Genomic DNA, 144,179 nt, shown 5'->3' with positions numbered 1-144,179 from the left:
AAGAGAACAGCGGTCTAAAAACCACTATTGACACTTCAGAGTACAGGCAACTCTCAATTTAAGCGGGGGGTTGCATTCCAAGTCACAGCAAATTCAAGTGAAATCACGTATATTTGAAACACCATTGGAAAAAACCCTGCAAACACACCCCATTCTGCCCCTGTCTTTTGTGATGTTTTCAGGGCACTACAATACTACTTTAAACAGTCATGGCTTCCCCCAAAGCATTCTGGGAAGCTCAGAATGTAAAGTGCACTGAGAGCTGCTGGGAGACCCTTATTTTCCTCTTAGATCTACAATTCTCAGAGTTCCCTGTGAAGAGCGATTGCAAAACCACGCTTGAGAATTGTAGTTCTATGAGGGACAGAAGGGCTTCCCAACAGCTCTCGGCATCCTTAACAAACTACAGCTCCCAGGATTCTTTGGGGGAAGCCTTCACAGTTGAAAGTGGTATTATAGTGCTTTAATTGCTTGGTGTGAATGTGGACAATGATGTGTGCTTCTGCTGATGCACCAGAAAATGCAATGATGATGCACCAGAAAATGCCTAGGACTTAATTTATGTCAGGACTCTCCAAGGCTCTTATTTTCATTGTCTTGGCTCAACTATGGAAGCAATAATAAATTGAAAGTGTTCCTAAGCAGGTGCAAATTTCCTCATCACTGGCAAACTTCAGCAAGTCCCTACAAATCAGAGATGAAGGGTACATGCCTCTGGGTCACAGGGTATTGTTTCCACACAGACCTGAGCTTTCCAACCTGTCTTTCTAGAGAAGGGTGTAGCCAGTGTGGGGGTGATCCAGATACTGTTGAGCTCCCATAAGCCCCAGTCAGCATGGCCCATGGCCAAGGATGACGGAAGATGTAGTTTGGCTCAGCCACTCTTGGTTCCAGCAAGGCCTTTTTTCAGGGGAACTCACAGGAACTCAGTTCCAGCATCTCTCAGGTGGGTTCTGGCACTTCTCCATCACTGTTCTAAGAGAAGGAGGGAGGTGTTCGGCACCTCTTTTTCTAGAAAAATAGCACTGGTTCTGGCTCTGGTGGTGACTATACTGCATCACCCCCAACCAAATACCTCCAAGGTGACGTGTGACTTGCCATCCTATGTCTGCTGGCTGTCCACCCCTGCCAAATAGTGCTAGCCTAGGTTGTCACCTAATGTTGTCTAGCGCTGATAAGACCAGGCCTTCAGCCAGCACATTTTTTTGCCATGAAAGGAGAGTTGATTGGGACACAAAACAGTAGAAATTGCTTCATTCATACCACACTACCCCCCCCCCCCTTTGTGTCTCCTAATCTAGCTTGTTTACAGCTCCTTGGAAATGCAGGGCCTGAACCTTCTGTTCCTGGTATAAGGTCAGAGTAATGCTGCGATTCTAAGCATCCTTATCTGAAAGAACATCTCATTAAAATCAACGGGGCTTACTTTCGGGAAAGTATGGCTGTGAGAGGAGGGTTGTTGGGGGTTTTTTTTGGCTTCAGACTGCAAACACAATCTTTACCTCCATCTCTAGCTGCCTTATCAGTGGCTCACTTAAGTGTTATTTAAAACAAATTTCCAGGCCAATAAAGCCTCTCCCCTCTGCAAACGTAAATTATATTTAATATTCCTGGGAACATGCAATGCTGCCAAAAGCTGAGGCAAGCCAGCTTGCATGACTTCAGTCCATTCTCAGCCCTTGATTACAATTTGATTTCCTTTGGCATCGAAAAGCAAAACTATTTTCGTGAACAATGTTTTTCCTTTACCAAGCGCGAGGTCCCCCCTACTTGACAGAGGGCCCAATCATTTGTAGACAACTTATCCTGCCTCTGAGCAAGAGCTCAGCCCCATCCTTTGATTTTTAAGCAGCACAAAGCAAGGAAAAGGGAACAGAATATCTATTGCTCACTTGAGAAGTGCATTGTTTGAAGGTGTAAGCTATCATTCAGCTTCCCTGCAATCTTTACCAACATCTTGTGCCTCTTTAACATCAAGACATATGGCCACCCCGGGGAAGCTGACGGTAATTTCACTGATATTGGATAACGTGTGCACAACTGGTGCTAACCTAAACTTCCTCGCTTCTCCAAATATTACACAGCGGGATTTCTAAATGCTAGTTGAAATAAAGATGCCATTCGAACTATGACAAATGTGCACACTAATCCACAATGAGGGTGTGGTTCCCCCCCCCCCATAAAATATAAGCTTGTCATTTCATTCAAACAGCACAATTACCCTTAAAAAGGCATGCGGAAGATTGTTCTTCCATTCACAGGGCTTAGCACAAAATGTTCCCATGCTCCTTCCCATGATCAAATCGCTAAAAGGATGGATAATTGTTTGCAAAGCTACATGCTTTCCCCTCAGTTTTTAGTCAAGCCTCAATAGTACCCGATGCAGTTACCCCCCCTCCACACAACACACACAAATGCACCGCTGAACAATGAAGGCCTTCTGCCAGGAGTTGTTTTCCAAACAAAAGCCACATTTCATCGCTTAACATTTCCCTCCCACATATCCCATGTACACTGAGAAAATCTGCTGAACTTGAAGGAAGAGCTGGGGCCACGTAGTAGCTCTTTTGATTCAGCTCTGAAATTTGCTATTCGTGTGGCCCTGAAATTTCCCCAGGCTGTGACACTGGGAGAAGGGGATGCAAAGAAGGTATAAGGCTCAACTTGCTGTACTCTCTTCCTCACAATGATTTCACATCGAGCCTAAGTATCTTGTGCCAGGTCTACTGCTGTCTTGGAGGAGGCAGCAGTGCCTGTATAGTGGTACCTCTTGTTGAGAACTTAAATTCGTTCTGGAGGTCTGTTCTTAACCTGAAACTGTTCTTAACCTGAGGTACCACTTTAGCTAATGGGGTCTCCCGTTGCCGCCATGCAATTTCTGTTCTCATCCTGAAGCAAAGTTCTTAACCCGAGGTACTACTTCTGCGTTAGCTGAGTCTGTAACCTGAAGCATCTGTAACCCGAGGTACCACTGTAATACAAGCTTTAGAGACAACAGGAAAGGTTCCATTTTCAACAGGGCTTGCTTTGCTCCCTTGAACTTCTGGCCCACAGCTGTCTCACTCTCACAACAGAGTTTATCTCATCTGTTGAGAACTAAGGTCAACTGTGCCGGCCCTTGCATTAGGCAGAGTGCTGCAACTGCCTCAGGTGATGGGTGCTGGGGGCCAGCAGCTGTACTAGCAGCCACCTCCTGTTCCTTCAGAGCTCCTCAGGCCTCCTTCTTCAGGTATGATGGTGAACAGGACTGTTTCTCACTGCCAAGTAAGATTCAGCAGCCATGCCAGTTGGCTTCTGTACAAGGACTAGGTAAGAAGTGAAAGACAGTGAACATTCTTGAGCCCTGAAGGCCAAAGGTGAATTATGCCCCTATTCATAGCTTTATTCCAATAGCGTTGGGCCTGCCAGCCAAGGGGAGCTGAAGCACTGTTGAACTCCAGCATCACATCCACTCTGCCAAGGAGATTCAAGTGTAGGCTGTTCTGCAGAGCCCCCTCTCCTCCCGCCTCCTGTTGGCTCCCATTGTGTAAGGAACATATTGGCCTCCTGAGGATGGATGTCATGCAAGAGGCATGTCAAATGGCAATTTGTTAGTGTTTAACGCACAAATGAAGCAGGCATGACCAGAAACCTGGGGTGCAAAGCAAGGGTGAAGGAGCCAAGTTTGTTCTGGGTATTTAGCTGCAAAGCACTACTGAGGATGAATGAATAATGTTCCTAGTCTCAACTGCCCTGACCTGTACCCTCCTGGCAGATACGACAGGCAAATTTTCCATTTTACACAGTGTGCTGCTTCAAAGGGACTGAGGAGATAAGGTGTTGGGTGACATCCTGAGTCTCGCCTATGGCCATGTGGGAGCCCTGCTTACCTCTGGAGGCAGGCAGGTAAATTTATAAGAAGGGGGGAAATGGGTTGTTACATAAAACTCGGACCCTGGATAGTCCCAGCTTCTTTCATATCCTCTGTCAATGGTCTCTCCCTTCCTTAAAAAAGCCCCCTTAAATAAACTACTGCCAAAACAACCCACTGGCGTCTAAAAGCCATTTGTACAACCTGCAATGCAAAGCCAAATGAATCCAGCATTTTGACTCCATTAAGTTAATGATATTACACCAGGGACGAAAGCATCCCAAGAACGAAATTAAATGAATAACATACATATAAATATATATATAGCAGCAAAATCCGGTAATGAGCTTTCATTAACTTTGTTCACCTAACCACATATTTCACCCCTCTCCATAGCCTTGACTTACTGTCAGTGGGACACAGCTCATCACAAATGCCAGATTAAGTACATTAATTATATAGAACACTCAGCAAGTTGAAGTTTCCTTTTCATCTTGCATCTACCTCTCGGTGGACTGCTTTCAGATCCACTAAGCAAAAGCAAATATTGCTTTTCCCTAGAAGGGGGAAGTTGCAAAGCAGTATTACCGGCAGCTGCAAAATGCCATCGGGTCTCCTCCTCCTCCTCCTCTTCCTCCAACTGGCTCGAAGCCAGAGGCTGCTTTCCACCACCTCTCAGGCAAAAATGATCTCCTTATGTTTACCTGAAGGAGCGTCTCCACCCCCATCATTCGGCCCGGACGCTGAGGTCCAGCGCCGAGGGCCTTCTGGCGGTTCCCTCATTGTGAGAAGCAAAGCTACAGGGAACCAGGCAGAGGGCCTTCTCGGTAGTGGCGCCCACCCTGTGGAACGCCCTCCCAACAGATGTCAAAGAGATAAACAACTACCTGACATTCAGAAGACATCTTAAGGCAGCCCTGTTCAGGGAAGTTTTTAACGTGTGATATTTTACTGTATTTTTGGTTTTTATGGAAGCCGCCCAGAGTGGCTGGGGAGGCCCAGCCAGATGGGCGGGGTATAAATAAATTATTATTATTATTATTATTATTATTATTATTATTATTATTATTATTATTATTATTTACTACCAAACACACTACAAACCTTATCTCAAAGTGGTGGCATTGTAAATAGTCACTCCATCCTCTGGCTTCCCCACCACCACCACCATCACCACACCCTGACATGCAAGCCATATTCTCACAAAAGGAGGATTTAGTCTCCTAGTCCTTCAAGGAGTTTTGGCTGCACACAATCAAAGAATTGCAGAGTTGGAAGGGACCCCGAGGGTCATCTAGTCCAACCCTATGCAATGCAGGAATCTCAACTACATTGTGCCTATCCCATTTTGTCCTCTCGACAACCCTTTGAGATGTGTTAGAAGACGTCCGAGGGCATTCTGGGAGGAATACTCATGAAAAAAGTGGAATGAGAGAGAGAATAGGGAGGGTGTTTCCCCAAAACACTAATGTGAGGTTTGGGAACGTGTGCAAGAGAGGAACGGTAGGTGGAAGAGACAGAGACACACCAAAAAATGTGTTTCAGGAAAACGCATTGTAAAATTCGTAATGGGAAATCACATTGGCGAAAGACGGGACTCCACAGCGCCATCTGGTGTCACAGTGTTATAACACACATAGAACGCTTTTTCTTTACTAGTGTAGCTGAGTCCAGAGTTGCTTAACCGTTCCCCAGATGCCAGTTCTTCCTTGCAAATACTCCAAGACATTTAAAATGGGATCCCTCCCCAGTTAGGGCACCAAATGAGAAATAAGCCCAGCTGAGGGGGAAATGAGCTGGGCACCACCTGCAAGCAGAGCCAGATGGTGCACAAGGGTTAAGTACCTTTTCCTTTTTCCTCCCTGATACTCCACTCTAACTGCCCAGTTGCCCCTGCATTTCTGCTATTTTGACAAATGCTGGTTTGAAAACATGTGTTTGTGTACTAATGCAATGTCTAGCTCAGCCTTTAAACCTTGTTTGTGTTGGCCTTTGCAAGTCTTTGTCCCCCGTGTTTTGTTCTACTTCTGAGGTTTGTGGTGCACAGGGGACGGAGCCCACGTCAGTTTGCTTACTTTTGTTTAATGACTTGAGAGACCCTGAGAATCACAGGAGAAGATTTAAGGAACAGATGTGACACTAGAGCTCACTTATATTAGCTGAAGTTAAGTGTTTTCCCAGCATTCGAAATGCAGACTGAGATACTGGCAGATTCAATTTATTATTTGTCCAAAGTTGTGTGCAGATGTGATGATTTGGGTCTGAATGCCCTGGAGGTGCTTCAGCGAAATATTCTGTGTCTGACTAGATGTAATGTGAGAAGAAGTGAGAAGGTTGAGTGAAATGTAACAGCTACTTATTCTGAACATATTTATCACTTTATTTATCTTGGTGCTGCTGGGGGCATGCCAGAGATATCTTGCTGAGGCACACAAACATACATACGACTATTGCTTCCTAATCCCTTCCCCCTCCATGTTACACCTTCATCAGGAAGACGTTATCCTGTCTGCTCATCTGATATTATTAAAGAGTGATGCAACTTTGGGCAAAAACGTGGGTGCAGAGGAGAAGAGTGGCTGATAAAAAATCCTGGCTCTCTTGAGCAGAAAGCCATGTCCTGAAAGAAACTGCCTTACACCTGCTTCCTCCCCCTCAAAAAGAGAGGCAGAGAAACTGAAGATGCTACCAGGCAGGTGCTTATTGTGGGATAGATGCTTGTCATGTGTGTAAGCCTTTCTGCACCACCCACACGACATAGCTGGCATCAAAATGGCGGTTCGTATTCCCACCCCTGCCCCATTTAATCCAGATTTACCCTTTCTGTGGGAGATCCAATAAGTAAGAACAAACAAACCACCTGTTGCCAATGTCCTGTTTGCAATGTCTCAGCAACCCATTTGCAAATTCATCCCTCCCTTCCCATTCTGGAAGCATCTGATACTCCGCCTAGAGAAGCCTCCATAGACTGAAACTTATTTGAACAGCAGCGATTTGGAGATCAGTTCTGGCAAGTGTCGCACAGTGTTAATGAAGCAACTTGGCAAACTGTAGGAATAACGGTGTAATTCCAAACAGTAGGAATACAGTATAATTTACACCAGCGTGATGTATGCCAGCATAGGTTACCCCATGCCAAACTCCGTTCAGAAAACTCTGGGAGAGGCTGTTTTTTAAAATACCTTTTATTTTTTAAGGCTTTGGAAGGACAACAGCACTAGCAGATCCCAATACTTAACACTAAACAATCTGCAGAAGGGCTTCATATGAAACTAAGGTATGTGGAATAGAGGCACAGGGCAAAGCTGAGTGTGGGACAGAGCTTTGAGCACTGGGCTTTAGGCATAGCTGTTAACTTTCAGATTTGAAAATAAGGGATCAGCAGCCTCGAAAATAAGGGACCAGCAGCCTCACCTGTCCCAGGGACAGTCTACGGGATATCTAACAATCCGGGATAGCAGCGGGAAGCAGCAGGAAACGGTGCTGGAATAAGGGAATTTCCCGCAAAAAAGGGGAAGCTTGGCAGCTATGGCTTTAGGTCACATGACTGAGCTGAACAGAGTTGGGAATAGGTGCTCATCTCTCCTTGCCTTCTCACACACTCCCCCAGAATGTCCCTTTGGGGAGTGTACACTGGTCTAAATTACACTGGCTTAAGTTGCCATTTTCACTAAATACACTTTTTTAAAAGAATTCATTGCTGTGTAATTAAAATATGTTTGTTGGCTATTGTGTACATTTTAATTTTAAATGGCTTTTTTCCAAACTACCCTGCACCCAACTGTTCACATATGCATACAAACAAGGAGAATGTTTCGTCGAGTGAAGATTCTTTCCATCTGTCTTAAGGTCACACTAAGTATGCGCTAGTTTTTAGAGTCAAAGAAATGAGGACCCGCCATTTTCCAAATCCATTAAGCCGATGTGCTTAAGCACAGGGTATTTTGTGCTGAATCCAAGATTCCCCAAACTTCTTGCCATTCTGATATTCCTCAGCTCTACAGCTCTGGCGAATTCCTTAATAGCAGACTCCCCAGCAACACCGTGATCCCTCCCCAGACATTTCTTACTGTAATATTAATGCAGAGTTGATTTGGTAACCCTAACCTCTGCAGCCTAAAGGCCTGGGTGCAATCCAGCTCTCACCGAAGCCAAAAACAAATGGTCCACTGAGGTTGTTTGCAACTTCAAATGCTCGTATTATCGTAACCATAAACTTTGCTTTCAGCAGAGTTCCTTGGACGTGCAAAGAATATGTGAAAGGTTAGCCAGATGTCAATCAGCTGGTTACACAGACCCCTCTTCAGTGCTGGGGGGTGATCACTGAGAAACTGAAGGGAAACTGCCTTGTGGGTGTAGTTTCAAAGGGCAGGGATGGACAGTGCGATAGATTCCTTTTCCCAACGGTTTCTAAATCTGTCCCTATTGTTCTTTACTCTCTCCCTTTTTAACCTGAATACTAAAACTGGATGCAGGCCAGTAAAGGGACAACAACATCTTGAGAGAGAAATCTATGTGTTCAGCATGGAGTCATCTATATTGTCTGACTCCCATGTGCACCGCAGATTACACCAGTGGAAACAAAAGAATTACGCAACAGGAGAGCCTTGCCTTCAAATAAACAAAAGGAACGTGACTTTCTGGGAAGCTCCTTCCTGCTGATGTTGCAGCAAAGGAATAATAAAAATTTCCACCCCGTCCCTCTTCTCCCACACTTAAAATAATCTTCTTGGGGCTCATTAAGAGCAGCCAAATAAAGTTGCTCTTCCTTTAAAAATCATCATTTAAACTCTGCATCTTATCGCATGCAAGCATTTCATCTGTTGTAGAGCTCAGTCATCTTGATGTTCAGCTTGTCCTAACTTCTGGGCTTAGTAACTAAGAGTTAAACATCTCCTGCACTATTTTAATGTGCTCCTACAGCAACCATGGAATGGCATAGCAAAGTTAGGGAGGAGAGAAAATAATTATTAGCATACACCTCTCAGCTGTATTATCTTCCTAATAAACTACAAGGCAAAGGTGATTTGCTTGTCTTTTTTTATTAGGAAAATGTGGGGGAGGAGATGTATCATGGTGCCAATATTAGAGGACAGTGATAGAATTACCATGGTATTAGTGATATTGCAGTGCATTCACAAGTGCTATGATCAGACTTTTTGGATGTAACACTGATAATCATATTAGCTGAATAACTCAGCGAGCAAAATGAATTTTCAATAACACTGCTGAGCAATTTTCCAGACAGTTTCATGCCTGGCATAATCTTGTTTCCTTGTTTTTTATGTTTTGTGTGGATTTAGTGGGGCAATTATTGTCTGGCATTTGGAAAGGAAGCAAGTGCGACAGCTTGCCAATCTGCCCCCGTTGGGGTGTTTTAATTAGGCATGCCAGTTTTTATTAGCCCATCAGAATGGAATGCCATATTTTTCATTATTCACTTTATATGTTTGTGTACCATTTGGAATTTGTTTGCAATGGCAGAATTTGAAGAAAGGGCTCCCAATGCACTTGTCAATTAATGCACCCAGATTAATTAACTTAGGACATCTGACAAAGTGCAATGGTGGGGTTTTTTGTTTTAATTTGCAGAGATAGTGGTTTACTGGCAGGAAGTTCTTGTAGGATTTACTCTTGGTAAATGTGTTCTTGAAGACACTACTAAATTTTTGCAATAATTAATTCACCCAGTCCTTGCAACAACCCCGTGACATAGGGCATAAATTGTCCTTTTGACAGATAGGAAAACAGATGTGGGCAATATGTGATGTGGCCAGAAAGGTTTGTGGCTGATCTGAAGAACATGGATCTTTGAGGTCCAGACCAAACAGTCTTTCCACTGCATCAGTCTCGACCACACAATAATAAACAACAATGATAAGAATAACTAGGATCCAGAACACCACTTTGGAACCTTGTAGAGCTGGGCAGGGTTTGGGGATCTCCATACAATTGCATACAAACGTGTGTATTAGGAGAAAATTGCGCTAGAATTTTCATGAGGAATTTTTCTATTAAAAAAGTCACAAACTGATGTGGGAATGTGGAGAACTGAATTTAAGATTGGAAAAAGGAGACTCTGTGAGAAAACAAAACAGACAAGAGCCAGACATCCCTACTGGCAGCTGAAAATGACTTCAGCACAGCAGCAGTGTTGACAATACACAGTGCCTGACAAAGGAGAAGCAACTTGCATTCACCACCAGGCACTGAGCAAAAAGTGGTTGGTGCAAAGTTTTCAGGCGGTAAGGTGGTATCCTAATTTTACGAAGGACAGTCCTGTACTGTATTTGAAGGGCTGCCTGGTCTAAAGCTAATTTGAGCATTAAGCATCATAAGAAAATAGAGCAGCAGCCTTGAAGTTGCCCATTCACCATTCACACAAACTTTATGCAAACCTTGGAGCTTTTCTCCTGCTTTTCCACTGTGCCTCCATATGAGCTGTGCTTGGATTTAATTGTTAAAATATTGAATTGTATAACCCAAGCCTTTGCAATAGCCCACATAGTTACCCTCAGCTGTCCAAAGCTTTTTAGCTCCTTCCTACAGAACCCTCATCACATGACCATTCTGCGTGTAAAAGATTGGCCATACTAAGGCTGTAATCATATACAAACTTGCCTATAATTTACAGTGCAATTCTATATATGTCGACTAAGTCCCACTGACTTCAGTTAGGCTTACTCCCAGGTAAGTGAGTGTAGGATTGCCAACCATGTCCCTTGAACCCAACAGGGATTACCTCTCTGCATACAGGCATAGAATTGCGCTGTTAATTTTTTGTTTCTGTTTTTTTAAGTGTGCTGACTGGTTTAGTAGAGAGAAATAATTCCGACTGAAGTTAACTGATTTATGTAATATGTAAAGCATTACAATTGCCATCTCATTGTGTGAATTAATTAATCAGAGCATGAACGAATTACTGTGCTTGTGAGACTTTGATCTGACAGATGGAAGAAATACTGGGAAACTACTGGGTATCAAACTACAGTGTTGGAACTTAAAATGTTTCTCCATGCTAGTCACAAGTTTAATTATTCCTCTCCCCCCCCTTCCCCTGCTGACAGACCCAAATTAAAATAAATGAGCCACATCGAGACAAATCTCAGATGCACAGTGTGCCTTGGCCCATATTGTTCTTCTAATATTGGAGCCCTATAAACTTTATGAATAAAACCGTTCGGCTTTCATTTCAATTTGGGAGTGTTAAGAGGAAAGTGCTATTTAATGTACCAAACAACTTGCACTGGTCTTTTATTTTATATTAGCTAGGTGCCCATCAGTGTGGCAGGTTGCATTTTCTTTCTTTATCTTATTCCATCTTGTACATGATACAGTGACAAAATGAGGATGTTTTGTAAACAATGGCTGGGATCCAAAGAGTCCCATTTCCAAGCAGAAAGCAGCTCTTGTCAGTCCATGGGTGGTGGGTGGTTGGAGACCCATTTTCTCTCCTGCTGCCTCCTCAGATTGGATTCTGCTTTTCAGGGGACATGCGAAATTGCAACAGGAAGGAAAGCAGGAAAGTGCTTCGTACCACATTGAGCATTAGCATTGTGTGTGGCCCTTTGACCTATATCCCTTTTAGCACACAGGTAGAGATTCTCTGAGGTCTACACCCTGGCCTAGCTGACCAAATGATAGCACTCCCTACAGCCTACAGCAGTCACACTCAAATGTATAGTGTTCTATTTAAAGGGGGCTTTGACAGATTCGCATAAGATGGATCTGTGGTTGTTACCAATGATGGCCACATGGAACCTCATTGTGTCCAGAGGCATGCCACTGAACACCAGATCCTGTGGAGCATCAGAAAGAGAGAGATGCTCACACCATGGGAAGTTCACTATAGCTTTCCCCAGGTACTCTTCGAAGCAGTACAGAAATCTGCAAGACCTCATTGGCTGGCTACTATAGCAGGAATGTGTGTCTCATTACAATAGTGCTTCTAACTCCATGAAAGTTCTAACTCGTGTTTGCTGCAAACAGACAACTTTTTTTTTAAGAAAGTTGAGAAATGTTTCATTGCACACCCACATTTCTTCTGCCTGGTGGCTGCCTCCAGAAAAAGTTTTTTGTTTTTTGTTTGCATCTTTTTCAATATAGTGTTGTGTTCAGGTTCCAGAGTTTGTGGGTGCAAAGGCATCCAGAAGTCCTAGAGTTAGCAAATATCAGAGATTGCTAAATATTTGGAAGTACTAAATGCTAGGAGACTTCACCTGGTGTCAGACAGTGTGAGAATTCAAGCTGGGCATTTGACTGGAGGATAGGCTGTTAAGAGAAGATAATGGTTGTCTCACTAGCCAAGACATTAGACCAATGACAGAGTTGGGAGGGAAGAGGTTTCCAGGGTTACAATAAGCAATGGCATAAGCTGCAGGAAAGTTGCGGCTTTTTGCAAGGGGCCTAAATAGTGGGGGGAAAGGGGCACCGGGCAAAACTGTTGGTGGGCTGGTGGAGACAAGCTGGGGCAGAGACACAGAGATGAAATTTTGGCTGCCCTGGACTCCAGTGCTGCACACCTGCAGGAAGCAAGCCTCTCCTAGCATGATGAATGCTCTGAACTCTCTCTGCAGTAGACTCAGGTGTATATAGGTATAAATAAAACCATATACCTTTAAGATACATTCTCTGCTGTGCCTCATTTCTCCAAAGGAAACACAAACCCTGGATAAGTGTCAAGACCCCCTGAAATCTCGCAATGCTCAGCGGAGGCCCTTGGCAATAACTTGGTTTTATAAGAGGCAAAAGTTGGATGACTGTGCAAACCACAAAGGGTGATTTATCTTCTGAATTGCCACTGAGTTTCTGGTGTGCAGCCTGAGAGCACTTTGCCCGTTAGCTATTTGAATATATGGGTTGTCAAAAGGCTTCACGGAGCAACAAGTATGTTTGTTTGATTTTGATTCATGTGGCAGAAGCATAAAAATATTGTCAAAGGTTGGCACTGTGGACTCTGTAATAAATGCAGAAGTACACAGCCTCAGGATATCGTAAGATTAAACAGAAATAAAACAAATGCAAATAACACTATCCCCATAAGCCGTCTTTTAGCAATAATATGCCTGAAATCATAAACTGGAGTGCTAAAGACAATGCCCTTTGCCAGTCCCAGCCTATAACTATATCCTTCCTGAGGCCCCGTTTCCCTTCAGACAGCAGGGTTGTTTTTCAGAATCCTGATTGGAGTTTCAAGACTGTCATTTATTGAGTTCTCATGTCATCAAACTTTGTTTTGCATCCTTGGGTTCCCAGGCCTTTTCTGAAACTTCCTTGCATCTTGCTTGAGTGAAAACGTGGGTTCGAGAGGGGAAAACAGGAAGGCTAAAGTTCACTCTGAAATCTTAGCTATGAGATTTTGCTATGTAAGTTACACACAAATAAACTTAATGGCGTGGAATAACTTGGAATGCACAGTTTCCAAACCTTTTTCTGTATGTAATGTCCCTGGTGCAATCTCATACTTCTGAATGGTTGGGAAGAGGGCAGGTGGACAAGAGGGGCATCTAAAAGAGGAACCAGGAACTTGTGACACTCCAGATGTTGTTAGCATCAGCCTCAACTAGCTTGGTCAGTGGTCAGGGATAACGAACATCTGGAGCAGCATCTGAAGGACCACAGGTTCACCACTAACAATTATAAGATTGGATATATGGTGATTGCTTATGCTTCAAACTTCTAGAATATACCAGAGGATGAAAGGGGAGAAGGTGGGAGCAAACCAGAGATTTGTGTGACTCATGCATATAATGCTAAACGATGATTAAATGTTATGTCCAACATGGCCCATTATGGCTCTCACTGCCCAGCAAATAGATGGTTTATGATGCACCTTATCCCAACACCTGAACTCAGTTAGTTTGCCAATTCCATGTTCCTTCATGAAAAAAAATAGCAGCTCAGTTACAGAAACCTTGGTTTGCATGAACCATAGGTAAGTACCCAAATGATGTTCTTAGCTTCTTATGGAGCAATATTATGCACAAGAAGCTGGTATAAAGCAAACCCCTGAAAATTAAGGTAGTGTAAAGTTACATCAGATCCCAACCCTGCTCAGCACCAAGGCAGCTGCTACTGCTCTGTCAAAGTCTGGCACAAGGAAAACAAACATTTAAAATAGTGTCCTATGCTGGGTTGCCAGGTCGCATGACTGAGCTGAACAGGTTTTTGGATTCAGCCTAAGTCCCCAAGTTCTGGTCCTGCCCCTGTTGTGCCCCCATAACACCCCTTTTTGGCAACCTGCACCCAGCGTGGATGAGCAAATTATGCCAGCATATTTTTAGCTTAGCCTGGGTTTGGGGACTTAATTCTGACTGAGCCCAGTTGATCAAGGAATCAGCCCACTGAGCTTGAGATCTGCTCCATGCTAAACTGCTCATCCTAGTGGATCTTGCCATAGGATTTCTCTTAAAATAATAGTTACAGAAGAAACATGGTTTGCAAGCCTATTGCATGCCATAGTTTCTTATTCTGGCTCTTGCTTAATCACAAAGCATGTTTAGTCCATTCACTGCAAAACCATAGTTTAAGCTTTCATAATCATGGTTTGGTGTGGTTAAACATAACCTCAGTTTAACCATGTTCATTTACTATCCTAATTTTCACACAGATTGTGTACATTTGCACAGTGCACTGCATGAGCATCTGTTTGTAAACTATTTATGGGAACTGTTTACTCTATTTATGGTTCAGGGAATAACCAGAGGAAGATAATCCAGGATGTTACTGCCCTTGGCAATGATCCAGGGAAATCCTTCTCCCACAGACTTTCTCCAGGAAGAAGTCAACATAGGAAAGCTATCCCTGCACAAACCAGGAGTCTTTTATATTTTTCATTGCAATTCATTTTCTTCAGAATTATTTCTCTTATTAAAAATAATAGGATATTTTATTTTAAAGGCCCAGTATGACTATTCTCATTTAAAAATCACATTTGCAGAGTGCTTTCAAGAATTCAAAGTACTTCATGTAAATTATTTCAGTTAACCTTGTAACAGCTCCACAAAGTAGGCTAGTATTACCTGTATTATTTGCATACTGGATATGTGAGAGATTGTCGTCAATATGCTGATAACAACATAGTGTGTGCACACTCAGAGAATGACCTCCAAACCATCCTAAATACCTTCACAGAAGCTTACAAAAAGCTTGGCTATACCAACAAGCACAAATCAACCCCTCCATGGTGCCACAAATCCAACTTAATGGTGTAATGTTGGAAAATGTTGATGATTTTTCCTACCTGGGCAGTTATCTTTCCACAAGGGCCGACACTGATACTGAAATCCAGCATTGTCAGAGCTCTGCAAATGCAGCTTTCTCCCAGTTGAAGCTCAGAGTGTTTGAGGACTGGGACATTCTCAGGGAAAGCAAAATGCTTGTTTACAAAACTCTTGCACTACCAACTTTACTGTACACTTGTGAAACATGGACCACTTATAAACGCCATCTCCAACTCCTCGAAAGATTCCATCAGTGGTGTCTCTGAAAAAATTGACACATCACTTGGGAAGACAGGCAAACCAATGTCAGTGTACTGGAAGAAGCAAAGATCACCAGTGTCAAAGCAATGATTCTTCAGCATCAACTTCGTTGGACCTGTCATGTTTTTCAGATGCCTGATTATTGTCTTTCAGAGCTATGACTCTATTCCCAACTTAAGAATGAAAAGTGAAATACAGGTGGACAGAAAAAATAGGTTTAAAGACTCTCTCAAGGCAAATCTTTAAAAATCCAGCATAATCATGGAAAATTGGGAAACACTGGCTTGTGAGTGCTCCAGTTAGAGAACAGCCTCTACAAAAGGCATCATGGACTTTGAAGAAGCAAACTCAGGATGAGAGGGAGCAACAAGCTGAGAGGAAGGCACATTTGGCAAATCCTCACCATGATCAACTCCTGCCAGGAAACCTATGTCCCCACTGTGGAAGGATGTGTGGATCCAGAATTGCCCTCCACAGTCACTTATGGACACACCGTTAAGACTGTGTTCATGGAAGACAATCTTACTTGGCCACGAGTGGTCACCAAAAAAGAAGACTGGATGTGGGAGGAGAGGTGGAGCTGCAGCTGAGAAGGTCTGACTTTCCTGAGGTCACCTAGTGAGTTCATGACATAGGTGTGATTTGGACCAGATTCCCAGATCAAACTTGTAGCTACTCCTGAAAGCAGTTTCAGTTCTCTGGTGTAATAATAATTTTAAAAACTCTCTTATGCAGGACTCTTCCTATCCCCAGTCGATGGATCTCATCCTCATTGCAGCCTGATTTGAGAGGGAGGCTAGTTTGAAGTTCCTGATTTCCTCAGCAGTTTACCTTCTCTTCAGGATTTTGCACACACAGAGGTCCTGATCAATCTCAAGCCTCCTTCCTTGGAAACAAGGTGTGGTTAGGCGCTCCTTTGACATGAAAGCAACTCAGGAGGCTTGCGGTTAGAGGAGTTCCTTCTCAAACCTTTCACCCCACAGACCACTTGAAAACGGCTGAGGACTTTGGCAGACCACTTAATTATTTTTATGCCTCCTGTAGCAATTGCAGTTTGCTGCACTGGACGCTGCATGGCTGCTATAGAGTTCTCCCTGTAATACAGTGACAGAAGGAATAAATTGAGCAATAAAAAATACTGTTAAAAATCATTATGAATATTTAATGGGATGGATGTGGCCCTCTTCTAACTCTAACCACAAATCCACAGATACGCTGTGGACCACCTGAGTGAAGGTCATGGCCCACTGCCACTCTGCAGACCACAGTTTGGTAACCCCTGAGTTAGAGAATGATAGATGCTTTTATTCTCAGAGCTACCTACGCACCAGACTTGAAGTGCTCAGTCATATAAATCATAGCCCATGTCTGATTTAGAAAAAGTAGGGGCTCTGGAAGATGAATGACAACTTATTTAGAGACCAGGAGATTATTAAAAAGGCCCAAAAAGTTTTGAAAGACTATTTCGAAATAAATTTGAATACAACGGTGGAAAAAAGAACAATTTGGGACGCGAGTAAAGCTGTGATGAGGGGGTTCTTAATACAACAGAATGTTATTAAGAAAAGGAAACAAAATGAAAAGAAAGACAAGATCTTGGGAAAAATAAAAGAACTAGAAAAGAAACTAAGAGGAAACCCGAAGTCACAGCCGATTCTGAGAGAAATTAAACTCCACCAGGCACAATATTCTAAACTGATAAATCAGGAAATAGAATGGAAGATTAAGTCAATGAAACAAAAAACGTTTGAATCGGCTAATAAATGTGGGAAACTGCTGGCCTGGCAGTTGAAGAAGAGACAAAAGCTGAACACAGTAACAAATTTAGAAATTGAAGGAAGAAATATTCAGAACCCTGTGGAAATCAGGAAATCTTTCCAGAAATATTTCAAGAAACTATATACTCAAGGGCCGCAAAATGAGGTTGAGATTGAACAATTTTTGAAAAAAAAACAGTCTTAAAAAAATTACACAAGAAAATAGACTACTCCTGAACAGTCAAATAACACGACAAGAAATTGAACATGCCATTCAGAACATGAAGTTGGGCAAATCTCCAGGACCAGATGGTCTGACCTCCAAGTATTACAAAACAATGAGTGATTATTTGATTCAACCTTTTATGGAGGTCAGCAATGAAATTTTGGAGGGAAAGAAGGCGCCGGAATCGTGGAAGGAAGCTTTTATCACGTTGATACCAAAATCAGAAACTGAAAAGACACAACTTAAGAACTATCGCCCCATCTCCCTTCTAAATGTGGATTACAAAATATTTGCTTATGTCCTAGCAGGTAGACTTAAAAAATTTTTGAATGAAGTAATTCACAAGGACCAGGCTGGCTTTCTCCCAGGTAGACATATGTTTGCAAACACAAGGAACATTATTGACATCTTGGAACTTTTGCAGACAGATATAAACACTAAAGCAGTGCTGATATTCATAGACGCGGAGAAGGCCTTTGACAACATCTCTTGGAAATTTATGAAGTGAAATTTAAAAGAAATGGGAGTGGGCGGGGTTTTGAAAATGGGATTGACGCAATATATTCAGAACAAAAAGCTAAATTGATAGTTAACAATGTGGTAACGGAAGAATTTAAAATTGAAAAAGGAACACGACAAGGCTGCCCGATTTCCCCTCTGCTATTTATCTCAGTTCTGGAGGTGCTCCTGAATTTGATTAGAGGTGACCGGCTGGTGCAGGGGATCCAGGTCGGAGCGAAACAATATAAACTTAAAGCTTTCGCAGATGACCTAGTTTTGACATTGCAGGAGCCAGAATCTAGTACGAAAAGAGTATTACAACTGATACATGATTTTGGTCAGGTTGCAGGATTTAAGTTAAATAAACAAAAAACGAAGGTGTTAGGGAAAAACATGACAGACACAGAGTCAGAACGGTTTCAGAGAGAAACAGAATTATCATTGGTAAAAAAGGTAAAATACCTAGGGGTTAATATAACAGCCAAAAATCTGAGTCTATTTAAAGATAATTATGAAAAATGTTGGTCTGAAATCAAGAGAGACTTGGAAAGTTGGGCAAAGCTGAAGCTTTCTTTGTTAGGCCGAATTGCCGCAATTAAGATGAATGTGCTGCCAAAGATGTTGTTCTTGTTTCAAACATTGCAAATTGTGGACAAAACAGAGTGTTTCCGGAGGTGGCAGAGAGATATTTCGAAATTTGTCTGGCAGGGCAAAAAGCCCAGAATCAAGTTTAAGATATTAACAGATGCAAAGGAAAGAGGGGGCTTTGCCCTGCCAGACTTAAGGTTGTATTATGAAGCCGCAGCTTTCTGCTGGCTAAAAGATTGGCTACTTCTTGAGGACACCGATGTGCTAGATCTGGAAGGTTATAACAATGCTTTTGGTTGGCATGCATATTTGTGGTATGATAAAGTTAAGATTAATAAGGCCTTTAAGAACCATATTGTCAGAAAAGCAGTGTTTAATGTCTGGACAAAATATAAAGACTTACTGGAAAACAAAACACCAAGGTGGCTTTCACCTTTGGAAGCTAAGGCCCGAAAAGGAACCAATATGGAAGCCTACTGGCCAAAATATTGGGAACTGCTAGAAAAAGACGGAGATAATTGGAAATTGCAGAGTATGGAGAAAATGAAGGATAAAGTGCGAGACTGGTTACATTACGCTCAGATTAAGGAAATCTTTAAAAGTGACAAAAAGTTAGGATTCCAGGTGGAGAAATCGAAGTTGGAAACAGAACTGTTAGAACCTAAGACTAAGGTACTTTCAAGAATGTATAACTTGCTGTTGAAATGGAATACACAAGACGAAATGGTTAAGTCGGCTATGATAAAATGGGCACAGGATATTGGGCATAACATCATGTTTGAGGACTGGGAAAGGTTGTGGACCACTGGGCTGAATTTTACTGCATGTAATGCTTTGAAAGAAAATGTAATGAAAATGATATACAGATGGTACATGACCCCAGTTAAACTTGCCAAAATATACCATTCGTCAGATAACAAATGCTGGAAATGTAAGGAAAATGAAGGAACATTCTACCACCTCTGGTGGACTTGCCCTAAGGTGAAGGCCTTCTGGGAAATGATATATAATGAGTTGAAAAAGGTATTTAAGTATACCTTCACCAAGAAACCAGAGGCCTTCCTCCTGGGCATTGTCGACCAGAAGGTGTTAAAGAAAGATAGAACATTTTTCATGTATGCGACAACAGCAGCAAGGATATTACTTGCTAAGAATTGGAAAACTCAAGATCTACCCACACTGGAAGAATGGCAGATGCAACTGATGGACTATATGCAATTGGCGGAGATGACTGGCAGAATCCGAGACCTGGGAGAAGAAAGGATGGAAGAAGATTGGAAGAAATTTAAGATTTACCTACAAAAATATTGTGACTTAATGGAATGTTAAGAAGGATGCTTGGTTATAAATAATTGGCCATCACTAAAATAGATCAGGAATTGATGATAAGAGAAATTAAGAGAAACAAATTTGTAGGAGAACCATTTTATTGTAATTAATTAAGCGGTCACAAAATTTGGAAATAAGATGATAATTTGCTTGACAAAAACGTATTAACGATGTAAATGGGAGCGGGAGGCGGGAGGAAGCTCAAGGATGATATGAAACTTTGTTAAAACAAAGCAATATTGTTTATTATTATTGTATTTTTCTTTCTCAAAAAAACCTAATAAATATTTATATAAAAAAAAAATAGAAAAAGTAGGGGCTCAACCTGCTTCCCCCACTGCCTGCAAGAAAATAGCTATGCAAGGAGGTTATAGTGCATTTTTATAGAAAGCAGGAAAGACCTTTACATGCACTTATACATATGCATACAGATGAAGCCTAAAGATAAGACAATGTAGGTTTTTTTAAGGGTTAGGTTCACACAGAAGGTGTGCAGAGGTCCAGGGCCCTGTTTATGGCCGGACATCAAACATAAAGAAAACATCTAGTCCTTTCATGCAGTCAGAATTTCATAGCCCTTTCCTTATAATCTTCAATTATAATGGTAGTTGTCAGGCTCGAAAATGTGGACAATGTGCTTGGATCAGTGAGGGCGACCACTTACTTTCTGGGCCTTTGGCTGAAAAAACCCCAGCAGGGAGGGAATAGCTGGCTGGGCTGGGCAGGTGATCAATGCCTTCTTGCAACAGGTGGTGTTCCCTGCCTGCTTGAAGAGGTAAAGGTAAAGGGGCCCCTGACCATTAGGTCCAGTCGTGACCAACTCTGGGGTTGCGGCGCTCATCTCGCTTTATTGGCCAAGGGAGCCGGCGTTTGTCCGCAGACAGCTTCCAGGTCATGTGGCCATCATGACTAAGCTGCTTCTGGTAAACCAGAGCAGTGCATGGAAATGACGTTTACATTTCCGCCAGAGTGGTACCTATTTATCTACTTGCACTTTTGACATGCTTTCAAACTGCTAGGTTGGCAGGAGCAGGGACCGAGCAACGGGAGCTCACCCCGTCATGGGGATTCGAACCGCCGACCTTCTGATTGGCAAGTCCTAGGCTCTGTGGTTTAGACCACAACACCACCCACGTCCCTTACCTGCTTGAAGAAGGCAGTTGTAAATCCACAACTTGAGAAACTTTCCTTGGATTTGGCAGCGCTAAAGTACAAACTTAAAACACACATTTCAAAACCCGATCATGGCAGACAGCTCTCCCCGGAAAAAAACACAAAACCCTTTCTAGCTACTCTACACTTTGCTGGAAGAAAAAAAAAGGAGAGGAATTCAAGGAGCGACCGTGAAGGAAAGCCAACCAGGCCTTCACAAATAGGCGGCTGGGAGAGGGCAGGTGGGAGGCCGTGCGCCTTGAAAAGCAACCAACCCTCCAATTTCTCCTCAACAATGTTTGTATTTTCCCCCCTACCGGGATGGCTGGAGGTACAGCTGCCCTTCCATTTGTGTCCGTGTGCCCAGCTTTGGGTGAGGCTGCCCCCTGACAAATAACATGGGAAGCAAGTGATACACTGAGTGCTTTCAAAAATAAAATAAAAACACACACACACACAAAACAACGCGCACAAATTGTATAGGGGCTAAATGGAACAATAATCTCTCCTAATGCAGTGTGCTCCAGCCGACCATTGTCCGCCTGGGAACACCACAGCTGCAGAGCAGAAAGCCACCCTCCCTCCACAGTGTGAGGTAAATTCCAGCAGCTGTGCCAGCCTCGAACTGGGGCTGAGGGAAATGGAGACGGAGCCCTCACAATGAGAGAGATCGGCGCTGCGATGCACTGCATTTGCATGAGAAAAGAGGGTGCCAAACTTGGAGTATATCTTCTTTTCACACAGAGGCTATAAAGTCGCTGAAGAATTTCATTTGTCAAGTGGAGTGGAATCGAGGCAGCAGCATGTTTCCTTACACAAATATTGACTGGAGCCCTCCGGTTTATTTGAGGTTCTCCTGATGCAATATGGTAATAGTTTCCCCCCTCCCTCCCTCCGCCACCCACATTTCACACATTTGTTCTGACTGTTGGCACCAGGAAGTGCTTATTGTTTTCATCAATGCCGCGGGAGTGATGACATGTCCTTCCCAACCCGCCACCCCCCACTCGTATCAATTGTCATGGTGTACTTCCTTGCTTAAAAGTTCTCATGAAAAGGTCTTTATGTCTGCAGAATTCTGGGACTTCCTCGCCCCAGTTCATTGTTGTCTATTGTGTTACTTCAAGGCCTGATCCTTCTCCTTTAGAAACACGACCAAGTCTTGCACATTGCAGACACGGAGGCAGCGCCCGCCTGAGACATTTTGCTGCCTGAGTCTCACCCTAGTGCCCAAACCCCACTCCCAGTCATAGCTGTCAATGTTTTCCTTTTTTTTAAGGAAAATTCCCTTATTCCAAATAGGCTTCCTCGCAAGAAAAGGGAAAAGTTGACAGCTATGCTCCCAATACTTTAAAAAAGTCTTGTTAACACCATTCAGCTAGCAAGCACCACACAGCACCACCTGCAATCCTCAAAATATTTACCCACAGCTGAACATGGTAGCATTTTATTTCACATTCATGAGATTGTGCTGCTGCTGCTGCCTCAGTTCATTAGCAGTCTGGGACGTGTGGAGGAAGAGTGAGGAAAATAGGGTTGTTTTTTTTGTTTGTAAACTGCTGGATAGATATTTGGATACTATAATATTAAACAATGAAGGGATCATTGAGTTGTTTATATGTACAGTGGTATACCTTTGGTTACATACTTAGTTCGTTTCGGAGGTCTGTTCTTAACCTGAAACTGTTCTTAACCTGAAGCACCACTTTAGCGAATGGGGCCTCCCGCTGCCGCCAAACGATTTCTCTTCTCATCCTGAGGTAAAGTTCTTAACCTGAGGTACTATTTCTGGGTTAGCGGAGTCTGTAACCTGAAGCGTATGTAACCCGAGGTACCACTGTATTTGTACGATATTTTAACTGCAATCCCCCCTCTGTACATATATGTTAATTAGGATTGCCATCTTTTTAAATAGGTCATGCCCTCACATGTGCTGTGTGGATAAATGTTTTAAACACACAAGCTGGCGAAGCTGCCTTGCTTCCCTTCACTAGATGGAGCTGAGAATTCAACCTCCTTCATGCTTTAATTGTATACAAGGACTCTTCTTCTGCTTAGAGGGGCAGTGCTTTTGTTCTAAAAAAATGTTTAAGGCCACTCTCCTTTTCCCACTCATATTGAAACACTGCCCCTCAGTGAGGCCAAACTTAGATTCACAAAATGTTTAGGGGTATGCGTACCCCTGCATCCCCCTCAAGGAAAAAAAAAGCACTCAGTGCTTGAGCATTTGAGAAGAAGAAGAGGAGGAGTTTGGATTTGATATCCTGCCTTTCACTCCCCTTAAGGAGTCTCAAAGCGGCTAACATTCTCCTTTCCCTTCCTCCCCCACAACAAACACTCTGTGAGGTGAGTGGGGCTGAGAGACTTCAAAGAAGTGTGACTGGCCCAAGGTCACCCAGCAGCTGCATGTGGAGTAGCGGAGATACGAACCCGGTTCCCCAGATTACGAGACTACCGTTCTTAACCACTACACCACACTGTGCGCATAGGCTTCTCACACATAGCTACTTCCATGGTAACCCATTCCTCTGTTCCCAGATGTGAAAGATATTCATTCTTATGATACTGTTAAAGATATTCCGTTTTAGGCACCTGATTTCTGCACCCACTAAGAAAAGGCTTTGCTTACACAAATGACTTCAGCTTTGTAAGATTAGCATTTGGAGCTCCAAAACTTTGCTAGTTTTATTTTTTATTTTTATATTGATATTTATTCATTTTCACAAACAATTTTATACAGCCAATCACATTTTATCACACATTCATTTTTTTTGACTTCCCTCAGTTTCTCTGCCAATCTTCCGTTTACATTTATATTATTAGTGCATTTCTAAACTTATTATTGCCTTTAAATATCACCTCTCCATCTTATTCTCTTTTTTACAACATTCCTTATTTTTTCACAGAGTCTCTTGAAAACCAACAAGCGTTATCTGTTCATCACTTATACTTTTCAGATAATCTGTAAATCTTCCCCAGTTCTCGATGAACTTTTGGTCCCGCTGATATCAAATCTTCCCTGTTAATTTATCCAATTCCACGTACTCAGTCAATTTCAGTCTCCATTCTTCCACCATTGGAATTTCTTCCTGCTTCCATTTTTGGGCCAGAAGTATTCTCGCTGCAGTTGCTCAAAACTTTGCTAGTTTTAAACAGTCCATTACGAAGTAGTTCTTGTTACCTGCAAGCCTGGAAGGCCAAAACTAGGTGAAATCAAGACATTATTTTTTTTTAGTAAGGATCCTTGCCGAAGCCTTATGCTTACCCCGACTTGTGTTGCCATGTAACAGTAGCTTTGCTTTTGAAGTGGAAAAGCTGTAAAGCCATTTAGACATGTGCACTGCTTGTGGAATTTACATGATACTCAAGTACAACATAAAAGCAAAGGAATAAAAAAAAACACAACAAGAATATACTTAGTTGTCAAAAGCTACAATTTCATAATGCATTTGTGGCTTCCTGTTTCATTGGCAAAGGATAATGGTAGAAACCTAAAGACGATAGAGAATGCTTTTAAGAAATAACACTGAGACGTGGAAGTTGTATATAAAAGCTGGAAATGCTGCCAACTTCGGGGACCTTTGAGTTTTTCAGAAGCTTCTTGAGTGTTTTCAGTTTCTTATAGCTATTGCTTTAAGGCACACATTTCCTACACAGAAGTACCTGTTTGTGAAAGGAATTCTACGAATCCCTTGCAGAGTTTGTTAGGAGTATAAACAACATTAACATTTATTTTACACGACGGTTTTACCATGTGCATGTGAAGTCAATCACAGTTCTATGCTCTGTCTGTATGCAGTGATATACAGCCTGGTTGTATTGTTGTTGTTTTTAATTTTAAAAAAATCTGTACAAGATGCATTCTGAATATTCTTGGCCAATTAATCCATATGGCTCATATAGAGATGCATTTCCATGCTGTTGTGCTGGTTTCTGTGATCGTCAAACACCACTTTCTTTAGCTGCTGCAAACACTGGAACAGCGCCTAGGTAACTGCAGCTGCACTGAGGGGGGCAGAGAAGATATCTTGTGGTGCAAATTCATCTCTGGGAAGACGTGTGACAATCATGCGTGGGGAAAACAATTCGGGTAAACTGAACCTTAGATGTACAACATGCATTTCTCAATTCCTACTGCGTTTATGATTCATTCAATTTTCAACACAGAGAAGTTACTTGCTTGTAAGACATTCAGTTTGTGGAAAGTGATCCCTTATTGTGCCAACTATTTACGCACACACACACACACACACACACACAGTTCTAGTTTGACTTGGATCTGCACACCTGATGGCCTTAAAACAAACTTTGTATGTGTTCTTCTGCCTCAAAAACCACAGCATTATGAACACTTATGGACACTAATAAACCATCTTCAGGCTGAAGGAGACCCAGAACAGCCCCTGACATGTCTTGAATTCTTCCCACCCATCACGCACATAACATTTACTTGTCTTGTATTATTGTCACATCATATTCATGTCCCTGTCAATGGCTGCTGCCCACAAACTTGACATGGAGTTGCCACATTTGATAGCATCCCAATGTCATTATGCCTAGAGTGATAGGAACATAGAAAGTTGCCTTATACAGATCAGACCATTGGTCCATCTAGCTCAGGATTTTCAGGCTGACTCCTCTCTCAGCCCTACATGGAAACGCCAGGATGGGACCTGGGAAACTGCATGCGAAGCAGATACTCTGACACTGAGCTGTGGCTCCTCCTCTATGTTTGGTGGGTTAGTGATTAGAGTTTGAGGTTGAATCTTGACAAGACAAGTACTCTTTTGGGGGGACAGAGGGAGACAGGTGTGGGGGACTCCCTGGGGCAACTGTGCCCCTGAAAGATCAGGTGCACAGCCTGGGAGTCATTTTGGACTCACAGCTGCCCATGGAGGTGAAGGTCAATTCTGTGTCCAGGGCAGCTGTCTACCAGCTCCATCTAGTATGCAGGCTGAGACCCTACCTGCCCACAGACTGTCTCACCAGAGTGGTCCATGCTCTAGGTATCTCCGCTTGGATTACTGCAATGTGCTCTACATGGGCCTGCCTTTGAAGGTGATCCAGGAACTACGACTAATCCAGAATGCGGCAGCCAGACTGGTGACTGGGAGTGGCCACCGGGACCATATAACACTGGTGCTGAAAGACCTACATTGGCTCCCAGTACATTTCTGAGCACAATTCAAAGTGTTGGTGCTGACCTTTAAAGCCCTAAATGGCCTCGGCCCAGTATACCTGAAGGAGTGTCTCCACACCCATTGTTCTGCCCGGACACTAAGGTCCAGCACCGAGGGCCTTCTGGCAGTTCCCTCACTGCGAGAAGTGAGGTTACAGGGAACCAGGCAGAGGGCCTTCTCGGTAGTCGCGCCCGCCCTGTGGAACACCCACCCTGACTTTTAGAAGACATCTGAGGCCGCCCTGTTTAGGGAAGTTTTTAATGTTTGAAGTTTTATTCTGTTCTGTTGGGAGCCACCCAGAGTGGCTGGGGAAACCCAGCCAGATGGGTAGGGTATAAATAATAAAATTTGTTGTTGTTGTTGTTGAACTTGTACTAGGGAAAGATAGGTTCAACTCCCTACTCAGCTATGAAGTTGCTAGTCACAGCCTCTCAGCAAAACCTACTCATGGGGCTGTTGTGAAGACAAAATGCATTGCAAAGGGATGGACTAAATGATTCTCAGGATCCCTTCTAACTCTTTGATTCTATTATTCTAACTGTTATGTACTGAAGTTCTCACCCTGGGCCAGCAGGGGTATACTGTAGATAGTTCAGGTCCACATATGCAAATAAGGGATCGAAAGTGACGTTCAGTGATTGGATAGTTACAGAAAATTATTACTGTTGCATTGTAGTGGAGCTCTATATAAGCAGGCTGGCTGAACCCTGCAGTTCAGTTCTGTTCTGGCCTGTGAATAAACAAGAGCTGTTTGAAGAATCGCTGTGTCGTCTGATATGTTCACCCACAACTTAACACTAACTCTGTGGAGAAAGCCTAGGATAATAACATCATAACCAGTGGCGTAGCGTGGGTTGTCAGCACCCGGGGCAAGGCAAGTAATTTGCGCCCCCTAACCCGTGGATTTGCGCCCCCTAACCCTAACCCCCAGATGTTGCGCCCAGTGCGGCCGGGGCCCCCTGCACCCCCCACGCTACGCCACTGATCATAACTAAATACAGTAAAATGATAAAAAATAACTGTGCTTTCAATTACAGGGAACTCCAAATATGTGAATGATGCTTGCCAATAGGAGCAGAATTTTTAGAAGGGATAACTCGGCAAATACATGTAACATGCATTTTAGTAAGTACACGTTTTGGGCCAAACTCTGTTCCCAATTATATTAATAGGGAAATTGTTCTTACTTTCAGCTGTGGGTTAGAGATACCTCTGTGCCGATTAAAACTCGTTATATTTTGTCTTCATGCACTTTGCTCTCCATTATGATTATTTTAAATTTTTTACATTAAAATTGATTTTTTTGGGGGGGTGTAATCAGTATCTCTTACTAACAGTGAACTGTGTGGTCCATGTTTAAATGTCCTGGCTTCTGTTCTCAGCACCTGAAGTTAATGAATTAAGGAACAAAAAGAGCAAGGACCTCCTGTGACTTTTATCAAAATTCTATTCCAAAGGTTGATATAAAGTTCAAATTGTGAACAGACCATATTATCATTAAGATGAAATATTTAGTGACACTGTATTTTGAGGAGTTATCTTTTGATAGTAGTCCACCGTGTCTCACAGGTGACAGGTGCTGGAGAATTCAGTCAATAATTTAAAAGGTACTTCTCGTTTTTCAAGCGAAAAGGTCAAAAAGTGCGAACTTTTATGAGGCTTTGTCTGATTAAGCAAAAGTATAGTGTAATTTAGCATCCTGAACAAATGCTGTAAGAGTTTAATAATTGAGACTGAATCTTTTACAATAAGCTGCTCTTGAAAACTTTAATACGTTACTAGCAAATGATCAACCTTGGTGCCCTACACCAATGAATTAAATGAATCTTTGTCCCGCAGACAACAGAAAATTACCTTTTTTATTTGACTGTAATGTTCTTCAGCAATAATACTGTCACAAATTACTGCTACTAATAATACGTTTCAGTCTTCCCTACAGGATGGTTGCAAGGAGAATGGAAGGTTGAAAAGGAATTATGGGTCTTGAAATTGACTCTTGTACTATTTTCAGACTAATATTGAATGTTGAAATGTATGGAAGATCTGAAATATTTGGGGAGTTGTTCTAATTCCAAAACCAGCATTCAAGTCCAACAGCATTTATTTATCAAGAAGTTAGAAGACAAATACAAAGTTTGAGGTAGATTTTTAGAGTTGGCTAAGATGTGACCTGGTGAGGGGAAGGTTACAGCATGATGTTTGATTTCTGTTTGATTTCTGAGTCCAAGGCTGTGGCTATGGGATAAATTAGGACCTCTTGGGGTGTTAATGCTGTGAACTCTTCCATCGTATGTTCAGATTGTATACATGTGTGTCAATAAACCATATATCATTAAGACGCCACAGCTCCACTGTGCCTCATTTCCAAAAGGAAGCCAGAACTCTGGGTAAGTACATGGAACCCCTGAAATCTTGCACCACTCGGATATCGGGTTGGCGTGCAACAATATTGTACTATGCCATACAATCCACTTTTGCCAAGCCTAACACTTTGAAACTTGTCAGCCGTTCAAAATTGTACACCAAGCAGAAACTCACTCAAGGTCTACAAAACCATCAATCTGCCCTTTCGTCAGGTATCATTCCACAAAAGGAGTCTTTGAAGGTTTTGTGAATATATTCATGTTTGCACATTTCTTGGGAAGTATTGTTGATATTTTTAATGTCATTCATTGTGAGCTGTATGAATTCGAAGGATGAATAAAGAATGTCAAAGAGGGAAAGATTAAATAAACAGGACTTTTTAAGAAGCAACATTCATCAGAAGCAGAAATGTCCCAGTGCAGCACAGTTGTGTTCATTTGCCTAGAGATTATTTTCTTTGGTCAGGTAGCCAAAAGGGGGGGAATAATCCAAAAGGTCTGCAAGCAACTCATCTGACTACTTGCCATTTAGGAAGAGACTTTTGTTCATTTGAATTAGTCTATAATATGAATGAAAAACCGACATTGGCTGGAACCAACATTTAAATCACTTTTTCATTCATTAACAATATTAACAACAGTCACACATTCATATCAGTCCTGCAAGGGAGACTCAAAGGCAACTTCAGGCTCCTGAGTGAAAAAGGATCCAAACCTCTTTTGAAATTGACCTTTGGTGATCTTCAAATAAGAAACACAATACTTTTAAAAGAGTGATGTTGCCATGGTGAATAAAAACCAGTATGTTTCATTTGCTTAAAAGTCAAAGGCTTGTAATAAACTCTTACATGCTGTTATTCAGATTTGGCTTAGCAATAGTTTGGCTGTAATAAATACATACAGCTGGATCCTCTTCTGTTGTTGAGGAAATAAAAGAATACAGTTTCGGTTTGCCCACTCATTGGGGGCACTATTACAAAGCATTACAGTGCCAGACTTTACCCAATTCAGCTGGATTCCACCATAATCTTGTATGTGGTCAACAATTCTTGCACATCTCAAGAATACCCCCACAACATTCTTTCCTTAGCAGCTTCAGAAAAATGAGCAAACATCACCCACTGGAAATTTTAACATTGAAAATATTTTACCTACTTATCACCTTCTAACTATTTAATATGAAAATGCACTTTCTGAATGTCAGTGCTTCTGCAAAGCAGCCACACACCCAGTGCTGGATTTACGTATAAGCTAAACCAGCCCTATTGGGCCCCCCCCCAAAAAAAAATTAATGGGGAAAAACCTGGATGTACATTTCAAAATATAAGATAAAAAACAAATAAAATAAAACCTACATGCAGCAACTGTGGCAAATGGCTTTAGATACCTATTAGGTCCACAAATTACCATATAGCACATATTCAACAACAAAAACCAGAGACAATTTGTTGTTGGAAAAGGACAACTGGACATATAAAGGGACCCGTTGTCAGGAGCTTGTCCTACACTCGAGTAGGACCCTTCAGTAGCTTAGGGTCCCATCAACCCTAAATCCAGCCCTGCACATACCCCTGCAAGACTATGTGATAGGAGGAAAATGTTGATTAGATTATTTGAAAATCAGGACTGGATCTTCTTTATACCGGCAGCTTGACGTGGAAATGAAGTGATAGAATCCTGATGTCATAAATAGCAGAGTTCAGACTCCCAAGTGGGGTGCCATCTTTTTTATGATCCACAATATGGAAAGAAAGAGAGAACGGAAGAATGAAAGGAAAGAAGGGGGGAAAGAAAACAATCCTTCAGATAGATAGGTAGCACAGCAGGGGCAAAGTTGAGGTAAAATATTTCCCCTGTTATGCTCATTTTCTACTTGCAGAGAATTTTTATGTGGGGCAACACATAAAGCTCTCCTTTTTTACAATCTAAAGTTGTAGACTTCACTTTGCTACCTCGGTTTTGTTACATTGTACATGCACACTTGGCCGAAACTGACATGTTTGAGTGTAAACAGTTGGGAAAAAAGCAATACATTTTAACACTTTTCAACATCTGTTTCAAAGCAAAATAAAGCAGCTAAATTGAATTTAATAATCTCTCTTCCTTCCTCTTCTTTTGAATAGATTAGACACTACAGGGAGCCATGTGGTTTCGATCTGGCCTGGTATTTCAAGATGCAGGCAAATTCATTGTCTCTGGCGCATGTTCCGAATAAATCATACTTACTCGTTGTGTAGGCGGGGAGCAGATCTGTCAGAACAACTCCAGATTGGCATGTATATCGTATGCAATAGCAACAGGAGCATAAAACAGAATAAATATCCATAATGTTGCATGCATACATGAAAGAGGTGAAAGAGAGCACAAAATATGGTCTGAAGCTCAACATAAAAACACCCGAAGATCATGGCCACCTGTCCCATCAACTCCTGGCAAATAGAAGGGGAAGAAATGGAGGCAGTGAGAGATTTACTTTCTTGGGTTCCATGATCACTGCAGATGGTGACAGCAGTCACGAAATTAAAAGACGCCTGCTTCTTGGGAGAAAAGCAATGACAAACCTAGACAGCATCTTAAAAAGCAGAGACATCACCTTGCTGACAGAGATCTATATAGTTAAAGCTATGGTCTTCCCAGTAGTGATGCTGGATCATAAAGAAGGCTGATCGCCGAAGAATTGATGCTTTTGAATTATGGTGCTGGAGGAGACTCTTGAGAGTCCCATGTTCTGCAAGAAGATCAAACCTCTCCATTCTGAAGGAAATCAGCCCTGAGTGCTCACTGGAAAGACAGATCGTGAAGCTGAGGCTCCAATACTTTGGCCACCTCATGAGAAGAGAAGACTCCCTGGAAAAGTCCCTGATGTCGGGAAAGATGGAGGGCACAACGAGAAGGGGACAACAGAGGACGAGATGGTTGGATAGTGTTCTCGAAGCTACCAGCATGAGTTTGACCAAACTGCGGGAGGCAGTGGAAGACAGGAGTGCCTGGTGTGCTCTGGTCCATGGGGTCACGAAGAATCGGACACGACTAAATGACTAAACAACAACAACAAGAAGAAGAAGCATGCATAAGAAGAGTCCTGTCCTGTTGGATCTGTGCTTTCAGTTGTCAGATACATGACTATCGGAAGCCCACAAGCAAGATCAGAGTGCTTCAACAATCTCCCCGTTTGTGATTCACAGCATACTACTGCTAACACTAGAGACAGAAATAGTAGGGGTCTGCACTGGCTCTGTGCCTAAACTAAATAACAAGAGTAATTGAGGGGATTCTTCAGTCTCCCCTCAACCTCCCAAAAAGGTCTGATATGGGCCCCTACAAAGCTTCATGGCAATTCTTTTCTGTCCTGTATTTCTTATATATCTGTATGTTTCTCTGGGTTTGTGGGTTTTGCAAGAGGTGAGGCTGCCCAAAATCATACTTGAAGACCCTACAAGAGTCCCTATTTTCCAGGGACAGTCCCAGATTTACAGAAGCCATCCCGGTTTCTGATTTGATCCTAGAATGCCCCCCTTTTCCTTAGGACGTCCCTATATTTATCGGAGAAATGTTGGAGGGTATGAAGCTATGTGACCCCCAAGCCAAGGAGATAAGTAACTATACAAGCTTTAGAAGACATCTGAAGACAACCCTGTATAGTTTTATTATGTTTTTGTGTATGTTGGAAGCCGCCCAGAGTGGCTGGGGCACACCAGTCAGATGGGCAGGGTAAAATTGTTGTTGTTGTTGTTCCCTATTTTCAGAGTAATGTTGGGGGTATGTACCTGCCAAGCACGGAAGAGATCTGGGGTGATGGGGTTTTTGTTGTTGCTGCTGAAGCACAACCGCATACCTTCCAACATCTTTCTGATGAAAATAGGGACATCCTGTTCCATAATTATAATAATAACAATCTGGGTGGCTTCCAACATATATAAAACCATAAGTTTCTATCATTTTTCAAAATTGTATGCATGCATCTATTTTGGCTTTGTGAGAAGTTTGGTAGTGGTCAAAAGGGTTTATATTTTACTTTTACCCACTGTGTATTTAGAGGGAGATTAGTTTTCTAAGTTTATTTAGCCGTATATATTTTTTGGAACAGCAGTGGTTCTTTAAAAGTAGCATTCAGTGACAGAGACAACGGAATGATCAAGAGTTTGTCTGTTCATTCGGTTTTTTAAATGGTCTACTTTTGTCGTTGCAGCCTGGAGTGCGGTTCTGAAATGGAAAACTCTTTCCTTGGTTGTAATTACTTGTCATGAAAGCTCAATGTCTACTTTTTTTGTTTTTAACTTGACTGTAATTCCAGCAGCCTTAATTTTAAATGATTTAAGTAATTACATTATTTCATGCTTGGCAGTTGCCATTCTATCTTGTGGGAATTAGGCAAACATCACCAGATCCAAGCGTTTAATCATCTTCATGTCTGAAGGCGTTTAAAGGGCAGGTTCAGAAAGTTTGTCAAATGTCTGGCACTGCTTCCATGCAGCTCCAGCTTATCAGTCTACATATAGGTAGTTCATGCATACGGCAAATTGTTAGTAGATAAAGGCAACACACCTATTGTTAATGCTGCTCTTGGCTTTATATCTGCATTGCCAAGATAAGTGTGGCCTGTGTGTCAAACCTTCCCCAAAAGCCAAGAGAGAGAAACAACTTTGTGTCTAGCCAGAACTGTTTACAGGATAAACAAGCAGTTTACAGCTTCCCACATAATGTGGAAGGCACATCAGAGGCTGGTTGTTATACAATAGAGGGAGGAAGTTAATGGAACTGGATCAAGGAAATTACTATAACTCAGCACTTCATAAAAAGTGCAATTTATCACTAATTAAAAAAAAATGGAAACTTTTCTGATAAGTTAACAAAAGAAAAATGTAGACCTTGAATTGCCGCATCAGGATAAATCAGTTCTGTCAGGTTAATATAGCTCCGAAAGCCAAACCTTCTAAAATTACAAAAGCTGCAATTGCACTGTGCATTTCTACCTGGAACACAACCAATAAGAGCTCTGTGCTTTAATGGGCCCTGACAAGACAAGCATGACATCACCTCTTAAAGTGACAGCTTTATTCATTTTACCATTGTATGGTATTGATTTCACATGCAAAAAGTAGGCCACTGAGTGCTTTATATGTGCCACACAGAGAAAGTCTTTTCCAAAGATGAAATTATCTTTCCTTTTTCTTTTCCTTTCCTCGCTCCCCTGTCCTGCAGCCCAGTAACAGGGTCTCCAGCACTTTATGATTTTACTTTTCGACATATATAAAAACCATTCACCATTCAGTCTTCCAAAATGCACACTAAGATCAGCCTGTAGGGATATTCATATGGAAAGAGACACATCATAAGATACTCTGAACTCAGATCATTTTGTTCTGGGTTCAGCCATAGTCTACAGAATAACAACTACTGTACTGTATGCCCTTACCATAACCTCAAAGTGTCCCTGTTTTCCAGCGACAGTCCCAGAATTACAAAAGCCATCCCAGTTTCTGATTTGATCTTGAAATGTTCCCATTTCCCCTGCCGGTGCTGATGCTGCCAGGCTTGGAGAATTTGCCCTTAGCAACAGCTGTGGCTGCAAGGGAGCATCCATTTGCCTTTCCATGACCCCTCCAGTATCCCTATCTTCCAGGGACGTTCCTGGATTTGCAGCAGCTGGTCCAGTTTCTGATTTGATCCTGGGATGCCCTGCTTTTCCTTAGGGCGTCTCTATTTTCACTGGAGAAATGTTGAAGGGTATGGTAGGCTGTCCCTATTTACATTAGAGAAATGTTGGAGGGAACATCTGTATCTTCATCAAAGAAATGTGGGAAGGTAAGGAATAAGGTGTCCCATTTTCACCGGGGAAATGTTGGGGGATATGCATGTTATTCTAAAGCAGCAATGCGGCAGCAAGCAAAGGCTATAGCAGCCAAGACTGCTGCTTGTGGCTGGAAAGCCAAACAGGAAGTTTGTGACTGTTGCCATGGGAACAAAGGGGCAGTCCATTCTGTACTGAGCACCGGATGTTAGCTCAGTGGGTTTGTCATATGACCTGTACAGGACGTACATGGGTGGAGTTTATTCTAACTGCTGATGAGTGCAGACATGTTTTCTCTGTACTGAAGTAAAAGACAGGAATAAAAGATGTAAATAGATTTCTGTCTGCTTCTTTCCCCTCCCTGGGGACACCAAAGGGGAGAGAGGAGCAGTTGGTGTGTTTTCCTCACAGCCTGAGGAAAATCGCCGGAACGGACCTCGCGTATGTTTATTCCTGCCGGGAGTCGCCGAGGGAGGTCTAAGGAATTCAGCCGGTGCCTAAACAGATAGGCACATACCTCAAGACGGGCAGAGAATTCCAACAGTGGTAGCAGACGCCGGTTGCTGTTTTCATCGACCTCTGCATCAAGAAGTGGCCTCCATGGAAGCCTGAGGTGAGAAAGCTGATTCTCTGCGGCCAGAGGCTGACCAGAAGAATCTGAAAGCCAAGCAACGGAGCCCAGGTATGAGATTTTCGGGCTTAAAGGAGTGAATGCAGATTGAGTTATTCTCTGCTTCACGGGGAGCAGCGTTTGGGTAAAACAGCTCCAGTCAAAAGAGAAACCGCATTCCAAACATTCCTGTGGTTAATCCTGTTCAAGGGAAGGAATGCTGTTGCTTAGCAACGAAGGCCATGCCTCAGAGAGGAGAAGTGAAAGTTAAAATGGAATGTTTTGTCTTCAGAGTCTGAAGAGCTCTTGGAAATTTCCAACGCAGCCAGCGTTGAGAGCTGCCAGGTGGCACAGAGTGTAAACAAGCCAGCTATTGGATTTTAGAGGCTTGTGTTTGAGAGTCAGTGCAAGGACTCAAAATGGATGCCAAGAGGGGGGGAGGCCTGCCTACTCCAGACCTCCTGACCAGTGACAATTATGCATCTTGGTCTATTAAGATGAAGGCCCTGCTGCAGAATCAGAGACTGTTTGGGGTGATTGAAAATCCCATTCCAGCAGCACCAACGCGTGCTTGGGAGTCACAGGATGTGAAGGCCAGAACTGCCATAATTCTGTGCGTGTCAGATTCGGAGCTGATCCACATACAAGATTTAGGCCACGCGAGAGATGTTTGGGACACGCTGAGAAGGACACATCAGAGAGATGCAGGTTCTTCAGCGTTGCTGTATTTTGAGAAGCTGACCAACCTGAGGCTTGCGCCTGATGGAGATGTTCAAGCGCACCTGACGGAAATGAAATTTCTGCGTCAACAGATGGTGGAACGCAATTTCCGTCTGGATGAGGAAGTGTTTTGCTTCATGGTGATAAACAGCCTGAATCGGACTTACAAAACGGTTGCCAGTCAGCTGGGGTCTCTCCCAGCAGCTGATCTAACTTCGGAGAGGGTCTTTGCCGTGGTTCTTTGTGAACATGACAGACTTGCCGCCCTGGACGTGAAGGACAGGGGGAGACAAGAACGGAGTTCTAACGCCCCTACTGCTGTTGCTACTGGAGAAAGCGCTGAAGCTTTAAACGTTGTCCGATGTTACAATTGTGACCAAACTGGGCATCTTCAGCGGTACTGCAAGAAGCCACGTCAGAACAGAGGAGCCAAGGCCAGCTCCACAAAGTCTGAGGCGTCAGACAAAGGTCACACCAAGCCAAAGGCAAAGACTGCAAAGGCTTTGATGTCGCTAAGAGCCACACCAGAAGTGGGGAATTCTTTCGTTTTGGATACTGGAGCCACAGTTCACATGACAGGACACAGAGGACTATTTTCTACGTTTGAGAAGCAAAGCTTCGCGGTGCAACTAGCCAACGGTCAAGAGCTGGAAGCCACCGGGATTGGAACTGTGTATCTTAAAAGTCTGAACTTGACTATAAGCAATGTTTACTTGGTTCCAGATTTGAAGTTTAATCTGCTCAGCGTTTCGCAGATTGCCAAGAAGGGACTAAAACTGTCCTATGATGATCAGAACTGCGAGATCTACAAAGATGGAGAGTTGTATCTTTCTGCCAAAGAGAAAGATGGACTGTATTTGTTGACTTTTGATCAAAGTGATTACATGAAATGTAATTCTTGTGATTCTAACATGATCTCTTTTACAGGTGTAGCCAAGAAGAACGCCAAGCTGGTGACCTCGAGGGTCGACAAGGCATTTCAGCGGGTGTATACTGATGTGATTGGTCCTCTAGCGCCTTCTAGAGGCAATGCAAAGTATTACCTAATATGTGTTGATTCTTTCACAGGTTTTGTCTGGATTTATCTTTTGGAGAGACCGAAAGAAGCCTTAGAAAGGTTTAAAGAGTTTTGTGACAAGGTTAAAAATATGCATGATGCTGACATAGATTGTCTTTGCACAGATGAGAAGCCAATTTTTCTTTTACAGGTGTTCCAGAGGTTCCTGAAGAAGAAAGGGATAAGACACAAAACTGCTAGTTCCGAACAAGCTTGGAACAAATGTGTCTGTAGTAGGGTGAACAGAGAATTGCAAAAGGGAATGGAAGCGCAATTGCTTAGTTCACATCTGCCACATGAGTACTGGGCTGAGTCGCTAATGTCGTTCTGTTACACGTGGTTGAGAAAGTTTTCAAAAGAGTTGGGATGTTCTCCTTTTGAGAAACTGTTCCACAGAAAACCTTCTGTTGCCCATTTCAAGGTTTTTGGGTCTCATGTGAGAACAGAAGCTCCAGGTGGAGTAAAGAATGCCAGAGGCATTTTTGTGGGTTATGAAAAGGGTCTCTACAGAGTAATTTTGTCTGAATCTGGTCAGGTGATTCTCACAAAATTTCTAGAGAGTGCTCCTGAACAGGAGAGAGTGATAATTCACACATTTCCCACAGGTGATGATGATTCTGATGATGATGATGATGAGTTTGATCTTATTGAGTTCAGTACTACTGATGATGACAGCGATAGCTCAGACAGCTCAGTTGTCACAGTCATTGAGAGGAAATCTCACACAATGACTAGACCCTCAAAAGAGGAGGATGAACCACTGATTAAGCTTAGTACTGGTTCTCCAGAGAGTTCAAAGGCTGAACCAGAAAGCAAAGAAGAGCAGCACCTCTTACGTAGGTCTGAGAGAGCAACGAAGGGTGTACCACCCAAGAGGTATTCACAAGAGTTTGCTAACTTATGTGTTGCTGTTGTAAATGACCAAGGTCAAATTGAAGCTGTGTCTGAGTCAGAGACAAAGGCACAACAGAGAGTTGTTAACCAAGGTAACGCAGAAGCACTCATTCCTTGGAAGTCACACAACCAGAGAGGTACATTGGTAAAACCAGTGGCGGGTAGTTCCAAGGGTGGAACTGAAACAACAGGGGAATGTTATAAGTATAACAACTGTTTGTTTTCTTCTCTGGATGACGCTTTGCTCGCAGCACGCATTGATACTTTAGGGGGAGTATGTTATTCTAAAGCAGCAATGCGGCAGCAAGCAAAGGCTATAGCAGCCAAGACTGCTGCTTGTGGCTGGAAAGCCAAACAGGAAGTTTGTGACTGTTGCCATGGGAACAAAGGGGCAGTCCATTCTGTACTGAGCACCGGATGTTAGCTCAGTGGGTTTGTCATATGACCTGTACAGGACGTACATGGGTGGAGATTATTCTAACTGCTGATGAGTGCAGACATGTTTTCTCTGTACTGAAGTAAAAGACAGGAATAAAAGATGTAAATAGATTTCTGTCTGCTTCTTTCCCCTCCCTGGGGACACCAAAGGGGAGAGAGGAGCAGTTGGTGTGTTTTCCTCACAGCCTGAGGAAAATCGCCGGAACGGACCTCGCGTATGTTTATTCCTGCCGGGAGTCGCCGAGGGAGGTCTAAGGAATTCAGCCGGTGCCTAAACAGATAGGCACATACCTCAAGACGGGCAGAGAATTCCAACAATGCATGACCTCCACTGCCAGCATCCTTCCTCAGGCAGCTGAGGAGGAGGAGAGGCAAGGTAGAGGAGAGGCTGCTACCACTGAGCCCCAGCCCAGAGGGCAGGGCCACCCTGGGCAAGAAGGAAGATGGAGCAGAGTGGAACACAAGGAGCCTTGGGGTTTTTGGGGTTGTTTTTTTTTAATGCTTTGTGCGCCTGCATCTGATCTTGTCCCTTGCTAACATTTATTTATTGATGTGTTTTTCTTTTTGCAAATCTACCAAAGAATAACATAAAATCAGGATTCAGGGGTGGCACTCGCCCCCCTTCTGATAGGAAATGCTCTCTGGGGGGGTGTCAAAAATGGGGCATAGAGGAGGGGCAGTTGGGGGGCAGTGAGAAATGTTTGTATTTTCATCTGAGGGATGTTGGCAGGTAAGTTATACTATATGTGCATACCATAGCACTGTATATTTAAATGTGTATATAGAAAAAAAGGAATCAGAGTGCAGTAATGCATACATGAGTCTACTGCAAATGACTTAGGCTACAATTCTATATTCACATGGGAACAAGACCCATTGGCCTTAATGAGACTTTCCTCTGAGCGTAGAAATTGCACTATACTATATCACCTGACAACAAGTGGCTTTGAATTTGTTAAATGCACATGTTAAGCCAACAGCAACTAAAACGCATTTGCACCAATGCACCCAGAAGAATGTTCCATTCCATCATTTCATTCCAGAAAGAATATTCAGATTAATTTCAGTACCCTATGATCCAGGACAAACAGAACATTGAAAACAAAACAAAACCGTGTAGCTATTTTAGATAATGTTTCACATTCATGAATCCTCTAGGGCAGGGATGGAAAACCTGCAGGCATGGGGCAAAGTTAGACCACAAGGGCTCCCCGAAACCTCCAAAGCAATGGTCCAGTCTTTGCCTTGTCTCCCACAATAATATCAACACATTTCCAGTGAATGAGACGCTTGGGTCCATCTTTTCTGCTTAGCCAGTCATAAAAATCACTAGACTTATATCACTCCTCTGTCTCCAAGGTGAAGAAACCAGGCATAGAAATAGGGAGGGAGAGAGGGAGGCACGATTCCTTTCCTGTTCTCCATGCTTTTTTCTCTCTCAGCACCCATGCTTAAAGCTTAAATTTTAGGTTGAGCTTTAGGAAGTAAGGAGTCGAGTGGCACAGTTCTTGCATAGCTCAAGGGGCAGGGCCACAGAGCAGCTGACTTAGTCAAAATTACTCACACAGGAGAGGAGGGTGGAGGCCTAGACACAATCATCGTGACCTTTAGGTCTAGGTTCCACCTCAAAGCAGATTGCACTAGCAAAGGAAGGAGAGATGGTTATGTTTGATCAAGGGTCCAGGGGAGTCTGGATAACTGTTTACTTAATTTACCGTATTTTTTGCACCATAGGACGCACTTTTTCCCCTCCAAAAATGAAGGGGAAATGTGTGTGCGTCCTATGGTGTGAATGCAGGCTTTCGCTGAAGCCTGGAGAGTGAGAGGGGTCGGTGCGCACCGACCCCTCACGCTCTCCAGGCTTCGCACACCTCTCCGCAAGCAGCGGGAGCCCAGCGCTGGGCTCCCGCTGCTTGCGGAGAGTTGCCAGCATGCCGAAGCCTGCGCGCGCTGAGCTCAGCGCGCCCAGGCTTCGAGGACCTCTCCGCAAGCAGCGGGAGCGCTCCCACGGCTTGCAGAGAGCTGCCTGTTTGGGGGCTGGGGTCGGGGGAAGCTCGAGCTTCCCCCGCCCCAGCCCCGCGCCTTGGGGGGGAAATAATTTTTTTCCCTTTATTTCCCCCCAAAAAAACTGGGTGCGCCCTATGGTCCGGTGCGCCCTATGGTGCGAAAAATACGGTACTTATTTAATGCTGCCTGGATAGCTCTGTTGGTTAGAGCATGGTGATGATAATGCCAGGGTTGCAGGATTGGTCCCCCGTTGCATATTCCTGCATTGTGGAGAGTTGGACTAGATGATCATCAGTGTCCCTTCAAACTCCTCTGATTCTACTTTTCACATTGGTATCAGTCACTTTTTATACCTTTATTTATTTACTTACTTACTTACTTACTTACTTATTTATGAATGAATGACCTGGTTGTCCACTGGCGAGAAGGACGGAAGCCTTGATTTGATCTTCATACAACAAACATCTTTCTTTTTAATGAACGGGACGCATATTTCAATTTTCTTGGCGTATTTTTGAAACCTGACCCTTTAATTTCTAATAGGAGCAAAGGCATGGATGATCAGCTTCTTTCACAATCGGGACTTGGGGCACCTCCAGACTTGTGTTTTATCCGGGTGTTCTTGACACTAGTGCATTAGTGGTAGACTTATCCTGTTTTAGTTTGTTCTGTAATGCTTCCCCCAGGCTACCACACTATTGCTGTTCATCAGTGCACACACACACACACACACACACACACACACACACACACACAAAACAGGATGAGAAGAAACCAGAACATTTCTGGAATACAAAGTTACAGGATTTAAGCAGGAAGTTGCAGGATATGTACCCTAATGGGGGGGGGGCTTAGTGTGACCACTCCAAAACCTTTGTAGGCAGAAATGGTATTGAAAGCTGGACCGCCCCAGTAGCCTCATAAGCACAAGATATCATGGATGTGCAATTCAAATAATGTCTGGAGGGGTGCATAGTTGCAGGCAATCTGAGGAGTTCCTGATCAGGGGCTTAAAATCTCAAAGACACATCAGATTTTGACAATGACAATGAAGGAGGAGGAGGAGGAGGAGGAGGAGGAGAAGAGGAAAATTGCAAGGCACCTCCCTCTAGTTATTTCACAGCTTGCTGATAGATTGTGGCCTCGTGGCAGCCAAGTCTAACTTGATTTTATTGTGGGATAATCTCTCCATTCTGTAAAAGTACTATGAAATCAGCCTCAGACGTTTTCCCCACAAACACATAATCTGACAGCATAAACATCACTATGAAAGCCAAAGCTAATGGAGAAAGATTGATTCAGAAACGCAAATAACACGGTCCAGAAGTTGCCAAAAAGCATGCAATTTGCAGGTTTGCAATGCTCCAGACTGTGCTGCTTTACTCCTAATTTAGATTCAACAAGCTAGGAAATGTCTATAGTGCATGCACATCCACAGTCCTGAACAATTCTGCAAATAAAGTTAGCAAACAAAGAAGAGTTGTATACAAAGTCTATGAATAAAAAATAAAGTGTATGGGACTGCATGAAATTAATAATATCCAAAACACCAATATTATTTTAATTGAAATGTCTGGATCAATTACTGTTACATGCACCAATATGATTCACCTAGAGTCCTGCACAAAGCAGAATGGTGAAAGGTGATGTATCGAGAAATCAGGCTGTAATGATCCATGCTTTGGTAATCTCCTGTTTGGATTTACTGTAAATTTGAAAGGGGCTGCCTTTGAAGATGCTCCACAAAATTCAGGTGGTTCAAAATATGGCAGCAGGAGTGTTTTTATGGGGGTGGGCATTATGAACACATCATGCTGGTCCTTTATTATCTGCACGAGCTTCCAATTCATTTCTGGGGCCAATTCAAGGTGCTGGTTTTGACCTATAAAGTTCCACATGGCTTGGAACCTCAGTACATGTTACAAACAGAACATCTCCTCCACACACAACCCCCTTCATCTACAGAGGCCCTTCTCTGTTCTCCCCCTCAGTCTAAAGCTTGGAAACTAGCCATCACAGAAAGAACCTTTTTGATGGCTGTCCCTCTCCTGTCCCCAAGGAAGATCTCTGGGTACCCACATTGTTTTTTCAGTGCCTTTTGTTCTTCCAGATCTTGTTTTAGGTCCCTTTGTTGGGTTTAGTATACATATTTGATGTCCATTTTAGTTCTGTGCTGTGTACGCTATTTCATGCTGTTGGTTTGGTATTTGCTGTTTGTGCTAGCTTGTTGCTTAAACTTATCATTGCTTTTAATGCTACCGTGACTTTATCGTTATTCTTTTGCTTTTTTTAAATTTTGTACAATGCTTAGAGTATTTATTTTACAAGGCATCCCATAAAGAAGAACAACAGTGACAAAAGTGGTGGAGTACACAATTTCCTCTTCCCATTCACCCAGATCAAAAAACAATTAGCGAAACACACTCAGAGTCATCGTTAGTGCAACATAACTCAAATGTTCTACATGCAGTAAGTGCTTCCATGTGAAGTAAGTAAAAATAAAGGAATTATGAGACATCTGAAAGGCTATTTTAGCATCACAGATGACTGAGACATCACTTCATCTCAATTGCTTGGAAAATCTAAATGGATGAGGCTCGTGAAGAGATATTGGTTACCACAAAGCTGTTACTGTGCATCTTCACATTCTTTACAATACAGCTCTCACAGCAATGAAGACAGCTTCCGAAGAACAATATATCCACCCAGCTGTTAAGTTCTTCCTTCTCTTTCTATATATATACTCTATTCTGAAAGCCAAAAGATATGTGTTTTCCTTCTCTTTAAATAAGAGATAGAGCAAAGCCATTTTAGTACATCTTGGATTCTGTTTGATGTTCATTTTGAACAAGGCTTTTAAGTTTCCCATTCTTTACAAATACTTGTGTTGCTATAGTTTTTGACCCTTACTCTCAAGAGAGTGGCTTTCCACCTCCCTTCCAGGATAGAAAGCTTTTGATCCCCTTTGTCTCCCTGCCTACTCATAGCAAACAAACTGCAGACATGATCAAGAAGATGCCCTCTTAAGTGCCTTGTTGAATTCCAGAGACTTGAGGACAAAACTTTCTTTTTCACTTAAGAAGAGAAAGCCATCTATGTGGCCTATGCGTGCTTCTTGCAGAGCACATTTCTTCAATGGGTACAGTCACCAGCCATGTTTCTCTGACCCAACAAACACACCAGGCTGCAGTAAAAATTCTATGCATGGGAACCATTGCAGCCTCAGGGAGCAATTTGGAGGAGACATCTAAACACCAGGCACTAAGTAATAATAATAATAGTAATAATAGTAATAATAGTAATAATAGTAATAATAGTAATAATAATAATAATAATAATAATAATAATTATTATTATTATTATTATTATTATTATTATTATTTATTTATACCCTGCCCATCTGGCTGGGTTTCCCCAGCCACTCTGGGCGGCTTCCAACTGAATATTAAAAACAATACAGCATCAGACATTAAAAACTTCCCTAAAGAGGGCTGCCTTCAGTTGTCTTTTAAAAGTAAAATAGTTGTTTATTGCCTTGACATCTGCTGGGAGGGCGTTCCACAGGGAGGGTGCCACTACCAAGAAGGCCTTCTGCCTGGTTCCCTGTAACCTTACTTCTCGCAATGAGGGAACCGCCAGAAGGCCCTCGGCGCTGGATCTCAGTGTCTGGGCTGAATGATGGGGGTGGAGACGCTCCTTCAGGTGTACTGGACCGAGGCCGTTTAGGGCTTTAAAGGTCAGCACCAACACTTTGAATTGTGCTCGGAAATGTACTAAGCAACCAAAGTCTATGAGTTCTGGCAACCACAGTTGCCATGAAAAATGAGGTGCATTCTGTTTCTGAGTTTAACATGAAATCACTTTGCATAAGGAACTACTACAAGAGCATCTCCACCCCCATCATTCAGCCCGGACACTGAGATCTAGCTCCAAGAGTTTTCTGGCAGTTCCCTCACTGTGACGTTACAGGGAACAAGGCAGAGGGTCTTCTTGGTGATGGAGCCCACGCTGTAGAACACTGTCCCATCAGATGTCAAGGAAATAAACAACTATTTGACTTTTAGAAGACATCTGAAGGCAGCCCTGTATAGGGAAGTTTGATGTTTCATTATGTTCCTGTAAATGCTTGAAGCTGCCCAGAGTAGCTGGGGCAAATCATAAAATACAAAGCAAGGCCCCAGGATTCTGTCAGAGCACTGAGTCTCCTTCCCTAAGCTGAACAAATGCTTCCTGGACTTGGGGAAGGAGGTGTGATGCTCTGATGGGAACTGAGAGGCCTTCTGCGCCAGAAGCAGGTGGTGCTACTGCATACCATTGCATACCACCAGAAAAAGCACTGTATGTGTGTGTGAATACACACACACATTGCAGTGGTGTGCAACCATAAATCATCAGCAAGACTTCTGGTTGAAAGAATTAAAGGTTTATTACTCTTGGCAAACAAAGCTATTCTGAGTATCAGCTTACATGTGACTATCTTGGAGTCGTGAAGTTAACAAAAAGAAGGTCTAACAATAACTGAGGAAGAATGAAGGAAGTAAAGCCTGGGGGGGTTACTCAAGAAGGAATCAGTGAGGAAATAATATGTTGCCTTTCCATCTCCCCCAGGGTCAGAGTACTTACGGTAAGTGTTGTTCCTTTACCCCCAATAGTGCAGACCTGCCCTAAATAAAAGGGGTCAAATCAATGTCAACCAAACACAGAGTGAATGCAGTACTTCCAGACCTCAAAATGGGTATAGTGTACTTTAAAATCCTAAGTCTTAGATTTCTGTTAATGCATGAGAATATCCATTTTACAAAAGCCAAAAAATAAGGAAAACATTTACTTCAAACCACAAGTTCCAAAATCTCGTATATAAGCAACAAGCCAAGCAAACCTAACATTTTTTACCGTCTTTAAGAGTTTTATGAATATTCAAACAACCTGGTGATTTACAAAAGCATTTGGTTGAAAATGATGCATTAAGGGGCCAAGGCACCACATCCATCTGTCATTGGTTGCAACGAGCAATGCTCATCCAGCCCTGTTTTGCACAATGAGGGATGGTTGTTAAGAGAGCAAAAAAACAGGTTGCATGTTTGGTTTATAAAGTACGCCAGTCTATCTACATCTGAAAATGTTGCAGGCAGTTTGTTGATTAACTGGCAGTGAAATCCTAGGGACGCATGTCTACACTGAACTTACTGCCGTGTGATTCTACATAGGATGGCAGCCTTGGTATATTAATAATCTGTACAAATGGCCCCCAGTTGAAATTGTACTGGTGAATTCTGGGATTCAGGCTTAGAGGAAGCATGTCACCAGATGACAATACCTCACCCCCACGCCATGATCCTTTAAACTGCATGGAGGGGGCAGATTAAAGGGAAGGGTTCAGTAAGAGCATGGGGGAGGCAGCACACATTCACAGCTCTTGGTATCCACTGCCATGGGGAGACACTGGAGTTGTTGCTTTTCTGAATTAAGCGGTCCCATTTCATGGGATCCTCTCCTACCTTGACCCAGGGGTGGAGGAAGGGGGTGCGGTGGGGCAGGTCACCCTGGGTGTCACCACTAAGGGTGTGTGTGACAAAATAGGGCCTGCAGCGCACCCAAGCCATGCGTCTCTCCTGGGAGTGACACGGAGGCTTGGATGCCTGCAGGCTCCACGCTCCCCAAACGGTCCGCCCACCGCCTCCCCCTTAGCTGTAGGACGGCTGAGTGGGAGGAGGCAGGTAGACTCTCCGGAGGCCCCACGGAGTGTCCTGTCACCCCAGGCACCCAATCAGCTTGCTCCACCATCTGCCTTGACCCACCCCCACCTCCTGTTTCAGCTGCCAGCACATTTGCACATGTCAACACACACTTCACCCATGCCAAGAATACATTGAATGAGTTGGTGTGTATTTGGAAATCAAGTATTTCCAAATATCACACCAAGGGCAGGATTCCCCCCCCCAAACTATTTGCATGGTGACTGGAAACCCTGGTGGAATTATCCAGCCTTTCAGTGCTATGTTGGGGCAGGGATATTTCACCCACAGAAATTGCAAAGGGGATTTATTCCACCCCCTTTCCGTTAAAAAAAAAAAGGAAAATGATTTTCCTTTTTCACAGCCTCTCAGCACAGCTGCTACATATTTCCTTGCAGAGCTTTTAAAAAGAGGCAACAGCTCTCTGTGAAGACCTGGAGTTTCCCCTGTCTCCTCCCCACCACAAATGCTTTAACAATCCTCAGCATTATCAGACTCCTTGCTCTGTTTTCTTCCTTGCCTTCCAACCAATGAACTTTTTCTTCCTGTTCCTCCCTGTTTGCTTTGCCCATTGGTTTCAATAAAACATGTTCCTTTTCAAGCAAGTGCACTTGATTGATTGAGTCTTTAATTTCTATACTGCTTAATATTTTCAATATCACTTAGGATCACAGAGCTCTCATTAGGACAAAATCTGAAAAGTCCTGATTTTATTTTATTATTTTGACCAACACACAGGCAAGGTGCAGCGCGGGATGATTAATACAACTTGTCTAAAATGATGCTGTGCCACTCCATAGGTTATTATTTTCTAATTAATTTTTAAGATGCCATCGGAGATTTTCTGTGCGTTTCTGCTGCCAACCTTTCTATTAGCAGATCACTTAGATGAACCGCTTTGTTCAGTGCGTCCCAAAAATGCATAACACTAAGTGCACTCATTTATTACCCCTGGCTCTTTTTGGCAACTGAGACATAATGGAGTTATACTGGAAGTGAATATGAGGTCACTGCAAACTATACTGTTCTTTATAAACTAAGGATGACGGCTCTAGAGGGCACACATCCAAATTTCCCATGACTATGCTTTGGGGAGTTTGAAATTTTAATAACTGGGAAAGGGATATCTTTTATTTATTTACTGTGATGTATTTTGTCCTGTACATTGGCCTAATTCCACATAAACTCAATTCATATATAACGAAACTATCTGAATGGAAGGTTCCCCTTTTCTTAAAGGTGTGAACAGCTACCTGGTAGATGAATGAATATCCAATTCTGCTGCATGCCCTGCTCTAACCTCATTCAGAGGTAATGCTAGCTTGGTGCCTGCCACAGCAGGCACAGTGGGGAAAGTGCTGTGATGATTGTGGGCAGAGATAATAATAATAATAATAATAATAATAATAATAATAATAATAATAATAATAATTTTTATATGCTACCCATCTGACTGGGTTGCCCCAGCCACTCTGGGTGATTCCCAAAAAGAATATTAAAAACACAGTAAAACACCAAACATTAAAAACTTCCCTATACAGTGCTGCCTTCAGGTGTCTTCTAAAAATCAGAAAGAACCATAATTTTATTATTTATAAATAGGAAACAGATCATCAGAAAGACCTCATAGAGTGCCTGCAAGTATTCATCCACATCTGATTAACCAAACGGTTAATCCAGGGGTCAGCAAACTTTTTCAGCAGGGGGGGACAGTCCACTGTCCCTCAGACCTTGTGGTGGGCCAGACTATATTTTGAAAATAAAGAAATGAACGAATCCCTATGCCCCACAAATAACCCAGAGATGCATTTTAAATAAAAGGACACATTCTACTCATGTAAAAACACACTGATTCCCGGACTGTCCGTGAGCCAGATTTAGAAGGCCGGATCCAGCCCCCAGGTCTTAGTTTGCCTACCCATGGGTTAATCTGTTTTCCTGTACCTCCTCCCTATATACAGAGTTAGCATTTCTGGGCAACTGAGCGTGGGCTTGTTTTGCTTACCTGCCCCAAGTTTTTCCCTGCCTAAAGTGTGGGGTGTTTTTTGTTTTTGTTGTTTTTTGGGGGGGTACTTCTGCAAATCTTGGGGCTTCTCCAAGATTGATTCTCTCTCTCTCTCTCTCTCTCTCTCTCTCTCTCTCTCTCTCTCTCTCGTGTGTGTGTGTGTGTCAGCCAGAGAATAAGTTCGCCATTAAGACAAATAGTGTGTCAACTGATAATGAAGAAGCCTACAAGAGTTGCCTACAAAGATCAGCAAGAAGACTAGTTGGTCATAACGTAGGTCTCGTAAGAGGGAGATATTCAAAGTCATATAAATACACATAACTCAGCAAGCACTGTAATAGTTTTCCTGGTAGAAGGAGCTGAGAAAATGTGAACGCAGAGCATGGGGAAATAGAGAGATGGAGGAGAAGGGTTGAAAGAGTGAAGGATGGAGAGGGGGGAAAGAAGTAAGGAAAAGATTACAAGGGTGAGAGGGAAGGAAGAGGAAGCAAAAAGGGAGGCGACAGAGAAGGCAACCAGAGGATGCATGGATGGAAGGATGAAAACGAAGAGGTGAATATTCTACAACAGCAGCAAGAATACTTATCGCAAAGTATTGGAAGACAGAAGATTTACCCACCGTGGAAGAATGGCAGATGAAGGTTATAGACTATATGGGACTGGCAGAAATGACCGGCAGAATCCGAGACCAGGGAAAAGAGACGGCGGAAGAAGATTGGAAAAAAATTAAGGACTATCTTAAGAAACATTGTAAGATTATTGAATGTTAGAACGATGTTGATTTAGAAATTAAGGGGTTTTTAGCTGTAATGATTATGTAATTAAGAAAAGAAAGATCAAAAATTAAACAGAAATTAGGGGAAGGATTTGCTGAATTGATTTAATTAGAGATTGGAATACAGAGAGGGGAGGTATGAGGAGGTCGGGAAAGTAAGTTTTATGAATATAAGGGATTGAAATTATACTTGTTATTGTATATGCTTTGTATGTATGTATGTCTTATTGCTTTTTCTGTTTTGTTTTGGTTTTTTTTTATATAATTTCTTGAAAACTTTAATTAATATATTTTTTAAAAAAAGAAAACGAAGAGGTGAAGAATAGAGAGGAAGGCAGTTGGAGACAACCCCCAAAATAGAGCCCCTCTGACCTGGCCTACCACTGCTGCAGGGCCTGTGAAGGTAACATTATCCTCATTAATATTGCTTTAATGAGTACAAGTAAATCATTGCTGTCAGTGTTGTATAGTGGTTAGGGTGTCAGACTAGGGCCTGGGAGATCAGGTTTCAAAGCCCTACTCATGAAGTCCGTTGAGTGACCCTGGCCCAGTCACTGCCTCGCAGCCTAACCTACCTCACAGGGTTGTTGTGGAGTGTAAATCAGGAGGGGAAAACCATGTATGCCTCCTTGAACTCCGTGGAGGAAAGGATGAGATATAAATACAGTAAATAAATAAGTAAATGTGCACATAGCGATAAATTCCACACACACCCGGCTTTTAGACTGGTTTATGGGTCTGTTTGCAACACAGTAATTTTTCTCTATCTGCGAACTGTAACATACATACAAAAAACCCCAAGGTCCCTGCAAGATCTCGCTGTTCTAAACTACTCGTTTTATCTCATCTCTACCAAATTACAGGGTGTGCCAATTTCCTCTCAAACATTCTCTCCGAAGACAGCTCCTTCAGTCTACGATGGGAAGAATTCTCCGCTTCTACGGTGTGAAGAAAAGGATAGAAGTTAAGGGACAGCCAGACAACTGTGTTCTCTCTAGTGACACGCCAATCATGGCTCTGGCTTCATTGGGATAACCATGTATGGTTGTGTGCTGGATTTTGGGGGGCTCGTTACCACGTTAGGAAAACAAGTTTGCTGGATTCCACTGCAAACTGCCAATTTCCAGGCTTTGCATGGACCAGAAAGGCACAGATATTTTCTGCAGATTACATCCCTAGAACATTTTGTGATACATCCTCAGCTGGTTTAAATCAACGTGGTTACACTGTTCCCGAACAAAACAACCCTCAGCTCACAACAGATATAATCTGGCCTTTCATATTGCTTTGTTTTATGTGCCCAGTGGGCTGCGTACCCAACATTTTCCTCGGTGATTCCTTCTCAGGAGGCGGCCCCGCAGAACCCCCAAATTGCTACTTAAGCTTCTCCTGAGTTTAAAAGGCAGTTTGGGGGCTCTGGCGTTAGAACTCTAAAAGGAAGAAAGGAAATGTTGCCAACTGTCTCAACATATTACTACGCTTGCCTGCTTCGAATGTTTTTGCTTTGAAGAGAGGCAAGTACAACACAGCATCAACTGAATGAGGAATGCAAGCTTGGATTAATAGGAAGAGTAATTGCACCTAGCATTTACGTAGTGATTCAGAGAGTCTTTAAAGCACTTTAAAGAAGGTTTGAATACTCTAATGACACGACCCCCACAAAGTGGAGCTTCTTTGTCAATATAAAACCACATACTGGCTAAAAAGAGAGCCAGGCTAAATATACTGGGCAATATCCAGCTAAACAGATCTGCTAGCAAGGGGTGGAGTAACTTTCCCCCCAGTGGGCCAAGTCTTTGCCCATGCTGTGGGCCAACTTTGGCAAGTGGGTGGGGCCACCCGCTTGTCAATCATCTGATGTCATAACAGCCAGTGATGGATAGGTGACCAGCCCAACCCAAATTGGGACAGGAAGAGGTTTGCTTCACCAGTATGTTGCCCACAGGAAACATGCTGTGGAAGTAGCACCTAGCAGGAGTGAAGTCGCCACACATCTGCTGGGGAAACCCAGCCAGATGCACAGGGTATAATCCTGCCTCTTTGGCTGTGTGTACCACTTCCCTGTGGAAACTGGTGAAGGCAGACTATGCAGAAGGACGACAAACTTTTTTCATGCATCAATATTCACTATATTTAACCCCAAAACTTTCATCTTAACTCTAGCCATGTTATTTACAGGTATTATTATTATTATTATTATTTTATTTTCATTTCGATATTGCTTTATATTTTTTAGGGAGGGATCTCAAAGCAGTTTACAACCTTAGGGAAGCTTTTAATGTTTAATAGGTTATTGTATTTTAGTGTTTTGTTGGAAGCCGCCCAGAGTGGCTGGGGAAACCCAGCCAGATGGGTGGGGTATAAATAAATTATTATTATTATTATTATTATTATTATTATTATTATTATTATTATTTTATTATTATTATTATTATTATTATTATTATTATTATTATTTTAAATGAAAACGTCTAATAAAACAATCCAGAGTAAAACATTACTGAAGAAAGTCAAATATAAAGTATACATTTAAAGACATTTAAAGACAATTAGCATTCATTCAAACATAATTAACAGGAAGGACTGGGAGTAGTAGGAAAAGACAATAATAAAATATTATCCTAAATATTTATAAAACATTACAGAGGAGGTCAACTGCAGAATGCACATTTAGCAAAGTTAACAAAAAAAAATGATCTTAAACATTTCAAAAGGAAGCATTACTAAGTGAAGTCAAATATATATAAAAGGCACATTTGAAACAGCATAACTAGCAAAATAATAAAATATTCCCATAAGCATAGAACACATCTGCTGCTGTAGCTGCAAATCCTGCCAATGGTGGTACATGGCAGCGACTGTGGATGTCCGTGCTCAGTGCGCTGGGTCTGCTCAAAAGGTCAACCAAGAGAGTCTCTGACCTCTGGAATGTGTCCTTAAAACTGCAGCCTTGCTCCCCGGTTCCCCACAGCACAGATTCCTAGAACTTGTTAATATCAACATCTTAAGAGTATCCTGTATAATAACCAGTTTTGCATTTGCTTATTTTTTCCCAAACAGTCTGTGCCCTGAAATAGTGATATTATTGTCTTTTCCAACTACTCCCAGTCCTTTCTGAGTACTGTACACATTAATATCTAAACATCTCGCTGCGTGTGTCTATTCAAAACAAAGTACCGCCGAGTTAAATGTGATTTACTACCAAGTTTATTTCCATGTATGCACAGGAATGTATCCTAAGGCTGCAGTCTTGACTTGGGAGTTATCCCTTTTTGAACACTTCTGAGTAAATACAAAGGCTGCATAAGAAACAACAAAAACACACGTATATGAATTCCCAGCAGTTTCCCTCTCCCTTTAAAAATATATTTTTTAAACTATCCGACTGGTATGAGTTCTGTGCAAGAGTGTATAATTTTACTACGCCTAGGAATGTAGCTGTCCTTTGTGTCACAAACCTTTTTATTTTTAAACGGGATGCAAAAGGAGGCATCCAAAACTGTGCCCGTTATAAGTTTGCCCGCTTCTCTGAAGCTCCGAAAACCTAAAACTAACCTAAGCTCCAAACTTCATGCCAAAAAAAAATTGGAATGAAACTCTGAATGCCAAGTCCTTCTTGGGAAGAAACTGTAGGAGCTGTTCGCGCACATGAGGCACTGGGGGGGGGGGCGCGAGATAGAAAAAGGCTCCTAATGGAAACGCTGACAGATTGCTAACCATAAGTGCTGCTCCCCTAAACACAAACACATGTTCAGACTTTGGGGAGAATGCTGTGCAATCTTTAATATAACAAGCGCAATCCCACAAGGCTTCACCGTACAGTACAGGTCCCTACTTGGGAGCCCAAACCTATATTTGGCTTAACTGCCAAGTTTCCTGTTCCCCAAGAATAGCCAATAAAACTGTTGAAGGAACAGACCCCGCTAGGTCAGAACAAAGGTGGGCACTCTGTGGCCCTCGGCCTAATTTCAAGCATTCCTCCACAAGTTATCAGTTCATATATCATGTGCAAAAGCGATCTCCTTCTCCTGTCCCAACCACTGCAGTCTGATGAGCAGGGAGGGAGAGGAAGAGGGGATGGGTTGCGAAAACAGATGAAGGGTGATGGAAGAAAAACAGGGGGAACATGGAGGCCCTGACCCTATCCACTGCCAACATATAGCTCCTGACAGACTAGCCTGGAGGAAATGCAGGCCTTGACAGACTTTTTAAAGTAGTTTCTCACTCCTGTTATAGTGCACCATCATATTGCCAACTGTGGTACCCCAGGTGTTTCCAAAAACCTATGGAGTTAGACGTGATGGGAATTGTCGTCCCTTGTTGTTTGTCCCTTGCACCTAGTATTCAAAGGCCCAAATTCTTGCACACAAAGTTGTCATTTCACTGCCATGGCTAATAGCCATCGAAGAGCCAGTGTGGTGTCGCGAACAGAGTGGCAGACTAAGGGAAGATCCACACCATACATTTAAAGTGCTGGTTAATTTTGGTTAAAGGGAAAAAATATGGTATAATAAAAGGCAACCAAGCCTTATGAGGAATGGTTGAAGGAGCTGGGTATGATTCACCTGGAAAAGAGGAGACTGAGAGGAGATATGTTGTTGTTGTTGTTTAGTCATTTAGTCGTGTCCGGCTCTTCGTGACCCCATGGACCAGAGCATGCCAGGCACTCCTGTCTTCCACTGTCTCCCGCAGTTTGGTCAAACTCATGCTGGTAGCTTTGAGAACACTGTCCAACCATCTCGTCCTCTGTCGTCCCCTTCTCCTTCTGCCCTCCATCTTTCCCAACAACAGGTTCTTTTCCAAGGAGTCTTCTCTTCTCATGAGGTGGCCAAAGTATTGGAGTCTCAGCTTCAGGGTCTGTTCTTCCAGTGAGCACTCAGGGCTGATTTCCTTCATGGATCACTGACTTGCTGTGGCGAAGGGGCTTGAATAATTCAGAGAAGCTATGAACTATGCCGAGCAGGGCACCCAAGGTGGATAGTGGAGAGTTTTGACCAAACGTGATCCTCCTGGAGCAGGAACTGGCAAGCCACTCCAGTATCCCTGCCAAGAAAACTTCATGGAGATATGATAGCCATCTTCAAATATCTCAAGGGCTGCCACATGGAACATGGAGCAAGCTTCTTTCCTCCTGCTCTGGAGGGTAGGACTTCCTTGGAAGTTTTTAAGCAGAGGTTGGATGGCCATCTGTCATGGATGCTTTAGCTGAGATTCCTGCATTGCAGCGGGTTGAACCAGATAACCTCGGAATCCCTTCCAACTCTATGAATCTATGAAATGCAACAAACTATTTGTCCATGAGAATCATAAAGCACAAATGAAGGTGTATTCTATAAGGTGTACACAAACCATCATTGTCCCCGCCCCCAAGCAACACTTAATGGTTTCTGTGTGCGTTTCTTAAAAATCCATTTAAAACCCATGTTTCCCAATAAGCCAGCTTGGCTGAAAACACCACAGCTCTAACTTATTTTCTCTCTCTTTTCCGCACTTATTTAAAAATGAACTGTCTCTTTCCCCAGTGCTGAAACATAATGACATCCTAAAAGTTTCTGTCTGATAAGGATGCAGCAAGAAACAGAAATGTACCCACTGGACCTGGTTTCCATTAGAACTTGGCAAAACATAGTCCTCTTATATTGAGAGATTAATCAAGGCTCTCATACAGTAGCAGGCCAAAGCCAAGAGGAAATTCGTAGTTATGAAGATGTGGCTTTTTTAAAAAAGAGAGAATCAGGGGAAGGCCATACTGTTCATAAAAGTCTCCTGCCCTGTCTGACCCGTTGAAAATGTGACTGTGTTATATCATGTTCCTCCTTTTCTAGGAGTGGTTTCTAAAACATTAATCTCCACCAATGAGACCAAATCATGTTCCTTTCGGGAATATTTTACAAAATCAAATCCAGCTGTTGCAGCCACCATTTGGTTCTGAAAAGAAGTGAACCGCACTCAGGGAAAAGTGGACATGCTTTCAAATTTATAATTAGGGCTGTCAAACAATTAAATATTTTTATCTTGAGATGTGCATGCGCAAACATACATACTGTATACATACTGTATACATACACTGTGTGTGTCTACATATATACACACACTAATAATAATAATAATAATAATTTTTTATTTATACCCCGTCCTCCCCAGCCAAGGCCGGGCTCAGAGCGGCTTACAAGCAATAATAAAAACAAGATGAATGATTACAACTTAAAAACAAAAATAAAATACAACATTAAAATAATGGAACTCCTCCTCTGCAGGAGAAGGAAAAGAAAAAAGAAAGAGAGGGAGGGAGGGAGGGAGGGAATCAAATTGGCTCCAAGCCAAAGGCCAGGCGGAACAACTCTGTCTTACAGGCCCTGCGGAAAGAAATCAGATCCTGCAGGGCCCTGTCTCATGAGGCAGAGTGTTCCACCAGGCCGGAGCCAGAGTTGAAAAGGCCCTGGCTCTGGTTGAAGCCAATCTAACTTCCTTAGGGCTTGGGACCACTAGGGTGTTGCTATTTATGGACCTTGAGGCTCTCCGTGGGGCATACCAGGAGAGGCGGTCCCGTAGGTACGAGGGTCCTAGGCCGTGAAGGGCTTTAAAGGTCAAAAGCAGCACCTTAAATCTGACCCTTTACTCCACCGGGAGCCAGTGCAGCTTGAAAAGCACTGGGTGAATATGCTCCCATGGCAGAGACCCCGTGAGGAGCCTCGCTGCAGCATTCTGCACCCGCTGGAGTTTCTGGGACAGCTTCAAGGGCAGCCCCGCGTAGAGCGAATTACAGTAGTCAAGCCTGGAGATGACCGTCGCATGGATCACTGTGGCCAGGTCGGGGCGGGAAAGGTAAGGGACCAACTGCTTGATGCAGCGAAGGTGGAAAAATGTCGCCTTGGCTGTTGCTTTAACTTGCACCTCCATGGAAAGGGAGGCGTCAAGGATTACACCCAAACTCTTGACGGAAGGCAATGGCACTAATTGGGCCCCCGCAAGAGAAGGGAGTTGGTCCCTCATCCCCATGCCATCCCGACCTAGCCATAGGACCTCTGTCTTCGAAGGATTTAGTTTCAATCGGCTCCCACGAAACCATCCAGCCACAGCTTCCAAGCATCTGGTCAGTGTGTTCGGGGCCGAGTTGGTGTGGCCATCTATCAGCAGATAGAGCTGAGTGTCATCAGCATATTGGTGACAGCCCAGCCCAAAGCTCCGGATAATCTGGGCAAGGGGATGCATAAAGATGTTAAAAAGCATCGGGGAGAGAATTGCGCCCTGCGGCACTCCACACACCAAGGAGTGGCGCAACGACATTTCCCTCCCTAGTGCCACCCTCTGTCCCCGACCAGAGATAAAAGAGCACAACCAGTTACGGGCTATGCCCTGTATCCCCACGTCTGCGAGGCGGTGGTCCAGAAGATCATGATCGGCCATGTCAAAGGCTGCTGACAAATCTAAAAGGATCAGCAGTCCTGACCCGCCTCGATCCAATTGTCTACGGAGATCATCTGTTAGGGCAACCAGAGCCGTCTCCGTCCCAAAACCAGGACGGAAACCGGACTGAAATGGATCTAATGCCGATGTTTCCTCCAGAAACCTACCAAGCTGTTCAGCAACCGCTCTCTCAATTACCTTACCCAGGTATGGAAGATTTGAAACTGGGCAGTAATTGGATAGGTCTAAGGGATCTAATGAAGTTTTCTTTAAGAGTGGACACACTACTGCTTCCTTCAGTTCCCCTGGGAATGTCCCCGTGTCAAGGGACAAATTGATAATTTCAACCAGGGGGGTCCGCGCAACATCTGGACACTCCCTAATCAGCCAAGACGGGCATGGATCAAGGAGGCAGGTGGTGGGCCTACCAAAATGGAGGAATCTATCAACATCAGTAGGGAGTATCCGATCAAAATGGTCCAACACTGGACCTGAAGTCAGTCGAGGGGCCTCCAGTTCAGTCACTGTATCTAAATTGGCAGGGAGGTCACGGCGGAACAACAGGACTTTCTCCGCAAAAAAACTCGTGAATGCGTCACAGCTGTGGGTCGAATTTGTGCTACACACTACACGCACACAAATAGTGTGTATTTTATATTATAGTACGTTTAGCGAAGTTATGCACAGCATAGTATCACCACTCACTCACTTATGAAAGCAGTTGTATTTAGCAAAGAGTTTATTAGATTAGATCCCAGTTGTTTCATTTTCACTTCTCAGTACTCTGCCTCCTTGACAGTAAGACTAGGATTGTCATTTGTGTGTTGGGTGCATTTTCAGGTTGCACAGTGCAACGTCCAAAGTTTTTACTGAAGTGACTTTCCCCCTGACCTTTTAATGAAGCATTTCCTTCTTTCCAAATGAGCCTTTCAGTAGTTTAATGCCTCATGAGTATTTCCCAACAAGTTCTAAGAGATAAAATGATTACTTCTTATATTACCACCTGCTCTGTATGTCTGCTGAAATTTTTTTAGACAGATGTTTCTCCTGATCTCACAGATGTCAGGCTTCTCTTGTGCCTGCAGAGAAGTCAATCAATATCTTCATCGCCCTAAACGCAAAGCAACTGTGAGAAAATACAACATGCCCTGAACAACCGTTCTGAAATTAGAAAATAAAAATATATTAGGAATGTAATTAACATAGTCATATATGCAGCTGGCTCGTATGCATGCATGAAGTCTCACTGTATTTAACCTTAACATACCCAATGTACCATGTTTAATTAGAACATTTCTTATATGGCAACCAGTTAACTAACATTATTATTTTAAATAAATATCAAAAATAAAACAACTTATGTGATTAATTAGTTGCTTGCTACATAGTCTCTAAGCAGCTTATAAAGGTTCAAGAGCACAAAGCACAACATAAATTTTGGAGAGGGGGATACTTTACCAATAAAAACCATCCATAGAATAGACCGACTAAAATAGCAGCAAAAAGGATCATCAGTAAAGAGCAAAATCTTCATAATCTGTCAAATGCCTGGGAGTTTTTGCTTGAAACCAAGGTGTTAATAACGGCACCAGGCAGCCCTCATTGGGGAAAGCATTCCACAGATGGGAAGCCATAACTGAAAATGTGCTCTCCCTTGCTGCCATCCTCTTAACCAGCCATAATGTTTTAACATATATTTATATGGTGGCAGTGATGTAGTCGAGCAGGCTCTGACCCGGGAGGGTCTCTTGCCCCATGAGTTGAAGACTAGTGTAATAAGCTGAAACCAGAGCTTTTGCAGTCAGTAGTGAATGAGATTTCAGAAGCTGCAGCTGACTTTTACCTCAGATTTTTATTTTTGGGCCATTCCATATACAGTGAACCAACTTTTTTTTACATCATGTCATCCGTTTTTCTTAATATTTTGTGCACTTGATGAATGATCAAAATTAAGTTTAAATCTAAATTCTTATATTTTTCTCTCATCCCGTTTTTGAGTTACGAGGGTTTGAAATTTCAAAAAATTGACAGTTTAGGCCTTGCACAAAAACCTTAAAAGTTCAGCCCAGGATTGAGTTACGTCAAAACTAAAAACACCAATCTCATCGGAACTTCATGGGCTGTAGTATGACATGTCACATGATGGACTTACGCTAAATTTGAAATTTAAGTTACAAATTTTCAAATTTTTAAGTGATTAAAAAAATTAATACAATTAACAACCCCCCCCAAATGTATTGTTTATTTAATATTTCTAAGAGCCACCTGCAAATTTCATCTTGGGATCTCAATGGGATCACATTTTTAAAAAATATTTTGTACTTAACATGTCTGCCTTATTGGGTTCTGTTTAGGATAAAGGGGTATTCTTGGAGTAAAATATAACAGAATAAACAATACCCCAACTATAACATTAGTTGCTTCAGACATTTCTTTAGAAAGTTATTCAGTTAAAAGGTGTCAGGCTTTTCTTTTAAAAAATGTGTTCCAAAGCAGTGATAGCTTCCTATTGCACGATAGAATTAACGCTTTAAAAGAAGATGGACCTGGAGTTGTTTAAAAATGGCAAACCTTTAGCAATTTTTATTTTATTGACTTCGTAAAACTTATACACCTCATTGATTGTAAAAACCAAACAAACAAACCACCTCAAAAGCAGTTTGCAGTTTTTTTGCATCACATTCAATAACCTATCACTGCACTCATTGTGTGTGTGTTATCAGTGTATCAGTGCAATGGGCACCCAAGGAGGAGCACACAAGGGCCAGGAAAATGGCATTTTTAAAATAAAATAAAATAAAATAATATTATTTTATATAAAATATATTATAAAATGAAAAAGTAAACTAAAAAATTAAATTATATAAAAATAAAAAATAAATTATATATTTATATATAATATATCATAAATATATACTATATTATACAATCCATTTTTAAAAAATATAATATTTTATATATTGTATATTTTATATTATATAAAAATATTAAAATAAAATAAATATTTAAGATGCCTGCCACTTCCACAATTTCCCAGCCGGCCCGAGCTCCGCCCATTCGCCCTTTCCCTGGTTCTAAGCCACGCCCAAACCAACGCAGCCCCGCTCTTCAACGCTTCGCGCCGCGCTCGGCAATTTCCGTCACCGCGCGCGCCTCTCCTAACGTCACCGCTCCGCTCGCCGCTTAAGCAGGCGCTCCTTCGTGAAAACTCGCCGCAGCTTCTTCGGCTATTTCCGGAGAGAACTGCGGCGCTTTCTCTACCTCCCACCCTCCGCTTTCCCTCTCCAAGGCGCGACGCCGCGGTGCATTGTGGGGGGCGCGCGCGGCGCATTGTGGGCCGGGAGGAAGGAGGAGAATTCCTCTTCCCTCCCCCCCCCCTCCGTGTGACTCGGAGCTGAGGTGGCCGCCATCTTGTCCACCAGCCAGACCATCCGCCGCCGCTGCTGCCGGGCTTTTGAGGCCTTGCGGGGAGAAAGCTCCGAAGCGGCCTCCTCCTCCCGCCTCCCCGCGTAGGGGCAGAGTGGATGCCGGGTCCTTCCCCGGGTCCGTGCTGCTGAAGACCTCGGAGCCGGGCTCCTCGGGGATGGGCCGCTCCCGCTCGCGGAGCTCGTCGCACTCGAAGCGCGTCAAGAGCTCCAAGCACAACAAGAAGAACCGGAGCCGCTCCCGGTCGCGCTCCCGGGAGAAAGAGAGGGCGAGGAAGCGCTCCAAGTCCCGGGAGAGCAAGCGGAGCCGGCGGAGGGAGTCCCGCTCCAGGTCCCGCTCCAACACCGCGCCGTCCAGGAGGGACCGCGAGAGGGAGAGGGAGCGGGAGAGGGCCTCCTCCCCGCCCGACCGCATCGACATCTTCGGCCGGACCGTCAGCAAGCGCAGCAGCCTGGACGAGAAGCAGAAGCGCGAGGAGGAGGAGAAGAAGGCCGAGTTCGAGAGGCAGAGGAAAATGTGAGCCTTTGGGGTATAGGGGGAGATGGGGGGGGGGAAGCGACGCCAATAAAACCGCCCCCCAAAATGGTCTCTGGCTAGTGATCACTCCCGGGAGGTGGTTTTTCCTGGAAAGAGGAGTTGCTGGTGGGCAGGCGGCGAAGGGGCGGACTTCGAGGCAGACGCTGCTCTTGGCATAAGCGCGTGGGGCGTTTCTGATTTGAAAAGAGACAGCGGGTGGGAGGGTTTGGGCGGGGAGGGGGGGAGTAGGGGATCCTCCGAAAAAGAGCAGGATGCAACTGTCATGGGTGCTGGAGACAGGTCCTTCGTAGCACGTGTGTTGAAGATCCTGCTGCTGACAGGTCACCTGGCTGCACGCCCACGTGCCATCTGAAGGAGAAGGACAGCCCCCTTTTGTATTTTTTTGTGTTTTCCTCCCCTGTTTCTCTGTTGCTCTGTTTCTTCCTCCTCTGGCTTCTTTGGACTTGGCCTTCCTGCTGCTTGTCAAGAAGGTTCCGGCCTCTCTTCTTCACTGTCACCTTTTCAAGGCTCCAAACATGCAGTTGCTTTTCTAGCATTGCATTTTCAACATGCATTTATTCCAGTATGTAGAACTGTGGAAAATTGTAGAGTTGGAAAGGGACTGCCCCGAGGGTCATCTAGTCCAACCCCCTGCAACGAAGGAATCCGCAGGCAATTTTATTTGCTGAATTTACTTGAGGGCTATAGGGGATGGGGAAGAAAACCCAAGAAGGTTTGCTTGATGGAAAGTTATACTAAATCACACTAAAGGGGCACTTTCTGTACCTTGCTCATGTCATTGTTGTGATATACTCTACAGGTGCAGTCGGCTTATACCGCTTTATACAAAGTTGGACCATGGGTCCATCTAACAGGATAACGACTGTGAGCTGCTCTCTAGGGTGTCTGACAGAAAGTCTTTCCCAGCCGTTTGTGCAGATACCATTGATTAAATATGGTGTCTTCTGCATGTGAGGCAGGTGCTCTTCCATTAAGCTGCATTCCTTCCCTTTAGAGGGGTGGTTTATATATTTTGAACCAAGTCCTATTCCTAGAATGTACTGTCAGTAGCGGTGTAGCAATACTTAGGATGTGCACGTAGACATAGAACAGTTCTCACTGCAGGTCTTTGGTGTTAACTACATTCCAGCCCAAGCTCTCACTGCAAGGGAGGTTTCCCGTACATCATGTTGAAGCACTCCCTCCCCGTCTCATTCCTCCCTTAACGTGCAGGCTGAACTAAGCAGAGGGAAGAATAGTGCTGCATAAAGAGACTTGGTGAAGTGTGTGGGTTGCTAAAAGCTTCAGAATGAGGCACATTGAAGTGTTCTGGCTGCAGTGTTGAACACAGAACAGTTGCAGTCTTATAGGAGAGAGCTATCTAGATCTGTAATACATCTCTGATAATTATTCTTGAATTTCACACACACACACACACAGCCCTGGTTGATGCCACATGTATCTTGGTAAGTGGGAAAAACAATTCAATAGATTTAGTTAGAAATGCTAGTGGAGTACTACTGGAGGATTGGAGCCTTCAAAAACTGTTCTTTGTTCACTTGATGAACAAACTGATTTATTCTAATGCTATCGGAATCCTTATACCAGTATAGCACATACACAAATATTGTTCTTTTTATAAGCAATGTAAGCTTATTAGCATTTTATCTGTGCTCCACATTTTGAACAGTAACTGGGTTATTAACAGTGTCCTTGTGTGCAAATGTGACACTTGTGGGGAGTGTAACATAGGATAAGGCTGCTCATCCCTGCTTGAAGTAGGGATTTTGTTACGCCCAGTACTCCCTGCTCAGGGAAGGTGCTGCTGCGTTCCATGAATACATTACATTGTTCAGAGAAGTTGGCCACTCTGTGGAGCAGGTATTTGCATGAAAAAGCCAACAGATATAGTGTCTGAACTGGCAATGAACCACTGTAATTAAAGAAACCTTTCTGATCTTTTATTCAGCTTAGAGAGGGAATAGTGTAAATTAGTTATAGTGCATTGTCTTCTGGGATTTTAAAAAATACATATTTGTACATTTGAAAAACTAGTTCTTCAGATTAATTTTATTTAGTTCACATTCTTTTTTATGGGTTCTGTAGACACATGCTTCTGAGTGTTTGACAGAAGGCCCACTTCAGTCTTATGACTTGTGAATGGTATTGCTACATGAAATGCATTCTTGCACTGAAAGGTCAGCAGGGATCATGTCCTAATGAGAAGTAAAGTTTGATCCTTGACTCAAACTGAAAAGCAGAATTGAAGGTGTTTGAGTTGATCTGTTCCTGCTAAGTAATTAAAATCTTGACCTACAGAACTGTAGTTCTGAAACTGTAAGAATCCATAGTTTGTGGGGAAAGCTAATTAGCATTTTGTTATTGTACAAATCAGTATATTTTGGAAATTGTAGAATGCTTGGATTCCGGAGTAGGTGGGTTAATACTGAGTTGAACCTCAAAATAGTAAGAGCAGAAGTGCTTGATGTAAAGAAGGTAGAATTGTCAAAGTTCATTGGTAGAACATGGGCTTACCTTTCTGGATAAATATAAAATCACATATACTTTATAAAAACCAATGAGGTCCCTGCTTAACCCTGGCACACCATAATTTAAAAGGTGATTTGGTGGTAGGCTAAAGCCATTAAATACCTTGGAGAGCTACTGTAAGCCGGAGTTAAGTGAGCTGCTCCAATGGTCTTTAAGCATAAGGCCGTTCATGCTAACATGCAGAAGGAAGCAACATAATGCATTATTTTCTTACTAAAAGTTTTTGTACAGTATCCTGGAAAGAACTATCTGTGGTTTTTTTTTGGGGGGGGGGCAACCCTACGTATTGTGTACCAGCTTACATGATGTACACAAGTTTTTGAAAGTCCCATCTCCATAATATATACAACACTATATGTAGACTTGTTTTCTTTCCAGTCTACACAACAGATTCTTACACATGTGGGCAGTCACAAGTACTGCAGCACACAGAACCTCACTTTTTACCACATGCTGTTTTAATTTTCATAGTGTCAAAGGATTCAACTGGCAGCATGAGTCCTTGTGTGTTGCGCTCTCAGAATCCTAACAGCTTAACTGATACCGTTCAGCAAAAAATATATACCATCACATTTAATGGGCAGGAGCTACATGTATGCTTCTCTTACAGGAACAGTAGGATGTATAAGAATGTCACTATGGGCAGTGTTTCAGGGTCCCGCAGTTGCAGGGAAAAGTTTGAAATTGTGATGAGACAATTTTTTGCCCCATGTTCCCCTAAACACCCCCCCCCCCGAAATACATTAATAACCTAAAAAGTAATATTTGGCTGTCATGATTTTCAGCACTACATTAAGATCAAATGCTGCCTTGTTTTCATATAGCTAATAATCAAGGAGATGATTATGTGACACTGTTTAAAAAAGGCAGATTTTGCCCCTCTGGCTTGTTCTTCATGTTCACTGTAGCATAAAGCTTTGGCATTTCTGACATTAAATTGTATGGTTATTTAAGGTGATATTTAATTGGTCCTGCCCATCAGTAGAATAGACTTCCGAAACAGGACTACTTCTCTTCCCTGCAGCAACCATTCCCCTCAGGAGGGCTGTGGGATTCTCCAGAGCAGATTGGGTGGGCACAGAGGGAGGTGCTGCAGAGAAGAGCAAGGAGAAGCTTTTTTTTAAGCCTATGTCGGCTTGTGTAACATTGTGGCTTTTTTTCTTTATTCTCCCAGTGGCATTCCTGTTAAAATACAAAATAAACACCTAAAAAACAAAACTTAATCACATTAAAGCAAAGAAATAAAACCAAGTGCAGATGAGTCTTTAAACTTCCTGAATCAGATCAGAGCTCCTGAAAAGGCAGGGAGAATAAGAATACCTTTGCCTGATGACAAAAAGTATATAGTAGGCACCAGGCAAGCCTCTCTAGCAATTGCACTGCTGTGGTGCTGTCTCTGAAAGGGCCAGGCTGTCTGCATTGTAGCAGCCTGCCAGATCTTACTTGGCAGTGGTACTTGAAGAAAGGCCTCTGGTGATGACCTTGTGGGTCAAATACATACAGTTCAATTATATTTAACATAGAAATAGATAGTTTTTTTATTATAGCATGCTTGGCATTGCTGCACAGGTGCATGTCCAATTGACATGCGGGTCCTTTTGGATCTGGAAGGCAAAATGGGGGTGGGGGCTCATACGTGCTCCGCTGTTGCGTGCAGGAACCAGGAAAGCACACACCCATGCCCTGTGTGAAATGGTCTCTGCCTGTATTTAGGGACTTAGAATCTTAGAATCATAGAGTTGGAAGAGACCACAAGGGCCATCGAGTCCAACCCCCTGCAAAGCAGGAAACACCATCAGAGCACTCCTGACATATGGTTGTCAAGCCTCTGCTTAAAGACCTCCAAAGAAGGAGACTCCACCACACTCCTTGGCAGCAAATTCCACTGTTGAACTGCTCTTACTGTCAGGAAGTTCTTCCTAATGTTTAGGTGGAATCTTCTTTCTTGTATTTTGGAACCATTGCTCCGTGTCCGCTTCTCTGGAGCAGCAGAAAACAACCTTTCTCCCTCCTCTATGTGAGATCCTTATGAAACCGGAGGAGGGGAAGCAATACTTACTGTTGAATCCTATAGTTCCACTTGTGTCCACTTGTGTCCCACAGTGCCTGTTACATCTGTGCAAAACTTAATACATGAGGTATCACATTGGAGGTGACAAAAAATCATTGATTTGGTATTTCTGTTCTTGCAGCCGGCAGCAAGAAATAGAAGAGAAGCTTATTGAGGAAGAGACGGCTCGAAGAGTGGAGGAACTTGTAGCAAAGCGGGTAGAAGAAGAACTGGAGAAACGGAAAGATGAGATTGAGCGGGAAGTTCTGCGCAGGGTGGAGGAGGCTAAGCGCATCATGGAAAAACAGTTGCTCGAAGAACTCGAGCGACAGCGACAAGCTGAACTTGCAGCACAAAAGGCTAGAGAGGTAACGCTCGGTCGTTTGGAAAGTAGAGACAGTCCATGGCAAAACTTTCAGTGTCGGGTTGTGCCTCCTGTTGCGTTCAGAAGGAGATGGAATACAGCAAATCTAATTCCCTTCTTGTGTAAACTTGCATTGCTGCGAAACTTAATTTCTAACTTATTCAGAGGAGCTCACTGATACCTAAAACGGTTACTCTCCTATAAAAACCTGTGCAAAGGATACTTGAATTTTAATGGAACTGACCTACATATTTGAGAATGGTTTGAAACTTTTGCCATGGCTGCAGGATATATCCACAGTCCTTTCTTATGGGGGCAATGGGTTAAACAATCTGTGACTATGTATCCCTCGTTTGTTTTGTTTTACCTAGACTGTAAGAGGCTTTATGCCTTCAGTCAGGGGGCGGGAAATAAAAAAGCAGGGTGCAATGCTGAGCTGCACTGCCTTTCTTTAAACAAATAGATTTTCTTATTCTCCCTTTAAGGCAATCACACATTCTTCTTCAAAACACAGTGGAATAATTCTGGAACTCTGGTCCCATTCACTTCCTTCACAAAAGGCTTACGCCAAACTCACGAGATCCATTTTTTCAGTGACTACTAACAACTTCTTTTCCTCTAGACTAGAGAGTTGTAAAAGAGCAGGTTGTCCTTGTCTGAAGTTGAGCTAAACATGTGACTTCTTCTGTCAGCAGCTGGAGCAGAAGCTGAAAATGTCTTTCTGTGAGGCAGTCAGTAATTTGCTACTGGAGGTTTTAATGCTTGCCAGCACTAATCACTCCAGGATCCCCAAACTTCAAGTTAAACTCATTTTCACTCTACAGAAAGCCGTGCTGAGTGTCAGAGGACTCATGCCAATTCTCCCCCCCCCCCCAATTCGTGATTTGACCAAGTTGATTTAGTTCGTTAGTTGTCAATAGGAGAGAAGCTTCAGTAAGATGATTGCCCCCACACCCTCATGATTTTTGGTATGATGCAGGATGTTTAAAATACAGAATAACTGCATGTGCTATAAATTCAGTTTGATTTTTACAAATCTAAACTTTGGCTATAAGTAACCGCTGAATTGTTTTTAAGATTTCAGTTTGAAAAACAAAACTTTGTATGGTGGATTTTGGCTGGAGTAATGGTGCCTTCCCAAAAAGTAGATAATTGAACAGCAGGGAATAAGCATGATAATGGCTGTTCCCATCAGGACCCTTTTATCACACATCATAACCTTGAATTCCTGGAGTGAAGGGTGCCAACCTGTAGCTGGTTACTAGACATAGCAAGAAGTATTTTCTTCACATACTTGCTTTGTTTCCTATTTACTATATTTTTGTGCAGACCTCAGGCTGATTTAGCAAAACCTCCACATATTTAAATAATTTGAATATTTATGATGATAACTGAAATTATTCTTGAACCTTCTTGCAATATTTTTGCTTATGGTTTGCATAACAAAGTTTCTTTAAAATTTATGAAGGGAACTCTAGTTTCAGATGCGATTTCAGACTCATACTTTCCCTGGATTCCCGGACTCCAGTTTAAATTGCAGAAGGGACAGTTTGATACTGTCTCTTAAGCTTGTCACACCCTAGGATGTTCAGTCCATTTACCCACGAAGGAAGCCCATAGTTCCTACGGAGTATGGATTGCCATTTGTACTTTTCGCTAACAGTAAATGTATTTTTTTTCTTATTAATTGTTTGCCTTAGGAATGTTTTACATATTTTTGTTCCTTCTTACCGTAAACATCTGCATTCCTCAGCTCAGCCTTCCTTGTATGTTGTTTCTTTATAAATGGTTGAGCTGCTGATGCAGGCATTGCCAAGCTAACAGTACAAATCATTTTAAAGAGGAAGCTGGCGCGTATGGCAGCCGAGGAGCACACTCTGCAGGACACTGGACAAGACAGTAAATATTCAACTTTTAATGCTGATTAAAGGAGTATAGGTAAAGAATACGTAGGTATACATGATTGGTGAGACAAACTATTCACTTTATTTATATTTTATATATTACTCTTTTAATTTGGTAAATACTATCCAGTTTTTGTAGTTGTCCTTGTTGATTTGTGTGATATTAAAATACTAGTAATAACTGGCTAGGGTTCTCTTGACTAGGGAGGGTTTAGTTGATTGCTGTTTGGACTGGGAGGGATGATTTAAATTTAGAGCTAGAGACCAAGTTTAGTGGCTGCACAGTTTGCTGTTTGAAAGACAAAAGACGGTGGCTATAAAAGCTGCCCCTTTAAGACAGTTCACAGAAGAAATTCCTAGGAAGACTAGTGCAGATGGGTGAGTGAGTATTTTACTTTTCTAACATCTTAACCTGTCCTCCCCTTTAGGAGGAAGAGCGTGCAAAGCGTGAGGAGCTAGAACGAATACTAGAAGAGAATAATCGAAAAATTGCAGAAGCACAAGCTAAATTGGTAAGTAGAAGTAAAGTTTTGATGTGCAGTAAAATAGCGTACAACCTGGCAATGCTAAGAACACTTCAGCCAATTTAAATAATTGGATTTGAGAACATTTAACTCTGCTGAATTGTAGCTAAAGGCCAATGATCTCTCCTTCCTAGTTCCCTGAAAATTGATTCCAAAAGGTTGGGGGACCTTCCTAAACATCTTTGCGAAGGGTGAAAGAGAGACAGAGATCATCATGACCCCAACAAAAATTAAAATACGCTCCGGTGCTGTTCTGCTAATGCTTGCATAAGTGCTAGTGGCTGAGTTTGCACAGGGTTAGAATGGCTGTGTTCTGTAGCAGTTTTCATGCCTGTGCGAAAGTTTTTATCAGTGGAAGAAATAATTCAGTTTCACTTGTTTTTGTATAATAATCTCATGCAATGAGTGGAACAGGTCTTTTCACATGCAGCAACTGCAGCTGCTGCATCAAACCCATATTTCAGATTTCTGAGATCTTGCCTATTCTTGTTGAAGCTAATGGTAAAACCTTGGTCTCCAGCTATATATAACCACAAGAAAATTTAAAGGGGGGGGACTTACTGATTTTACTTTGCAGTGCCTTTAGTGCACTTTTGGAGCATGCTGTCTTGTGAAAGTGTTTTCACTTTTTAAAAAAAAAAGAAAGAAAATAGCTTGTGATAGGTAAGGGTCATGGAAATGACTTGCTTTGTTTCCTTAGAATAATGAGAGTATAGAGAGGTATATAAAGGTAGGCTCAGTAACTGGAGGGCAATGAAAATGTATGCTCAGCCATTTTGTTTGTAGAACGCTAAATAATTTAATGGTGTAGGATTTGGCTGTTTTTGGCAAATGTTTTCCGCAGTATAGGATTGGTGCAGTATAGGATTGTTGGAGCAGCAAATAGCATGTGAGGATTGCAGAATATCTAAATTCTACTGTTTTCATGTTATAGGCTGAAGAACAATTGAAAATTGTTGAAGAACAAAGAAAAATTCATGAGGAGAGGATGAAACTAGAACAAGAGAGGCAACGTCAGCAAAAGGAAGAGCAAAAAATGATCCTAGGCAAGGGAAAGTCTAGGCCGAAACTGTCATTCTCACTAAAGAGTCAGGATTAAATTTCAGCTCTGAACTCTAATGGAAAATGAAACAAAACTTTGTATAGTAGCTTCATGTTGAAGTGTTTTTTATTTTATTTTCTTTCGTGATTTTTTCTTTTCTTTTTGGACATCTGAAAAGTTAGCTTGTTCTAATAGGGGCTGTGCTCTACATCTCTCTTATTTTAATGTCTATTGAGTTAAATCCTTATCAGATCATTGTCTTCTTAAATAATAAATCTGTTTTGATTCTATGATAAAATGACTTGATGCAGGTCAGGTCATTTTATGAATTATGGTATGGTCTGATAAGGTTTTTACTGACCCACTGATCTCAGAGTTATACTCTGATGTTAATTTTTAATGCTGGTTTGCTGACTTCTTAAAAAAAAGTTTGGCAAAAGTATTGGTAAATTCCCACAGTGTACTGGATCCTCAGTGGTTTGTTATATCGGTGTCTTATGATACTATCCCACTATTGTGCTTGATGTTCCTGATACAGGTAAGGAAAAAGTTGGTCAGTGTTGGCTGGAGATGTGTAAAGGGAGTTCAGTATTGTCTCTGCTAGAATTGTTTTTATTCCAGTGGTAAAATTCAACCAGCATTCCCAATTGTGTAAATAAACCAATTTGCCGAATAAAGTGAAGTCTTAAATTCATACGTTTTAAGTAAATTTTTTTAGTGCATATATATTTTATGTTAATGAACAGAAACTTGTTTTCCCGTAACCAAAAGCACACTAGTATTAAGGTCACTAATATTTTTTATGCTCTCTATGCTAAGCTTGCACATACAATTTGAAACCATCACATCTGTGCGGTTTAGTGGCTATCGCTGGCTTAGAGGTAGTTTTTGTTTTGACGAGATCCTCATTTCATCTGCTGCATCTTTCTTTGTCCAGCATAAAAAGAGTTAATGAGGCTTCTGTGTGCCTAGTGGAATTGTTTACTTTTGAAACTTCCCTCAGTTTCAAAAGCAGTTTGCCATCCAGCATTACAGGGTTATACTTGGGAACAAGTCAAAATACCCTTGTGTTCATGAAACTAATTTTTCCTAATGTTTGCATTCTTCCCCTTTATCTTCATCCCACCCCAGCATAATGGACAGATAAAAAGTGCCACATGCATATTTTTTAAAAAATTATGGTGGCTACTGAAAGTATTTGCTGGCATGTCCACCAGCCATTAATAATTATGGTTTGTGATATTAGACTGGTGCAACAGTCTATGTATGCCATTTGAAGCACTTATTTTTTTGGCATAGGAAGTTTTGCAATTGGATCGCTATAATAATTTTGTAAAGGCTTTTTGTGTTATTGTAATGGTAAACACAAATGAAGGTTAACATGCTAGTCCTTTTCTTCAGGCACGGGGTGTTTGGATCCTGCACGTTTTTGTCAGTCCCAAAATATTTTTGGCACCAAGATAGACGGATTAGTTTTCAAACATAACTGTTCTAGTGGAATCCCCACCCCCCCACCCCGGTTGTCATGTACAATGTTTCTACTAAAACTGCAGAATCCATAGTTTGTTCATAACGTTCTTACTTGAATAGTTGAATCAAAAAGGAACAGAAGAGTGATGGTGCCTTTTTTAGTTTTGCAAGCAATGTAACATCTTTTGCGTCGGGTATGTGACCCAGATCTGGAAGAGTCTCATGTTCTGTTTGCCCAGATTACAGGATGAAAAGATGATGATGAAATACACAACAGCTGAACAGTCAATATCTTTGAGAATGTTTTTAATAAATTAATACCGCTGTAATCATTGTGCTGTTCTTACTTCTACCTGCGTTTATATAAAACCTAGCAAAATACCCAAGGAAACCCAAGTTCTTTCAAGTCTCAGTAGTTTGCTTTAAACTATATGGTAACTAAAATGATGCGATTGCTAAAAGCAAATGTATTAGGAAGGATATTTTTTAAAACTCAGTGCCATCCAATATAGTTTTTTAATTTATTTTTAAAAATTTTAATTTTAAAAATGCATGGACTTAAAACATCCCAAGTCCTCAATGCACTTGATATATTTTACTAGTATTTGATTTTTATGTACAAGATACCAAAAAGAAGGGGGGAAACCACTAGTTTAAGGTGTGAAATAGAAAGGATATCTGAAGTGTCCTGGCATCACCTAATAATACTGAATGCATATAACCAGAAGACATATTTATGTAATATGAACACCTATGGTTGCAAGTGGTCTTTACGTCTGGGCCTAATATAAAGATATAGCTCTAAATTTACTCTACATTTTTAATGAGACTTGTATTTCAGTTGCCTTTCCCCCCATATAATATGGTAAGTTTGATCAAGTGACTGATAGGCATTCCTTCCACAACAAAGTGTCTTGCAGCACCTTTAAAGACTAACCAATTTGTTCCGGCATTTACTGTAATAAATTTCTTCGTCTTTATGATGCTACAATGCTGCTGTTTTCACTTATGTTGAGAACTCTAGAGCAAAAGTTGATTTTAAAGACTAAATCCTGCCCCCCCTTTTTTAAAACAACAACAGTAGTTTGAGGCTGCTGTGGTTTGCAGAGTTGGAGATGGTTAGGGTCTGGTCCTATTCAAACTCCCTGCAGATCCGGTGCAACATGATGTGTGCTCTACAGATAAATTCTAAGGAAGCTTTCTTCTTTTAATATTAACACATAGTTATTTCGCTCATTGTTATGTTAAGATCCAATAACGCATACCTTTCTAATGCTGCTCAGTGTGTGACAGCATGTCTTTTTTTCTTTTTGGCACACTGTACGGTATCTTGGAAGTCATTCTGACAGCTGACCTGTCCATTTCAGTTTAAACTGGCAAGGTGGATTACCCCTCCCCATATTCATTAGCAAACCCCCTTTCCTGTTCTCTTTTTACTCCACTTCCTGCATGGCCAATTAAAAGAAAAAGGCCGAGAAACTTGCTGACAACTGCCAATTTTTCTTTCTCATAAATGTATCCAAAGAACCAGGCGATCATATATTGTAGAAGTACTGTAACATCTTAGGGACGAACACAGTTGCTGCCTTCTGCTTCAATGTGTCTTGCTGGATGACACATTGATGCATTGGGTTCCACTGGCTTGAGGAAGGCAGAACTGGAAGGAAATCATGGTTTTGGCAAGTTCATGAGAAACGAGGAATCGTTGAGTCAAGTGTGACCCGAAGTGGTGTTTGGAATAAACAGCATGCTTTTTTAAAAAGTCCTTTTCTGACTTTCCTAAACGATGCTGGGATGCAGGGTCTTGCACCCCAGAACTGAAGACAATAGGCTGGATTTTTATTTTAAGTTAGGGCTGTATCAAACCAATGGAAACCCTTTGTAGCTGTGGAACCTAAGGAACCTACCTTGTTTGGAAAGAACTGATCTCCCCACACTTTCTCCCCAGAGTCTCTTAGTATCAAAAGTAGAGACTTCCTTACATCTGAGTCATTGGGAAAAGCCGGTGGCGGGGAGCAGGAGTGCCTGGAAGCTGGATCCTGAGAGGGAGTTGCAAGTACCGTACATCCTAATGCTTTCAGGGTCCCTCAGTCCCAACAATGAGGCTTTAATGGACAGGAAGCAGACGCAGCTTGCGTAGACTGTTCCCGGATGGCGACGAGCTTCTCCAAAACCTAGTAGAAAAGTGGAGATCACTAAAGAAGAAAGCATTTTCTCTCTCCCTCGAACCACCCCCTTGATCTTACAATTGGGAAGTTTTTGTGTGTTGTTGTGTTTTTACTTTTTTGTCGTCATCGTGAGCCTCCCAGAGTGGCTGGGGCAACCCAGTCAGATAGACGGCATACAAATAATATATATATATATATATATATATATATATATATATATATATATATATATATATATATATATATATGCTTTCGTAGATTTTCACGGGTACAGGAATGCAGGTTTTGGTGTCCTCGGGTGTCTTCCCGTGTAAAAGTTGGGGTGTCTAGGCGACGTTTCGACGAGGTCTCACTCGTCATCTTCAGGCTGGTGCTTTCGGCTTCTTGTTACTGGAACAGAGCAGGATCTCAGTGTTTGAGTTCCTATAAATACTGTTGAGGGGGTGTGGTGTATAGCCTCCAATGTTCTGGGCAGAGAGGAAGTTCCCAGGCTAGTGTGCCTTTTCTTCTTTTGTTCCTTAATTACTTGAGGGATATCCTGAGTGATTTCTTGAGTGATATCCTGAGTACCACTTAGGTGGGTCATTAGGTGTGGATTAGTTGCTAAAGTCTTTGTGTCTTGACCTCTTGAACTTTGTGAAGAGTTTTTCTGAGAAGATGGCTGTACTGCACTTAGTTGTGCTCTGGCTTGGCTTCGTGTATAGGGGCGAGCTGTGGTTTTGTGGCTTGTGTCAGCCAGATCTGTGTAGGGATTGCAGGGGGGTGCAGCATCCGGAGGTGCCTCCATGGTTTGGCTACTGGATGGTGTCTGTAATTTATCTGTGGAGAGGGTCTGGGTTTGGGTCTGGTGTGGTTGATTGGTGATGGCCAGAGGCACACAGAACGCCATCACCAATCAACCACACCAGACCCAAACCCAGACCCTCTCCACAGATAAATTACAGACACCATCCAGTAGCCAAACCATGGAGGCACCTCCGGATGCTGCACCCCCCTGCAATCCCTACACAGATCTGGCTGACACAAGCCACAAAACCACAGCTCGCCCCTATACACGAAGCCAAGCCAGAGCACAACTAAGTACAGCCATCTTCTCAGAAAAACTCTTCACAAAGTTCAAGAGGTCAAGACACAAAGACTTTAGCAACTAATCCACACCTAATGACCCACCTAAGTGGTACTCAGGATATCACTCAAGAAATCACTCAGGATATCCCTCAAGTAATTAAGGAACAAAAGAAGAAAAGGCACACTAGCCTGGGAACTTCCTCTCTGCCCAGAACATTGGAGGCTATACACCACACCCCCTCAACAGTATTTATAGGAACTCAAACACTGAGATCCTGCTCTGTTCCAGTAACAAGAAGCCGAAAGCACCAGCCTGAAGATGACGAGTGAGACCTCGTCGAAACGTCGCCTAGACACCCCAACTTTTACACGGGAAGACACCCGAGGACACCAAAACCTGCATATATATATGCAGGTTTTGGTGTCCTCGGGTGTCTTCCCGTGTAAAAGTTGGGGTGTCTAGGCGACGTTTCGACGAGGTCTCACTCGTCATCTTCGAAACGTCGCCTAGACACCCCAACTTTTACACGGGAAGACACCCGAGGACACCAAAACCTGCATTCCTGTACCCGTGAAAATCTACGAAAGCATATATATATATATATATATATATATATATATATATATATATATATGATTTAAATGTGGCAGACGCAAATCCTCTTCCAATTACACTGTAAGGCCCCAGCTTCCCGGGAATTCACTCGCGGTTTTCAAAGAATGAACCCCCTATTTATTTATTTTTAATCAAGAATAAATAAAATTTAACTAAAGGCCGCCATGCCTAAGAGCGCACATTCGCCCTGCAATAACTTCCGTCCAGTTTGGCGGTACTCGCTTCCGAGTTGAAGCAGGCAAATGAGAAAATCCATTTAGGGAGCAATTTCGTGAAGGCAAAAGCCACCGCCTGCCTCCGTCGGAGCTAAGCGAGACTTTCCGGCTTGCTCTCCCTCCTCGCTCCGCGTGGTCTGCTCGGCCTTAGGGGGCCCGATCCCCTCGCTAGGCGCAGGAAAAACGATGGTTTGGGGTGGGCAGCCCGGCAGCACAACGCGGGACAATCATCCTGGGAGCGAAGCTGCGCTGCCTGCCGAGCCCAGAACCAGATTGTCCCCTCCGCGTTGCTGTTGAGTTTTAGTCCCGGGAAGAGAGACATAACTTGGGTTTAAGTCAACGGGGCTGTGCAGATCGCAGCTAAAATCTCCTTTTTCTCGGGAGTGGGGTGGCCTCCAGTAACACTCCTTTGAAACAATAAATCGAGGCAAAACCGTATTTAGCCTCCCGTTTTCTTTCCTAAAGGGCTGGCCAATGTTTTTGAGGCTGTTTGTGTCGTTCGAGGAAGCAATAGGATTTTTATTTTACTTTGGCGGGGAAGTGGTGGTGGAGAAGCTCTGGAAGAACTGCGGTCCCGGTTGAAGGAGAAAAAAACTCTTCTGTTTCCTGGGAAAGTGGATTCAGATCTGTCCGGAGATAGTCAACCCACCCTGCTCCCCCCCAAAATATTATTAAGGGGATATGCGTGCAATCCCGAACGAGCACCCCGAAGTTTGTCATTCTGCGCTCGCTCGCAACGGTGGCGCAACCCGCTTTCCATGGAAAGGAGGTTTTGGGTTCGGGGTGTTGTAAGTCGCTTGATGGAGAGCCTGCCGGTCCCTTTGGCTGGATTTCCCACGGGGCTGCAGTCCGGATCCTCCGCAAACCGTTTCCACGGTCGTGGGTCGGAGGAGGGACTTCTTGTCTCCCAAAGCAGAAGTTGACCAGAAGGGCGACTTTATCGCTCGCCACTTTGCGCACCAGCCTCGTGCGCGCAGAAGCAGCTGCCCAACTTTTCGCCAGGAGCAGCGCTTGCTTGGGAACCGCCCCGGCGAAGTGGAACTTTGGTGGAAGCCTCTTCAGGGTTGAAGAGAGCCAGATCAGACCGGTTTCTTAAAAGAAATACTTTTATTTATTTATTTTTAAAAAAAGTTTTAAAACAAGCCCGCAGTTCTCCACCTACTTACCTGGACGTAAATCCCAGTAAACACAATGGGGCTTCCTGCTGAGTAGACACACACATATATGATTGAATTGTAGAGAGTATTTACACGTGTAACCTTCAGAGCTTCCCTGAATCACTACAGAGTTTGCTTTTAAAATGGGAATCGGATTGTTCGCCTGTAAGAAAATGTTGCTTGTTTGTTTTTCTTACTTTTTTAAAATGGTATTCCGCTCTCAGACATGGCTATTTAGAGCTGCCCTTTCTTGCAGCCAAATCTCTTTTGTGACGTCCCGTATTTTTAGCTCCTTGGGGCTATTTTTAGGCTTTCCAGATGTGCCTCTTTCTTCGAAAGGGGACCCCCCCTCCTTCTTTGACAAAGTTAACCCTGATTCCGGAGCCTGGAAGAGGAAAAGGGACACGAGGCACCCTCCCTGCCCCCCCCCCCAAGCCCGAGGCTGGCACTAATTTTGGACAGGCTTTTCCTCGCCGGGCTAGCCTGTTTTTCAGCCTATTTTCGTTTCCACCGGACGCTCAGCATCACGGAGGATGCAATCAGAAGCCGTTTCCATATATATTGTATATGGAAACTGCTTCTCTCTCTCGTGTGTGTGTGTGTGTGTGTGTGTGTGTGTGTGTCCCAAAACACACATGCACACCTTCCTTACTTTAACAGCAACTCAACCGGCGCGTTTCTAAACAAACAACCCCCGTATCTCCAAAGTTCACCTAACTTTATCTTGGGTCCTTGCAAAAAGCCGTTGACGGGCTTCCTGGCTCTTGTGAAAGAACAACCTTATCTATGCAAAAGTATCTTTACCTCTGCAAAAGTTTGGACAGAGAATCCCTCCAAGTGAACAAATGGTGTGTAAATGACGCCTTTTCGGGTCCCCCTCCCCACCTTTCACCTTCGGATATCTGAGTCACCTTTCCAGCGATTGTCTCCTGGGTGCGAATCCGGATTTCCTCCTTCTCCTCCCCCCTCCTCCTCCTCTCTGGACGGCGTCGGGTCTCCCCCGACAAAGGACACCGAATTCACACTTGGCTCAGCCCCGCTTGGCACTTTTGCGAGAGAGAAAATGACTGGGAGGGAGGCGAGAGACCCCGGCGCGCCTCGGACGCGCGTCTGTCGTGCATCTGGCGAAGGCAAGCTCGGGACGGAGTGCTAATTCGGACCAAAAGGAGCCAGGAAAGCCGAGTCGCACGGCTTTGGGAAAGGGGAGTTTCACCCACGGCTTTGGGAAAGGGCAGTTTGGCTTCTTCCAAAAGGAACCAAGACCTTCTCCAACTCTTAAACATAAATAAAAATCCAACAAAACTCATATACACCCCCCCCCCACCGAGAATTGTCTTATAAAGAAAAAGGGGTTCCTTCATCCCAAAATATTAAGATATTTGGGTTGTTTTAATCAAATGAGAAGAAACGAATGAGTTTGAAAGCGGGGGTGGGCGGGCAGGAGAGAGGAATATGCACGGATTTAAGATAACTTTTCTACTGTCTTGGGTTTTTGATGTTCCAAACTTGGGAGAAAGTTTCCAGCTTCTAAATTCTGAAAGAGCAGTTTGTGGCCTCGCTCGCTGCATCTCTCCAAATGTTTATAAGAGAGCAATCCAAAAATGATCGGATCGTGCCAGATTAGAGACCACATCTCCTTCGAAACATTGCAGGGAAATTGCTTGATTGTTCTATCCATTGCAATTCGTATCATTCCACGTAATGTCGGGTTGCTAACTGCCCCGCTACGCAAAGTTCTAATCCGGAACATATGGGAAAGTGGGATTTTCCCTGGCGCGCTCCTCGGTTTTGGCCAGCATCCCGGGATGCAGAGGTGATCGAAAGCAGGACATTTCACCAACAAATCCCCAAACCTCCCCTTTTAATTTTAAAAAATCAAGCTGAAGGCTCCCCATTCAACTACAGCGCAAAGCGGCGCTCAGGATCGCGCCGTCGAAGCGCCCGAGCGCGGCTGCGATCGGCTGCGGTTACCGTCGCGGCCGCTAGTGGGCGCTGTGGCTCCACGGAATTGTGCAGGGAGGCCGATTCCGCTTAGCAGCGCAGACCTGGCGGCGGCCGGGTTTGCGGAGCCGGGGAACCTGCCGCGCTGCCGGGTCGGGCCTCCCTCTCCGCAGGCTGCTGCCCCGCTTTCCCTCTCATGGGGGGGGGGGCTTCCATTTTTCAGCCGGGCTCCACTCTTTCCAAACCGCGCCACCCAAAGACGCCCCTCTTCCTGAGCGCCCTCAGACCCCCCCGGGGGCCGTGTGGGGTTTTTTTTGGGGGGGGGGTGCGATATGCGAGTGGATGAGCCAGAACCGAAGGGATAAGGGGAAAGCCCCGTTTGCAGCCTCCCGAGGTGGGAACGAGGCGCCCCTCAGCAAAAGGAACCCCCTCGTTTCCATTGGGAACCAGCGGCGCTCAGGTGTCGCCGAGTTTCGGCGGGGTCGCCCGCTCCCCTCAGGAGTTTCTGTCACGGCCTCCTCTAATGCGTGTGAGGGGTTGTGGTGCGCGCTGCGGCTCATGAGGGGAGTTAAGGCTTCGAGCTTCTCAAGCCAGTAGTCCTCAAGGGACTTTCGCGAGGGTTATATGGCGCTGTGGAATTGCGCGGCCGCTCGGCCCGACGAGCGCTGCGCTCCAGCTGCCTGAGGAGCGCCGGTCTGTCCGTCCCTCAAAGTTTGGGAGCCCAAAGAAGCCGCCCTCCGCTCCCCCAACGCCTTTAAAACAAAGGTTTTTATTTTATTTCAAAAGGAACAAAAATCTAAGTGCGCTTTTATTTTCAACATAAAAATACTCGGCTGGGAAAGAGCGTTTGCGACCTATAACGATCCCCACCCTCTGAGGTGACTGACTGGAGCTACTGGATTACCTGTCGCCGCCCTTCCCTCCCTCCCTCCCGCCACCCTCTCTCCCCCCCCCCCCGCCTTCGCGCGCAGGTCCCGCCCCTTTCGGAATGCGGGGCCTGAGCCTGGGCGCGAGGTTGGCGTAAGTGACAGCGGCGTCGCCCAACCAGCGCCGCCGTTGCCGGGGAAGGGGGGTGGCCGCGTTTATAGAGAGGAGCGAGGACGCGGCGCTCGGAGCCTCACTCTCGCCTCTGGAGCCAACGAGGAGTCCGCGGCGGGGAAGTCCGGCAGCCCGCGGCGAGGAGCGCTTGTAGCCGCGCGGGGAGAAGGAAGCGGACCACAGCGCGGGGACGAGGGGAAGTTGAGGGGGGAAAGGAAAGAGAAGCGGGAAAGCAAAGAGGAAAAAAGGGCTGCTGCTGCTGCTGCTGCGGAGAGCGAGAGCGCGCCTTCCTCGGTGCGCCTTCGCCAGCCGCCTCGCCTGGTCGTCGTCGTCTTCGGCGCGGGCGCTGGGAGCCCGCCGGAGCCTTCTCGCTTGCCTCGGACGCCGGGAGGAAGGCTGCCTATTTTTGCGGGTTGGTTTTGCCCTCATCCCGGGCCAAGGAGAGGATGAAGCCCCGTGGATGCGCCGGGCGGGACCTGCTGCGTCTCCTTCTCCAGGTGGATTTATAGAGGCGGCCAAGGACGCGCCGACGGGGGACTTGGGCGTTCCGCCGCTTTTCTCCCGTGCTCTTGCCGGCCTTCGCTCCGGTCCTTGGGGCGGCGGCGGCGGGCATCTCTCTCCTTGGCGGGCGCTTCCAGTTGGGGATTGCGGCTCCTCCTCCTCCATGCCGGCGCCCGGGCGCCCGACGCACTGAGCCGGCAGGGCGAGCTCCTTCCCTGCCCGGGATCTGGTTGTGACTCCTTCTTCTTGGCGGAGGAATTGTGGACGCCGCCTTCGCTTGCCTGGTCGTCGTCGTCGTCCTCGTCGTCGTCGTCTTCCTCCGCGGAGTTGGCGAGCCTTTGGGACAGGACCCGGCGGCGGCGGCAGCGCCCCCGACCATGGTAGCGCGCCGGGGGGGATCCCCGTTCGGGAGGTGCTGCTGGGGGATCTGGGTGCTTTTGTGCCGGACGGTGCTGGCCAGCTCGCTGGTGCTCGAGCCCATCTACTGGAACTCCTCCAACTCCAAGTAAGTGCGCGGGGAGCCCGGATCTCTCCCCGGACCGGGGGTTGGGGACGGGGGGCGGTGCGCAAGGACAGGCAGGTGGGTGGGCACGTCTGGCATCCCTCGCGCGCCCAAGGCCCTTTCGCCAGGCCGCGGGATCTGGTCTGGGTGCGCTTGGGGATCGGTTCTGCTCTCGGAGCAAATGGAGGAAAAGTCTTGGCCCTTCTAGGTGGCCCGATCCTGCGTGATCCTGCGTCTTCTACAGGACGCACAGTGCGGAGCTCTGGGCCTTGGTTAGCGGGTGGCGAGGCTCTCTCTCTCTGGTACCCGTGCGTGCGTAAAGGAGGAAGGTTCGGCTATTTTTGCGCACATCACCGATCCTAAACGCACTGGATTCATCCGATCCAAAAGCGAAGGTTGGAGCCTGAGCCTGCCCTCTGGGTCCTACGCTCGGGTTTTTTCGTGTGAATGAATGGAGCGCAGCGGAAGACACTTGTGTGTGTTTATTCTGCCGCTGGTTTTGCGGGAAGGAAAGCCAACCAGAAAACAACCCTGTTGGACCCGGTTGTGCGGCGCCCAGGAAGCTGGCAGAAGTTTAGACAGTTTTGACAATGGGTCTACTTGAGGGCAGTGCTGCAGTGGTGTGGAGTGAGGAGCCAGCATGAGAAAGTAGGGAAGGCTGCCAGAATAAACCAGCTGTTCCCTCTCCACTGCTACATAAACTCCCAGTTATCTTGACCATTAGGTGAAGTGAAGTCTCTTAGATCCTTGGGAACAGGGCTGATGAGTCATGATGAACCCAGCTTTTTCACTTCTGGCCTTCCATTACTAAACCATGCAGAACAAAGATTATGGAGGTGGCCCCAGCAGGGTCAGAGCATGTCTCTACGCATAACTGTTGGAGTGGATTGAGATAGTTTCTCCAGAAAACCATTGATGCAGTAAGGCAAAAGGTGGGAGTTTGAGAGGAGTTTCCACCTGATTCCAGTGGATTTAAGATCGTATCTCTATGTGCCACCTATCAAAACCTCCGGGTAAAAAGACTAGGAGAAGGCATGGCCTGTTTGTAGTTCAGGAGGAGCATGTGAATCCATGAAATGCGTGCAGCGGTGGACGGCAAATAGTGAACTTTAGGTATACTTGGAATATAGTGAGACTTCTGGGAACAGAGATTTCTCTTGCTTTGGAAGATGTTTTACTATAGATAAAACTGACTATTCAAACTTTGAGAAGCCCATTTAGGGTCAGGTTTCTTCATTAGTGTGTGTGTGTGTGTGTGTGTGTGTGTGAGAGAGAGAGAGAGAGAGAGAGAGAGAGAGAGAGAGAGAGAGAGAGAGAGAGAGAGAAAGATGTACAAGTGAAAGTCTGGTCGGTGTCCTCATCGGGAGAATTAATTTTCGAGAAGACGTGATAACGGTGCCTTGTTTAATGATGTCTTAGGAAGTAGTTTATTCAAAATGAGCAGAGCACAACATGCCTATAAAACCTGAGCAAGCTTGCTGGATGTGAACAGAAGACAGGCTCTCCTATAAAACACGGTCAAACGGTTGTTAAAATACCTTTAAATGAGCAACGCATTGAGGAAATGGTCCGGTTCACAAGTGTGAAATAGCTCTTCAGTTGGGCGCCTGTGTGTGTTGCTTGCAGGCTCCCTGTGAAATGACTGCAAGTTTGGATTTAGACCTAGAAAGCCAAAGGAGTTTATTCGGGAAATCACATTCTGACTCCATTTTTCTTCTGCTCCCTTTTAGATTTCCCTTCCTGTCCTTTTCCAAGGAAAGGAAGATTTACGAGCAGGCTTCTGGACCTTGATAGCATGCAGGGTTTTGGTTTTTTTTTAATGTGGAAAACCATTTGTTTTCATTATAATGCAGGAGCCTTGGTCCATCTTTAGCAGGATCTCGTGCGTGTTCAGCCCAGCGGTGCTTTCTTCCCTTCCCTAGGCAGACATACAAAGAAATTGCTTCTCTCTCTCTCTCCCTCCCTCTCCCTCCTTCTCTCTCTGTCTGTGTGTGCAGAAAACGGTCCTTACTTGCAGTTGACACTATGGATTTGAGCTGCTTGTTTCAGTTCTCTCTCAAACCTGGAAAATGTCAGATAGTGTTTAATCAAGGAAGGTGCCTGTTCTTAAGGGGGAAATGCATTTCTTGAAATTATTGTATGTGAGTGTGTGTGTATTTGTTGGGAGTGGGAAAACCCACATAGTTGATAGCATTAAGTTTAGCCTTAGAGGAGAATGGCATATTCTCCCGCCTGCTGCTGCAGTCTAGTGATCGCTTTATTCCTACAGAGGTCACTCTTCCAATACATATCGGCATTCCGCTGTGCTGTGGTCATTATTCTTCAGGCTGCTTCCAGGCCTAACCTGCCTTCGTGGTGCACTCCCTTTTACAGAAAGCTTTCCTTTTCAGTCTCAAATGGCCTGAGTCGCTATTTACAGTGCGTGGCCTCGCCCTCAAAGCAGTAATTCTATCTAACATCTTCCCCTTGTTGCGTAAACTCATAAAAGGTCGAACGTTTATCAAGACTACAGTTGAATTACTTGTGCTTTTATTCCCAACTTAAAATACAGCACTTGTTTGTCCACTGATGTGATTTTAAATTTTGTTTACCCAAATAGATTAGTCTTACTCAGCGCACTGGCAGAAGCATGCTAGAAGTGACCTGAGGTTTGTGCTCTCTCTCTTTTTAAAAATGGCTGTGGCCTGTGATTTTTATAGGCCTTGTGGAGGCCTGCACTTAAGGAAAATTTTCAAATGCAGTACATTATTTGTATTGCTCTAAGTGGTGGCAGGATCTTTACTTTTTGGAGAGCGTATTTCAGTTTAGAATGCATCACTTTTGTCTGCCTGAAGAAGAATAGCTAATGTTTCCTTATTAAATAGGAAATAAAATGCAGTTGTCTTCTGGAGAGCTTCCCTCCCACCTCAGTAACTTCTCAGGAGAATATTAAGACCAATTCCAAAGATAACTGCCCCGGAATTAAGTGTTTAATTCATTTAATGAAGTTAAATACGAACCGTTTACGATTCCTATATCTATTATACAGGGAAGCAATAAAAGAAAGAATTTTAGCCAGGCTCATAGTGGATATGTGATAAGACTGTAGAAGAAAGTAATCCAAATTCCTTCATGGCCTCCTAAACTGCGTTTGCTCTGCGAGTTGCTTTAGTGACCAGAATTTTTAGCAGGTGGTGAGAAAGGGACAACTAGAAGACACCCAGATTGTATTTTCAGTTGTATTCTGCTGTAACCTAATAGCTCCTTCATTTAAATATTCCATGTTTTTGTCAGTGAAGGATACATTGCCTATATTGCTTTGCCTAAAAGGTGTGAGCATGTAGGTAGGCGGAAAGGAATATTTTTTCTTGGATACTACTTTTGTAAGGCTTCAGACAATGAGAAACCCAGGTTCTAGGAAAAGCATAGCAAAATAGACTTTTAGTTCACTACAGGGACACTTCTCAACATAGGATATTTCCCTTCTTCCACTCTCGTTTCCTCAGTGGAGCTAACATGACCACAACTGCCCAACTTAATCGTACAAACCACAAACTGCAGTTTATTCAGTACCTTTTAGTTTGAAGTGGATGGAGCTTTCCTTATCAATAACATTGGCTAAATTGATGTTGCCTTACCCCTTAAATGGAGTAGTTCTGTCAGCTAATCATTTTTCTTTATCCGCCAACCCTGGGACTCTTTTCCTTAGCAAGATGTAATTTGACCAAGGGAAGGCAAACAAATAGCTAAATAATATCTCTGATAACCTATTACACGTAAAAATCCGCCACAGTTAGTCTGAGTAAACACTAACCTGTCAAGGACTGATAAAACGGCCTACAATTGATGGCCCGATTTAAGCCATCTTTTCAGTGGCAAAAACCAGCCTGCTTCTCATTGTTTGTTTGTGAAATTCTTATTTTTTTTTTTGTAGGCAAACAAATGCACATTCACTGCCGACTGAATAGCCCCTTGAACTGTGCTCTGCAATTTGTGTTTGGGTTAATCTTGTCGGTTTTAATATAGAGAAGTGGGGGGCGGGGAGGGGACAAAGTGCCAAGGATAGAATGAATTGTTAGTGCTTCCACATCCCCATTCCTTGCATTTTGTCAGGATGATAAACTGTAAGTAATGGACAGTCTTGCTTCACAAGAAAACTCGGCCTACTGGAGCATAAAGAGCTTGCTGAAATGCTATCTTGCAGCGCGTTTGGAAGCACTCCTACTTGACAAGGATTTATTTGGGAATCCTGGAGCTTTGCTTCTTAATCCTAACCATTATAGAGTTACATTGGAGAAACGCAATATATTATATATGAAGATGCTTGGAGCTGACTCGCACACTGGATTATGTATCAAATGGTTGGGTACTTCCTTCTGAGCTAGCAAATCTGAAAATGGAACACTTGCACGCCTCTTCTTTGATAGGGCATGCAAGTAGCATACCCCAAAACCTTTCAGGTATTTTTTGCATTAACTAGGCTGCCAAAGCTCATAAAAATTTGCCTGGCAGCGGCCTAGTACTTCCAGCGCTGAGCGAGCCAAGACTGTTCCTTTTAACATCTATTTCTTATGTGCTTGGTACCAGTCAAGCTGAACTTACCAAACCAAAACACTTTGTTTTTTTTCAGATTTCATCTAAAACATAGGGTTGGATCCCAGACATGTCATGCGTAGGGTAGACCCACTGAAATCAATGGCAGTGAAGTTAGCCATGCCTTCAAAGGATCTATTCTAAACATGGCTATCTCTGAATCCAAGCCACGATTTAGCCACTTACTGCTCAAAGGCAAGGTCCCTGGCAGCACAAAACTTATTTTATTTACTATGCTTGTAATCCCGTGTCTTTCCTCCAAGCAGCTCCTTCCAGCTCTGATTCTCACTCTAAGCTCAAGTCAGTGTGCATGGTTCTCCCCCACCATCTTAACTTCACAACAACCCTGTGAGGTTAGGCTGAGAGGTCTGGGACAGGCCTCAGCTTTGTAGCTGAGTGGGGATTTTAACATGAGTCTCCTAGGTGCTGTTCTGAGAACACTAACCACTGCGCTGCTACGCTACACTGGATTTAGGTATGTTTAATCAATTCAGTGTGGTTTACTCCCAGGTAAAATGTCTATAGGGTTGCAGCCTTTAAATGCTGTATGTTCCTTACAGTGTTTGCAAGACGTTAACATCTTACATTTGGTGACTCTCTTAAACCTCTGCATATGAAGCTTAGAAAATTTCTTGACTGTCATTTTTCTACGATCAGTTAGAACACACGATTGGTCGCAATCAAAATTGCTGTAATTACAGCAATCATCTCAATGCCTCTTATCTGTATTCCTTCTAAAGTAAAGTTGCATGCACATGCTTCTTACCTGGGAGTAAGTCCAATTAAACTCAGTGCACCTACTTTTGATTAGACATGTCTAGAGTCACATTGCCAGTTCAGTTAAATTGGTAAAGGTAAATTGCTATCACATAAACTTGAAAGTGAAGTCATAATAGGAAAGGGCGCTCCCCACCCTTTGTCCTATTTTAAGGGCCACAGAACAACTTTCTGCTCAGGAAACATTTCTTGAGTAGGAAATTGGTAGAAAGTTTACCTCAGGATAAGTCTCTGTGAGATATTGCACCTTTAGGAAGTCTGTTAAAGATGCTACAATTATGTGGGTTTTTGTGGTAGATGGGTACAGATCTAGTCTTGAACAAGCTTGGCTACTTGCAACTTTACTGATGCAAGCAAAAGACATGATATTCAGGGAAAGAAAAGTGTTCAGAACTCCATTTTGTTTCCAATTCATTTATGGCCTTTATGTAAACTTGCCATTAGCATGATGTTAGGAAGGCTTGAGTGGTTAAACATTTTGATTAAAGCACGGGAACTTAATAACTTTAAATGCCACGCTTGGAACTTAAAATGTTTTCATATTTTCAAGTTATAGATCCCCCCCCCCAATTTGTATCTGGCAAATGTAAAGTAGACTGCGGGGGGGGGGGGGGAGGAACGGTGTGATGGCCCAAGACAGTGTAAGAACTGCTTGGAAAGAGAATTCCCGTGGCTCCATTGTTTCTCTGCAAAGCTGGTGCACACAAAGACATAACGCTATTCATCCCTTCACCCATGATGGAAAATGTAAACCGTTGACACGGTCCCTCTTGTTTAACTTGTTTAATTCTCATTTTAAATTCAGTAGTATAGCGGCCGTGTGAACTCTGGAGATTTCTTTGGTAATCCATTTTGTAGTTCCGAATCAAAAACAAAGTGAAAAGGTCTGACACAATTTGCTTTTATTTTTAGGCAAATCAACCCTGCTCCTAGTTAATAAGGGGATTACAACCCAGACTAGGCCTTTACAGATGTAATGTAAATCAAGGGCAGGGTATAAAGAAAGTGATCCCCTTTGATTGAAGTATGGTAAAAAGGCATAGAGAAACTAGCAGCGGTAATCTGATTGTATGGCAATAAAACCACCATTTTCTGTCTTTCAGATAAAAATAATGTGGTAAATCCATGCAGCTCATAAGATGTAAAGGCAGATAAAGGGGGATGCCATGGCAACATATAGATTAGCTTGATGTTAGAAATGACACGTCTATGAAAGGAGAAACTAAGGGTCTTGCTTCAGGGCTGCAAGGTATTATGTGAGAATTGCAGGAAAAAAAACTTGGGGGCTGGGATTAGGAAGTATGAAAGGCCTACTTGTAGCCTGGCTGGTTGAAGCAGTAAAGAAAAGCTGCTCAGTTCTTGCTCATTGGTAGCGTATAATATGGTAAAGGTAGATTTCATTTACTGCCTTTTTTTATTGCTCGAGATTTGGGCTGATTAAAACTCGGGATCACTGCAATTGTTCTGGCGTAGAAGTTTTTCCTTTTTAACTCCTGGCCCAGCGGCGACGGTCATTCTGTGGGATTAGCTGCACTTGGGAGTTTGCTTCCTTAATCTATTTGGGATATTCAGGCAGGGACATGCTGGCAAGGAACAGAGAGCAGAGGGGATAGGTGGCGTTGAGGTTATCTGAAAAGAAAAGAGAGGAGGCTTTTGATTCTAGCCATCTTTCAGACAGGGCCCTTGCAGCTCGCACACCGCAGGAGAAGCTAAAATAAACATTCCACATTGTCCTTTCCCCTTGGCCAGATGATCCTTCTGGAGATTTTTTTTTAAAAATTGTTTCTTATTTCGCAACCCCTGAGAAGAGAAAAGAAGCGGAGAAATCCTTCTTTACATTTTTCCAGACACCCCAAATAAACTTGAAGCGCTTAATCCAGGTGGCATTTATTTCTGAAGGGCTGAAGCCTGAAGCTTGAATTCCACGGTGGACCTACTTCACTTTAGAAACAGTTGGATCAAACTCTGTTGCATTAATTTCAATGGAATTAGGCCAGCATAAAGGAAGTTTACCCCTGCTGACTGCCATATATCCTTAGGGCTTGTAGTAGCCGTAAAAGTAAGAAAAGAAATGGTTCGCTGCTGCACGCATTCTTCAGTACATCTGCTTTTAACTGCCCTTTATAAAATAACTTAAGACTCCTGTCTTGCTAGAGCCCTCACAGTTAGTAAAAAGAAGCCAAAAGCTAGTCAACTATTATTACATAATGAGCCATATTACAGACGAGAAGCTCCTTCTTTTATCACTTGTCTGTGTGATAGAAAAAGCCAAATAAATTGTAAGGCTACACGTAGAAAAACAAAAGGCAATTGGTGTAAAGTAGATCATGGAGTAAGTCTGGCAAAAACCCACATGTCAGCACTTCCTTGCTAGCTGTAATATGTTGTTTTTGTGGGTTACTGCGCTTTAGAGTTTTGGCATGTTGAGAGAAAGCCAACTGATTTCACCCCCCAAAAAAACTTGCAGCATTTTCCTTTCCTTTTGCAGAACCTCTTTGAAACATTCTTTTGACCCATAACCGTTTTTCCAAACCCAAAATTGACATGCTGCTCAAAGTTAATATGGTTTAATAAATGCACTGCTGAGGGTTGAGTGTATTTGTGTAATGTCTAAAGTCTCTTGCACGGCAATGTTCTCCAGTGTCCCAGCTTAACCTTCAGAAATCTATAGCAAAAGATCCATTTCTGCTGCAGATACTATGCAAAGCTCAGGGGCAATGCCCTCTACTTTACAGGCTGGTCACATCCAAGCACCTTGCATTCTGCATTTGACAATGATTGCTAATGGGCTATTCAACTAAAGTATTTGCTTGTTCACAGGGAACAGGGCATGATAAATGTCCAGCAAGCTTGCGGCCTCCTTCAGCTTTTCAAATGCAGACTGGTGCATATTTATGGAAGGCAAATCACAAAAGAAGCAGCTGAATTACTCTGGCCTTACCCTTTCTGTTGGAACAAGGGTTAAAGTGATTAAAGAAATAATGCAAGAACCAATGTCATTTGTTTGCTAACCATTATCCAACATTTAGCTTTCGAACCTACCTGTCATGTCACATTTCAGAAACCTCACAGATAAAACTGTGCACATTTAATACTGCATAGGAGAAGAGGAAATTGTTTATGAAGTGCTTCCTGTGCAGTAGCCGTCAAGCAGGCTTCTTTATGTCACCCCCTCTTGAAAGCAAGTGTGGATGCAAATCTTAACATTGTACTTACCTGTACACACGTCTTCAAGTGCAGTACATGAAATTTTGCAGCTGGGAGATAGTGCTTTCTGTTGCAGAGCATATTCACAACACACAAAGGAAGCCATTAGCGCTTGATCTGTTGCTGTAACTAATTTTCTTCTTAAAAGCAGCAAATTTTTGTGGCACTAGTTTGTCCATTCCCTTCTTTTAAAACAAACAAACCCATAAATTGAGACTGTTTTACATTAAGGGCCCACGGAATAACTTCTGCACGCTGGACATGCCATCATTTTAATGATACCGAATTATGTTACCATTGCATTCCTCTGAGGTCAGTGGAAATCTGGGTCTAACTCAGTTTTGGAGACAGTATATTGTAGCAGTCAATTTACCTTTTGCTTTGCAATCCAAATGTTTTGTCCATTTCAGAAGGAATGGTTTGACTCCAAATATAGAAATATTTATAAAATAGAAGTGTTTACACGTGTGTGTTGTGTGAAAGACCACAATTCAGGCCTTTTGGATTATGCCCCCCCCCCCGTAATACATATCCCTCTGAACTATTGAGTATCCAAGAGCCATACAGCAGTCTAATAAATGCATTTCCATACTTGCGTTGAAATTAATGTGAAGCTTGGATCCAAGTGACTCTGATCATGATGCTGCTGAAAGATTAAGGGTCTGTAGCATGCGATGGGTGATGCGATGAAACATTGCTATGCTTAAATGTACCCTCCAGCCCATCCACCTTGGGTCTTCACTGCATCAGATGTTTAGACCCAGATTGCACAGGTTGCTTTCGTCCAATCTCTGAGAGCACTTTGGGTTATCCAATCCATTAAAAGAAACATTATCATTAACACATTGTTACATCATTTTTCAAAAGACATGCGTAATTAAGTCCTCAAGTCAGCTCCCATTAGAATAATTGGAAATACATTAGGAGTTGGGTTAAAAGCAAAAAAGAAAAGAAAAGCTGGATCAGCTCCTAAAAAGTTTACAGTATTTAAGGAGTTGGAATTCAGTTTCCTGCTGATTCACAGCTGTTGCAATTTACTTTACAGGAGTTATAACATAGCTAATATGTAGTACAAAGTAGCCAGTTTAACTAAAAAAAAGAACTTGAGTGGATTTGATAAATGGTGCAGTATCCATGTCCTATATAGCGTGTCTACACTAAGATTACAGCAGAGGAAACATTGTGAACATTGCTGCAGATTCTCCCTTTGCTTGCTTTCCCATAAAAGTGCAACACAACACCTGGACATCTTTCACCTGTATCTAGTGGTAACAGTTAGAAGGTAGCAGGGTGAGTGGAGCAGTGAAAGTTTGTTTTTATTTCTAGTCAATTGTACCTGTGTGGTTGCCTCATTTTGGTGGACCTTTACAGAGTAATGTGTAAACAAAACATACACATAGCAGACTACTTAATGTTTATATTCTTATTATTCTTCTTATTATTTTATTTATACCCTGCCCATCTGGCTGGGCTTCCCCAGCCACTCTGGGAGGCTTCCAACAAAATATTAAAATGCAGTAGTGCATCAAACATTAAAAGCTTCCCTAAACAGGGCTGCCTTCAGATGTCTTCTAAAAATCTGGTAGTTGTTTTCTCTTTGACATCTGGTGGGAGGGCGTTCCACAGGGCAGGTGCCACTACCGAGGAGGCCCTCTGCCTGGTCCCCTGTAACTTGGCTTTAACCTGGAAGCAGCAAAATGCCATATTTTAAAGTTTGAAAAAGTTGCCTTCATATAGCTGCTTCTTGCCCAGAATGAACTATATAAAGGCTGATGGGTTTATTTCTCCTCATTGTGCCCAAAGAGTTTAAACAACACTTGCGAAACTGCAGAGCTATTAAAAGGAATATACAAGAATAAACCCCAGGGTCACATCCTCTAGGATCTTCCAGCTATCAGTGTCAGGTTTGTGCTGCATTATTAATCCTTGGTTAATAAATTGCATCAGACTGATGACCCTTCTTCTGAAGCTGTGGAGGAAAGTTACGGATAACAGCCAGCTTGACTTCTATTAAAAACTTGTGTGTGCCCTTTTAGAATTAGAGATGCTTTGGAACACACCATTCTATTCTGGATATAGAAACTCCTGCCAGTTGTGTGAGCAGAGCATCTAGATGTGTCCGGAACGTTTTGTATTCAGCAAAATCCAATGCCTCAAAATGAGACTTAAGTCCATCCTGGTAGTTGTCTACACTAATCCAATAACAAATTGGGATGTACGTATTTTTATTTTTATATAGCATTATTGATGGGGTTGGCCAACATGGTGCCCATGAGGCCTTCAACTGCCACCTGCATAGTGTCTTAGCACCCCCTCCACTAATGAAAAGTGTACAGTTAAAGGTGGAAGTTGGAAGAGTGAAGTTCTCTTCCACATCTTTCTAGGTACATTTTCATCATACCAGATCAAGCTTTAACCCAGATCTCATGGGAAAGTAAAGCATGTGTACATGCAGTTTCTTTTTTTCTTTCTGTTGTTGTTGGTGGGGTGATCTGGAGGTATAACGGTAAAGGGTAAAGGGACCCCTGACCATTAGGTCCAGTCGTGGCCGACTCCGGGGTTGTGGCGCTCATCTCGCTTTATTGGCCGAGGGAGCCGGCGTACAGCTTCCAGGTCATGTGGCCAGCATGACTTAGTCACTTCTGGCGAACCAGAGCAGCACATGGAAACACCGTTTACCTTCCCGCTGGAGTGATACCTACTTATCTACTTGTACTTTGACGTGCTTTTGAACTGCTAGGTTGGCAGGAGCAGGGACCGAGCAATGGGAGCTCACCCCGTCACAGGGATTCGAACCGCTGACCTTCTGATCAGCAAGTCCTAGGCTCTGTGTTTAACCCACAGCGCCACCTGCATCCGATCTGGAGGTATACAGAGAGAGAATTCACCAAAGGGGGTGTTGCCCACAGGACTCAAATCAAATTTTGCAAGGCATGCTTATACTGTATATTTAAAAGATTTATATATTTAAAACATATTTACCCCCTTTCGCCACTGCTTCAGGCAGCTTGAATTGAGAACTGATGTTACTGGGCAGCCTGTGTATAACTAAAATAAACAGCATTGTGAAATGTTGCAACATAAGCAAGAAAAGTCACTTCCCTACATGTGGTGCTTCCCATCTAAATTTGGCACAGGGCTGGAGGGGAGGAATATTTTTTTAGCCAGGCAGGCTAGACTGTTGTCTTCCCAACCCTTTATGGGCCAAGTTTGACAAGTGGGAAGAGCTGCCCACCTGTCGAATCACCCAACATCGCAATAACACCAGGCAGCAGTTTTTTGCCCACAGGGGTCCTCATAAGCTTGTTGAAAGCGCAGGGCAAGGTTGCACTTTGAGAGAAACTTCTGAAGGCTTCTTCAGAAGCCTCTCTCAAAGCATGACTCAAATTGGTTAAATTTTTCTTGTGTATATTTCAACAACCCCAAAGTTTGAGAGTGAGGAGCATAGATGGAAAGGTAGAGTGTCATGGTGAAGTTGGCTGTTCTGCTGAAGAGTGCTTAAATTCTTTATGCACATTGTTTCTAGAATATGACATTGCAAGGAAGCTCTCAGAGGATGAAACTGTAAGTGAACAACTTGCTAGAAAAATCAGAAAAAGAGTATTTTTGCAAACATGCTTCATGTTATATGAGATAATTCAGTAGATCAAGTTTAATCAAAATTGGAGATGTAGTAGTTACATTTTAAAAAAATGTGGTGATCTGTTGTGGAACAATCCCACTGAACCGTGGCTACCCAGACCTTGATGCTGATTGCAAAGGGGCCCCCGTAACAATTCAGGGCCCCCAAAATGTAGGTCCGCCGCTGAAGTTAGGTAGGAGTGACTTACCAAATGGCATAATGGGCCAAATGGAGAGACTTGGTGGGCTGAAAGTTCCCCTAGCCCTGGTATGGGAGAATACTATTGAGGCAATGGATATGCACAAATGCAGTGAATATGTACTTGGGCATGGACATTTCCTTTGGTGCATAATTCCATGCTGACCAAAATGTTTTGCGCATGCTACCTTTGATGAGTCTTAACCATGCTGGGGTGAAGGCAGAAACCACCAAGAGCTCCCTCCCCATTTCCTATTGTGCAGAGTGATTCTCTTCACCACAAGCCCACTCCTCTTATCAGAGGTCTCAAAGGCAGGAAAGGTCTTCCCTCACTTCTATAAATTCCAACATGGTGAAATGTCCTTTGGTTTCAAGTTACTTCATTTCACAGACAACTCTTGAGAGAAGGTTTTTTGTTTTTTTTGTGGATCCTTCATGGCATTGGAAGTGACTGAGTTTGTGAACCCTAGAATGAGTTGTGTCCATTTCTCGGTTACCCAGCCGTGTGCCACACCATTTGGCCAGTGGGAATTCTTGCTGCTTTAGCAGGACAGTCGTTCTGCAGAGCGCCATTTCACAATGCCAGCATTATGTCACCAGCTGTGATGTGCTGCTGCAGGAGCTATTGGGCCTCGCCCTGAACACACATTTGGCATGGAAAAGGGCAAGCAAACAAATCGACTTCGTTTTGCAACAAGCTAGCACAGTTCACTCCCGAACATCAAAACCTTCATTAAAGCTTACCTGCTTTGGCAAGTGGGGTTCAAGGAGTCTGGGCAGTCCTGTACATAAATCTGCACATTGCTTTACTGCTTGCTCTCACTGAGTGAAGTATCTTCACTACAGGTCTACTTTGGCTGGTGCTTACCATCTGTTTAACTGGTGCCCAAGCAGGGTTGATTTGTATGCCTCAGTGGGCAAAATTGCCATTTGGCATTAGCATCACCTTGACTCCTGCGAGGGGCTTTGCCGTCCTTTTGCGTCTTCTGTCCACACTCCAGTTGTTTTCTTCACATTTAATTAATTTTCAGTTTTATTTCAGGAGCAGTCTGGTTTAGTCATTCTACAGAGCTTAACCTTTATCTCCCCCCCTTTCTTTTCTCAAGGTAATTCTAGATTTTATTAGTGAGCTGAGCAGGGAAAATCATGTTGGCTGGCAAGGCAGCCAAGCTGTGTGAGAGAAGGGTTTTTGTTTTTGTTCTAGCAGCACAATCCTATTCACCATCTAACTGGAAGTTAGTTCCATTGAGTTCACACCATGAGCAGTTCATTGCAAGCAGCAACAGTCGCCTGATTGTTGACATTTGTCAACTGCATGGGCAAAAACATGTCACCTGGTCATAGCTGTCAACTTTTCCCTTTTCTTGCGAGGAATCCTATTCGGAATAAGGGAATTTCCCTTAAAAAAAAGGGAAACGTCGACAGCTATGTGCCTGGTGCCATTATTGTTATTATTATTATTTATTAAATCTGTATACAGTTGTATCTCAGCTCCCGAAATATCAAAAACCGGAAGTGAGTGTTCCGGTTTTTGAACATTCTTTCAGAAGCCAAACGTCTGGTGGGGCTTCTGCAGCTTCCAATTTGGAAGTTGAAAGTTTTGGAAGTTGAACGGACTTCCGGAACGGATTCTGTTTGACTTCTGAGTTATGACTGTACAGCCCTTCCTCTGAGGATCACTGGGCGGTTCACAATACAGTGGTACCTCGCAAGACGAAATTAATTCGTTCTGCGAGTTTTTTCGTCTTGCGAATTTTTCATCTTGCGAAGCACGGATTCCCATAGGAATGCATTGAAAAAGAAAAAGGAAACAAACTCGCAAGACATTTTCGTCTTGCAAAGCAAGCCCATAGGGTAATTCGTCTTGCGAAGCAACTCAAAAAACGAAAAACTCTTTCGCCTTGCGAGTTTTTCGTTTTACGAGGCATTCGTCTTGCAAGGTACCACTGTACACAATATAAGCATGTCCCATTCTGCCCCCCAAAGGGCCTGCATATCATTTGTACCCACTTAAAATGGTTGCCATTTTAAAAATATAAAAATATAAAATGAGAACACTCCTTTCCCACAAACACATTTAAAAGGCCATAGAATGTTAATCCGCCAAAGGCCTGGATATAGAAGCATCATTGTGATCTGAGGAGATTGAAATGTGGGTGACCCCATGGGCGTAGCCAATTAAAGCAATAAAAATACTTAACTAACTGACCAATCAACTGTCCCCCTAGCAAAAGTTCTGCCCCCCCATAAGATTCTGGCAACACCCATGGGTGACCCCACCTGCCTTTCAAACTTAGGCCACAGGTGGGTGGGTGGAATAGGTTAGGCCTACTGACCAAATTCTGTTCCTTACACTGGCACACACCATAGGCTTTTATCACCCAGATGCAAAGCACCACACACCTGCATCCAGATGCACAACTCCCGTGCCTGAGTCACTGCCTAATTTGCCTCACGCCCTTGGGAGAGATGGTTCCAGATAAACACTTGGCACGACAGGAGGAGTCAAAAATAGGCTCAGCAGAAGGTTTTTCTGGTGGACCCAATTCTGTTCTCCCTCACCCACCCACAGGAATTGTGACACGAAGCCATTGTTTTCATTAGCCCTGGCCTGTGTGCAATAATGAACTGACTGTCCTTTTTGAGCCACCATAATTGGGCATCACAAGGATTCCATATTGGACAAGTCTTCAGTGAGAGTATACATACTCCTATGGCCTCAAATGTTTTTGTCATTCATTTTTGGCTTCTAGCAGTCTACGGTGTTAAATATATTCTGGGTGCATCTGTGGGCGTGTTCTTGGCGTTTTTAGATGTACACTTCTGCTGTTTTACATGTACAGTGGTACCTCGGTTTAAAAACAGTCCGGTTAAGAACGATTTGGTTTACAAACTTTACCTCGGTCTAAGAATGGAATCTGAATGGTGGAAAGGCACCCAGTGGTGGCAGGCCTCATTAGGGAAAGCGCACCTCAATTTGAGAACAGTATTGGTTTAAGAACGGACTTCCGGAACGGATTAAGTTCCTAAACCGAGGTACCACTGTACACCTAAAAATGTTAAAAATGGTTTCTTGTCAAAGTACTTGGGAAGCCGCACATGAAAAAGCAAATGGAGGTTTGTGTTTTTCCTGTGTGAAGCACCAATTTTGGGTCCCAGCGAACTATGCAGCCCAAACTGTGATGTGCTTGCTTGTATATTAGGTGTGTGCTGGTGCCTAACACAGCACCACGGGATACAAGGTGAATTGTGGTGCTGGTGTGTTCCGTGGTTGTATAGATGGTGGGCTATAATAAACACCATGTTCTTTATTTTTGCTTTTACAGACAACCTTTTTGTTCCATTTTGCAATCCTTCTCACATTTTTTCTGCCAAAGTTGTAGTAAATTCCCTGACTAGGAAACTGGATTAGATCAAGATTGCACATGAAGGATTTAGATTTGGTATTCTCTTGGCTCTTTCCTAACAAATCTTCCCTACAGTGTTTTTTTAAAGTTGATGATGGATAAACAGTTTGAATGGGAATACTTTGACACAAAGGTATTTGGGAACTCTCCATGTAAATTCTAAAATTTACGTGAAATGGATTTGAGGTTGATTCATTCACTTTATATATGCACATTCTCAATTACCTCAGGAGATCTGCATGATGAGTACCCTTCTTCGGGTAAAAAGAAGCTTGATTTCTGTACTGGCTGAACCCTGCAATTTTAATTTTTTTGAGGCTTGTGACAGTGTGTATCTTTTGGGCCTAGTATTCACAAGTCTGGTATTACGAGGCAACTGCAATAATCAGTTTGCATAGAGGCAGGGGGGGAAGTAAGTTTTGGTGTGAACTGGCCACAACTGCTGACACTGCCATTGTTAGAAATGACTGGTGCTACACATCCCAGCTTGAAAACAAGTGTGCTTAAGGAAGCTTGTGGTTTCTCCAACTAGGCAAAAACCACACGCTCTCTTTCTCTCAAGGAACAGCAAAACCAGTATCTCTTCTGACACATAGTCAGTGCTTGAACATTCCAGCCAAAGGACAAGGGAGTCCCCACCCTCTTTTGTTCTTGCTGTGTGACTCAGAACAAGACTGCACAGGTGCTGAGAAATTGTAATTAAGAGGAAGGAGTCTCAAAACTTTTAAGGGTTTCCTCCTTACACTCTTGCGTCTTGAAAAGGGGATTTCTGAATAAGGGACGCTGAGCTTCTGCTAGACTGCCACAGTCTTGTTGCATTGTCTGTACCAGCTTGGGCTTGTGATTTATGGTGCCCTTTAAAAAGTGCACTCTGGCAGATACCAGCTGGTCTCTCTGCAAGCTTGGAAAGAGCTGAGATTCAGAACTTTTGAAAAGAGGTGCTTGCTAGGCTCACTCTCCACTCTCTCTTCTTACACACTTAAATCTTTACATCTTTGCAAGGAAAGGGCGTTTCCTGCTTCCCAGATTGCAGAGCTCCCACAAGAATTCTCTTGAGTCAAGATACATATATATATATCTTTGCAGCAAGCTATGGTGCAGAGTATTTTTATTTTATTTTAGGTACTGTTTTGGCAAATTTGCTGCCATTTTTTTAGACAGAATAGCCATAAAACGATCTGTGCAGTATATTTTGAATAGTGTGCATGCGAAAGCACATGCTGCGCTTTGAAGCAGCATCAAGCTCTTCCTGTATGTTGTGGCTACAAAACAGAACGTCACTCTTTATATCAAAAGGGAGTCTGCTTTCATTGCAGTGCAGGTTTGGTTGCACAGTGCTGTAGGCAGTGAAATTTAATATTATTGTGACTTGTTCAGTAATTTTAGGATGACAGAAGGAAATGGATTAAAGTTTAAATATAAAGGCACACATGGCTTTTGTCAAATGGAATCTGAGGTTACTTACGGAGGGAGTGCCCTCTTTCCCATTGTCAATATGAATTAGTAGTTTTCAAATAATCAGCCGCTAGGCGGTAGATTCAGTGTCTTGTCGTAGAAAAAAAGGAGGTTTACAGAGGCATGGCCACACATACAGACCAGACAGTGAAGTTATAGTTCAGAGCTGTTGAACTGGTTTGGTGCTGTAGGCTTTCAGAATTTGGGTTTCTCATTCATTGTGCACTTGCATAAAAATATTTTTTTGTTTGTTTGCCACTATATAAAGACCTGGCGGCGGGGGGGGGGGGGAGAGAAATAGCTATATGCATTTAATACTCTACCCTTCAGACTCTGCAAATCCCAGCACATTGCCTTCTTGCTATGCCTTTCTTTCTGTAACTATAACAAACCAGCCTCTACTGTTTTGCCTTGGAAATGTCCGAAAGTAGGTTTGCCTGAAATAACAGGAAAGACCCCCAAGTGTGGATGTGCCTATACAAAGGCAGGTGATTTCTGTTTAACCCCCTAGTCACTGACTTGTTCTGTAGCTGCTTGAAATGAATTGACTCACCACCCCTGCGGTTTGCATCTTTGGCAATTACTATAATGCTTCAAAACACAGCGTTTGACAGCCTATTCCTGTGTGAACCTACAGCACTGTTGCCCTCTTGTTATCTTGCTGGTATTTAGAACAGTGCATTCATGCTCAAACCTGTTCTAATGTTACAAGTGCAAAAGGGGGCAGTAAAGTGCTATCCAGAAAATGCTATCTTTTTGAAGAGTGGGGATCTGCTTTTTTTATTGCAGATACTCATTTTACTCTCAATTTGTTATCTCAGTTATTCATTGGTTAGTTATTTTAGGGGACACTTTTCTGCATTTAGTGGTTTTTAAGTGTAGTGGATGTGTGTTTGCAAAAGACTTACCAATTTTAATAATAAATGCAATGGTGGGGAGTGGTACTTCAGCTCCTGTCTGAAGTTGCTTTGCCCTTTTATCCCCCCCCTCTTTTTGCAAACGGCCAAAACTCTTCCGTACATACACATGTCTGACAAAGTGCTTTTGCAAAGAGCTTCAATCAGTTAACAGTTTCTCTTATGTGTGCTGTACTTCCAGCACTGTATTCCTATGGAAACTATGTCCCTCCCCCCTCCACAAAAGAGGGGAAGAACGTTGAGAGTTGGGGCTGACATGAGATGTGGAGAAGTAAAATGTGGAGTGGGGTCAAGGAGTCAAGTGTTGGGCTCTTGGCCAGAGGTGCATGCATGATTCATCAAGAAGTGGTAGGAATGAGCATCTAATTGCCCTCCATTTACCAATTACTTTTTCCATCTGCTCATTCTGTGGGCCCATTTCATCTCTATAAGGATATGCCCATGATTTTACTAAAGGTGTACAGTGGTACCTCGGGTTACATATGCTTCAGATTACAGCTCTGCTAACCCAGAAATAGTACCTCGGGTTAAGAACTTTGCTTCAGGATGAGAATAGAAATCGTGCTCCGGCGGTGTGGCAGCAGCGGGAGACCCCATTAGCTAAAGTGGTGCTTCAGGTTAAGAACAGTTTCAGGTTAAGAACAGACCTCGGGAATGAATTAAGTACTTAATCTGAGGTACCACTGTACTATGTATGTGTATGTATACATATCTCTGCATGTAAGGGGGAAGAAGTATACTGTATGCATATGTAGGTATGATTCCCTATTCCCACCGGCAGAGCAGGCAAATACAATATTATAGTGTGATGTTCAGTAGTGAATTCTGGGGAATGCAGATTCCTCCTGGTGGTTTTCTGATGGTGGCATGAGTCCACTGCAGTTGACAAGATTCATGTGGCTAAAAAAAAAGTTACCAGAGTGATAATGCAATTCTAAAATAGAATATTCATCATATCCATAAAGCATTTTTTTTTCATTTAGTAGACCAAAAAAAGGGGGGGAAAAGACACTGCTGCGCATTAGCTGGTTCTTTGTGGGAGCTGAAATTGATTTAGCAAATGGAACAAAGCTCTCTAGTGCGACAAGTACTTATAGCATTCCAGTAATTGCTCAGCACAATATTGCAAACATAATAAATAATAAAATGAAAATAGTTGTGATGTTACTATGTAAGGAGGTCATTTGTAAAAGTACCATTTATAACTCGTCATTTTCAGTTAAAACAGGCTGTCCCTGCCCCCCCAATAAACGATGTGTGAACTGCATACCTCCCAATTCACATTCTTTTAAATCTTAGATACCCAACGTAAAACAGTCTTGGCTATATGAGAGTAGTGCAGGCGGGACAAGATTCTGTATATAGTTTTTCATTTGGGAAAAGCTCTCAGCAAATGATACTGTTGCAGGGGAAGGTCATTAAGCGTGCTGCATCGCTGCCAGTCTCTAGGCTCAAATTCATGTGTTAAAAGTATTGCATGAAGCTTTAGCCTCTCCTCATGTTTTTACAATAAATACATTGTCCTGCAATGTGCATTTAAAGAAATGTATTTCCTTTCTTACATTTAGCAAGTAAACAAGAGGTGGTTTACTAAACACTATCAGTTGTAACCTCTTGGATGTAAACTATTAGGCCCAGTTCATTTCAGTGTCTTGATGGTGGAAGACTCTGCATACTGTCAGTTCGGTTGTCAATATCCACCTAGCAAAATGGGCTTATGGAGACCCTTCAGCGCAAAGTACTGCTGCACAGAACTGTTGTGGAAGGGCTAGGAGAGTGACATGGTAATACTTTTCACATATGATGATAAAAATATCCTCGAGCTCTGCTGGCCTCGCTTGTATACCCACGCGAATGTGTTAATGTGGGATCAAGAAGGCATCTTGAAATAGGATGTCCATTTGTAGCCAGTATAAAGACTGCTCTGTATTCTCAAGAGAAAACATATTTCTAGTCCCGTGTGTGGAAATACTCTCAGAGTGAAGTAGGGTGGTGGTTGAGATTGGGCGGTAGTTTTGTAGCTGATTCAGGCAGGTTGCACCTGGCTTTTTGTGGGGGTGTGGGGGGCAGGCACTGTGTGTGGCAATAATGCAACAAAACAACACCACAAATAACTAGAATAGAGATAGACTTGTAACTATTCAAGCAACAAACATACTAAGGTGCCATGTGCAAAACAAAGCCTGGACATACTGTAAACATGGAGTGGATAAATGTACAACTGTATCTTAACAAGTTACATGTGCAATAAACGTTTATTCTAGTTATTATTCTAGTAAATTTGGTTTTGAACTTAGAAGCCAGTTTGTGGTGTTGTTGTTTTGTTGCATTATTATTACTGTCACCACATTTGATACTTTGTGTATATACTTTGTGTGGCAAAGCAGCCCAGGCATTTGAAGGAGCCTGCTGAATCGTTGTTAATCTGGCTAGTTTTAGCTTTGTCTGTTTTATTTTGTATTAATGCTTATTTTCTATTGATTTTAATGTAAACTGCTCTGGGATTAGGGCTGGGTGATATATCGTCCAAAACAGATTTGAAGTCCAAATCATGATATTGTGTTTGTGTGTGTGTTATGGGGGAAAAAATCACAATGCAGGAAAAACCCTTAAAGCCAGCCAATGCCTCTCCATACCTCCATCCTTATTTCAGACATTGTGACATAACAGTGTATCGTGATGTTTAGCTGGCGATATATCACAATGTTGAAAACCAGATATCGCCCAGCCCTATCTATCTGGGATTGCCTTGGCAATGAAGTATTTCATAAAAATGCATAAAGAAGGAAGTTCAGTAACCATGGGAACTAGAAAACACTGGGAGAGGCAGAGTACACCTAAACAGTTGGGGATTTTTTAAAAAAGTCATTTGGGGAGAGAGAATACAGAAGAGTTGAGGCATGTACAGATGCAGCAACTGTAGTGTCTTGGAAGTCTTCATACTCCTGTGGCAAATGATACACATGAGTTGTTTCCTGCTATTTCATGTTTGTCATAATATGTATATTACTTGGCATCCTGACACGGTAGAGGAACAGCCTTCCCACACTGTTTTACCACACAGGTAATACAGTGGTACCTCAGGTTACATATGCTTCAGGTTACATACGCTTCAGGTTACAGACTCTGCTATCCCAGAAATAGTACCTTGGGTTAAGAACGTTGCTTCAGGATGAGAACAGAAATTGTGCTCTGGCGGCGCGGTGGCAGCAGGAGGCCCCATTAGCTAAAGTGGTGCTTCAGGTTAAGAACAGTTTCAGCTTAAGAACGGACCTCCGGAACGAATTAAGTACTTAACCCGAGGTACCACTGTATAGCATATGAAATGGATCCCACATGGACTTCCTATTTCATACATTATGTCACCTGTGTGACTGAGGTGCCTGGTGTTCTTCCACCAGATGAAACTCCCAAGCAATGGATTTCCCTGTTAAATAATTTCTGGCAAACAGGTTTTCAAGTTTTCAAACATTTTCTTACACTAAATACAGTGGTACCTCGGGTTAAGTACTTAATTCGTTCCGGAGGTCCGTTTTTAACCTGAAACTGTTCTTAACCTGAAGCACCACTTTAGCTAATGGGGCCTTTTACTGAAGCAAAGTTCTTAACCCGAGGTACTATTTCTAGGTCAGCGGGAGTCTGTAACCTGAAGCGTATGTAACCCGAGGTACCACTGTACCTCTTCCCCTGAAGAACAACTTTTGCACGTTTGAAATGCATTTGGAATCGTGGACTGAATATATTTTGTACACAAGCATAGGAGCCTGTTCTCCTCTTTACATATTCTAAGCATCACTGCATTTCATTTATAATGAGCGAGCATCTTATGTTTGAAATGTCACCATTCAGACTCACATTTGGGGAGTAAAAAACAACAACAAGGAGGCTTTTCTTTTTTCTTTTTTTAAAAAAGGAATGAAAACAGCTTGACATCTGTTTCTGAAGCTTGTGTATTTCATGTTCAAATCGCTTGCCCCAGTGCTTCGGTATGGAAGCTGGCTACGCATTGGCAAAGGGTGCCATCAGTCTGTACCTCTTGGCTGCTGGAATAGTTCCTAGCAGCCATATGCAGCTCCATATTTTCTGTTGCAGGAGCCACGAGAAGGGCAAAGAAGGCAGACAAAGGGAGATTAAAACCAATTTTGTTCATCAGCTCCATCTGGTTCTGTACGCCAGCCCTAAAAGTAATATGTTCTCTGTCTCCCCTTATCTTGCATCTATGTACACGTGATCAGCAGCGCACCATTTGCTTGTTTGTGCCCTGTTCAATTTCAACGGGGTTCTTGTTTGAATGTAAATCTGCGGTGAGAATGAACAGTGAAACGGCTGGAGGTTTTGCATTAGAGCTCTAGCTTTAGCATTTTGGATTTGGTGCTTTGCATAGCATACCTTTGCTCTGGAAGATAACCAGACAGCTGCAGACATAATGAACCTGCCCTTACTGTGCAGCTTTCAGCTGAACTCTTTAGAGGACGTGGCCTTGCCATCATTGGTTTGGCACCAGGTGTGGGTTTGGGGAGACTTTTGCTCTTGTGTATTAGTTACAGTTCTGTTTGAACCAAAGTTTTTTTAAGTTAGCTAAAGCACTACCACCTCCTGCACGTTTTTCAAAGTGTCGTCAGGGAATATGACTGGATATGTAAAATCTCTAAAGACTGTATGTCCCACACAGATGGTGGCACAAGTACACCAGCAGCCTCTGCTTCATGAATGCAAAACGCCACAGTCCATAAATCAATTAAGCCTTGCTTTAAGGTGAATCAGAAGTTGTGGTCATTCTAGTTAAGATAGTAAAATCATTTAAAATATTTACTGATGGCTTATTGTGAAACGCTTACGCTCTGCCTTTCCAAAACAGCTCAAGGCTACTTGAAAAGCAAGAGAGAGAAAAGGAATACTAAAGATAAGTGAATGAATGAGACAGATCAATTAAAAATACAATATATTTGAGGTCTTGTGGGAGCAAAACTCAGAAAGATACATCCATAAGACCCGATGTAAAAGCCTGTCAACAAAAAAATCACTAACAGCCAAGCCTTTCTGCCTTCACAAAGTACCTAAACTTTCTGCCCTAGTAAATTGGAGTTTACATATTTCTAAGCTTCCTCATAAATATCTGGACAGCCTCTTTTTGCCTCTATAATCCTGTGCCTTGATTTAGTTTTTGAAGTAAAATGGCTGCAGGGCAAGTGACTTAAGGAAACAATAAACACCCACACATTTTTCTTCATGTATCTTTTAAGGAATACATTTACAATATATATATTGACTATCAGGTTGTGTTCTTTTTGAATGACTTTTTGGATGACTGCGCCATTCCAGAGGCAATTGTAAGCCCTCTTACCTGAGAGCAAGTCCCTTTTGATCTTTAAAGTTGAAGACAACATATAAAAGCCGGAAGAAGGAAGGAGGGAAGTCAGCTCGGGAGAGCAAGAACAAATGTGAAACGTCATGTATGTGTATGTATAGTATGTAACTAAAAATTCAATAAAGATCATCTGGGGGGGGGGGGAGAGAGAGAGCAAGCCCCTTGGTGGGACTTAATTCCAAGGAAGCAAGCATGCACAGGATTTCACAGACAGATTGTTTTTGGGTGAAGATGCAAAAATAAAATAAAATGGTGATCTTTGCAACCTTTTAACAGTTTTTAGGCAAGTGGAGATCCATTTCAAGCTCACAAACTCACATTAAGAGTCTTCGAACCATTGTCACCATCTTCTATGCATGCACCTTTTTATGTGCATGCTAAGGCACAGTCCAAGTGTCCCTGTTTTCCAGGGACAGTCCCGGATTTACAGAAGCCGTCCTGGTTTCTGATTTGATCCAGGAATGTCCCGCTTTTCGTTAGGACATACTTTCTTTCATCAGAGAAATGTTGGAGGGTATGCTAAGGCAGTCTTTCCCAACCTGGTGCCATCTATATATTGTAGGCCACAACTCCCATCGGCGAGCATGGGAGGGTCAGGGAAGGCTGGGGCAAGTTATTGGTAGGCATATTTAATCAAGCGCAAGATAACAGGAACCTCTGGTTTAATTATTAAGCTTTCATAATGGAGCAAGCACAAATGTTTGTATGTTTGTGTATACGAGGGAGAAAGATTGCTCTGCGTTTTAATGCTAGCTGTTGGATAGGGCCATTCCTTTCAGTCTTCAGAGACATTTTCTATTAAGGAAGATCTCTGCAGCAATATGGCTGACAGGAAAGATTTAGGAAGAGGGAAAGGAGGCTTTCAGCTGTAGGTATTAGGGGGATATTGTATCCATAGCTCTAAAGAGCAGCTTCCTGGCATTAATTGGAAGACATGCATCCAGGCGTGGGGGTGGGGGAGAAAGATTGCAGTGGCCTTTGTTGCTTACGAGAGCGTGTCTTCATTTTGCGGTTGAATCAATATTACAAGCAATTATTTTAATTTTGAAACGTTTATTTTGTTTAAGGCACCACATTAAAATGAAGCCGGTTGCTTGACTGATGAGTAGCCAACTCGATAAGGAATCTGAAATATTTCAGATAACCATTTGATACCAGACAGTGCACACTTTAATGGTTTACGTAGACCTGCCCTAGTTTTAAGGCAAGGCAATGCTTTCCTTTTTTTTTTTAAGGAAAGGAATGAGGGAAGGAGATGAGTTGGAAGCCTTCTAAAGGATCAGCAAGCAGAGGGAGGTATTGTGGACAAAAGGAGGTCAGATGTGCATCCATTGCCTGGAAGCTGAAGCAACTGTTGGTTCACTGCCTGGCCATATGGTAGGCTAGGAAGGGGCCAGCCAATGCCTCTGTTACAGTTGAAATTGCTCTGTGTAACATTTAATTATCTAGCACATTTATCACATACCTTCCTTAAATCATGCAGCTCATGAATGGCTTCCCAGGCAGTCTCCCATCCAGGCACTCACCAGACCCAGACCTGCTTAGCTTCACCAGCAGCATCTGCCCTAGACAGTGCCTGTGATATCACTGAAAAACAACATAAACCCCACCTACACCATTATGAGGGTTACGTCACATTGGAGAAACGTAACTTTGACAAGCTTTCTAGAGTGATTGCTTCCATGAGCAAGGCTAACATCATGGAATTGTAGAGTTGTAAGGGACTGCGAGGGTCCTTCAGCCCAAACCCCTGCAATGCAAGGAATTTCAACTAAAGCATCCAACTTCTGCTTTAAAGCTTCTTTGAAGGAGAGTCCACTGTCTCTCCTGGGAGTCCGTTCCACTGTCCAACAGCTCTTGCTGTCAGGAAGTTCTTCCTGATGTTTAGGTGGAATCTCCTTTCTCATAACTTGAATCCATTGGTTCGGGTCCTAGCCTCCAGTGCAGAAGAAAAGAAGCTTGCTCCATCCTCCATGTGAATATGGTTATCATGTCTCCCCTTTACCAGGTTAAACATACCCAATTCCCTCAGCCATTCCTCATAAGACTTTGTTTCCAGGCCTTCGATCATCTTGTTCACTGTGCTCTGCACACGTTCCAGCTTGACAACATCCTTGTGGTGCCTAGAACTGGACACTGGGCTCCAGGTGCAGTCTGAAGGCAGAATAGAGTGGGACTATTACTTCCTTTGACCTGGATACTATACTTCTGTTGAAGTTTTTTGTTGTTGTTTTTTGCTGCTTCTGCTGCATCACACTGTTGACTCATGCTAAACTTGTGGTGTACTAAGTCCCCTAGATCCTTTTCACTTGTACTACTGGCAATCCAGGTATCACACCACAGGATGCTTAATATCTGCCTACTGAAGTTTCCCGCTTGAAAGAACATTTCCTTCTCATTTCAAAGGATGTTTGCTTTTTACCTCTTTTATTTTAATTTAGGCTGCGTACCCATCACTATTTACTCTGGCTCCAGTGGACTCCCACTGCTGGTTTTGAAGCCATATGCACATAATGTTAGCCACAATCCATGTCTACCCTGTGGTTTCTTCAGAAATGCTACTGTTTGATGCGTTTCCCCTCAATGGACTTCCTTCCTGGTTGAAAACATAAGGAGCATTCACTTTGCAGCTAAGCTGAGGTGTGCACATTTGGGACAGCCGTTGTGCGTGCACAGATGACAAGAGCAGATGACAGCGTCATGAACAGGAGTTCAAGGGGGGGAGTGTTTCAGGGCAGGGCCAACTAATCAGGAAATGTACACGGTGAATACATTAGTGGTGTGCACAGCAATGTGCAAATGTGACTTGAAATGCATCAGGGGAAAATTTAAGCCGCTAAGGTGTGCGCAGCCTTAAAAAGTGGGGTTTGTGTGTGAAATGGAGGTCTTGTAGCCTGCAGCTGCTGTCCCATTCATTTCCTTTAGCAACTTAGATGTGGGGTTTGTTTCCCAGTTTTCAAGCTGTATTTTGTTCCCTTTGCTACCTCCTTTTCAAAATATGTTTCCAAGTGTCTTGACATTTTTTCTTTCCCTCCTGATTCTTTTTAGATTCCATCCTGGACAAGGACTGGTACTATACCCAAAGATCGGAGACAAACTGGATATTATATGCCCGAAGGTGGACTCTAAAACTAGTGGCCAGTATGAATACTATAAGGTCTATATGGTTGATAAAGACCAAGCAGATAGTTGCACTATTAAAAAGGACAACACACCTCTGCTCAACTGTGCCAAGCCTGATCAAGATGTTAAGTTTACCATCAAGTTTCAAGAATTCAGCCCTAACCTCTGGGGCCTGGAATTTCAGAGAAACAAAGATTATTACATCATATGTAAGTGAACAATGACTTTTGTTTCCTTTTCCTTCTGTCTTGCTGCTTCTTAATTTATTCATTGTATTCAATCAAGTAAGAAGCTTAAAGGATTTATATTGTTTTCTTTAAAGTATTTTCATGGCAGCTTATTATTAACCAACTCCCTGCTGCTTTAGAGCTTTTTTTATTTATTAAAGAAAAGGTTCCAGGTTTTCATAGATGTGAGCTGTGTAATTGTGGTAGCGATGCTCATAATGCAATTTATGGAAAACACGGGCATCTTAATCTGGTTCCAACCAATGTATAGAGGGGTAAGGCACCGCCAGAAACAGCAGTTCTGCATTTACCCAAAGCCTTGAGTACACATTATGTATGTATGTTATTATTTTTTAATGTTACAGTATCACCCCTCTGAAATATGGTATGTCAATCACTGCGCATTGAATGGTGAACAGCAATAATTAAGTATAATATACTACAGTTTTGTAAATCCTAATTTTAAGCAAACGGAAGAAGGGGGAAGTAGGAGAAATAGCTCAAGATGTGAAGTAATCTTTCTGGGTAGGAAAAAAAATAAGAAATTGCTAAAACATCACCTTGGTAGATAATTCACAAATTGATCATTTACATCAAAAAGTGGGTTTGGTTTCTATTTGCATAATCTTAAGTGTTCCGTCTCTAAAGCTTCAGAGAAACTGGAGACTTACAGCCTTCTTTTTCTCTTTGCATGCCTTGCCTTTCAGGATAAGCCCTATCAAGCTGGCTTACTTTTTCTTTTTAAAAAAGCGAATATTCATTTAAGATGCAGTTGGAAATAGCTAAAAATTGAAATGTACACTTACTTGAAGGTTAAGTCATTGAAATCAGTAGGACATTACCAGACAGGTGGGCACTGAATTACAGCACCAATGTGCTCTCATTTCCCCACTCTATTGTTTTGTTTGCAGGACCCATAGTGAAAGTTAAACAAAGCTCCGAATTATGGCCTTATCTTTGGGTGCAGTCTTAACAGTCCTTCTCTGTTGATGTCTGTTAGGGTTAGAATCAGTGCCGGAGTTACATATAAGCTAAACAAGCTATAGTTTAGGGCCCCACTCTCTTGGGGGCCCCCAAAAAAATTAAAGGAAAAAAATAAGATAAAAAACAAATAAAATAAAACCTGCATACAGCAACAGTGTTTTGTAGGGTCCTATGATGTAAGTAATGGATCCCGCCTGCTAGCCTGCTTCCTAAGATATCACTGGTTTGCTCATTTCGTCATATAGGATGCCTACATTCTGCATGGACTAGTTGCATGGAAACATGTAGCATTCAGCTGCACATTGCAGTGCAGCACAGTTGAATGTAGGTCAAGCTGTTGTACCTGTTATCTAATATTAAATTATTTAACTATTAATATACTTCTTAATTGTATTTCAGTTCAGCATATATTCAATACAAAAAACAGCGACAATTTGTTGTTGACAAAGGACAGCTGGACATCTAAAGGGCCCCATTACCTCCAGCAGCTTGGGGAAGGGGTCAGCAAACTTTTTCAGCAGGGGGCCGGTCCACTGTCCCTCAGACCTTGTGGGGGGCCGGACTATATTTTGAAAAAATTATAATGAATGAATTCCTATGCCCCACAAATAACCCAGAGATACATTTTAAATAAAAGGACACATTCTACTCATCTAAAAACACCAGGCAGGCCCCACAAATAACCCAGAGATGCATTTTAAATAAAAGCACACATTCTACTCATGTAAAAACATGCTGATTCCTGGACCATCCGTTGGCCAGATTTAGAAGGCGATTGGGCCAGATCTGGGCCCCGGGCCTTAGTTTGCCTACCCATGGTTTAGGGCCTCATCAAACCTAAATTTGGCCCTGATTAGAAAGGTAGATAGCTGCCTCTCTGCCAGCCTTTGCCTGGGGAAAGCAGCAAGGCAAATAACTGCCATAGTGGAACCCCTGAGGTTGGTCTGGTAGGCAGATAGCTATTGCCAGCATTTCAGAGCAGAGGCTGAGCTTAGAGGCTGTGGGTCCTAGAAATCTGAACACTTCAAATATTCATAATAACTGAAAAATAGAGAAAATTGGGCATGGGGAATAGCAATGAAAGTAAGTAGCTATTTCAAAGTTACATTCATTCTCCTTGTTTTTAGTAGATTCATTTATAAATAAGAAACAGGAAAATAGTCACAGCAACTTCAGTGTAATTAAAACCTGCATCAATCAGAGAGTTGATGAAATAACGAATGTGGAATATTTAAAAATGCAATTTGCTGGGTTGTAAGATTATGTTGTAAAAATGCACTGCGCTATCTTGGTGGGTAGTGCTCCCTGCTGTTGCCTGTGACTTTTTCCAGAAATGTGCAAGGGAATTTCTATTTTGCTTGAGTGAGAAGTGCAGCGCCGAAAGCAGAGACAGTTGCCAGTAGGCCTGATGAAAAAGTGCAACATAAAAACGTCTGTCTGTGCTCAAATAGCTGGTTCTGAGGATGAAATATTTCAGTTATCTAATGCTAGAGGGATTAATTCTCCACAGTAGGCCAACTGTGACATAAATGGCACCATTTTAATTATGACTTGAGAGTTATGGACACAAACGGAACTTCATGGTAGACTGTCAGCTTTGTCGTATCTGTGTCAGTAATCCCTCAGAGTAAATCCATAAGTAGGACTCATTTTCTTCATTTTTGTATAATTATTTCATTATGGCAATAAGGTATAATAGACATTACATTTCCGGGAGGATTAGGACATTCTTTAGGGGTTACAGAATTCACTGTCCCTTCAGCCTGGTGCCTTGGATATGGTACGAGATTTATCATAATGCCTCAGGAAGACATATTACTTGAAATAGGAACGTCCTGGCAGGACGCTATGTATGATTGCCTTAAAGGTCTGGTTTCAGATCACCAGTGACCAAAGCTGAAACTTAGTGAGGCATATATTTTCTTCACAAAAACAGGACACCAACACAGTAGAAATTCCCTCCATTTCTCAACTCTTCCAGATGTCCAGTTATGATCCTGTATTAGCACCAAGAATAGGACTTTTAATATTTGGATTGTCAGCCATAATTGTTCTTGCCACGAAGGGTATGTAACTGGGGAACAGCAGGTACTGCTTCCCCTTAGGAAGAAAGATAGGAGGCTTTCTTGCACAGAGTCAAATCATTGGTTCATCTAGACACTGGGACCTACCTCATGCGGTGCTCACGTTCTGCCACCGAACTTCAGCCCTTTTCCCTTGAGGAAAGAAAAGCCCCAAACCTATTATGAACAAAAGCAACAACTTTTTTGTATTTTTTAATGAATACATTTTTCAACCAGAGAATTAGTGTGCAAAGGCTTTCTTTATCCGACAAATACCTGAAGTAATTATTTGTAGGCGTCAGATACAAACATGTGGCTGAAGCGAAGTAATGCTAGGAGCTTCTGAGGGAAATGTGGCTTCCCCGCCACTTGTTCATTCTTTGGAGAAAAAGGATGTGGCCACCAGTTAAGAAGAAAGACAGGAATGAGGATGAGTAATGGAATTGGTGTGTTGTTCCATCCTCTGCACATTTATTGAGTAGGAGTGACTACGTAACTTGCTCAGATGTTCACAGAACCTGTTCAGACTAATTTACCTTAATTCAGTCTGTTTCCAAGCCCATTCTGTGGCTCGACGCCTCTGCTCCACCTGTGGTGTAATTCAGGTGCGAGAAAACCCCACAAACATGGGATAAAAGACCATATCCAAACATAAATAGCTGTTGAAAGCATATCTCAGTTGCTTGTGCATGGAATCAACCTTTCATCATCATCATCATCTTAAATCGGTACAGAATTAGTCTTAACTTTAGGGTAGATTATCTCATTAATTATTGTTTTCATGGAGGCCCTTTCTCTTGTTGTGATGCCTGTCCCTCCCAATGGAAGAGAACCTGGGAGCAGGAAGCACAGAATTCCCCAGGGATCTTGAGCTAATCAGGGCCCAAGGAAGAAAGAAGCAGAGGTCATTTCCTGCTCAACTTTCCACCAGCCTGAAAACTGGGCAGCTCTTCCATCACAATACAAATTGCAGTCAAGGTGGAGCGTTGTTTTGAAATCTGCTCTTTTTTTAATGGTCCCATTCTTTATCCAAAAAACCCCTCAGAATAGTAAAGATGAGCATAAGTGACAGTCCTTGCCATCACACTTAGACTCTAAAAGACACAACACATAAGAAAAATGGGATGGGAGGCAGAGGGGGGGGGAGCTTAAGGATCAGTTCATAAAGTTACAGTTCTTATGTCACCTAGGTGGGATAGAAACTGTTCAGTTAGCCTGATGGAACTGCCAACACTAGTTCACAATTGGGGAGAGCCAAAATCTTTCAGCTGAGGTACTAGAGTAGTTCTGATTCCCTATTCTTGTCCCCTTTTATTTAAATCAACGACTCACTACTTACATACCATTTTTCTGGCAGAGATTAAAATAGTCATTTGTCTAGCCCAGCCTTTAGTCCAGGCATCCCCAACCTGTGGCCCTCCAGATGTTTTGGCCTACAACTCCCATGATCCCTAGCTAACAGGCCCAGTGGTCAGGGATGATGGGAACTGTAGTCAAAACATCTGGAGTGGCACAGATTGGGGATGCCTGCTTTAGTCTCTAGGTGTTGCTGGACTACAACTCCCATCACCCCTCACCAGCATGGCCAGTGGTCAGGGATGATGGGAGCTGTAGTCAAGAACATCTGGGGACCCCAAGGTTGCAAAAGGCTGATGTAGCATATCATAAATGCCTTTACTGAATTAAGCCACATTTGATGCAAACAATTGTGGAAAGAAATAATAGTAGTAGTAGTAGTAGTAGTAATAATAATAATAATAATAATAATAATAATAATAATAATACAGAAACGTGTAGAGAGTTTTCTGCGTGGATAAAACAGTATCAACTATTTGTATAATGTGGCTGGGATTATGAGTGTCCAATTCAATGCTTTAAGAAAAATCTTGCTGGTCTTAGTACCTCAACAGAAGCCTGAAGGAGAATTTACAGGGTTACTTAACACATGTCATACCCTTTAACACAGAGCCTTCCACTTAGTCACACACCCAGGAATGAATATTACTAAATGAATTGCCTTCCAGAAATTAATTGAAGGCCAGGTTGATTATCTTAATTTGAAGGTCCTCCAGATGTTGTTGTACTCCAACTCCCATTGGCTCCAGCCAACATGGCCCAGTGGTCACGGGTGATGAGAGTTGCAGTCAAGCAACATCTGGGGTCACAGGTACTCCAACCCCATTGTGAAGTAATAGATACAAATCAATTTGGGCTTGTGAGAAAACACAGTTTGTTTGGGATATTGTCAAGCAGTGGGATTATTGACAGGTTGCTAGAACAGAAGTTGTTCCTTGGATTTTCCTGTTCAGTTTCTCAGATAGTTTGACAAAACCACATCTCTAGACCAGGCTCCAGTTTGCTTAGTTATTAAATTTATGTTCCACCCTTCCACACAAAGGACCCATGGGCAGCTAATTATGGGTCTTAATTACCTCTCTCATTTGCTCTCTCATTACTATGTTGATCTAGTCCAAACCATAATAAATGAACCTTTCTTGGGTTGGAGACATAATTTCATGTGGGTTCCATAGTATGTAAGAGCAGTGATAACAGTCACTCAAGAATATATATTTACTTCTGATACGGCATTTGAAAGAGGGACCTAGTGCTTCATCGCCATGGTTTAACATCTGGAGCTGCCATCTGCATACTCTTAAGATAACCATTGGCTTTGCTAGCCAAATAGAATATATATGGCTTTCCTTCTTTTTTGCCAACTTTTTCAAGTGACCCATTTTTGTAACTGCCTTCTGACTAAGGTTAACAGAAAGAAAAACAAAGGTTATGCACAATGCAGAACTTGCAGCAACAGCAGAAAATCCTCCTGGATGGAATAAATTCTTATGTCTGCTGGTCCCTCTAAACTCTGAGCAACTTCTGATAAAACATGCCTAGGATCAAGCCGAGGGGTGTAATCAACCTGGCCTGTATTAAAAAAGAGTGTTTTGTGTCTCTTGTTAAAGTCAAGTTATTTAATGGATGGAATTTTCAACTGGCCATAAAGTTGTTTTGTTTCCTAGCGGACAGTCTTCGGTTCCCTCCTTGATGTCTCCACCCCCATAAGACACATATATTGTTATTTGGTCAGTTCCTAAATTACATTTGTGTAATAGAAAGCACGCTTTTGCAAAACAAAGCTGACCGACAACATTTTATTCATATGCCGCTTGTGTTTGCTAAGCATCTGAACAGCCACACATCAGGAAAGCAGGCCAGTTAAAAAACAAAAAAAAACTGGGGAAGGCTTGTGGCAAAAATAGAAGCAGCCAAGCTCAGAACAAAACACAGTCACTTGGCCATTTTGTTCACTGTATCAGGGGATCTACTGTGGTCGAAGGAGGTGTGCACTATGTCAAGTGATAAAGCTTCTGCATGCTCTCAGTTTTCTTTTCTTTTTAAAAATTATCTGAAAAAATGAGTTTTGAGACAAATCTTAGGAACGGTGGTTCATCCTGTCCCTGAGTTTTATTTATAAAAATATGTATATACCCCCCTTTCATGTCTGGGTGGTGTAAAGTAATATAAAAACATAAAGAAGCATTTTTAGATTGAGGCATAACAAAGAAACTACAGTTCCGCTTCTTTTTTCAATATATAAATAACAATATCTCTCTGTATATATATATATGAATAAAAGTTATTACTAGCTTCTGAACAGTTGCCCAACAACACCCTCTCTCAGTTGATTCTGTATGCCTTGTTTTGTTTCAATAGACTGAGCTGATTTGTTTTTTTCCACAGCTGCATTATCATCCTTATTTTTAAAAGAATAAAGTTGTGTTTACTTTCAGAAACGGAACATTTGTGGCTACAGCCTGCCCTCCATGCAGTAGGGAAATGCTTATCTTGAAAGCCACCTTCGGTCGGCAAATTGCATTCCTTGCTCTCTTTCTCCTACCTAAGTCTTCCAAAAGAATAAACAAATTACCTTCAGCCCCTCTTAACTGTAAGATGATATAAGGTGGTCAGTTATTGCGAGCCTTTTAAAGGGACTCTTGTTCAGCTGCGGTGGAATTAAATATAATTTTCACAAATAAAATTACTGGGTCTCCCCCCCCCCCCAGATTTGCAGAGCTTCAGATTCCTGTACAAAGCTGGTGAGGCTAATGGAGGTTCAGTCTGCTGGGTCTCCCTTCCCAAACCACATAGGTCCTATAAACTGAACGGAGCTGCTGTAGATTGCCTTTGTTCATATTAAGGTGCCATTATCTAGGCAGAGTGCTGGCTGCTCATCTCATTTAAAACTAGCTGGAATGGTAGTACAGCAGGAATATGTAAGTACCCCTTGCTTCATTCCCAAGTGTGGCAAATAAGAGGACAGGATGGCTTTGCTTCTTAATAGGTGGGAACCACTGAGCGAAAAATGAACCCCCCCCTTCTCCAAACTCACTAATGTGCACTAGATATGAAAGGAGACAGGAAACAAGGAGTGATGGCTTAGAAAGGAAGAATTATTATTTAGGAATTGCTCAGACTTGAAAGGGTTTTTAATATTTTATCATATGTAGTTGAATATTTCCAGCTTCTGTTTATTTATAGCATTTCCCCACCCACACGCTCTGCTTTGTAAATGATTTAACAATGCCAAGGATAAAATGATGCCACAAAGGAGAAAGCCATTTCTCTGCTTAAGGAGCTTTTATATATTCATTATGTAGATTAGCATTAAATGAACTAAAATGCTTTAAACAAAATAAATAACTTAAGCCACTGTGTTACAAAGGCTTACACATACAGAGGTTTAATTTTATGTATATAAAGCATCTCTGTGACTTAAGTAGGACTACTCCCATGTGTAAAGTTAACTACTGGTGTAAAACTCTGCAAAATGAGTGCCCTAAGGCCTTTCCCTCTTGCTATGGGATTTGAAGAACTCTCATTAAATCAAAGGGAGTCATTTGCATCCTGCTAAAGAGTAGGCCCATTAAAGAAGAGCAAGAATAAATTTAAATGAGCAACATAATACATTTTGGAAATGTGCATAATGTTTCTTTACATAGATATGGGCAAGCAGAAGTTTTATATGTGTGTGTATGTACATATGGGATGATATGGTGCTATTATGAATATTGGTATTGGAGCAAACCCCACATACAGCAAAACCCATTTATAGATTTCCACCTGCAAGTTTTATATATAATTTTTGCCTTGATGTATTTCTTTTATGTTTAATTTAACAGAGATCGAAATCTTGTGCCAAAAATAATGAGTATTATTTTTATTCCAAAACGAGCACTGATTTATTCCCACCCCCCTTATTTCTGCACCATGGTAGAAATGACTGAAAAAAATGAGTAAAATGCCATTTTTTAATAAAAATGTTATTTTGTAGGAATCTTTTAAAGGCTTAAATAGTTGCCAACTCAAAATATCAAGGGACACAACTTGCAGCAGTGTACCGAATCATTTTCTGCATAAAAACGATGCATCGATTATATTTTGTTAAAGTGTAATTAGGCTTGGACGATATATCGATATATCGCCCAGGACTGATATGAGGGGCAGTCTGTGATGACTGCTTCACTCAGCGGTATATCGCTGGTGAAATTGCCACTGCTGCAGAGTCCCTCTGCTACTTGCCAGTGTCAGGATGGAGGCTCTGTTAAAGTGCTCCCCCCACCCCCGTCTGAAGGAGCCCCGATCCTTCTCCTGCTCATGTGCAAACCAGAGAAACATGGACGCTCCCCAGCTGAGCAGCGCCGATCTTTTTCCTGCTTGTGTTCAAAGAAGTCCCCGTCTCTTGCACTTCACTGCCCCATCCCTCCGGCTCATTGTGTACGTGCTGGAGGCGCTGGTGGGCTTGCTCAGCCAGTGCAGGGGGCAGGCGAGCTACCTCTTTCTTGGGGAATGGGGGCGAGTGAGCTGTCTCTTTCTCCTGGGAGAAAGAGGTAGCTCTCCCATGCTCCCCTCCCCACTGGCGAAGGCAGAGGGAGTCCTGCAAACAGAGCCTGTCACATAGCACCTTTCAGGGTGCTGCTTCCAATGTGTGGAAGATGGCGCCTGCTTGCATGTTGCCCTTGTTACTTTTGAGGGCTGAAGTTTTATCTCTTTTTTCTGCAAACTCAAAAAGTGTTTTGTGTGCATTTTCAGCATTTGATTATGTAGCAGGAAGCCAAATTTATTACCGGGGCAGTGATTTCTGCCTAAAATATTTAAGGATGTGACAGTACAGAGCATACTGATAAAACTTTGCTTATCTGCTTGATAGGCAATATACATAGGTTGCATTGTTCATAGCCAATTCTACTACATTTCAGAAGATTATGAACTAGTGGGTTGTCATGAAGGTTTAGATGCTTGGCAGGGTAAGCTTTGCTGCTCAGTGTTGCCTTTTGTATACAAGAAACTTGATTTTTGTTAATTGTTCATTTTCCTACAAAGACTTTAATGAGAAAGGCAACAGTATTGATGCATATTCAGTAATCCATGTACCAGCTTATAAGCCTGTTTTAATATTATTCTCTGAAGCAAACTGGGGTTGGAGTTTTTGCTCTACTTGAGTGGGGAAGTGAGGTCAAAATTCAAAATGCCACTGAATTCTGATTCCTCTGAGATCAGTCTTAATCAAAATATGTTTCTAACTCTGGGCATAAACCTCTTCAGTACATACCCGTAAAACCACAGCTGTGCTAAACCTCTCTCTTTTGCTTGTTTACTGCTTTTCGAAATTTCATTTACAAAGCATGAAAACAATAAGCAACCTCCTTGTAATATTAAATAATATTATGTTTATATTATTTAATGTTACAAGGAGGTTGCTTATTGTTAAGCAAGGAAAAATAACTCTGTTATCTTTCTTGATAGGCTCCGTAACTGACCTGGAGACTTAAAATGCCAAATCATTTTTGTGTGTGTGTGATAGACAATGGCCAGAGGATCTAAATAGCTTTTTGTGTTCTGCAATAAAGCTTGCTTCTGTTTTTGCTAGAAGTGAAAGCGGGAGATGAAGGTATTCTTTTATTGGAGCAAACATGTGGAAAATTGCACTAGATTGTTATAGTAGAGAATATCTCCCCTGAAAGGAATGAGGTTCATCTGTAGGGCAAACCCTTACTGTGTCACTGCTTTGGGGTTACTGCTGGACTCTTGCGGTCACTGAAAATAACGTCATGTCCATCTAAGCCATTAGAGCCGTGCGAGTGGCACATTTTCTCATCTGTAGTGTTATATTCTAAAATGTCACTAGGCATTAACTCTGTCAATGGTGATGTCCTACCACCTAGAGATGAACCCTGCCTCAAGATGATGTTTTCCACTCCAGTGCCACTCTTACAGCAATTACTGGGTCATTAATATCATTGCATGCAATTAGTGACAGTAGACTGCACACAAGGAGTTTGCGATATTTTTTTCCACACCCCCCCCTCCTAACAGGAACTTTTTATTCTAACCTTTTTATTAAGAGGGGGAAAGGAGGGGAGAGGTTTAGCAAAAAACTGTAGAAGATTTAAGGGGATGCAGATGGAAATCATTGAGGGCAAATCTGTGGACGGATAATATCTTCCCAGGCTCCCTTAAGGCAGCCATTTTCCCATGGACAAACCCATGCATCATTTAGAACAATTGGTGTAACTCAAATACGAATTCGCTTTCTCAATTTTTTTGCTCAGCTGAAGGTTTAAGAAAATATCATAGAACGGGTTGGGAAGTATTTCTTGGACTCTTTCCAAGCTTGAGGTATATAAATATATAAAGAGAGAACCTTCTCTAGTATGAAGAAACGGCATGTAGAAACGGCAGCTTTTTCCATTGGTTTGTTTATAGAAAACATATATAGCGGATTTCAGCACATAAACGGTGGTATTGGTCCTACAGAGAGAGAGAGAGAAAAAAATAGAAGCTTGACGATTCCTTTTTATTGTGTCAGTGTGTGTCAAATATATTCAAAGTAGCATTTGAGTTGCACAGAAAACTTAAGTCAGGTATAAGATGTTCAGAACAGATATATTGTGGGAGCAGGCTGATAATGCCATTTTGATAAATGCCACTCTTTCCTGTGTGGCTTTGGCTTAACCTTTGCATTGTCAGCCCGAACTGCAACCAACATCTTTGCCCATCTTATTCTCTATTTTCTGTCCTGTGTTGTTTCCATGGTGTCTATTTTAGACACCAGCCCTTGATGGTGATATCAGGGAACAATGGTGTGTAGCATCCTCTATGGGCCACTGGTTTGGGTGGTGCCCCCACCAGGGGACCTTAGCTGTACCTAATAGGGTGGTAAGCTCCCAGTGTGGCAGGAGGCAACAAGAGTCCTGGAAAAGAGGTGTTTCAGGTCATAGTGCTTGCAGCATTGAGTTTTCTGGATCCAAAGCCCTGCAGATCCCCTGTGAACCTTGAGGCCCTTCAGCTGTACTCAGCCTGGCTAAAGTGAGCGGTAAGCTGCAGATAAGGAGGTGTATCTGCTGGGTTTGGATGGCTCTGCCCAAAAGTAAATTCCTTGGGAGCCATCATTATTCTGTAAGCTCTCCATTCACAGTATGCTTCATTGTGCCAATAAAGGCCTTTCCAGGTGAGAAACGTACAAGTTTGGGGAAAATCCAGATTCCTTTCCCCTTAAGCCTAGTGCCTTCCCCCCATTCCTTTTTCATTGTTTTTTTTCCTGGATAATGTATCTTTTCCAGCATTTAAAAGAAAGGAAATTCCTTTGGGGAAATGTGATTCTCCTTTCCCCTCTTCTTAGTCGTGCTTGCATTTGTGAAAGCAGTATGAGCAGAGTCTGCATGAGTATTTGCAGATTGCTAGTGCCTGTGATACTTATTGGTGAGTAGTGACATACTTGATGTCCTATATCTGAAAAAAAGGGGAGGGTATGAACAGCAATACAGGGTGTGCCCAGTGGTGAGACATTATGGGAGAAAAGGTAGATCAACAGAGATTTGGTCAGGTTTTAAAAGTAAATTAATTTTTTTTTAATGCTTTGAATTTACAAAGACAAAAGAGTACATTTCCACTGGAATCGGTGGAACACTCTACTTCTAATTATATTCTGCTGCTCCACTTCTAAAAAGGGGATTGACCTTCTTTTCAGCAAAGCTACTTGCTGCCACATCCATTGTGGGATCAGAGAACTTTGGTGTTGACTCTCGTGGGAGTTTTGCAGCACTATCTCTTGTTACGAACACATCTCAAAAGGCTGTGAAAACATTCCCAGGAGCAAGTCCTGATAGCGAGAACAGACTAACTGAAACAACAATGCAGAAAACTCTTGGCTGTAATGGAACATTTGGATTGTGTAAATTATCACTCTTCATAAAGTAGACTTCCAATTATTATTATTATTATTTTTAAAAACTTTAAATTGTGTGTGTATGTGTGGCATTTAGGGGACCATATGGAGGGCAAGAAAAAGGCTGCACAATAGATTAAGCTAACAGGTGTCATTACTGTGCAGTCTTTGCTAACATTTGCGGAAGCTGGTTATTGTGTAGAGCAGAAAACAAATACAGTAGCACTTCAGCTTACGTTACATTACGTTACCCTTGGGTAACGTAAACTTTGGGTTGTGAAAGTGGCAAGCCTGGAAGTGTTTCGCCGCATGTGCAGAAGTGGTCTACCGCTGTGCGCATGCGCAGAAGCAGTCTACCGCCATGCGTGCATGTGCAGAAGCCGTCTACCACTTCTCCTCCGGTTGCAAAAACCTCAGGATCCGGCTGAACTTCCGGAACGGATCCCGTTCACAACCAGAGGTACCACTGTTCAGCCCTTTTCCTGGGGTGAGTCTCCATTAAAAAACCCACAAGGTTTGGCTGTAAAAAAACACACAGAAAACTAGTGAGACCATTGTGGACCTGGGGGTATGAGCTGTGGAGCTCTAACTTGAATTAGTGACACCCTATACAAATAGTTGCACCCAAGACACCCAGAAGAAATAAGCTACCATGTTCTGGTCTCCCTGTCTGGCCTCGTGCCACTGAATAAGCATCTTGAAATTCAGGAGGAAAAACTGTTAGCTGAGAGACGACCTGTGCTTGCAACCGTAACCCTTTTCCAATGAACGCTGCATGCATTTCTTCATGTAATGGAGGGCCAGGATGGTTCTGCTTGACTAAAATGGGCTCCCCCTGTTGTGTGGAGGATCCTGGCATGGACTGCAATGTACACATGGAAACCCAGTTCTCAGAGTGAAGGTGGATGGAAGGGGGCTATTCAGGAGAAGAGTGCTCATGGTCACTTGTCTTGTCGCATTTACAGTCTTAAGAAAACACGTGACACACATGACAAAGGGCATTGAGAAGTAGGTGATTGTTGGGTGGGCTTGTAGGTGGTGGTAGGTCATCAGCTGGAGGAGGTCCCTGGCATTGGCATCCCCTGTACTGAATGGTCTCAGAAGTATGGAAACATGTGAATTGTCTGGACCTTCTGCATGGAAGGAATGAGTCCTCTGGTCCTCAGCTCCCTGGTTGCATGTGCATAGTGTTAAATCAGCAGTAGAAATGTCTTCTTTATGAGCAGCAAGACCTATGTGTTGCTTCACCTCGTGATACCATTAGAAAGCACTTTGAATTCAGGATTCAGTATAATTTAAAATGGCATGTTGCTTATTTTTGTTAGTTAAACAAACAAGGAAATGTGCTCCTTCCCCAACGTAAATTTGACATGGATCAACAAGCACAGCAATGGAGCAACTCAATGTGCTTAAAATGAGTTTCTTCTACATCTTCCAGGCTCTCGAAGCTCTGGGATCAGAGGATTGGTATAAGAAAAAAAGCAACTTTAATACCATTTAATTAAAAAAACACTGTGCTCAGATCACCACAGCTGGTTTATGTGCAGTTTCTAGTTGTTCCAGAAACAAGCACCTTGATTTGTAGTTTTTCAGTCTGTGTGGTTCTGGGTATTTTTAAATCTGTCTTGTAAAATTAGATAACACATGTGTAAGAAGAAGTAATTACTTGATGCTTTACCAAGGAAAGCATTTAATGAAGGCAAAAGCAACTGGCAGCAGCTACATTATAGATATGCAATCCCATGGCAAACACACACGCTTCTATTTTTTGTTAAGACCATGTACTCAATAATCCTGTGAATTCACATTAGATCAAGCACAGCTTTGCATCAAGAATAGTTCTTTTTGCTATAACTAAAGCTTTGGTGATTTCCCCCCCTCTTAGGATTCCCCCCCTTTTTTTACTGATCTGTCTTTTAAGCATAGCATTTGCTGAAATTTGGATAATAGCCCACATTTGCAGGTTGCCTTAGCTTTTAAGAACCTTAATTTTTAAGAACCTAAATTCTTGAAAATAGGGTTTTAACTATCTAGAGGAGCCTTGACAGTTCTTTGGATGACATGCCGCTTGGTTGTAATGATGCTGAAGACAGTAAGATGAGGTGGGTTGAGGATAGCAGCCAGAGTTGGCTCTCCCAGGAGAAGACTTTGTTGACCTTGCAGCAGGTTTCTTGGCATGGTAACTTTTGTCCTAGCTACTCTTACTCACATATGTACTAAGCTCAGAGAAGCTATACCTTTGTGTAAACAGTTTCCAAAAACCTGATTGATCTGATAGAAGAGGATTATAGGAGGAGACAGCACCATTCAAAACATGGTCAGCTCTCTTAAAAACCTTAGTTCTTAGGCCAAGACACATTACCACCACCTCTCTACCTCTCTCTCTCTCTCTCTCTGTGTGTGTGTGTGTTTAGGGTGGGAGACGGTTAATGTTTTAAGCTTTGTTATCCCACCACTGCCAAGAATAGGTTTATATCTTCCCAACAAATACCGAGAAGCAGCTTGTGGAACGGAACCAACCAAATATATAGGTAAAGTACCATGAATGCTTTTGGGTGGTATTCGAAATCTAACAGCTCTGATAAAAGCGGGACATTCCATTGTTTGTTTGTTTTGCACAGTGAGCATTTTTGGGTGCCGCAATCTCTTCCTGGAAAAAAAGCACTTTTCAAGGCCATGATCTTCTGCATGTCATGTGACTTGCGTGGGAGTGTGGACCTGGAAAACCACATCCCATTTACACATCTGGGAGCGTGTGATATCTAGAGTGCAGTAGTTATAGTATTGGACAAGGACTTGGGTTCATATCCTTACTCAGCTTTGGAAATCTGAGTGATGGGTCAACCTAAGCTTTCTCACAAGGCTATTGTGAAAATAAAATGGAGGGGAGGAGGGGCATGCACACAGAGACCAGTACAAAATTTAAAGCAATTAAATTGCATTTCAAGGCATCAGTATTTTTTCTTATCCAGTTGTACCTAGTGGTTTTACAGGGCTGCTTGTATAGGGTAATGCAAACAAATAGATCCTCCATTTTCTTTAACATCAAATCTTAACTGATTGCTTAGCCCAAAATATTTAATATTAAATTTTAAAAGGGGGAGGGATTGTGGTTGAAGTGGACACCATCACCCAGCGCTTAAAAATATAATTGGTAGCTGATGCCTAGGACCTGTGGTTTCACTGCAGCACAATTCCTCTTGCTTTTAAAAAGCAATTTTGTGTTCTGTTTGGAAGAGGGGCATGTGTCTTGATTTTGTGTGTGTCTTTGCTTCATTTCTAATCTCTTAGTGAATGAAAGGCTGTATCCAGGCACAAATCCAGCAGCTTAATTCTCCATCTGATTAGAGCAATGTTACTAACTTGATGGGTTGAAAACAGCCAAGATCCAGGCAGTGGCTTAGCCTCCCGGGAGGCAGAGTAATAACAATCAAATGAAGATGTATTAAAATGTAATATTACTTGCGCTCCATGGGGACTGTATGGAAATCCTAACCCAGAATCTTTCTTGTCTGTCTGTCTCACTGATTTCTTTTCCTCTGCATTTAGAGTGAGCCCACTTCATTCTATAAGCAGGGGTGGCATAGTTTTTGAAGCATATAAATATGACGAATCAAAACTTGGTTTATAGGATTTTCAGTGCTTTTAATGTAAGATTACCCTTTGAAGGCCAGACTTTTTCATGTATATGCTATACAGGCATAAAGGTAGAGATAAAATAAGTTTTATGAACATTTGTAATCAGTTTCCTTTGCACAGTTTCCTTTAAGACCATAGGATAACTGAAAAGTAGGCTGGATTTGTTGTTCCTTGAGCTTGAAACCATGTTTAGAATTGTATTTTAGAGTTGCTCTGCATTGCCCTCAGGTTTCTCATTGTGTTTTTTCATTGTGTATTTTTTAAAAAAACGAAAACAAGGAACAATCATGCAAGCCCTGCTTTCTTTACAGAAATATAATTCCTGTAGCTACACAAGTTGGGATATTGAGATAAAATAACATAACAGTGACAAAAACATGTTACACTAGTTTATTCATTACATTGATATTTTGTCTCTGTCTCTGGGCAATTTACAGAAATAAAAAAGCAAGCACAAAATTTAAATGATAAAAATACTGAAAACCAATTATAAATCAAGGCAGCCAAGGTCACAACACAAGCACTGCAACGAAAACCAACATAAAAGCAGCAGGGAGAATATCTCAGCCTGCAGAAATCGGAACTCACCAAGCAAAACGCAGGCTAGTGAGTACGTATGTGGCCAGTTTTGCTAACTTACATGGCCAGCAAAAGCAGCAGGTTCATAAAGTCCGCAGTGGACTGGTGTTTATTTATTTAAAATTTATATCCCAGCTATCTGCCTGAAAGCGAAGCACTCCAGGCAGGCGCAACTCTATCCAACTATTTAGAATACAAACAGTATAAAAAAGAAACTTCAGATCATGTTCCGAGAGCAGAAACAGTATCAGTCACAGTGATATGAGACTGGCCTTGGCAGGGTCAGTCACAAACAAATTGTGTAGGAGACTAGGTAAAAAATATTGGGCAAACAACCTTTTTTGTCTTCAGCTTTATTATTATTCTGAATTATTTATTTTCTTTAGTGTTAGTTATTAACTGATTCAAATGGGCTTCCAGTTGTGGTTTTCTGCGTAACAAGTTTGTTGAGTAATAAACAATATTGAGATTGAGGTTAAGAGCGATGAATGAGACTGGGCTGTATAGGTCAGTTGGTTGGAGCATGGTGCTGATAATGCCAAGGTTGCAGGTTCGATCCCCATAAGGGACAGTTGCACATTATTGCATTTCAGGGGGTTGGACTAGATGATCCTCAGGGTCCCTTCCAACTTTATTATATATATATATATAGAGAGAGAGAGAGAGAGAGAGAGAGAGAGAGATTTAAACATGGAGAGATGTATTTGTTTTTATGTCAGTGAAAACCTTACTGTTTCCTTACATGGAGTAGAAATGGGTCCGATTTCATAGAAAGGCAAGCTAGACCTTTTCATCCATGTTGTGAGCCTGAGTTCAGCTTCTTTAGTTTGCTGGGTGATACCAGCAAAAGGAGGACAAACCACTGATATGTTCCTAAGTAACTGCAATTTGAGAGGGGGAGGGGAATTCATTTGACAAGTTACTATGATAGTTCGGTTTTTATTATGGTGTCGACATTAGACCGCGTGATGACTGTCATCTGCCCTGCGGTGAAGTAATGCTTTCATTTACTGTATATGGATGTGGATAGTGTCATTGCATAGCTTGGCCATTGGGTGGCGCTGGACTTAGTTTTAGCTCAGTGGTGTCAAGAGCTCCTTGTTGTTGTTCTGTTCTTCTTTAAGAGACATTTAATGCCCTTGTTGATATGTCCTTTAAGCCTTCATTGGAGAATGGCCACTCAGCTGGGTTAGGGCTATGATGGAGTGACTTTAAAAAAAATATCTATATATTTAGCTGAAAGGAATAAATGTTTCAGAATATGACAGTTATATTTTAATAAGGTCAAACTATCTTGGCGTTTTCTCTTGTTGTTTATACACTCCTTTTCCACCAGCTATCAAGAGCTTTAAACAACACGCAGAGTTTCATCCCAGGCAAATGCTGTCCAAGACATGTTGATGACTGAAAAAAAAAATCCAAATGCCTCCCTTGCAGCGCACGCCAAAAGGGCACCACTATAAAAAGCAGGCAAATGAGGAATGCAGGAGGTATAGGTGCCTGGTTTTTATTTCAAGCCAAATTATCAATATCTCGATTACCTAGCAAAAGGAGAGTTTCTGTTGCTTAATAGTCAGCACAAAGCCTTTTCACTGCATCCCCATTTGCCAACAAATGTTCAACAGTCCTCATGAACCTAATGTTCCTCACAGTAACTTAGAATTCATCAGGGACTTAGGCGAAATCAGCATTGCAACTTTGATTCTAAAGAAGTAAGGCATGTAGAGATCCTTTAGGAGCGCAGTGGTATAACAACTCCTATATTCCTTTTGTGCCACTAGTTTTGAGATTTCATCTTCTGCAGTGTTCTTTGCTGTGTCATACAGAGGTTAAGCTGTGAATTGTTTAGGTTGCATTGCCATTGCCTAGATCATGGGTTAAACAAGATGGTCTCTCTCTTTTTTTTACAGTGTAGAAAGACACTGACTGCAGCCTGACTCTATTATGCTTTAATCTGCAAAAGGCAGCTAAAGGCAGTTGAATTCCTGAAGCTTAGTGTTAAGAGGAGGATGGTCACTGTTTATTTGCTATTTTCTCTACCGAAGCTCTATTTCAGTATTTCTGTACACTGTTGGCCAGTGTACAGATTACAAGGACAGAAACAAAGAGGTCATAAAAAAAAACACACAGCAAAAGATGCATTTGATTTATGTCCCAAACTGGTTCTTAGTATTGATTTTTCTTTTCTCTGAGGGGGAGAAAAAAGATCTCAACAAAACAAAGCTATACATCTCCATTATTTTCTGAGCTTGGCCCCGCAGATGTGCACAATTTTCCCAAGCCAAATTTCTCACTTTAAAAATGCACATGCAAGGAGTCAGAAAACAGAGAGGTGAAATTTGGCCAGCTAACATTTGTGTGAGATGGAAAGCCAGAATTAGCCCGGGATGTCTGGGCAAGCTCAGCTACAAGGATAATATGAGAGGGAGCTGCAAGAAGGAAGTTCATGTAGTGAGGAATTATGTTACACCCACAAGGAGGGCGAAGTAGAACAAAAGCAGGAACTAGATCAAAGGGAAGGAAAAGGTTCATAGTTTTTGCAGCTAGTGAGAAGATTAGAGAAAGAAAAATATCAACATGGGGCTGGGAAGACACTTAGTGAAAGGGGGTCCGGGAGTATGAAGGAACTCAGGAATGTATATAAGGTACATCTTTCTAAGAAAAAGAAAGAGTTATGGGGCCATATCTAAATTAGATGAAAAGGAGATTCTTCTTAGTACCAGAAGTGCCGCTTAATTGCTTTTTCTTCATGGAAACCCCCTGCAAGGACTTTCATGGCTTTTCCCTTTCCTTTAATATTTTAGTAAGTTGCCAGATGTTGTTGCAAATGTGCCTTGCAAAGGTTATAGAGTACTAGGGTAGGAGAAAGTACTGGGGGGAAACCCCCAATAATGTTGATACCAGATTTATTAGGGCTATAATCAGTTAGTAATATTAAAAGTTGTCATGGCGTTATTCATCAAGATAGATAGTCTGTGCAGCTATTTCTGCTCAGTGCATGAAATATTGTTTGCAACTTCAAAATCCTTGCGACAGATAAATAATGTCCGTTCTCTAAGTCCCATGAATTAAAATGGGGGCCTGCAGGTTCCATTCAGACCATTCCTGCCTTCAACTTGATAATTAAAATACCAAGAGCTAACCCAGCCCCACCCCAGTCAAATCCCACTCTTCTTGCAGCTTTCTTGAGCAATTTGCCAGTGACATCTTCCCCTCCCTTTTGGCTCTCAGCTGATCAGAAACTTCCCCTAGAATTTGGGAGCGTGCATTGGTCTCTGGGAAGAGAATTTGCTGCAGTGGGATTTTTGCCAAACTCTATTTGCCCTTAAGGGGAGATGGATAGGTAGAATATCTCCCTGATGAGTTAGGTAAGCTAAGGAAGCAGAAATGAAAAGCTGCTTTTGAGTCTACATTTTGTCTGTTTTTGCTTGAGCGTGTGCATCAGTTTGTTGAAAACTTAAGTCTTGGGAGTTCATAAAGCAACCTGGGCCACAGTTTCCCTGCCCTTCAGGTGAAGGCAGAAATAGAAATACAGTGGTACCTTGCTTCAGGTTACAAACTCCGTTAAACCAGAAATAGTACCTTGGGTTAAGAACGTTGCTTCAGGATGAGAATAGAAATCGGGCTCCGGCGGCACAGCGGCAGCAGGAGACCCCATTAGCTAAAGTGGTGCTTCAGGTTAAGAACAGTTTCAGGTTAAGAGCAGACCTCCAGAACGAATTAAGTAGTTAACCTGAGGTACCACTGCAGATGCAGATGGGTTTAGTCCAAGTGATATACTCACAGGTACTGGAGTACACAAATGAGCAACTGCAAATTCTGAGTTATGTTTTTTCAATCGGTAGGACTCTCTGGCTTGAGAGGAATGCATGTTACTTGCTCTGCTGAGGCTGGCAGGACTCCTTTTTCTTTCCAGCCAACTCCCAGTTTTTCAGGGCAGTGTAGGTGTAGGTGTGGAGAACTGTCTACTCTTTCAACCAGTGGCATAATAACAAGACAGCCAATTGTTCATGAAAGAAAAGTGCCTGGATAAGTTAGAAACCCGATAATGCATTCCAGCCTTTAGGTATACAACACAGCCTGCTCTGTTTGCCTGGCTGTCAAGCGTTTCACAACTTTTTCTGGGTAAACCTGAACAGCAGGAGAGAATTTGAACAGATAACATCTATTTTCAGGTACTCTTGCTTTGTGTAACTTCACCTGGTGGCATCCTGAAATCTTTCACTCTGTTTTTGTTTTTTTCCAATCAGCAACATCTAATGGATCACTGGAAGGCCTGGATAACCAGGAGGGAGGGGTGTGTCAGACAAAAGCCATGAAGATCCTAATGAAAGTTGGACAAGGTAAAGACCATCTGTGTTTTTCATCAAACAACTTTGATCAGCCCCTGGGCCCCATTGAGTGTCTCAGCTTCTGCTAATAAGGTGAAACAGCATGAAACAGCGGAGTCTATATTAGTCTGCCTTTCTTTGGATTCTGAAGGCAAAGCCTATTTTCTGCACCTAAGTTACTGACAGATTTTACAGGAAGAGAGTTAATGCAATAAGATCTCTTCATTGGAGAGCTCTCCTTGGAAAGAAAGGTCACCCATGAACAACATGTGCTGCAGTTATTCTTGCTTGCGTTCTAAACATTAAAGCAGTTTCAGAGCTCAGCATTATTTAAAACAAATGAAAAGGAAAGGGGGCTACTGCTCCCTTCATTTGCTTGTGGCAAATCCTCCCTAAAGAAGAGAGGGTTTTGTTCATTGTCCTTTTCTCATATACAGATAACCTATTGTGCAGAAAAAAACCTATTCTTTCTAATTAGAGGTTGGTTTAGTAGTCAATCAACTTGCCTGCTATGCTGAAATGTCATCTGCAAAGGTTTTCCTGCCAATTTCAGGAATCCCCTTCATTTTCTGCCACTAGCTTCACAATCTAAATCTCTGAAATAACTCTATAGCTTTTTCTCTCTTGCTTGCTTTAAAGGAGAAAATTACATTCTCATATCTTCTTGTATTCCTGCATAAAGGATCTTCTGTTCAAAGCCATTCATGCCTCGTGAAAATTGATAACCAGCTTATAAAGCACATTATTGTTAGTTTGTAGTGAATCATTTGTGTTGTTTCAGTTCCCAATTCTGGTGGGTCCCCAAATAATGCTGATCCAACTAAACGCCCGGAACAGGAAGCTGGTACCAACGGGAAAAGCTCTACAACAAGTCCCTTTGTAAAGGATCATGCAGGTAAACAGGAGAGCTTTTAGATTTTGAAGGAGGTGATTTTAAAGGCTATTTCTCATACATTTTATCTCCCGTCATTAAGGGTTTATTAAATAATAAGAAATAATAAAAGCAAGCATTTGCATAGGGAGACGAAGCATGCGTACCAGTGTGTGAGAGGTCAAGGATCATGACTTCTGCAAAAGTAAGCCTCTCTTCATTTGCATTTCATAGAAATGGAATGGTTCCATCTGGAAATACTGCTGACTTCAAAAAGAAGGGGAGAGAGAGAGGCAGGAATCGAAGTAGTTATAACAAGCTTACCAGAAGAGATGAGTTGGTGGTCATTGGTTGCAATCCAGTTCATGGTTAAGCACACTTGACTCAAGCCTAATTGAAGTCAACTAAAGGATCCTTAACTGAGCACTAGATTGTAGCCATTGTCTTCTGGCAGTATTTATGAAGAGTTTATCATTAGCACTTATCAGGCTTGCTTTAAAACATGTATAATTACTGCTGTCATCCTCTGGCTGATCACATTGGCACTCTGAATAACTCATCTAAGCAATATATAATGACTGAGCTGATTCTTGGATGAGTATAAGACGAGTATTTATCTTAAATGTCAGAATGACAAAAATAGCAGTAGCAGCCATTGAGGTGGTTCACGGGGTGAAATGTATCCCACAGCACATATATGGAGGGGGAGCAACCTTTCTGCTCTTACTTCTCTGAAGGTGGCAGTAGAGGTAAGGGATATTGCATAAATGTTGTGCAAGGGGTATGGTCATCGCGATGACAGCCACCCTCACCTATGGCTGGGCAAACATCTCAGACAGCCATGGGATTGCACAATTCTGGCTGTGTCATCCCATGTCTGCCTTGCCATTGGCAGATATGGGTAGGAAGTCCCCTTGTCTGCTATTGCCATCTCTTTCACCTTGCAAACCACCGCATGGGGCACCACTGTAAGACCAGTTTCTTATCTTTATTTCACTTGAATGAGGAAGAATAGTGAGGGGAAGTCAGTGAGGAGAAGAATCTCAGACTAAGACCACTGCTCAGTCAGTTGACTTCAGTACCATCGTTGGGTTTTTTTTTATATAACTCCTTAACCTGCTGACCATTATTTGCCATCATGCCATTAAATCTTTTGCTTGTCAGTTACTTGAGCAGGCATCAGCAATTTTGTGCTAAGGGAGGATTTTTCTACCCAAATTTAGCCTCCACAGCAATATTTTCTCTTGGAAATAGGCATCAAGTTGCAGCAAAACCTATTAAAGGTTTTCTCAGCGACAAAGCACCAAATTTGATTTAATTTAAAACATGCTTGCTGTGTGAGCTCCAGATCAGTTTGCATCCTTGTTACCGCTATTCTAGCTGCAAGTACGTGGGAATCTTGTTCCCAGCAAAGCCCCCTTGCTACCAGCTATGACCAGCACTCATCCCTGCTGGCCTCTGTAGATCTAGTGGGCTAAACTGCTCCACTGGATGCTACACAAAAGGGCAGGTGCCCATCTCTGCCCTAGCAGATCTGTGTGAGCTGATTGACCCAGGATGAGGCTAGACCCTCTGAGGCATCCGTCTGAGGCTGTTCCCACCTGCCCTGTTTTAACTAAACCATAGTTTTAAAAAACACAGACAACAAAATGAAGCAATATCTGTTGGGGTCTCTTAGAATTTCAACCTGCTTTCCACCTGGCAACACAGATGCATCTGCAGACAGAGGTTAAGCGCACAATGGCAAAGTTTAGTCCAAATTAGTGTTTGAAAAAGAAAGTGGCAGGGGAACAGTGAGTCTTGAGAATTTCCTCCCCCACCCCCGTTTTTATCCCTATTAGCTGCTTTGAGCTGACCAACATCTGTTAAGACATGGCGTGCATCAAAGGCTGCCTTGTCAGTGCCAGTCCTTGCTGCTGATGGGTGATGATAGATGAAAAGAACACAGTGTGGTTTGGGAGCAACATAAAAGTGAGAGAAACAGACACAAGCGTCTTGCTGAATGTGAATGGCTGACTTGTGGCTGGTTGTTCCTAGATGTCTTGCGGGGTAATTGGTTTGTGAAAAGTTCAGTCAACAGTCAAGTCTTTCAGTGCTGCAAACTGGTGATGGGACAATGATCATTTTGAACTTAGCTCTCTCTCGCTCTGTCTCTCCCCTCTGCCCCTTCCTTCCAACTTTATCCCTAGGTCCCAACTCAGATGGAAGCAAGGCTGGACATTCCAGTATCCTTGGTTCAGAGGTGGCCTTATTCGCAGGGATAGCTTCAGGGTCCATCATATTCCTCATCATCATCATAACTCTGGTGGTTCTATTGTTGAAGTATCGGCGGAGACACAGGAAGCATTCTCCCCAGCACACGACGACACTGTCACTTAGTACATTAGCCACCCCCAAACGCAGTGGGAACAACAATGGGTCCGAACCCAGTGACATTATCATTCCTCTGAGGACTGCAGATAGTGTCTTTTGCCCACACTATGAAAAAGTCAGCGGCGACTATGGACACCCAGTGTACATCGTTCAAGAAATGCCCCCTCAGAGCCCAGCAAACATTTATTACAAGGTCTGATGAACACTCAGCGCGGTACCTTTTTTGAAGCTCTCTCTCTCTGGTCAAAATGCTATCCGTGACGATGGGGGGGTGTGGGGTGGGGGGTTGTGATGAGCCCCTGCGCTGGTTACTGGACCAGGCGCAGCGGAGGGAACGGCAAGCCCCACCCTGTGACAAGAGAGCCACGTTGAGATGGACAGCTTCCCTAGTCTGTAGAATTCCTGCCTTGGTGAACAAGCGTTTACTTGGAAGCTGAAAGGATTTGCATAGAAGATACCTGCCCCCATTGCTGTACGTTCATCACCTCCGAAGCCATGTGCTGCTGGCATCCAGACGCGTACGAAAAGCCCAGGGAAGATGGAGCAACTCACGGATGCTAATGGTTTTTAGGCGTTTGGGGAGGGAGTCGGAAGTCATCAAGCTTGAAACGCAGCCCTGTGACTTTGTGTGTACTCTTAAGAGCTTGCGGATTTGTCATACAGACCTGCTTTTAAGTAAGACTTTTTAATCATCCTTCTTGCTTTTAGTCAATCCCTGATGCATTTAACTTCAGTCGGGTAGCATTCTCCACACAAGCATTCATTCACGCTCCTCAACCTACATCACTACCGGAAAGCATACAATTATTATTCTTTTATTTTTGCCATTCCATACACCATCCGTTTGTGGTAGCAGCCTCACTTGAATGATTAGTGCTTTTGGGATGGGTGGGGAGGGAAGGGTAGAACCGGGCTTGCTTAATAAAGGAATCTTCCGCCCCGAAGCTAGCTTGTCAGCAGAGCCAAGAATATGAGGAGGAAGGGCTGATCGACTGTTGTTGCCTCTGGAATATCAACTGGGCCAAGCCAGACAATTTAGGCAGCGCAGCACTTTTGATATCTGGAGTTCTAGGAAGCAAGTTGGAACATACAGCAACACAAGCAGCTGAATGGGGTCTGCATTTGAAGGATGCCAAGGTTGTTCTCCAATAGCAATGTGCGGGAGAGAATAGTCCTCTCCCTTTAAAGTAGGACAAAGAGTGTAAGTAAATGGACGTGCCTGGGAGACAAGACAATAGTGATATATGAGGGCAGGACTGCTGGGGTACTTACTGTGCCAGCAATAAGATGTACAGCTTTGAACTAGCTGTAGCAAAATCTCGGTCTGCTTCAAATGACATTTCTTTCTTTCTTTCTTTCTTTCTTTCTTTCTTTCTTTCTTTCTTTCTTTCTTTCTTTCTTTCTTTCTTTCTTTCTTTCTTTCTTTCTTTCTTTCTTTCTTTCCTTCCTTCCTTCCTTCCTTCCTTCCTTCCTTCCTTCCTTCCTTCCTTCCTTCCTTCCTTCCTTCCTTTTTTTTTTTTTTGAAAAAATAAAAAAGCAGACTCTGCTGCTATGCTTATCACATTTTAATTAATCGCAGGACAGGGGAAATTTTGTTTAAGAAAACAGCAACATCTGACATAGAAAAATCACATGCTTAACAGTCAAGAGGGCTATAATTCCATCACTTAAAAAAAAAAAGTATTCACATCTTTGAATATTAATCAGGATTTTATTTTTCCTCCAATCAAGCCTTGTTTCTGGCAGTGCATTTGCAAGGGAGTCCTGTACTCCCGACACTGCTGCTATCTGGGGTGTTCTCTTTCAGAGTTAAAGCACATATGGTAAACTGCTTACAGTCTGTAAAGATGCAATACATTTAGACACACGAGAGGGAGATGTAAGGTATGACTTATTTATAGTAGGTGTATAGAACCCAAGGAATATAAAGTAGCAGATTTTGTTATGATTACTAATATATATATCTATATATATATATCTAGAGAGAGATTGCACAGACTCTACACCAGAAGATGTGAAGTTCATCTGTGGCAATGCATCCAATCTTAAATTGTCAGCGCTAAAGCAAAATGACTGGGCAAGCCTTATTGGGGGAGGGGGGGGCGCGGAAATAGCTTCACTCCAAAAAAGAACAATACTGAGAAAATAACAAAAGCCCTCTAAGCTGTCTTGCATAACTCGTAGACTAGGAGAGACAAGCCCCCAAATACCACAGAATTGGCGTAACTGCATCATGTATTTAACAACCGGATGTTCTGATGTGGGTTTTCTTTTTCTTTCTTTTTTTTCTGTGTTATGTCCCTGTTTTGTTCCCGCCCCTTTGCCTTACAAGATGGAGTCCATTCAGCTGGTCACAAAATACGGAGAGTTTCAGTTTAGAGTTTCTGCTTGAAGCATGGTTGCTTGTCCTCTTTCCCACCTCTTATACCCTGGGGGAGGGTGGAGGAGATCTCCTTTTTTATGTGCTATGCAAAATAGATGTCTTTTCACATGGTCCTGTTACCATAGCAACGATTCACTTTCTGGACTGGAAAGAACATGTAACTACAGCATTTTAAGGTTCTCAAACCTCCACTGAGCACGTGCAAAAAAACAAAAAAAAAGTACTGTCATAGAAATGATTACTCTCTGTATTTCCTGAACCTGAAAATGATGTTGGTCCAAGGAGAAGCAGAGGAAGGGAGGGTGGAAGAGAATCATGGTTCTGTGGGAGGTTACCATGGTAACCAGCTACAATACAGATGTAGTTCTTTCCTAAAGCCTTCCTTTCTGTGAATCCATCCATGAAAGATTTTTTCTTGTAAGTCATTAAGATTTGATTTGGGGAGGGGGGGAAGGAGAGTTAATAGATGGGCCTGGTTTTTTTTGTTTTAATCGAGAGTTTGTTTAGTTGGTTACATTCTGATCATGTACTAAACTTTGCAAGGGGGGAAATATTGGATGAATCAGTGGAGAAGGAGAAGAAGAAGCAACAACAACCTGCAACCAGTTTTAGTGGGGTGAGGAACAAAGAAAAGAAGAGCCCTGTGTTATCTGTGTTGTGTCTTGTGCAGAATAATGACAATCTTACCAACTGTTCCTTTTAGTTGGTGTTTGGTTCAGCTTTGAAAAGTTACTGTAAATGCCTTGCTTGTGTTACCCCTTGAATCACCTAACTTTTTGAAATTTACACCATCATGTCTAAAGAGTGAAGATGCTGTAAATAAGTTCAAGATTTACTGTATATGGATTTGGGGTGTTACAGTAGCCTTATTCACCTTTTTAAATAAATATAAAATAAAAATACACATGGAAACGAGAATAAACATCTTTTCTTAACCAGATTGTGTATATAGAGCAACATTGGTTTTTTAATAAAGTCTAAGCGAGATGTTTTGTATAAAATCTGACTTTTGCTATGTATTTAGCTACAGCTTGTTTAAAGGCCGTATCATTCCCCCTTTGCACAGTATCCAGGAAAAAAAAGAAGATAAGGTATAAAAAAGGTTGCCAAATTGCTGCATATTTGTGCTGTAATTGTGTACCATGAATATTTATTTAAGAATTCCTTTGTCCAGTTTGTAAGTAACACAGTATTATGCTTGAGTTATAAATAATTTTTTTCTCTCTTTTTTTTAAAAAAACCTAGAGTGTCATAGATTTGAAATCTGCTTTTGTTCTACATTGCAGTTAGCCCCTTTCCAGAAAATGAAATCTATGAAAATTCACATTCCACATCTGTTTCAAACTGAATTTGTTCTTTAAAAAATAAAATATTTTTTTCCTATGGAAACAATGCCTTCTATGGATCTTATTTGGTTCCCCCCCTTCACTCACTTCAGTTTGGGCCATAACCACAGAGTTTGGAGACACCCAGTTCCACACCCCAGCCAGGAGGAAGGAACCTTTACCAGCAAGAGTGTGATCAAATTTCCGAACAGGGCGATGGATTTTATATTCCTTTTGTACAGTACACTGCATTCTAGCCATGCAAAAGTCAGATGCTACACCCAACCAAGCCACAAGCTTTATCATAGTTAAGGGACACATTCCAGCCAGGCAAGAGCAGTCAAGGTTGATACAGAGCACGGCCAATGAGAACTGTGGTATGGAGAGATGTAGGGTGTGCCTGGGCTGGAAAATGAGGCTCAGGAAAGCTATATTTGGCTCCATGACCTGAGATTCCCTGCTGTTGTACTTGGCTGATGATTACTTATGGCATGAACCACACATCTTATTGATTCCAACGTTGCAATCAAGTTTGCAACATCTCTCATGGTGGCAACCACCTTACGATGGCATGCCTTTTAAGCCATATTTATAAAGCAAGCAGTCTTGCAAGTAGATAAATAGGTACCACTCCGGCGGGAAGGTAAACGGCGTTTCCGTGCGCTGCTCTGATTCGCCAGAAGCGGCTTAGTCATGCTGGCCACATGACCTGGAAGCTGTATGCCGGCTCCCTTGGCCAATAAAGCAAGATGAGCGCCACAACCCCAGAGGCTGTCATGACTGGACCTAATGGTCAGGGGTCGCTTCACCTTTACACTTTACCTAGTCTTGCACCATGTAGGTGCTTTGGTTATTCCTTTAGAAGTATATCACCAAGAACACATTTTAAAAATCTGAAACCATAGGAATGAACTCCTTGTTTTCCTTTTTTTTATTATTCTCACTGATCTGGATCTAGTGTGTGCACAAAGCAACCCAGAGGGGAGAGTCTTACACTTTGGAGATATGCTGCTCTTTCTGTAGACATTTTCATAGCTGTGGTTTACCAGTGCTCCCAGCTGCCAGTCCACTTGTGTGCGATAGTCATACAAGCATATCTCAAGGAATCCTTGACTTCTCTGTTGTGCAGCTTGACAAAGAATCTTGACTCCAAGTTCAACCACTTCATCCTGTATTGATTCACCAATGCTTATCTTATCATTCTTGGGAATAATGAGAATATTATTAGAATTTTGCAGCAACCATTCTAGAAATCTTTAGAATTGTTATTGCAGCCTATTCAGAAGTTGGTCCCATCGACCCTTGCCTCTAGGCTGGCTGGTTTCAAGCCACAAAGGAGCAGACAATGGTACTTGAAGAAAATGTGGTGGACAGTATCTTCTGCTTGATTGATACTTAATGCCTTCCCCTGTTAATGAATGGTATCCAGATTTGTCCCACTAAACACTTATGGAGTTTAATGTATCTAATGCAGACTTAGTCCTAATTTCAGCCACTGCTGGAGGCTCAGTCCTTGTTAGGGAATCTTCGAACCAAACAGAACTTAAGTAAGTTCATACTTGAGGTGATGTCTCATTTTCTTTGAATCCCAAGCACAGAATGGAAGCACCCACGTGAATTCAGCTGATTGCCTTTTGGAGATAAATGAACATTTTCATATCATTATGATGCCTCAGACACATCGAAGCTATCCAGCATCATATAAATCTCTGGCAATCATCACACAGAGAGTTTGATTTTGGTGGAATCAGGCTATGCTAATTCCATGCTAATACCTATAATTCCATTTATATGTATTTTCACTGTCCACTTAGGCACTTGTTTGCCTCTATAGCATTTGCATACCCTGCATATTTTAGCTTCTGCTACACACTGCACTGTTTAAAACTCATTAAGTCTATGATTGAACTGGAATTTGAATCCTGATCTCCCAATGCCTCAGGGTATGGTTGTTCACTAGACTACATGGGCCTTGCAGTACGTTCAAGTCCCTTGTATTTTCATGTACATCCTGTGTGATTTCAAAGATCACACAATCCTTTCATTCAGCAAAACATGCTTAGAGATGTGAAAGTTTTCAGCATGGAGCTGGTTGAACTGTGGCTTAAATCATGCATTTGCGGACATGACATGATTATTGGCTAGAATAATGAGAATCTGAGCCCACTGATAAGATGGCTACAATATTGTTTGGACTCTGGACTGTGAAACTCAACAGGACTGTAATTCAGTGGTAAACCACATACTTTGCATGTAGAGGTCATTAGTTCAATGGCATCTCCGGGGTAGGGTTGAGAAAGAAAGACCTGGATAACCACGGCCAGTCTTTGGGGGAAACCCTCAGCTACACTGACTTTGTAGAATCATAGTTTGAAGAGACCGCGAGGGTCATCTCGTCCAACCAATGCAGGAATCCTCTTGCCCAATGTGGGGCTTGAACTCGCAACCTGAAGATTAAGAGTTTTATGCTCTGCCAACTGGGCTACCCTACAGTCTTCCCATATTCCCAAGTCAAGTATTCCCAAGTAACTGCAACCAGCTCTCTGCAGAAGCTATTCACCTTTCAGAAAACCTACCCAGCATAAAGCTGGCTGACTTACAACCCATGTTTTATAACTTGAAGGGAAAGATGTACTTGCATTTTAAACTGCTGCTGACATGGCACTATTAATTATCAAATGAGAACAAAAGCAGAATTTACTACCTCATTATGAAGCTTGTTTCTCTAGCATGAGCCTGGGCTGAATCAATAGGCTCTAAGTGGAAAATAAAATGATAATGCACAGTTGTGATCTACCCTGAAAGGAGCAAGAATCTATTAAAGGAAGGAACAAGCAGCTCACAGATTGTGCAGAAGATGTGCAACCTGGTATGTTAAAAAGAAAATTAAGGAAAACATGGTGTTGCCTCAATATAAATGATTTCCCCCCCTCCCCTTGAATGCCTGGTTGCTATAGCTCTTGAACCTTTCTTTTTATGCTGTAGTGTTTTTTGGTGGAAAGGCTTATCGATTTGGGGCCTAGCCATGGAACGTGTACTAAAGAAGACCGAGAACTACAACTTAAATAGAGACATATCTGCTTAGCCAAATGACATACGACTGGTGAACAATGAATCGAGAGGTCTGCACTAATAAAGTCAAACAGTGCATCCATCAGGGATTCTCTTTGTTTTCCAACATACACCAATGACATTTTTATTGCTTCAGTCCAAGGCACAAGCTAGCATAAGCAACGCACACCGCGTGAGATGGACTAACAAACCAAAGCTGCGAGAACTGGTGTGATTGGGGTTCTTGGTTGTCCCTGACCCAAACCACGGCATATGAAACTGAGTATGCTCCTGTAAGCATAGAGGGGAAGACTTAAAACTATTTCTCACGAACTGGATATTGCTAGTTTGACTTTGGACCTAGGAAAGACATTAGTAACTCTAGTGGTTCCTGACCTAGGGATCTAGCCTCTTGTCATTCAAGCCCTAAGGAGCTCTGAGCTTGATTACAACAATGTGCCTTGTGTTGGGCCAGTGCCGGATTTATGTATAAGCTAAACAAGCTATAGCTTGGGGTCTGCTCTCTTGGCCCCCCCCCCAAAAAAAATTAAAGGGGAAAAAACACCTGGATGTACATTTCCAAAATATAAGATCAAAAAACAAATAAGATGGCTTTAGATACCTATTAGGTCCATAAATTACCATATAGCATATATTCAACATAAAAAACAGTGACAATTTGTTGTTGACAAAGGACAGCTGGACATATAAAGGGCCCCATTGTCTTCAGTAGCTTAGGGCCTCATCAAACCTAAATCCGGCCCTGTGTGGGGCTACCCTTGAGAGCTGTTCAAACACTTTGGCTGGCAATGTTGTGTTTTACTGGAGGAAGCTGCAGGGAGCATTAAGTTTCACTAGTGCTGACCTAAAGTCTTAAGTAGTGTCTGAACCCCAGTTATATTCTCTTCCTCCCTGCCCCAAATTTCTCTTTGTGGTGGTGCCTTTCTAATAGACCTCCTGGGAAGGCTCAAGTTCTTGGAGGACTTTTAGAAGACTGGTGAAAAACCTGCTGTTCCATGAGGTCTTTGGATTGCAGACTGAGCTAACTATACAATGTCCTGCTGCTGACTTTCTGTGTTGTTTTTATCGCATTTCACACCATCATGTTTTTTTTTAAATAAAAATTAAAGATGATTATGACAGCCACCTTCATCAGTTGCCAACTTGTTTCTGGGCTCAGTTCAAGGTTCTGGCTTTGACTTTTAAAACTCTTAAATCAGGAGCTACTTCAGAGGCCCTTCTCTCTGTGTCACTGGTGACAGGTGTATGGTAGCTGAATCTGCGAAACAAAGGCTTTTCAGTAGTTGCAACCTCCTCTCAGACTCCATCAGTTTCCTTCTTTTCTTGAAACACTCTCCTGCCTTTTCACCACCCAAACCCTCAGCTTTCTTCTTTTGAGATAGAAGACTCTGACAATCACATGGGACATGACTTGTGAAACATACTCTATTGTGAGGGGTTATTATAAACTTGCGTTCGAACCTTTCTTAATTTGTGGAGTTCTCTGTGAACAGATTTTGTAAGTGCCAATATCTCCTGCTGTTGATAATGCTTGTTAGATGGTTTCCTAAATATTTGGTCGTATAGGCTGAAATTTGGCTATCTTTCCAGCACTGTTTTTTTAGGCTGCATATTTTCTACTTAAGCAGATTGCGAATAAAGATGGCGTTTTATTTTTACTATTTCCCTGAGGAAGAACATTAGCTCAAAACTTCTATATATTAGGCATCTTATAATAAATATCTCTGCATGTTGTACAACCGTGGGTATTTATATTCTTCTTTCTCCCCTTCTGTATCAAAAGAAATCTGCACTTTAAAAAGATTGATTGGGATATGTTTCCCAAACAGCTTTCAAGTCTTAGTATTTGCAGAGATCTAGATAGAGATTGAGATATAGATCAGATTGGATCATCCTGCAAAGTGTTACGGAGAATTTTTACTGCACTACAGCTACCTGATAAGAAATCTGAAGAAGCAACAGTAAGAACCTCTTATCTCCTAACAGAAGGCTACAGACCGCTTGCCAAATGATTACACACACACACTGGTTTGTTTCCACGTAGGGTTCATCCAGACTTTCACTTGTCCCACCACTTTTCCTAGGGAAAATCTGATCTTTACTTCAACATGGGCGTAGCCAGGATTTATGTTGGGAGGGCACGGCAACAGGACACCCACCTGTCATCATCCTCTGTCTGGCTCTGTCCATCGCTCAGTCAGGTCGCCAGTCGCTAGAATGTGCCACATCACCCAAGTGACCTCAGTGAGCATTTTCAAATATTCTGATGATTTCTACTTTTATTTACTTTAGGGGGTGGCAGCTCCCCCCCCCGCCTACCATACCCTCAAATATTTAGCACACCCACCCACACATCATGATTCAGGATATATTGCCAGGTTGAAAATTATGAGACTGATACCACAATATGGACTTCAAAATAGTTTGGAAGACAATACTGTATATTATCCAGCCCTACTTTTTCCTACCCCCATTTTTTGTCCTGGGCAGTGTGAGCTTTAGCAATACTGCTTCATGCTGCCTGGCTGGGCTTAGGATTGCTCTGTAAATGTCTACCCCAAAAGTCTGAGCCATTGCTTATGAGGGAACAGTCTCTAGGCAGGACAGGGAATAATAATTAATTTGTTTCAAATAAATAATAATAATAATAATGTTTATTTATTTATATCCCGTCCTCCCAGCCGAAGCCGGCTCAGAGCAGCTAACAACAGTAAAATATGTTTTGTTATTTATTATGACTTTGAAATACAGACTGAATTGAAAAGAGGCACACGTCAAAGCCTGTTTTCCCCAGGCGAGTCAGCTCACTTTCGTGCTTTGCATGATAGTCATAGAATCAGCTGCTGCGAATCTCACCTCTAGTCTGTTGCTTCAGACCTGGAACCCTGTAGCCCTTCAACTAACATCAGCCCCAACCAGCAGGGAAAATTATCAGGGATGATGAGAGTCTCCCATCCCTGTCTGAAAGCATCTCATCTACCTTTATATATTTATTTGTTTGGAGTCTGCCTTCTTAACAACATCTTTTAAAGTACAGTGGTACTCTGGTTCCTGAACAGCTTAGTTGTCAAACAAATTGGCTCCCAAATGCCCCAAGTCTTCCAGTTTGCGAACTTTTTTGGAAGCCGAACGTCCGGCATGACTTCCATGGCTTCCGATTGAGTGCAGGAAGCTCCTGCAACCAATCGTAAGTCATGCCTTGGTTTTCAAATGGTTTTGGGAGTTGAACGAACTCCTGGAATGGATTCAGTTCGAGAACCAAGGCACCACTGTATAAAACTGTGCTGAGGAGCAGTGAGGAGTTTTCTTTGTGACATCACGAAATGGCAGCCGAATCAGCCCTGTGCGCAGCCAAGATTTCTTCTGGAAATGTGTAGAGACTTTTTGTTTTAGCTCTAGAGCTTTAACCTGGAAAAGAAAGATTCCTTTGGGCTGAATGCACTGAAGAATCCTGGGAACTGGAGTTTGTTGAAGATGCTGGGAATGGTTGCTCTATGAGATCCCAGGGTTCTTTGGGGGGAAGTCATGTGCTTTAAACGATTGGTGTGGATCTGCACGCCAACTTTGGTAGAAATCAAAAAGTGAGCGCAGATGAGACTAGAACCTGTGGTGCTCTTAGTGTGTTGGGCATTTGTCAAGTAGGCACCAGTTATGGGATTACTTTGGAACAGTGCACCACGTTAACAATAAAATCCAAGCGTGCTTCTACAGAACACCAGCCAGTTCAGTTTGTGTTATTACGTGACTACATTTATACCAACGCACTCACTGTTCTTTCAACTTAAATGCCTCTCCCCTTTCTCCCCATTTTGTCATCCTGCTTTACAGCAGTAGGTTATTTTATTTAGTCAATCCCCCCTTAGTGTAAATATTTTTAGGATAAAGCAGCAAGGGGCCTGTATGCCAAAAATGTACTAACACAAGCATTTTTATCCATTTCTCCATTGCATCTGGTAGAAACATGGTGTTTATGCCATGTTCCTTCAACACAGAGACAAAACATAAAATTTAAAAGGTGGCTTAAATTCAGCCGTTCCACTTTGCAGCCTTGGAAGGTCTTATATGCCTGTGGTGTTCTCACGACAGGCTTGCAATTTTCAGCAACAAAAATTTAAAATCGGGCATGTTTTGAATATTTATACCTCTTAATGTTTTGCTAAATTCCATCCTCCAGTATCTTAAAAAGTGTTCTTCCCCTGCGAAAGGAGTTTCTATTTTTCTGCCTTATTCTTGTCATGACAAGGTGGCTGTTATACTTTCCTGCAAAAAATTATCTAGCACTCTGAAAACAGTGCTAGTGCTGAACTGTGGACCTGGCAGTCTTTCGAATTACCACACAGAGAGTAGGAAACAGCTGAGTCAAACAGGCCCAGTGTGAGCACCAGGATTGGCATATGTGTCAGGGCTCACAATGGAACATCCTTCATTCTTTTTAAAACATCTTTTTAAAAAATCATAGTCGGGGGCACCTGGGCATATACTGCTGTCAAAGTGGCAGTGACATGTGCATTATATTCCACACTCTCAGTATGGGGTCCTTTCTCAGAGTGAGAGATTGTGAGCAAGCATGGGACGCGGGTGGTGCTGTGGGTTAAACCACAGAGCCTAGGACTTGCCGATCAGAAGGCCGGCGGTTTGAATCCCCGTGACAGGGTGAGCTCCCATAGCTCGGTCCCTGCTCCTGCCAACCTAGCAGTTTGAAAGCACATCAAGGGCAAGTAGATAAATAGGTGCCACTCCAGCGGGAAGGTAAACGGCGTATCCGTGCGCTGCTCTGGGTCGCCAGAAGCGGCTTAGTCATGCTGGCCACATGACCCGGAAGCTGTACGCTGGCTCCCTCGGCCAATAAAGCAAGATGAGCGCCGCAACCCCAGAGTCGGTCACGACTGGACCTAATGGTCAGGGGTCCCTTTACCTTTATTGTTTTATTTTACTATCTGCCGAAATATTCATAGGCAACACTTTCAAAAGAACAATGCAAGATGAAATAACAGCCTACCAAATTACAATAAGGTTAATAAAACTATCAGGGCAAATGTCAGTAAATACTGGTTGGTAAAAAGAAATTTGTGCAACACTGTCAAATTACAATACACTTTAAACATCAAAAGAAACGCACATGGGCCATTTTCCTGTTTCAGAATGAATCATTTTCAGATAGGTTAGATGCTATAAGCAAAGTTGTTGGAAATGGAGACTCCTTGTTTTCAACAAGGAAAAAAACAACCCCACAGAGGTATAATGCTCAAAGCAAAACTAATGTGACATTATCTGGACACTTTTAATTACTGTTTTGCTTTTGCATTTTTCTACTGGAAAGAACCAGTTTGGCTAGATTAGCAAGTAGGGTAGCTCTCTAGCAATTAGCACAAGTTTCAGAAAAGCCTCCATATGATACTGCACTCAGTGGAGGGGGAAATAGTACTGTAGGAATTGAGAATTGGTTTTGCTCTGGGAAAAGCATTCTTTGGAAAAGATACCCTAGCAACTATAAGAAACGAGAAGCAGTTTTGCTCTGTGGTAATCAAATATGTTTTGTGGGGAAAGTACCTTAGTACTGTAGGAATTGAGAAGTGGTTTTGCTCCGGGAAATTATTCTGCGGGAAAAGTACCCTAGCAATATAAGAAATGAGAAGTCGTTTTTGCTCTGAGGAAATTCAACGTGTTTTGTGGGGAAAGTACCTTAGTACTGTAGGAACTGAGAAGTGGCTGTGCTCTGTGAAAATGAAATGTATTCTGCTGAAGTCTCAGCAGATTTAAAGAAACTTCCCTTCAATTCTAATGATTGTCAGCTAGATAAGGAGGCAGAGGTTGAATGTTCTCCCATCATTTGTGGACTTAAGAAGATCAGGGGACAAAGTTTTTCATACTAGCCTTGCACCTCCATTCAATGCTACTAGTAATAATGGAGCAGTAGTTTGTAGCTTCTTGCCTGTGGGTAAACACTCTCCTCCTCTGGAATAACCATTTCTGTTCTTTTAAAAAGCCATTTCTGTTATTTCAATTCAAAACAAAACACCCTGTGCTTTAAACTCAAAGCGTTAGAAAACTTAACGCAAACTGTCAGAAACTTTGAAAAAACCTCATGGCAAAAATCAATAAATGCCTTTGAATGTTTTGTGCCCTGTGTGCTTCTTGTTTTTGTTTTTTTGTTTACAGGAAGAAAAGTGTAAATTGCAAGTGGCTGAAACTTGAGGATGCTGTTTGTTACTGTGCAGGCGACAACATCCTCCAGCTGCCTGGATCCTTATCTCTCCTATTTCATGGGCCAAGATTGATAGGTGGGCAGGGCTGCCAATCAGGTCACCCACTTTTGGCTGCGTGGTTTGAAATCAATCTCCTCAGGCAAAGGAAGGAGTCTTGCAAATGAATGAAACTTTATTTGCGGTAGCCATCGGCCATAGCAACAAAAGAACATTGCGATGTACACAGAACAAAATAAAAAGTCGATTATATAAAACACAGCTTAGGGTCCTGAATCAGCAATCAAATAGTGGACCTTATTCTAATTGCCCCAGCTCTAATTGCCTCACCTTGCAACCTTTGCAGTCATCTGCTCCTCTTGATCTGCCAGGAAAAAAGACACTGTGGCAGTGGTTGGGCTACCCGGAATAGACAATAAAAGAGGGGTGATAATCTCGTTCCTCAGGTCTTTGTAAAGAGTGCAGGCCAGGAGGATATGCACCACTGATTCGGTGCTGCCATCTCCACAGGGACATAAACATTTTGTGTGTGGAATCTGTTGGAATTGTCCCTCAAGTATAGCCGAGGGCAGTACATTCTGTCTTGTGAGGGTAAAGGCACATCTATACAGTGGTACCTTGAGTTACAAATGCCTCAGGTTACAAACGCTTCAGGTTACAAACTCCGCTAACCTGGAAGAGTTACCTTGAGTTGAGAACTTTGCCCCAGGATGAGAACGGAAATCGTGTGCCGGTGGCTCAGCGGCAGCAAGAGGCCCCATTAGCGAAAGCACGCCTCTAGTTGAGAACAGTTTCAGGTTAAGAACGGACCTCCGGAACGAATTAATTTCGTAACTAGAGGTACCACTATAGTTTGGAATTGCTAGATTATACAGATAGGGTGCCAGAGAATTAAAGTGGGAGGGTGGAAAATGGGCAAAATTTCCTTATTGTGGCCATGTTGTTCTGATGCTTGATATCATTTAGGTGTTGGCAAATTAGACTGTTTCCCTTACTATAACCCACGGTGAGTAGCTGTTGTGGGGATAAACCACAAGAGTGAGGTTTTTGTTTGACAATTTTAAGAGGTCTTGCAAACCTGACAGTGATTGCCAGAGCTTGCAAAGCCCTGTTCATCAGGCCTGGTTGGGGGTCTGCAATCCTCTTTTTGGCCCAGTCGTGCCTTAACATGTCCCACACCTGGGCATGGCTTTCCTGGTAGGCTTAAAGAGACCTCCAAGAGTGGGGTTTTCCAAGGAAGCTGAGGGAAAGGGTTGCCTTGGAAGGAGAGTAGGAGGAAAAAGGCACCTTCTGGGCAGGCGGAATGAACAGAGACTAGAACTGCAATGGTGAAGGCT

At 42.7% G+C, this 144,179-nt stretch overlaps 2 protein-coding genes and 1 long non-coding RNA gene across 6 annotated transcripts; all 3 read left to right on the top strand.

Annotated features, from left to right (window-relative positions):
* Positions 1–30,163: 30,163 nt before the first annotated feature.
* Positions 30,164–30,665, top strand: LOC309368226. The gene is made up of 2 exons (XR_014167655.1): positions 30,164–30,268; positions 30,553–30,665. It is a non-coding gene; the product is annotated as an uncharacterized lncRNA (long non-coding RNA).
* Positions 30,666–59,234: 28,569 nt separating this feature from the next.
* ARGLU1 (arginine and glutamate rich 1) lies at positions 59,235–68,938 on the top strand. Of its 2 annotated transcripts, XM_081908276.1 has the most exons (4): positions 59,239–59,810; positions 64,553–64,778; positions 67,107–67,190; positions 68,137–68,938. In XM_081908276.1, the coding sequence occupies exons 1-4, from the start codon at positions 59,452–59,454 to the stop codon at positions 68,299–68,301; spliced, it is 834 nt and encodes a 277-aa protein (XP_081764402.1). In that variant the 5' UTR covers positions 59,239–59,451; the 3' UTR covers positions 68,302–68,938. The 2 variants fall into 2 exon arrangements, with proteins under 2 accessions (XP_081764403.1, XP_081764402.1); XM_081908277.1 differs by lacking the exons at positions 67,107–67,190; positions 68,137–68,938 and adding an exon at positions 66,616–66,847 and having other exon boundaries at positions 59,235–59,810.
* Positions 68,939–77,972: 9,034 nt separating this feature from the next.
* Positions 77,973–131,199, top strand: EFNB2 (ephrin B2). 3 transcript variants are annotated; one of them, XM_081908262.1, is made up of 5 exons: positions 77,984–78,923; positions 105,492–105,775; positions 126,535–126,627; positions 127,397–127,510; positions 129,676–131,199. In XM_081908262.1, the coding sequence occupies exons 1-5, from the start codon at positions 78,796–78,798 to the stop codon at positions 130,056–130,058; spliced, it is 1,002 nt and encodes a 333-aa protein (XP_081764388.1). In that variant the 5' UTR covers positions 77,984–78,795; the 3' UTR covers positions 130,059–131,199. The 3 variants fall into 3 exon arrangements, with proteins under 3 accessions (XP_081764389.1, XP_081764388.1, XP_081764390.1); XM_081908264.1 differs by lacking the exon at positions 77,984–78,923 and adding an exon at positions 79,604–79,840; XM_081908263.1 differs by lacking the exon at positions 127,397–127,510 and having other exon boundaries at positions 77,973–78,923.
* The last annotated feature ends 12,980 nt before the right edge of the window (positions 131,200–144,179 follow it).

The sequence above is a fragment of the Podarcis melisellensis genome, assembly GCF_964234715.1.
Source record: "Podarcis melisellensis genome assembly, chromosome: 4".
Classification (NCBI taxonomy): domain Eukaryota; kingdom Metazoa; phylum Chordata; class Lepidosauria; order Squamata; family Lacertidae; genus Podarcis; species Podarcis melisellensis.
This window is presented reverse-complemented; position numbering and strand designations above follow the sequence as displayed.

What these genes read in the sequence shown, in the direction of transcription:
- EFNB2 (XM_081908262.1), top strand. Translation starts at nt 78,796, where the DNA reads ATGGTAGCGCGCCGGGGGGGATCCCCGTTCGGGAGGTGCTGCTGGGGG. An exon ending in TGGAACTCCTCCAACTCCAA is followed by an intron (nt 78,924 to 105,491) that starts GTAAGTGCGCGG and finishes GATTCTTTTTAG; the next exon opens with ATTCCATCCTGGACAAGGAC. An exon ending in CCTAATGAAAGTTGGACAAG is followed by an intron (nt 126,628 to 127,396) that starts GTAAAGACCATC and finishes GTGTTGTTTCAG; the next exon opens with TTCCCAATTCTGGTGGGTCC.
- ARGLU1 (XM_081908276.1), top strand. Translation starts at nt 59,452, where the DNA reads ATGGGCCGCTCCCGCTCGCGGAGCTCGTCGCACTCGAAGCGCGTCAAG. An exon ending in TTCGAGAGGCAGAGGAAAAT is followed by an intron (nt 59,811 to 64,552) that starts GTGAGCCTTTGG and finishes CTGTTCTTGCAG; the next exon opens with CCGGCAGCAAGAAATAGAAG. An exon ending in CAGCACAAAAGGCTAGAGAG is followed by an intron (nt 64,779 to 67,106) that starts GTAACGCTCGGT and finishes CCTCCCCTTTAG; the next exon opens with GAGGAAGAGCGTGCAAAGCG.